The sequence below is a fragment of the Rhinichthys klamathensis genome, unplaced genomic scaffold (assembly GCF_029890125.1).
Source record: "Rhinichthys klamathensis goyatoka isolate OS25496 unplaced genomic scaffold, OSU_Roscu_1.1 h1tg000259l_1, whole genome shotgun sequence".
In the NCBI taxonomy this organism is placed as follows: Eukaryota; Metazoa; Chordata; class Actinopteri; order Cypriniformes; family Leuciscidae; genus Rhinichthys; species Rhinichthys klamathensis.
In genome coordinates, this window is record NW_026606781.1 from 1836522 (window position 1) to 1979028 (window position 142507).

The 142507-nt window shown below is 37.8% G+C and overlaps 10 protein-coding genes, 1 long non-coding RNA gene and 3 other non-coding genes across 15 annotated transcripts; 10 read left to right on the top strand and 4 right to left on the bottom strand.

Moving 5' to 3' along the window:
- Positions 1–9523: 9523 nt before the first annotated feature.
- On the bottom strand, positions 9524–14565 carry LOC130101604 (uncharacterized). Its single transcript, XR_008809008.1, has 3 exons — positions 14044–14565; positions 12654–12798; positions 9524–10119 (listed from the first exon to the last, which is right to left on the bottom strand). It is a non-coding gene; the product is annotated as an uncharacterized LOC130101604 (long non-coding RNA).
- A 4146-nt stretch (positions 14566–18711) lies between these two features.
- Positions 18712–21026, top strand: ier5l (immediate early response 5-like). Its single transcript, XM_056267415.1, has one exon. It carries the CDS (start codon positions 18889–18891, stop codon positions 19795–19797), a length of 909 nt encoding a protein of 302 aa, XP_056123390.1. The 5' UTR covers positions 18712–18888; the 3' UTR covers positions 19798–21026.
- Positions 21027–24727: 3701 nt separating this feature from the next.
- On the bottom strand, positions 24728–34935 carry ptpa (protein phosphatase 2 phosphatase activator). Its single transcript, XM_056267435.1, has 10 exons — positions 34854–34935; positions 33195–33304; positions 32645–32731; positions 32413–32538; positions 32049–32166; positions 29341–29440; positions 28994–29118; positions 28633–28733; positions 27048–27155; positions 24728–24862 (listed from the first exon to the last, which is right to left on the bottom strand). Exons 1-10 carry the CDS (start codon positions 34876–34878, stop codon positions 24788–24790), a joined length of 975 nt encoding a protein of 324 aa, XP_056123410.1. The 5' UTR covers positions 34879–34935; the 3' UTR covers positions 24728–24787.
- Positions 34936–35486: 551 nt separating this feature from the next.
- crata (carnitine O-acetyltransferase a) lies at positions 35487–43223 on the top strand. Its single transcript, XM_056267406.1, has 14 exons — positions 35487–35626; positions 36312–36590; positions 36698–36816; positions 37451–37504; positions 37623–37788; positions 38046–38220; positions 38527–38705; positions 39330–39430; positions 39518–39637; positions 39758–39880; positions 40009–40144; positions 41648–41710; positions 41808–41945; positions 42481–43223. The coding sequence occupies exons 1-14, from the start codon at positions 35600–35602 to the stop codon at positions 42694–42696; spliced, it is 1896 nt and encodes a 631-aa protein (XP_056123381.1). The 5' UTR covers positions 35487–35599; the 3' UTR covers positions 42697–43223.
- A 467-nt stretch (positions 43224–43690) lies between these two features.
- On the top strand, positions 43691–55237 carry fkbp15a (FKBP prolyl isomerase family member 15a). The gene is made up of 24 exons (XM_056267470.1): positions 43691–43779; positions 46254–46360; positions 46454–46529; positions 46623–46692; positions 46780–46854; positions 46964–47062; positions 47221–47370; positions 48020–48088; positions 48808–48945; positions 49046–49176; positions 49697–49745; positions 49841–49960; positions 50057–50147; positions 50454–50533; positions 51965–52049; positions 52146–52252; positions 52340–52435; positions 52521–52615; positions 52737–52781; positions 52995–53143; positions 53774–53910; positions 54407–54472; positions 54547–54654; positions 54946–55237. Exons 1-24 carry the CDS (start codon positions 43715–43717, stop codon positions 55063–55065), a joined length of 2328 nt encoding a protein of 775 aa, XP_056123445.1. The 5' UTR covers positions 43691–43714; the 3' UTR covers positions 55066–55237.
- Positions 55238–59800: 4563 nt separating this feature from the next.
- Positions 59801–60365, top strand: LOC130101592 (interferon-induced transmembrane protein 1-like). Its single transcript, XM_056267404.1, has 2 exons — positions 59801–60047; positions 60132–60365. Exons 1-2 carry the CDS (start codon positions 59853–59855, stop codon positions 60297–60299), a joined length of 363 nt encoding a protein of 120 aa, XP_056123379.1. The 5' UTR covers positions 59801–59852; the 3' UTR covers positions 60300–60365.
- Positions 60366–62240: 1875 nt separating this feature from the next.
- On the bottom strand, positions 62241–74956 carry lrsam1 (leucine rich repeat and sterile alpha motif containing 1). Of its 2 annotated transcripts, XM_056267402.1 has the most exons (25): positions 74842–74956; positions 74458–74536; positions 74249–74305; positions 74049–74093; positions 73881–73958; positions 73738–73806; positions 73028–73112; positions 72646–72767; positions 72420–72510; positions 72139–72248; positions 71991–72020; positions 71784–71906; positions 71116–71255; positions 70930–70974; positions 68389–68459; positions 68041–68140; positions 67624–67711; positions 67376–67450; positions 65695–65775; positions 65317–65412; positions 64937–65035; positions 63999–64130; positions 63811–63880; positions 63517–63686; positions 62241–62972 (listed from the first exon to the last, which is right to left on the bottom strand). In XM_056267402.1, the coding sequence occupies exons 2-25, from the start codon at positions 74527–74529 to the stop codon at positions 62850–62852; spliced, it is 2172 nt and encodes a 723-aa protein (XP_056123377.1). In that variant the 5' UTR covers positions 74530–74536; positions 74842–74956; the 3' UTR covers positions 62241–62849. The 2 variants fall into 2 exon arrangements, with proteins under 2 accessions (XP_056123377.1, XP_056123378.1); XM_056267403.1 differs by lacking the exon at positions 65695–65775.
- A 120-nt stretch (positions 74957–75076) lies between these two features.
- On the top strand, positions 75077–85639 carry rpl12 (ribosomal protein L12). The gene is made up of 7 exons (XM_056267429.1): positions 75077–75241; positions 77362–77435; positions 77699–77797; positions 77877–77958; positions 85064–85150; positions 85398–85510; positions 85599–85639. The coding sequence occupies exons 1-7, from the start codon at positions 75205–75207 to the stop codon at positions 85602–85604; spliced, it is 498 nt and encodes a 165-aa protein (XP_056123404.1). The 5' UTR covers positions 75077–75204; the 3' UTR covers positions 85605–85639.
- Positions 77502–77629, top strand: LOC130101652 (small nucleolar RNA SNORA65). The gene has a single exon (XR_008809019.1). It is a non-coding gene; the product is annotated as a small nucleolar RNA SNORA65 (small nucleolar RNA).
- Positions 78044–78170, top strand: LOC130101651 (small nucleolar RNA SNORA65). Its single transcript, XR_008809018.1, has one exon. It is a non-coding gene; the product is annotated as a small nucleolar RNA SNORA65 (small nucleolar RNA).
- On the top strand, positions 85205–85331 carry LOC130101653 (small nucleolar RNA SNORA65). Its single transcript, XR_008809020.1, has one exon. It is a non-coding gene; the product is annotated as a small nucleolar RNA SNORA65 (small nucleolar RNA).
- Positions 85640–86504: 865 nt separating the features above from the next.
- On the bottom strand, positions 86505–87832 carry pole3 (polymerase (DNA directed), epsilon 3 (p17 subunit)). The gene is made up of 4 exons (XM_056267405.1): positions 87600–87832; positions 87354–87439; positions 87151–87269; positions 86505–87027 (listed from the first exon to the last, which is right to left on the bottom strand). The coding sequence occupies exons 1-4, from the start codon at positions 87663–87665 to the stop codon at positions 86858–86860; spliced, it is 441 nt and encodes a 146-aa protein (XP_056123380.1). The 5' UTR covers positions 87666–87832; the 3' UTR covers positions 86505–86857.
- An 11765-nt stretch (positions 87833–99597) lies between these two features.
- Positions 99598–103377, top strand: ccn1l1 (cellular communication network factor 1, like 1). The gene is made up of 5 exons (XM_056267418.1): positions 99598–99792; positions 100377–100590; positions 101124–101474; positions 101639–101841; positions 103041–103377. Exons 1-5 carry the CDS (start codon positions 99685–99687, stop codon positions 103350–103352), a joined length of 1188 nt encoding a protein of 395 aa, XP_056123393.1. The 5' UTR covers positions 99598–99684; the 3' UTR covers positions 103353–103377.
- A 5965-nt stretch (positions 103378–109342) lies between these two features.
- Positions 109343–123655, top strand: lmo4a (LIM domain only 4a). The gene is made up of 4 exons (XM_056267463.1): positions 109343–109432; positions 115512–115754; positions 119723–119819; positions 123458–123655. The coding sequence occupies exons 2-4, from the start codon at positions 115519–115521 to the stop codon at positions 123620–123622; spliced, it is 498 nt and encodes a 165-aa protein (XP_056123438.1). The 5' UTR covers positions 109343–109432; positions 115512–115518; the 3' UTR covers positions 123623–123655.
- The last annotated feature ends 18852 nt before the right edge of the window (positions 123656–142507 follow it).

Sequence of the window (142507 nt, forward strand, 5' to 3'; positions counted from 1 at the left end):
ATTAGCACAGAGTTAATCTTGTTGTTTTTGTTTTTTACAATGATAAAGGGGACAAAAATGTGCATCATGATGATAATGAATAGATTTAAATTGAAACATATTGATGATGAAAATATGACAAGAAAAAAAATAGTACCACAAGATATTCATAATGAGATGTTTTCGAAGAAGAAAAATCGAGAAACAAATATTGTTGGACAATGAAAAACTAAAGCCTCAAGAATTCACAACATAGTGTACTCATGATGGAATTTCAAAATTCATATTTTCACAAGTTCTCACGTTAGAAATTTGGGGTCAGTAACATTTCTTTTGTTTTTAATTAAGCAATTATTTGTATTCAGCAAGGATGCATTATATTGGTCAAAAGTGTCAGTAAAGACTTTTGCATTGTTACAAAAGATTTCTATTTTAAATAAATGTTTTTCTTTGAACTTTCTATTTATCAAAAAATATATATCTTGAAATAGTGCATCACGTTTTCCGCAAAATATTCAAATAAATGTTACTTGAGCACCAAATTTTTACATTAGAATGATTTCTGAAGGATCATGTGACACTGAAGACTGGAGTAATGATGCTGAATTCAGCTTTGCCATTACAGGAATAAATACATTTTAAAATATACTACAATAGAAAACGAATAAATGCAGACCATAAGAAATATCTTCTAAAAACACTAAACAATCTTACTGACCCCAAACTTTTGAGAAGTAGTGCAAATATTGACTAAATGTATATATTTTCATCAAAAAGCAAAAACTGTAAAAATGAACAGTGCCCTGGGTTGTCTGGTACCGGTCTAATCTACTAAATCTTATACTAGATAACAGGAGAAAGAACAGAAATTTTGATCAGAAGCTCATCCATACCTCATACCACAAGCTACTAAGTTTTTAATCAAGACAATCACCTGAAGTTTTAGTTCTCAATAGGTTCTGCTGCATGACTTTTCAATTTCTCTTATAATTATCCATTCAAAATGAGAAAAAGGTAGTCCAGGTCAGGATGGATGTTTCTTAGTGGAAATTATACTACAGATCGGTGTTCTCCAACGAATGGTGATTAGGCCTGAGATTAAAGACAGAGAATGAGCGTGGACCGAATGAATTAAATGGAAATTAGAGTAGAAGACTAGTACACTAGGGTTAAGGGTCAGATGAAATTTTATTAATTTGGATTTTGGACATTTATATTCAGATTTAGATTAATTTAGATGATTTGATAACGAGTCTTTCATTATATGCCAGCATTTGTCAGATAACTGGTGTTTTGTCTGGGCACAGTTGGAGGGGTGGGGAGCTGGGGTTTACATGTAGGAGGATAGTAAACATATTTTATCACTCACTGAAGCTCACAGGCTGTAAATCAGGATCTGTGCTGTATCGCTCCTCATCTCTGGCTTGTAAAATGGATTAATAAGACCTGCCCCTTCTTATGAGTGCCACACACACACACACGCTCACATGTACCTTGTGTGAAACAGACAAAACATTTCCTCTGTAATTTGTAGCTCTCAGTCAGTGGCGTAGGTTTGATTTTGAAATTGGTGGGGACGGGGACATCAATATTTAATATATTTAAAGTTTTGATCGAAAATATTGCTAGGGATATATCAGTGTCACTGGATATTGGTAGGGACATGTCCCTAGCGTCCCTACTAAATTCTACGCCCCTGCTCTCAGTACATTATCATTTTATAATTGCTTCTGGCTTTGTCAATTGTGATTAGCAGGTGGTGATTTTGCCAAGTAAGACATATTTTGTTGATCCTGAAACAACATTCCTGTCCCGAAAATTTAGTCCTAAACTTATCCCTAAACCAACCCTTCACTTTTCCCAAAAATCAGAGGGAAATGATAGGTGAATAACACTGATGTAGAAGCGCCTAACCCTTGTAAGCCTAAACTTGACATGAACTGTAAACTTGTCCTTCAAATCTGATTAGTTGATTGGAATGTTGTTTCAGGATCAACAAAGATGTTGACCCCGGAACATGTTGTACTTGGTGAAATCACAATACCGTAAACAGGTAAACGTTAAGATCATAAGATGCAAATGTACACTCTGCGATTTGCTAAATGTATAAATGGTATACCTCCATCCATCCAAGTAACCTCAACACACAATTGTGCAATACAAAATATCTCCTCTGTACAAAAAATTGTAGCAATCTTTTGTAGCTCATGTAACTCAAGCTGCTAAGATAGTTTAAAAAAAACTATTTATATTGCACAAATAATAAAAATACTACGGATGGATGGACATGAAATATTATATGGCTGGAACACTGTACCAGTCAGAAGCCAGAACTGGAACTATGTGTTTTATAATATATATTTTAATAGTGTATATTGAAGATTATAATTATAGTGTAATAATTTGAAGATACTCGCACATGCACACAGTTAAACTGCATTATTTTGCATTAACTCTCTATAACCTTATAATGTAGCTAAAATGGCTAATTCTTGAAATTATTCATATTTACTTGAATTTGACTTGGTTTTTTTAAAGTAATATTTTCCCACTAAATAGATGTGGTCTGAAAGCTATTTCTAATACAGAACATCTTACTTTAAACATAAACACAAATATTTGTACACAAAATCGTGAATTACAAAAAATATAAAATCCAGATATTTTAACTATCATTTTTCACTTTATGGTTGAATTCTCAGAAAGTAACACAGAGACTCATGTGTTGCTCTTCTGTACTCGCACAGTGATTATGCCAGTCATATCATAAAGGAGCAGAAGCCAAATCCTTCTACATACTGTGCCTGCACTGCATTCTACCAGACAAGATACATTTCAACATATTTGGCTGCTGGAGTGTTAAAAAAAACTATGAAGCTACAAACATGCAGATTTTAACCATTATAGTTGCAACATACACTTTCGAATACATAGATAAGTTATATTTGTAAAGCAAAAATGCAAAAAAAGAGAAAAAACATGATATTTGTTTGCTATTTGCTCACTTTAGAAGAAAATTTCAAGATTGTTTAAATGTCATTTTTACAGCTGTAGGTAAAAACTAATCTAACCTCCTTCAAAGCGTTTGCGTGTGCAATCACTGTTTAAAAGACACCATCATCAATCTGCCACTGGAGGCACCAAAGTCACTGCATCTACAGTGTGTGTGTAAACACCTGACACGTCCTTGAACACATACACACACACAGAAACATATATATATATATACAGACGACTGTAATGGGAAAATAGCAAACTTTTTAAATGCACATCAACACAGATGAATTTACTCAGAAGAACAAAAAAGCAGTAGAGGATGTCAAGATGAAAAATAACATGGACAGCTGATTGATTTACTTCATTTACCAAGGTCCATTTAGAACACAAATAGATACGTTTGCAAATGTCTTGTTTTACTGTCTTGGCTTTAGACAGTTGAATATCAGAAAGGAATCTCTCAGTAAATGGATACACTCACCGGCCACTTTATTATAGGGTATGGGGGCAAACGGATATTTTCTCTTTTTGGACCATTCTTTATAAACCCTAGAGAAGGTTGTGTGTGAAAACCCCAGTAGACTAGCAGCTTCTGAAGTCCTCAGACCAGCCCGTCTGGCAGCAACAACCATGCCACGTTTAAAGCACTTAAATCACCTTTCTTCCCCATTCTGATGCTCAGTTTGAACTTCAGCAGATCTTCTTGATCATGTACATGCCTAAATGCACTGAGTTGCTGCCATCAAATTAGCTGATATTTGCGTTGACGAGCGGTTGAACGGGTTGGGTTTATCTATAAAGTGGGCCGGTAAGTGTATTTAAAGGCATCTTTGAATAGATAAAACACAGACATTCAAGCACACAGATGCAATGGCTGTCTGCTATTGATTTTAGATCCCCTGATGCTGTCAGTTGGCAAAAACATCCTCTAAGGCCACACCTCCTGAATCTAACAAGTAAACTGAGACCTATACCATGTGTCATACAACAATGAGGTATCCTGGGGAAGTCTTTGTCTTCTATGAGGACAGTAGGATAGAGTGACCCATAGGCCCCGGGCTACGCGAGGGTGTGGCAGAGCTCGGGAAACAATGCTAGAAGTTGTTGGTCAGGTACTGCAACCAAAAACAAAACACTGGATCTTTCTGAGTAAAAGTCAAATGTGCTAATGTAAATGTTTTTATCCAAAGCAACTGACAGCGAGTTCAAGATATAAAGTGTATGAGTTTAAGTGAATCTATCCCATGACTTCAGAACTATTACCAACAAGTTCTTCCAGAGGAACTGAAGGATATATTTGTTTCAAAATGTACAGTTGTACAAATGTATAGTATTTACAGTACTGTTCATGTATGTGTATGTGGTCAGTAAGAGGGTTTTTTTTCTTTTTAAAGAAATTATTACTTTTATTCAGTAATGACACATAATCAAAAGTCACAGTTAAAACATTTATATTGTTACAAAATATGTGTACAGTATTTTAAAGAAATGCTGTTCTTCTAAACATTCTATTCATCAAATAATCCTGTAAAAAAATGTATCACGGAAATTCAGAAAAATATTAAGCAGTTTTCAACATGGATAATAATAACAAATGTTTCTTGAGCAGAAAGAATGATTTCTAAAAGATCATGTGGCACTGAAGACAGCTCAAAATTCAGCTTTGCCATCACAGGACAGGACTAAATCTTGAAATGTATTAAAATAGAAAACAGTTCTTTTAAATTGTAAAAAAATATGTTACAATAGTACTGTTTTTAATGTATTTTTGATCAAATAAATGCAGCCTTATGAGCATAAGATCTTCTTTCCAAAACATGGATATAAATCTTTCCGACCCCAAATTTTTGAAAGGTAGTTTATATATATTTACATTTTCATGGAATACTTGAACTCCTATATCTCCAGCTTTTATTTATCAAACCTTACAGTATTCCCGTGGCGTAGTGGTAAACGCTTTCACACATTGAGCTGGTGTGGTCATATGGGTGACACAAATTAAAACCTGGCTTGATATACTTCCAGTTTTCTGAAAAACATGACAACAGAGACTACAAAAATATCTATGAATGTTGTGGTGGAAAAAATATTAACAATTTCAAATTCTGCTAATTATTTGTCAAATAATTTCACTTGTGTGGATATTATACTTTTAAAGATATTTTGAAAATTGAAAAATATATATGTTTAAAAGCACCGTAGAGAAGAAGGAGAGCCAGATGAAGGAGAACAAGCCAGAGCAGAGTCCTTGAGTCTGTTGCTGGATCCGTCAAGGGCTTGCTCATACCTGTATCATCTTCAGTCCTTGCTGCACACCTGGCCGGGCCTCCCTTTTAGTTGTCTCCTAGACACGACACAGCATGCATATTTGTGTGTGTTAGACAGAGAGAGTGGGAGGTCTTCAAGTAATAATGTGCTAATTTCTTTAAAAGGGACATTCCCACTTTCCCACATTAATCAAGTGTCTCATTAATAGACATAAAGCACCATGTAAAGCCAGAAACTACAATGACTTTAAAAGTTTGTAATACAATATTGAAAACTGAGCTGTTGGTTTGAAAGGTTTTCTGGTACTGAGATACAATGAGAAAGCGTAGCTTGGTAGCATAGCTATTCTCTGAGAAAGTAATTAAAACAAGCAGAAGCCTTCTGACAATTTGAGAGTCAAGCTGGACCTCTAGTGTTTCTCACAAAAAACAAGAGTAAAGTTTTTCTCATTCTCTCTCTCTCTGTCTCCACCGAAGCCCCTCCTGGTGGGAGGGGTAACCCCCCCGTGTCAGACTTCAAAGAGGAGACTGAGCTCCTCTTGCATTCATTTCAGTCCACCAGCTTAACCACCGAGTTCAAACAGCTCACCCACACCCTGTGAGCTGAGGACTGGAGGAGCTGCACACAGCACAGAGGCAGACACTAGCAGATACATGCACACAAAAGGCACAAACACACAAACTTTCATGCACAAACTTGCACAGAGCTTCATAATAATGTTCAGAGACATTTATGAATGCAGTCTTTCCAAACTTTCTCCTGAAATTGCTATGGAAAACTTCATGGTAGTAATTTTCATTCTTCCCCATATCCAAGACAGACTCTGCTGTTCGACCTAATTTTCGGATAGACTACTGCAGTTTCAAATAACCTGCTTTCTATTTTAACATATTTAAAAAAGTCATTTATTCCTGTGATGCCAACGCTGAATTCATTACTCCAGTCTTTAGTGTCACATGATCCTTCAGGATATAAAAGAAATAGTTCTGGTCCTGGCTTCTGATTGATCAATCCAACGTTTCAGTCATGCTTAAATCAACTATATAGTAACAGTTACGGTGTGGAAAAAAACTGTTCGCCATATCACTATGCAGCACTCAGTGTATCACTATTTGATTATTATTATTATGCAAACATGTGACACTATTTACATGTGACTAATACGAAATAACCAAGGCAAACAAACATACATACACACAACAAACATGACAAGTCTATTCTGATAACTGTTTATATATATATATATATGTGTGTGTGTGTGTGTGTCATTATTTTTGTTGCATAGCAATGTTATGTCAGGGACTCTCTTCTAATCTAGCGGAAGGCTGTTACTTAAAGGAATAGTTTTTAAACATTTTGTTTACTCACCCTGAAGACTTTCAGTTTCGAAGTTTCAACTGTTTTTGTCTAAAAAAATAAAATAAGTACCTGGACCCCCTATAGGCTTTCACTGCATGGAAGAACAAAAGTGATTAGGATGTGTAAATTATGACAGAATTAATTTTTTGGGGTGAACTATGCTTTTAAGAATTTGCTTATTTAACAATAAAAATATTCTTAACATTTTATTTTAAACAAATAACACAGTATATTATTTGAGGTGAAACATTTAATGCTTGAAATATTCAAATAGGCTTTACAGGCTTTTATAAAAAAAATAAAAAATAAAAAAAAGATAGACAGCAGCTCTAATATAGCACAATTTTGATTGTCGTCCCTCATTTGAGAATAAGAGCGCTTACTAGTGCTACATTAAGTGCTGACTTCAGTGGAGTACTTACTCTCTGCCCTAGATTCAGGCAACCCACTCTAGAGCTCTATATACAGTCGCAAGCTCTGAGCAAATTGCTTTAGATATTGACACTGTAGAAAAAGGTGAATAACATTTAATTTTGGCAGTCATTTGGGATAAAAAGTGTGCTTCACCTTGAGCATTAGTGACTGTATATCGATGCACGCAACTCTTGTCTATTTCCGATGCGGTCTGGGGTCTTCAGTTCACAGTTTGTCGAATATGTTTACAACAGCATTTTTTTTCTCTCAAATTAAGCTTTATTTAGATGTGGATCAGTCAGAAGGCCTAAAGGGGTAGTTGTTAAAAAGTATAAAAAGCATAAATGATATGTTTCAAGTATCGCATAGTTTTGTACTCTTCGCAGAACAGAACGAGACGCACATTATTAACAAGAACTTTGCAAACTCTGGGAGATTTTCTCTAGGAGACTTGGAAAGTACCCGCTCCCTCCCTTTTCTCCCCCTCTTCTTCGTGAGAGAGAGCATGTGTGTTCGATTAACATTTGCCGGAGTATTTGTTTATGGAGTGCTCTCTCTCTCTCGCTATGGCCCCACCCCTGGAATTCCGGGTGTTCCATATTTCCCGAACATGGTTCAGGAATTCTCTGACCTGATTCCACCAACTCCAAGACCTCGTCTCACATTTTCTCTGTTTAAAGCGCCACATTTATATAAATATACACAAATATATAACATTTAGCATTTCTGCTAACAAAGGGAAAGACCCAAATTTACAAAACTATTTTCAGGGTGAAAAAAAGTCTGAAACACAACTATGCTGTCTGCTTTTGACCCCCCTCCCCTCTCTTTCTTTCCGTCTTCCTCTCTCTACTTCTCTCAGCAGACAAACATGTCTCGTTAATCCTCTTGGCTTTCATAACTATGAACAGGAAATGCTTCTTTTGCACTAGACACATCGCTGGATTTTAACATTTCGGTCCTCTCAAAAATAAAGGCCTAAAACCATTCATTTATTTTTATATAATCAATTACCACTCTTTATATTTAAAAAAAGAACCTGCTGACATGTGGATAAAGTCACTGCTATAAAACTAAAAGAAAAATGGCAAAAGGCTGTTTATATCCCTTAGATGTCCTTTTTTCTGCCTGCCATTTAAAGGGGTCATGAATTGAGAATTTCAAAATTCCCTTGATCTTTTGGATATGTAAGAGGTCATTGTGCTATAAAAACACCCTGTAAGTAGTTCAAAAACAGAATTTAATAAAAACCAAGCTCTAAAAACTACTCATTTTGGATTTTGTCACATTATGACGTAATAGTGCAATGAAAGACCGCCTCTGCAGAATCAGATCAACGACCTATTTCTACATTAGTGATGTAGTGATTAGTTTCCCAAGTGTGGGTATCTGCAGGTTGGAGTTATGGGCGTGACGAAAGGTAGGGGCGTGGATAAAGGTCTTTATCATTGGTCCAAAAAATGTCTGTCAGGGTGTGGGGTAGGGTTAGGGGTTAGTTTCTGTTGTAGAAATTCAACTTTCGGCACGCCCATTACCTCGACCTTAAGCTATCCCTGTCTCGCCTTTCATGCAACAGAGTAGATCTAAATATATGCTATAATCAACATTTTTCACGATTAGTTAAAGGTACACTGAAGTGCTTTGAAACGTGCAGCATTATTCAATGTGTTGATGTAACACTAAAACAGGAAGACAGGGTGGGACATATCGAACAGCTCCACCCCTTTTTTTAAATTGCCAATAGCGTTTAGTTTATATCACAGCTTGGCCAGAGCCGTTGATGAAAAAGTTGTAAAAAAAAAATCTTACAAAAGCTCCATATTGCTTTAAAATATAGCATTCTGTGCAGAATTCAAATGGGTCCATTACGTTTACTGGTCTGCGCCGACTCACATATGATCGGCTCTGTGCTATCGTGTCTCTGCACCAGAGCAAACTGTGTGCGGCTGCGGCGGTTCACTTGACACTAACGTGAAACCAGACTTCATTCACCTCAATGGAAAGCATATTTACACTGTCTGAATTGTTCCTTTTCCCCTATAAAGTGCACCGTGTGCCATTCACCATGTAGAAAATAGTAAATGTGTGAACAAGTGACCAATTTTAGCCGCAGCTTCAGCGTCTATTTATAATGTAGTGGGCGGGACGCTGTAGATTTTAGAGAGCATTTGATTGGACAGAAAATCTGATGAGAAGCTGAAGTGCAGAATGATGTCATCAAAATCATTGATCCATTTTGGCGGAAGTGAGAGACTGTAAGTTTTGAATGCTTATATCTTCTAAATGCGAATTTTGTCATTGTTTTATAGCACACTAGCTTATAGATTATGCCAACGCTTATAGATAAGGCTAACATATTCGTACTAAATGCCAAAAAAAAATCGATTTCATGGGGACTTTAATCTCGACTGCTATAAGTTCCACATGTAATACTTAGTTCATAATCAAAGATGTTAGCCAATGGGCGTTTAAATTAAAGTCTCACAGCAGACACGCATCTAAAAGCTAAAATAAGGGTAGAAATGACCTTTTATTTCTAAATTATGGCAATTTTTTAACATTTTAAGTGAACTTCAGAAAACATTATAAAATGTTTTTCTTTTTTTAAATGCAGTTCATGACCAGCATGTCATTAACATTTCAGTCATCTTTCAAATATTGACCTGAAACTGATGAGGGACAATAATTGGAGTCAAAGCAATCTAAAAAAAAAAAAAAAAATTACATTCAAAAATTATTAAGAAACAGTCTGTTTAACTTAAAAAATAATTTCATCATAATTCAACCAATTGTTGCCTATACAAACACTCTCTCAATTCCCCCCTCACTCGCCTTCTGTAAGGTAACAGCCATATAATACTGACCAAGAGAGTGACAGAGTGGACACCAGTAGAGGGAGTGTATGAAGAGTTGACTGCACATGTAACTAACCCATACGCCACTTCCTGAGAAGAGTTTCCTCAGTACAGAGACACTCCCGTCCCTACAGCGGCTCATGATGCATCCAGCAGCAACCAAAACTGCAAGTTTCTGAAGGAGAGCAGGCCACTTTTGTTTTGCGTTACAAACATACTGCTGTACATCTGAGCTTGTGTGCGTAGCCTATAAGAAGACACAAAGAACATATGAGAAACAAAAGAAAATGTTTACTAATATAGAAAACACATGCAGTCTGTTTAGACTGAAAATCTAAATTCTCATGTAAGATGAATAATGTTCATAACGTTTTCAGACTGTGAAATTATGTATTCTCATAAACATATGATACAAATAAAAAAATATATTAAAAAAGCTGGCATAAATCGCAAGATGCAATTTCTAATTTACATTATCTTGTCTAGGATTATTTTAATTAAATAACCGTTTATTTCTATATAATCGATTTTAAAACCCTTTTTATTTTTAATAAAGAACCGGCTGACATGTGGATACATTTACTGCTATAAAAGAAAAATAAATATTCTGTTTATATCTCTTCTATTTCCTTTTTTGGCCGTTTGAGCATGTCATTATTGGCAGAGCTGATTTGATGCTTGCATTTTCAGGGGGAAATTGTTAGTTGTAATATTTCACTCTCTCTCTCTCTCTCTCTCTCTCTCTCACACACACACACACACACACACACACACACAGCGGTCTAAGCACTTCAAGGAGAAATGGGCCCTCTGCAGGAGAGCATTAGTAGGCGAACCTCGAAATCAACGCTAAGTGTCACCACGGCACCAGCCATTGGATTCATGACGCACACAAGCTGAAGGATAAAAATAAGGCACAAGCTACACTCTTGAGAATGCCTATGTACCTGACACTTCCACGGGCGCTCACTTTTCTGTGGAAACGGACTGATACGAATTTCAGTATGGAGAAAGGAAAAACATTTGCTGCGAATTCGCTCATATGCTTCTAAAGTAGTGCGCGCTGCAGCACAACCTCTCTGTCTTCCGATGTCACCCTGCAGCGCGCACACGTGGGCGAGCCCGCGCAAGCTCTGTTGAGCTGGAGGGAGGAGTAGGCACGCAAGTCAAACATGCATCCTGAGTCTGACATATGGAACATTTAACTTATGTCGCTACCGGACTATAGAACGTAATTTATTTAGAATAATATATTTTATTAAATATTTTAAGACCCAATTCTACGATATGCTTGCTCTCCTGTCGTTTAAAAAAAAGAAAAATGTGCGTCCTTCACCTAAAATAGCCCGGTAACTGTTAGCCTACATGTAAACATTTAACGTTAATATGGAACATTTTAAATAGCCTACTTAAATTATATATGGTTTTGTTTTGTTTTGTTTACTTGCTTATATTATAGGCCTACTAAATTATTTTGGTTGAATTCCACGTGAATGCGTCCGTGCGCGGGTACCAATGTCCATATCCACCTAGAAGCCATCAAACACGCACCCCCCTTCGACTGTAGAGGGTAGTGAGGAGAATAATTTCTGGCACTGTGAGACGCAAAACTACAGCCGTGTTTAAGTCTCAGTTTAAATGAAACCAGATGATATTCTACCTAAAGTAAAAAATACTACAAAGTCTTTGTGCATTTTTAAAATCCTTCGGGTCGTTATGTGCACTTTGGTCTGAACCAAGTCTGTCATTCATGTTAAAATCAATGAAATTGATTACCAGATCAAGGACAGAGCCAAAGAAAACCCCTATTTCTAGCCTTTAAGATGGTTGTTGTTTTTCCACGGTGCACACATAGTCTTCTGAGTTACTAAATTCTGAAATAAAGGATACAGATCTTGGACTTAATGAAATGTACGCACATAAACTTTTGAAAATATAAATTATAGAAAACAATTTACATTTTGTAGAAATTCCTGCTCTCTGGAACATATTGACAGCTCTGAAAAAAACTCGTATGGATGATTTCTGCTCATTTTTCTATTTTATTCAATTAAATTTGATTAATTTGGTATGTGATTGACAGATGTTTTGATGCATATAATCTGATACAAAATCATAATTCCTTAGCCACAAAAATATCAAGAGTAACTTCAAAGATAAAACGGTAATGCTTTACAATAGGGTTTCATTAGTTAACATGAACTAATAATGAACTGCACTTCTAGCATTTATTAATCTTTGTTAATGTTAATTTCAGCATTTACTAATACATTATTAAAATCAAAAGTTGCATTTGTAAACATTAGTTATTGCACTGTGAACTAACATGAACAAACAATGAACAGCTGTATTTGTTATTAACTAACTTTAACAAAGATTAACAAATACAGTAACAAATGTATTGCTCACTGCTAGTTCATGTTAGTTAACACATTAACTAATGCTAACAAATGAAATGAAATGTTATTGTACAGTGTTACCGATAAAACTAAAAAGAAATTAAACACCATATGTTGTTTGAAGAAACCACGTAACATTTAATAGCTAGGTTATGGGACTACTAGTAAAATACTACTAAACTCATTTGACTTAAAATGTAATTAAATAAAAGATAGCAGGACAGCAATAATGTTGTGCATTCTTTACAAAAAATATGAGCAAATACCTAAATACTATGTGTGTGTGTTTGTGCTGTGTTGGAGATAAAAAGAGCAAGAAAAAAAGAGTTTGTGTATGTGTGTGTGTGTGTGTGTGTGTGTGTGTGTGTGTGTGTGTGTGTACCTGTGTGAGGGAGAGATACAGCTCCCTCTTTCTTTCATTCTCTGTATCTCTCCAGTTCCCCTCCCCTCACCCCCATCCCTTTGGTGAAGAGTGAACACACCCTCGGTCCGTGGCATGCAGATGAGTCTCAACAGGTTACAGGAAGCTGAAATTCCAGAAGAGCTAGAAAAGCTCAGACAGGAGAGGCTGCTCAGGGAGTTCATTTGTCACATATGACATCAACTCTCAAACATTTCTTAAGAAAGTCGTTGATTCTACAAAAAAACAACAACAACGACCTACCTGCTACCTTGTGCATTGCAAAAAGGGCTCTTTATTTTTAATGAATTAGATCATTAAATGTGTTCGGTGTATTTATTGCCATATATATGAGAATAGTATTAGCCAGCCTGAAAAGAGCCTGACCATTTCAACCCAGCGTATTTCACAACTAATTCATGTTTTTAACTCTGTATTTAGGCTATATAGTCTATATAAATGGCGTTACTTTATCTAGGTTAGTGAAAATAATCACATAATGGGTTTACCCTGCCTTATATATCACGTATGTTCATATTATCAAATTTTCTTGCAGAACTAATGCAAATGGAAATTGTCCGATAGACTCTGGAGGAAAGCAGGCTACTTTCCGACCGTTAACTCAGCCTGCTTTACGGGAATAGAAACATGCGGGGAGATACAATCATTACCATGGAAACCAATCTTGCCTGAGGAGGATGGGGATGGGGAGGTCAGGACAAGTGGTTGCCTTGGAAACCGCACACATTGCTCACGCTCAGAGCCCTCCCTTAGCGGGCTGACGTGTTGCAAAGGGGGTCGGCGACTTTAATTGGCCGAAATTCAGCCTCTGGGCTTGACACCTCCCTCCCAACACAGTTCGTGCTCTTAAAGGGGAAATAAAATGCAATTTGTGAACCCGGGCTAAAAATACTTCTGCAAAGAATCAGTCAAAAATGTTACATGAATATATGGAATATGCAGTCTTATTTGGTAAGTTGTCGCTGACTGTTGCTCCTGCTCTAGACATCACAAAAAAATGGAAAGTGAATTGCGCAACAGCCAAACGCAGAAGGGACAGCTTGTGTTTAGTAGCAGGCTGATAAAAACTAAAAAAAGACTAAATGTTGGTCTTAAAAACTCTCTCCCACAAGAATGTACAGAGTACTTTCTTATTAAAAACAAAGACCAGTAAACTAATAATCCAACTTGCAAAACGAGATATAGCCTATAGATTAACGTTTTATTTATTCGTCAAGGACGTGAACCGTCACTATTCTCTTAAAAGCGCACTTGAAAACGTGGCCAAATGTAACAAAGCACCAACACACTTAACTCATTTTCGTTTGACAGAACAAAAAAAATAGGCTATCCACAAACAGAAACATCTTACCGTACAAAGCAACATCGCGCTACCGGTAGCTAAATTTAATCTAACAGACATCGATTAAGAAAAATATGTTACAGATCAATGCACTTGCCTCGTGGTTTATTAATTTATGCTTTTTGAGATATGTCAGAATATAACCTACTTTTACCTCATCAGCTTTGTCAGTTAGCCTACTATTGTCAAAAAGATGTCTACTACAATCTAGAACGTATGGTGGCGTCCGACCCTGGGAAATTGCATCTTGCGATTTATGTTAAGTTGATTACTTTGCCTTTAAGTTCACAAGGCATCCATCTGCCAAGCGGGGAAAGCTCCGCCCTGATATTTCACCCACTGGTCCTCCTGCCACCAGAATGCCCGCGAGTGTCCTGAGCAACGCAAATCACACTTCAAATCCCACAATGCTCCTCCAGTGATAAAAGGACTTCAGTGACGCCTCAAGACCGGGGAATGTAGTTTTTCTCACTTTAATTTAGAATGACGTTCATTAAAATTTATATTTAAAAATTCTGTTTATGTCTAAGTTTTTTTCTGATTTGAGTAAGCAGAAAAGAAGAAGAAGAACAACAACAACAAAGGTGAGCATGTACAATGAAGAATTAGAGTAAGTGCTTATGTCAATAGCCTATTAAAGTATCTTTCCGCAGTCCGTCCACATAAAAATTCTCATAAAGTAGCCTAATAGGCAATTTAAATATATAAACCTTTTTTTTAAACACACACAAATTTGTCATACAAACACAAACCTTCAAGGTAAAAGACTGGGATTTGTGATTTTATTCAAATTGAAGTTATTATCCATGCATGGCATTCTAGTAAGTTATTAAAAATCAGTAAGTATTATTTTCAAATACATTGTTGTTGCATGAGCGTGTTTTTGTAATCTTTGTTTTGACCCGACTGAAGGATGTTATTGAGGTAAAGAGCAATCATCTCCTATAGTAGAAAATCAGAAAGAGGTGCTCACCTCAACTAACAAGAAAATAGTAAATCCTACATTTTCTATGAAGCATTTAAAAGACAATTAATTTTCTTTCTGATGATGGAAGTTTATAGCCACACTGACGGTGACCTCTATCACAACTGGAGAGAAAGCATTGACTGATGATTCACGGTCGCTGGAGTATAGGCTAGTGTTTATGCTTCTTCTGTTTACCATATGAGAGGGACATAACAGGATATGTGTTGTAAATAAATGTTTTTATGTCACTGTAAAAGACAGTTACACGACTCATACAGCAGAGCTCTTCAGTTCTACATTGTTCTCAAATTCACCTATAATTTCTGGTGTTAAGATGCAAGAATGTCTTTCCATTCAAGCAAATGTTTATGTGCGGCCAAGATGAACAAACAGTAGTTGAATTAGATACAGGTGAGAAATTAGAAGGTGCTTCCAAATGTTGTTTAGCTTTCATAATTTTTAAGAATTTTAAGCATTGTTATACAAATATACCCATACTCATTCTCACTTTCATATATTTGTAATATATATTATCTCTCTCTTGGTTTGCCAGTTGCAGTACTTGTATAAAATTATTAATAATATTCTTTTTAGCTAATTGAATTACTAGTTATGAAATATAAAAGCTAAATATATCAAATAAAATTTCAAGTTAATGATATGTGAATACATCAGAATCGTTAGTTCTTGTGATGGCTATTTCATTATAAGAATATGAATTTATTCCATTCAAGCAGGAATAGAGCAACTTTGTATTTTTGAGGAAAAAAAAAAGAATCACAACATATAACATGTCCAACTTTTGTTTAGCTTACATTCGACATCTATGCACAAACAGGTTTTTGTTTAAAAACATATTTAAAAAAAACATTTAAATTAATTTAAATTTTAAATTATAATGAAACCTAAATTGATTGAGCTTTAAACATCCATTCATTATCCAACAAAAGCTTTATAAGGCCATTTACACCACAATCACTGAATGTGACACCCTTACTCCACCGCTTAAAACAAAATGTGAGAATGCCTAAACTTTACAACTTAAAACTATATGCCTTTTAAACTTTAAAGCACGATTGTTTGGGGTTTTCGGATGGATGGACGGACGGAACACACAAGGTTGTAAACGTTTGCTTAGACATGTCACTTCTGAAGATACAGTTATGATAATAGGGAATATATAAAATGGTATGACACTAAAAGAGAGGTGAAGCATCTTAATCCCGCTCTATGTTTAGAGGCCCATTAGACAAAATTAGTCTGCATTATAGGACTAATAATCTGCACTCAGTAAATATCTGGGTAGAATTTTGATGTCTTAAACATCCTTTGGCATAATTGGAAATCAACAGGATATAATGTAGCTGTTCTTCCAAAGGTAGAAAGTCTTCTTATTTGCAAATGATTCAAATCACATTGGGTTAATGTGATGAACTCTGCTTGGACACCTATGAAATTGAGGAGAACTGGCTTCATATATCCACCAGAAATTACCCTGCAATTAGATGATTAAAAGTTATTACAAAAATTAAACTTTAGTTTACATCATTTCTTTGCAGATGCCACTTGGTTTGATATTTTGTGTTCTAATCCAATGACATTCACACATTTTAAATGTGTCGTAAGTGTCCAAATAGTAATATGGAGTGGATGGATGCACTGCTTCACAAATGTGTTGCATGAAAGGACCAAATTGACGCCGCAGATTTATTAGTTACAAGTTTTAATACTAAAATTTATTAGCATAAATACATTTTCTGCATTCTTGCATTCTTGGTCTAAAGCAACTTATCTGCATGTATTTCTTTAGTACAAGATATATCTTATCCTTTATGGCTGCATTACAGCAGTTTATTATTAATTAGAGATCATTTTCTAAATCTCTTCTGTATATTATACTGTACCCGCTTTTCTGTGCATTACAAAACCCATGCCAAACCCAACTAAACTATGCTCTAAACATGCAGATTTATATCAATATCACTTCTTATCATTATAAAGATTCCTTCAGATTCAACACAGAAATTATTTTTAAAAAAATTATCTTATTATAAGATTGTAAGTCATAAGCTCAACCTTAAATTGTAAAACGACTTAATTGTCAGTGTCTTTACATGCTGTTTTTTTCCACATTCCATTCTGTCTTTAACACATGACTATAATACTGTTATAAACATTTATGTATCATTTGTGTGTTGGTTACTTGTTTGTGTAAAGAGTTGGGTGTTTTTGGGCAATGTTAAGATGCAGATCTGTAAAATCTGAGTTTGTGTGTGTGTGTGTGTGTGTGTGTGTGTGTGTGTGTGTGTGTGTGTGTGTGTGTGTGTGTGTGTGTGTGTGTGTGTGTGTGTGTGTGTGTGTGTGTGTGTGTGTGTGTGTGTGTGATTGAGTGAGTGAGTGAGTGAGTGAGTGAGAGAGAGAGAGAGAGAGTGAGAGAGTGAGAGAGTGAGAGAGTGAGAGAGAGAGAGAGAGAGAGAGAGAGAGAGAGAGAGAGAGAGAGAGAGAGAGAGAGAGAGAGAGAGAGAGAGCACATTTTTTGACTCGCACAGAACCAAATCTGATATTTAGAAAATGTAACGGTCTGTTTGTTTGTTTTTTGTTCTTGTTTTTTCACATTGTGCAGGTGCACACTGAATTACTAGAGAGGGGCCATTCAGCTTTTCAGAATTTTATTGAGTCAAAGTTGAAAAGTTTGAGTTGAAAGATGGGGAAATATTTTACAGTCCTTTGTGGAAGTTTTTACTTTCTGTCCTGAACCCCAGTAGTTTAACAATATACATGTCATCTGTTGATATGGGATAAATGAACATCTATCAACCAAAGGGTAAATTAATATCTGTAAATATATTTATGAAATGAATTCTCCATAGCATACTTTATTCATCGTCTGTTTTGACTTTCTAAAAATAATATTTAATTCTAACTAAATATCTGTAGTCTTAGATGTTTTTATCATTACTAATATCCTTATCTGGATTATTTGAGATTATTGAAATTCCACATCTTGACATTTTAGATAATTGCATCGTCTTGTATATTTTTATAGGTAATGCATATTTGAGAAACATATAGCCTACAATGTAATAATAAGGCTATAGTTTATATTAGGCTACATAGTATGTTCATTACATTTGCTATGTTTGAGTCTGAATCCTCCATTACATAATGTTTTCCCATTTCACAAAATCCATATGAAATAAAAGCAGGCTATAATATATAAATAGATTTAGTCTACTTATATTTATGATCAATGGTTTAACGTTTCATATGCTATATGGGTTACATGTAAGTTGCAAATGGGTATAATAATGTTCTTAAAATATCTATTGCCAAAAATTAAGTAAAAAGAGTTTTAATGACTGTTAATCCAGAGTGTTTTTCAGTTGTGTCAAATTTACAATGCGTAGTACTTGTTAGCTTATCCTATTTAAAAATACATATATTTTAGTAAATTTGTGTCATATCCTTCAAGTAGTCTCTCCAGCACACATGACAAGAGCACGCACTCCGAAGTACAATGCGCCTCATGAGAACATTCCAGTTTGGTAAAGTCAGTTTGGAATTTGAATAGCACAGAAGAACCGCCTCTCTATGATTGGACGAGATCAAAACCTCTGGGTGGAATTTGCTTGTCACTCAACGATATTCTCAGCCCCTGATTGGCCGAAGGGAAAGTGGGCGTAAAGTTCTTCGCCATATATATACTATGGCAGCAAGCGCAGGCTAATGATTGCCTTCGCTCACACGTTGAGGCAGAAACGACCACGTTCAATGTTTCTCCACAGAGCTGACTTAAGCCTTCGTCCCCGAACGAAATATCGTGATTCTGACTAAAAGAAAGTTAGTTACTTTCGTCAGAGCGGTGGGAAAACATCACGACCCCGACCATGATAAACACCATGGAGTGTGCAGTGGATGCACAAAGTCTAATTTCGATATCATTACGAAAAATCCACAACTCCCGTACGCAGAGAGGAGGAATCAAGCTGCACAAAAACCTGCTGGTTTCCTATGTACTGAGGAACGCCAGGCAAGTCTACATGAACGAGAAGTACGCCGAGATCTACAGGATGCAGCAGTACGAGGAGGTGATGACCGTCTGCAACGAGATCCAGGAGCTGAACCCGCTCGATTTGATGGAGGACTGCGAGGAGCAGACGGGGGACTGCTGCGGCAGCGCGAGCGAGTCAGCGAGCCTCTGCGGCGCGCTCTTGCCCGTCAGTCACCAGGTTCCTCCGGTGCAGCACATCCAGCCCAGCAGCGCCTGCTCGGTGCCCATGGCTCTCCAAAACGAAGAGGTCTGCAAAGCTCCGGATCCCTCGTTCTACCGCAGCTGCTGCGCGGAAGCCTACCCCGTTTCCAACTGTGACTTTTCGCCGGTAAACAACATGCACTGCAACAAAACTACAGTGCTCGATTTGGACACGCATGTCGTTACCACAGTAGAGAACGGGTATTTGCATCAGGACTGCTGCGCTTCGCTCCAACAGTGCTGCCAGGGCGCACAGAGCCCAGCCAAGAAACGCAAGCTTGACTTTGGTTACTACGTGTCCGAGATCGAGGAGGTGCCGGATTTTACGCCGTGCAAAAGAGCGAAATTCGAGGACTCTTCATACGTGTGCACGGAGCATTTGGACACGTCGAACATTTCCAACCTCATCTCGATCTTCGGCTCGGGGTTTACGGGACTGGTGAGCAGACAAGCGGACTTGGAGCAAGCCTTAAACGGACAGTTCTGTAGCAAACAAGCCCTGGCGAGTTTAGGGGCTTGGACGAGAGCTATTGTAGCCTTTTGACTCTGTGGTTAATGCGAATACAGATACTTTATGAAATTGTACAGAGTCTAAGACAAAATGACTTTTATTTTTACAGCAAAGTTATTTAAGCGTTTTTTATTTGGTTTGTTTTTAGTTTCGTTTCAGTGGGGGTGGCGGACAGTGGTTGTAGCCTACCACTTGTGATGTCCTGTCCTTTAAAACAAATGTCGATATTACAGCAAACGTTTTAATACGAAGTTGAATTTCGTTGCCTTAAACCCAACGCAGACTGCTAGCTATGGCCACAAACATGGAAAGTCTCTGAATGTGTCGCTCGTGGATTGTTTCTCTTTTCTCTCCCCTTCCCAGGAACTTTCACAAAGATGTATTGTAAAATAACATTACTAGTCATGTAATGTTGGGAATAACAGGCTGCAAACGGAGAAGCCTACCCACTGCACGCTTATTTCTCACACAAAACACTTTAAGCAGTCGTGTCATATTTTCTTACATTTTAACGACTACCAGTTTACCAGTAGAACAGGCTACTACTACAAGACTATATATCTGAGCTCGTGTTGTTGTTAACGCAGAGCTACAGGAAGAGGACTGGCTTCAACAGACTACATTCTGTAATATCATACAGGGCAATCAAGTAGGCTAACGAAGGTGCAATATATGAACCCCCTCCCTGTCTGAGTTTGTTGTTTTCTGTATTATGAATTGTGCTGTTGAAAGTGGCGAGGACTGGTGCGTTTTGTTGACTGCACTGACTGACCTACAGCTCCAGTTCCTCTGAGTGTGTTTGTAGTTCGCCTATGCCAGTCACCTCATCAACACTGAAAGTTGGGGCCATTAATTAACACTACAACTCCCATAATGCACGCCGTGATTTAATCTGCCAGCCAGGTATTTTTGTTGACTAACCAAGTCTCCAGCATTAGCCATTTCCTGCCCCCTTACTCTCAGAAAAAGTTAAAGCCTTCACAGTAATTCATAATGCCAGCATTTGCTTGGTTTTGTGGGTTTGATTTTATTTTCTACAAACTTAGACCTTTTGTTCTAAAAAGGCAATCTCATAAATTAGCCATACGTCCTCACATTATATAAGCACTATGTGTACTGAATTAAAGACGTTTTCAGACGTATTCTCCATATTTTGTTGGTATTCTTGTATTTTTGTGCATATTAAATTGTATATCACCGGGTAAAACTGTTTTAGAAAGTATTTGTTTAAAATTTATAACCTTAATAAAAAATGAAACTTACTTTGCATTGCCTCTTTTTGTGTGTCTTTTGATAAACCAAGAGTGTCAATTTAAGCTAACATTTAGGCCTCATCTGGTGACAATGAGCTTGACTCAAAGCAATAAAGAAATCTGAAATAAATCTCATCTAACATATCCACAGCAACTGAGGTCATAGTCATTAGCCTATACATTTGCCAATTGTTCCATATAGGCTACTTCACTAATGTTAGTTAGATTTCTAATCAAGGCCAAACTCAATTTATATTTCACTCACAAAAATTATTTCACTCAATGGCTCTCCAAACTGGCAACAACTGTGCATATGATTTTAGATACTAAATAAATATTCTCAGCATTGTTTACCTGTTATATGTCACCTGAAATTTAATTTTAGATAGCCTAGCCTATTTGCCATTAGGCTAACTGTGGGATATTGAACTGTCACCTGTAGGCCAAGAATAAAACAACTAAAGAGAAGGGAAATTATAGGTATAGCCTACACACCATAGATAGAATAAAACAAAGCACGCAATATAGTAAACCTAACGTTACATTTAAAATTAGGGTTTCGCATGCAAAGACCATTACCCATAAAAGCAAACTTTTGCCTGACACACGCGTCACGTCTTATTGGCGGGCACTGTGTTCAAGGCGCGCGCACTTTTTAGCCAGAAACTCTCGCTAAACTTGCAGACTGTGTTATCTCTGCTGTATGCCACATGGTGGTGTTCTTCAAAATCAATGAATGAAGGTATTAGAGCGCCTATGTAGCGGCACCTCGGGCTGACCTCGAATCCGCTGCTCCCTGCAACCCCCTCCACCCCTCCCCTCCCCTCCCTGTCCTCTCCCCGGTCTCTCTCTCTCTCCCTCTCTCATCTCTTGCCGAAACCTCTCGACTCCTCTCAATCTGAGATACCACACCGCAGTACGCCCGACACATCAACGTCCAACATACATAGGCTATTGTCAGGTCGTTGTCTTAGCTGTTTTCGACGAATATAGCTGTTTCGCGCATGCTTAAATCTCGCTAAAACACAGGTAATTCGGTCGCGCGGTAGTCTATGTTTACTACATTACGACGAGGCGTTTAAAACCGTTCAAATACGTTCTAGCTTGGTTTGTAATGCGACGAACACGTCTTAGAAATAACTGAATGATTCAACAAGGTTAAATAGATGTCGGCTTAATGAGTGTGAAAGTTATATTTGAACCCGTTTGTTTGTTTTGTTCTGAATACGCTCATATTAGGGGAAATGTGTCAGTGCTAACGTTACCAAATCTATTTTTATAAAAAGACCGTTTGTATATTCGTTTAATTTTTGACAGCCGATGTAGGCTACTATAGTCTGTGGTGTGTGGCGAGCTCCTCCTCGTGGCAGACGCGGGAAACGCTACCATGGAGAGCGCGCGCACGAAACGAATGCAGATTTTCTCATTTTACGTGATGGAAGGATCCATGCGCTGTCAATTACACACGCACACTGAATCTTCCACATAGATAGCACGTGTTTCATTAGCCGGTAGACGTGATATATATACTAAATACGCCTCTATTTACACTCTCCTAAATGAGCAGCCTTGTGAAACGGGCTCAGTGGTAACATCAAATGTTAATGAAGACAAAAGGCACGACTTTAATCTTATCTTATCTCAACTGCGCCTGTTTAACTCAGCAGTGGAGCCTGCGTGAATACAACTGAATAGAAACGGGCGAGGCGGTCCGGCGGATGGGTGATGATGGGGGTAAATTCGACATGAGTTCATGTCAATAACTCAGCAAGCTGTGCGTGGCTTCACAGTGGGGAGACTGGACTATAGTGACTGGACAGATGCTGAATTTGCCAACCACTGAAAATGACTCAACTAAAAAAAATACAGAATGTGAATCGGCCTTTCCTGCGTGTAGGTCTTGTGGAGCACTTTGTAGATTAAAAAAACCCCCAAAGAATCTAATTTGCTTCAGAAAACACCTTATTTTATATAACAAAATTACATAAATACACCGGTGTTGAAATATGTTTTGTTTTTTTAATTCAACATCAACATTTATGTTAAAATGCACATATATATCTATATAATAACCATTTACCCCAAAATCATGGGGTCCAAAATCAAAAGATCTCTACATATCTTTTTCTTTATACATGAAATAATGAAACCTTTTATTTGAATTATATATCAGTTTTGAATGAATTGTAGCATTTCACATAACAGGACACTGCTGAAACTACTTAGAAGTTCAGTCAACTGTATATTTTGATGTAACAATGTTAGAAATTCACTTAAAACTTAATTGTGGTGGTTAGGAAGCAAATAAACATCAAGTGTTATGTCCCATTATTAACCCAGTAGCTCCATTGCATCTCAAAAATTAGAACACATTTTTTATTAAATACAAGTAACTCAAAAAGCCAATTTTATGACACTAAAGATTTTGACAATAGCAGACAATAACAATTGCTTTGTTGCAACCAGCTGCTGGCATCCAAGCTAAAGGGATGATTTTGTAACATATAACAGTCAGGGCTGTATTTCCTAGAAGCATTGTAATCCTAAGTAGATCTTGAGACCATTGGTGCCAATGGTTTGCATGATCTACTTAGGCCTTCAAAGCTTTTAGGAAAGGAAGTCCTGGTCTGTTAGTTCCATCTTAACCCATGATAAACAAAAAAGCTGGTTGGTTTAAAACAGAAAAGTTCCCCAGGACGAAATACTCTGTTTTAATGTGCCTCTCATTTCAAACATTTCATTCTCAATCCAGATGAATTTCAGTTAATCAATCTAAAGTGTGCTTACACAGAATAAAGTTTAGAAATCAAAAATGCTTCACTGATTATCATAATGCCAAACTGGTGGAGCCAGATTCATTGCTTTACTTTAGCAAACGGAAGACTATGGTATTAGCTACATGTGGCTGTTTACAAACTATACGGGTTAAGTCTTTCTGACATTTTACACACCAATTACTTGTCCTATTTTCAGTTAAATGAAAAATAAATAAATAAGCACAGCCAAAAATGTAAAACTTAAGTGGTTGACAACTTATAAATGTCTTACATGGGTAAAAAACGACACTTGCCAAAACCATTCACAGCAAACACATACCTCAGCGATCTTTGATAACTGAACACCAAGTGACTCAAGAAGTGCCTTTTGAGACACTGATGCTCCACAAACTCACAAACACCCGCACACACACAAACACACATTGTTCTTCAGATCTTTGCACACAGGAAATGGAATCCATTAAACCAAAATCAAGCCTTCAACCTTTCATTGTGACAAGCTCTGTTCTTTATATACACATAAATAAATATAAATGCCAATCCAGATGAAAATGTATATGTGCATAACTGCAGGTGTCTTAGTAGCAGTTCAACTTCCTGCTTGCAGGAAATAGATAAATAAAACCATAAAGACAAATTGCATCACTAGGAGGAATATCAGAAGTGGGATTTCATATGCACAACTAGAAAATTGTGAAGAGCAGGGCTGTTCAGATCTACTGTCCTGCAGAGTTCAGTTCAACTCAACTCATCTACTCCTAAACCAGATGATCAAGGTCTTCAGGTTCACATACAAATTTGAGGATAGGATGTATTAGAGCAGGTTTGGGACTGAACTCTCCAGGAAAAGTAGATCTGCAGGATTAAGACCAAGCACCTCTGCAGAAGAGAATGCACACTAAGGTCTGTTAACATGGAACTGAAGCGCGTTCGTTCGTCCATAGACAGAGTTTTGGTTGTACTCTCTGACAAGGTGCGAATTCTTGTTGTCTCTCATGGTTTAACTGGCTGGATGGAGAGCAGGCTGCCAAACTTGAAATGCTGGATGACAGGGAATTTTTCTAGACACTGTGAGAGGGCGACAGAGAAAGAGTTAACTAGTATCAATCAACTCTACAAGCAAGAGAACAGATTTACTAGCTTTCAAAATGTCTAATGCCATGGCGTCCGAACAGAATAAAACTATAAATATACAAAGGTATATTTCCACACACAGTACTGTTCAAAAGTTTGGGGTCAGTAAGATGTTTTATCTTTTTGAAAGAAGTCCTTTATGCTCACCAAGGCTGCATTTATTTAATCAAAAATACAGAATTAACAGTAATACTGTAAAATATTATTACAAATTAAAACAACTGTTTTGTATCTTCTATCACATGATCCGTCAGAAATCTTTCTAATATGCTGATTTTGATAGAAATCTTTTTTAACAAGTCTTTAGGGCTTTAATAGTCGACTAAAGGTTAGTTGACAAGAAGAGGCTTGGTCGTCTAAATTTTAATCAGTCGGTTAGTCACAGAAAAGAACTCCACAGGAATTGGCAAAGTCACGCAGTGAAAGAGAGTTAACGGCTGGTCCATGAGATAATATTTCAGGCAGAAAATCCAAAGTACTGTGGGAACGTTTCGAGAGGGTAAAGAATGACCAAAAAAAAAAGATGACGTGCGACCCCAAACATGACTTATCATATAAAACATGCAAGTAGTAGCCTATAGCACTTCACATGGCTGCTCGCTCTATCGTTAACGTTAACCTAGACAAATGTGCGCTAAAAGGCGCATGTCCAAGTGTTCGTGTGGAGTGAGGAATCTAAATGTTGCGCTTAATGCACGACATGTTTAACTGAACTTCCATGTCCACGCCATCGGAGCGCATCTTCTCAAAAGCCGGTGTTAAGACAACGTGGACAAACTTGTGTCCCTTTCTCATAATATGAGAAGACTGAGATTGGAGTAACGGTCAGTTACAGCCTAATTGTCCATATATTGTTGTAGTATTTCAGTTTGCTGCTATTTATTTGTTTGTTTTTATATAGGCTTAATGTATTTTTGACCTCTGAAAAACTGAGTTTTCATTCGATGTTAAGGCTACTTGTCTGTCTGATTATGTTCGCACTGATATTTCTCTATTAAGTGTTTCAGTTTGTTGTATATTTATATTCTACATTTTCGTTAAATTTCTTTTTTTAAATATAACTGTTATTTATATTATAGGGTATTTATTTTGTTTGCGTTCTGATCTCAGAAAAGTTCATGCGATTTTTGTCCCTGTGGCAAGGTTTACGCGCACACGTGAGCACTTAATTTATATTTTAAATACTCATTATGGTTTCCCAGGTTTAGTATTTCTCCCCTGACTAATCGACTGATGGCTTAAATGAACGACTAACAGTCAACTAGGAAAATCATTAGTTGGGGGCAGCCCTACAAGTCTTTACTGTCACTTTTGATCAGTTTAATGCACGCTTACAGAATAAAAGTCTAGGATTGACTATGAAGTGTATAGGATCTTCAAACTACATGTAAGGCCAAAGGAGACGAGAAAGGAAAAGCCTCTCATGTATTTCAATGTAGAAAAAAGTGAAATTGAGACAAAAGCAAATTGAAATGTCGCTCAGATACAGAATTAAAACCTTTCATACATAAAACTTCCATATGAATAGCTTTCATACTCTCTTAGCATTGAACTTGAAAGACATCAGTAACAGTCATGAGTCCCTGGCTGACGGAGTCAAAGAGAGAACGAGAGTGTGATATATACGGGGGTGGGGAAGACAGAGAGAGAGAGAGAGGGAAGGAGGAGGGGAATTTGCAGACAGACTGGCCCCTCAGCTTCGCTCTGTGCTGAGAGGAGAGGAGGAGGAGGGAGCACCGGAGTCTTCTCAACAACACAGGATGTGGGCTTTGGAGGAGGGGGTGGGGCACGCGGTTCTTCCCCTTGAACAAATGCTTGCCCTATTAACTCTTTCAGCTCCGGTCTTAAAACTTCACAGAACAACCGAGAATCTATGGCTTGGCATTTATAAATGTCCCATGCAGACTGTATAAGTGGGTATCTTGCAATTTTGCTTTCTAAATAGAATGTTTTTTTCATATTTTTTTCTGTTATGATAAAAAAAAGGATTTAGTTCACTAACTACCAAATGTACCATTTACATAATCTAGATAAGGAATCAGTATCACACCAAGTTAAATATATTACAACATCAAAAACTCCTGACATGTATTAGTGTTTACAATCGCATTATACTTACTTCTGCTTTATACATTCGTATGAGACCTTGATTGACTTTGGACCAAGAAGGAACAGCGCTGATGTTCCAAAGCTGATTTGAGTGCTCGGCAAAAGGGCCTGTTTTCATCTAAAGACAGAAAATATACATAGTGATTAAGGAGATGATGGTAAAATTACGATATAATGTACAATCAGCAACATTAAAGCTCGATTTTGAAACATCTCAGAGATGTTTAAATGTGATTAATTTGAGGTGTATGGAAACCTGACAAGACTGCTTAAAATAAGATACTTGAATTTCACTTTTAACTGTGGTAAGTGTACATGTGTCTGTTGATCACAGACCGGAAAAAAGGGGTAAAAATAAATAAGGATAGTAAAAATAAATTGTAGAAATATAAGTGTTACTAGAAAGATGATCAAATGGAATTTAGCACTAATATTAGCAAAACACTACTAAACTAAAAAAAAAAGGAACACTGAAAAGTTTGAAACATATATTAATGTTTAAAAAAAAAACAAAAAAAACATGCACTACTGTTCAAACGTTTGGGGTCAGCAAGATTTTTTTAAATGTTTTGGAAAGAAGTCTTTTATGCTCACCAAGGCTGCATTTAATAAAATGGTTATGGTAAACCGGTTACATTGTGAAATATTATTACACTTGTAAATAACTGTTTTCTACTTCAATATATTGAAATGTAATTTATTTATGTGATTGCAAAGTTGGTCACGTGATTAGTTGTCACATGATCCTTCTGATGAATAGAAAGTTCAAAAGAACTTTCAAAAGAAATCTTTTGTAATATTATAAATGTCTTTACTGTCACTTTTGATCAATGTAATGCATCCTTGCCAAATAAAAGTATTTATTTATTTATTTAGAAAAATCTTACTGACCCCAAACTTTTGAACAGTAGTTTATGTGTGTAAATTAAGCGAAATAATAATAGAATTATGAGAATATTATCAAAAGATAATGAAGTCTTCTGTACTGGTGGTAATTAACGTATCATCATCAAGTCACTGTACTATGAGGCCTTTTCATGAGAGTTTATGAGAGAGAGGGGCTGGTGTGCTGCCCTTGGGAAAGAGCACTTTATGAATGGCAGTGCTGTGTGGCTTTACTCTACACACACACTGCTCTCGTCAAGCCGGACTTTCCAGAGACCTACTAGCCCCTAACAGAGGAATAGAGAGAAGGAAGGAGAGAGAGGGAGAGGAAAAGAAAGAGAAAGGAGGGGGTGGGCCCTAGGGGCCTTAGGAGTGATTCACAACAACGTGCAGGGAAGGAAGGAAATGACTCATGTGAGTGGAGTCCAAATACAACCTGAGAGAGAGAGAGAGAGAGAGAGAGAGAGAGAGAGAGAGAGAGAGAGAGAGAGAGAGAGAGAGAGAGAGAGAGAGAGAGAGAGAGAGAGAGAGAGAGAGAGAGAGAGAGAGAGAGAGAGTTTTAAACTATATATTGTATGTATTTACATGAATGGAACATAAGAGTTTCTGTTTGTATGTGAACAAAATTTCATCCTCCCAACAAAATGAAAATGAAATGAAAAATGGCCATCTCACGCTCAAAACATGACCAGATGCTAGATGACACACACCTCATTTATGAATTTAATGCACTCCAAAAACATGTAGTCTTGGTGGTACTCGTTTACGGCCTTCTCCTCCAAAAAGTGTCGGGGCTCCAGGGTTGGGTGGTCTGCACACAATAGATGAACAGACACACCGAACAGTAACTTAGTGTGACCACTAGGTGTCTCCATGGTTGTCATTGCATGCAACAATTATTTAGGAATTAACCAATTAAAAAATAAGTCAAATATAACTGTAAAGGTCAAACAAATAGCTGAGCTTGGTCTTGTTAAAGACTAAACAAGGCAGCATCTCCCGCCAGGAAACAATTAATGCTAAACATTACAGAATAAGAGCCAAACCTGGCAACGAAGACGGAGCCATTACCTATGAGCTGTGCGCTCCCCCATATGAAGGGGAGAAACTGAAAGTCGTCAAGGCCCCACACACCCTGACTCCCAGCCGGCTCCATCCTATACGTCTTCTGCAGTTTGCGCATCACTAGCAGATACCTACACCGAAAAGATTAAAATGCTTGATGCAAATGAGTTCTTCACACCATCAACCACAAAACACAACTGTAAAATACACTGCCAAAATTATTTTGTTGGCATTTAGTGTGCAGTAAAGTGCAAACTTGTTTAGTGAAGTTGCTGGTGGTTGCAGATCTAGCCTGAGAACAATGAAAGGTTATATTCAAAATCAGAAGTGAAGCAATAAGAAGAACCACTAACTTGTCAAAAACTTTAAATATGATGGCCAGCTGGTCCTCCATGCGCAGAGCTCCCACCTTGCAAAGACAGCAGAGGAACGCAGCAAATGCAGCCTCATGACCTGCACACAGAAACAGGTTATGACTTATGCTAAATAATGCAATCAGCATTTCCAGCTGCTCATTTTAAAGCACCCTAGCAAAAGACATTGTATTTTGCCTAATTTGTGAGCTTACAGTCTGAATTGAATGTGATGAGATAAAATTGTATTGTATCACAGAATAATGGCAAGACAATTCTATTTCTATTGCCGCCTACACTTAAATTAACAAATGAATGACTGTTATGAGCCGGATCTTTTAATTATTCACACAAAAAGACTTACAAAAGTGAATCATGCCAGACTTCCAATGAAACAAGAACGGTTTTGTGTATTTAAGGTTTGTAATAGTATGTAATTGTAACAGTATCTGAATCATGTTAAGCCATCAACATCATCCAACCGTTTTGTGTTTAAACAGCACCCTCTAGTGGGGATTGGGAAAAACTACATTAAATCAATACTTTGACACTTTCATGGGTACGTACATAATGGACGCTTTTTACATTTCTGAGGTAACTATAACAAATATAATATTTTGCGTTTCCATTTGCTCTAATAGCAAAACCCATGGAAAAATATATCGAGACGATGAGATAAAAATGAGAGAGAAAGATGTCAAATTTCATCACTTCATCAACCATTGTATTAGAAACACTCACACAGTAGCATTAACTAGTTTAGGTTAACTAAGTATAGGCCTGGTTTCACAGACATGGCTTAGATTAAGCCAGGATTAGGCCTTAGTTCAATTAGGACATTTAAGTAGCTTTTATAAACGTGCCTTAGAAAAAAACATTACTGGTGTGCATCTTGAGACAAGACAATGGCACTGATTTATTTTAAGATATGTCAGTGCAAGTTGCTTTCAGTTAAAACAGCTCCAACATGCATTCTAGTCTGGGAATGACTTAAGCCTCATCTGTGAAACCAAGCAATAGTGTTATAAATGTACATTCAATTTTAAAAAAATTAAAATAAAAAAACGTATACATGGGTGCTTTTCAAATGGAAGGCTGCATTTCTCGGCTGCCACGTCATCAAGCGCCGATGAAGGCCAGCTCAATTTGAAGGATCCTTGGAAGGAAGCTCAATTTGAAGGATGCATCAAGTGTTTTCTTTGTGTCCTTCAATCACCCACAATCCTTTGCACACATTCCAATTCAAGAAAAAGAACTGACAGAAAATGAGCCTGTCTGAGTTCAATATGAAATTTAAGACAAATAGTGTTTTCGGTGATGAAGGCATACAAGTTATCTTTTGTTTTGGTGTAAATTAATCACTTAACATTAAACTGACAACAATGCAAACCACTGGGAGACCACGGACGGTTGCCAATCACTGTATTGTATTAATAGAAAGCCAGTTAATATAAAGATTATTTTATAATTACCAATTAAAAAGCACCCTATATTTAAGATGTTAATAACTGTGTAAACACGTCAATACAGTCTGTAAAAATGTCCATTAAAGCTGCAGTAGGGAGTTTTGAGAAAATGTTGACTTAGCCTGAAAATTTGAACAAGCGCAACTTACAGGCCCCACCCCCTTGCTCTCTGCTGCGCTACAGCCCTCCCTCCACAGCTCGTCCTCCACAGCGGAGCCTGTCGTGAACGCGCAGGCTAGTAAACAGGCCCACCGATAACAGCGGATAAAAAGTTATGTGGCACATTCACTAATAGGGACTAAATGTCAATAATATGCTTTACATTGACTATGGCCTGCCCATACTTTGACTACAAACTTGGTCCTCAAATCATTATGTATTTTCCAATAGCCTATGTAACTTTATAACGTTGCACTCTTTCTATAAGTTATAAATAGCTAGTAAGATAACGTTAATATAACGGTAACTAACGTTACAGTATGTAAGTAATTATTCTAGCGATATATAATGCTAGATAAGGTGTGCTAGTACATTATTTCAGCAACATGACAAGCCAGTGAATTAGCAGGTTTCAATTGTTGCTTAGCAGAGTGCGTGACATTTTATCTACATGTTACGTGGCTAGAGTTTTGACACCGAGTCAATGGGCTCTGTGTAATTCTTTCTTTTTCGCTTGTTTATCGTCATCAGTCTTTTTCCTTTTACCTTTTTTGTTTTATGAGCAGGTGTCACTCGAGAATTGGCAGTTTAGGTTGTTTCTCCGTCATAAGCACAGCTGCAGCACGCCGGCAATCTCGAGTTTGAACGACGGCTCGCGCAACGCGCTGTGCAAGAGAGGGGTGTGATCAGCGCGTACACGAGCGTGATTGACACTGCTAAGACATTCCTCCTGGCTCTGATTGGTTGTTTCTGACCGGTAGCGTGTATTTCTGCAAATGGCAATAGGACCACTGGGAGGAGCCAGAAGAGCTTGATTTTTTTTCACAGATTATCCGTCTCATATTCTACTGTCAGGACATAATGACAGTTTTAACAAATATGTAAAAAACATTTTTTACAAAAGTTACCAACAGCAGCTTTAACCGGAGACTTTCCCCAGCTAAAAATAAGTAAGTATAATTCACACTTTCCTAAGGAGTAATACATTAAAGTGCGAAAAGCTCTGACATCATTTCTCTTCAAAGACAACTATGGAACAACATACATAAACATATAAGAAACGCAATAACAATAAACACAGACCTGTGCCATAGTCAATCCTGGTGGAGTTGCCAACAGACTCCTTTAGGTACACGGCTATCTCTGGAGCAGCATCATGACGGTCTGACGGCAGAATGGCCATGACCAGTGTCTCTGCGTCCTGCACACACAAAACACTTTTACATCATTTAACCTCAAAACAACTGCCCTGAAATACAAAACAGCACAGAACAAATTATACAATGCCATGAAAAAGCTTTTCCCTTAACCAATACAAATACTGCCCTGAAAAGTCCGATATGAATTTACAGAAATAATCAAATGGGCATTAATACTTTCTGAAGGCACTGTGATCAAGTTAAAACAGTTTGAAGGTAAACATTTCTGATTTCATACGAGTGCTTACCTGCTCCAGTTTGGCATACCATGAGCGGTAAGCTTTATTGCCGAAGCGAGAGGGCTGGTCTACAGGTGGCGTCTCATCAATCCAGCGATCTAATGTTCCCAACATCGCAAGCAACTTCTCCACTGTCTAATATCAAAGAAAAGTATGCAAGCACATTTCTATGAGCATATATACCAGTTACTTCATCTGTTACACACACAGCAGTATAGAGAGAAGCAGGATAGTGACCCACCTCAGACACTTGGTATTCACATGTAAATTTCTTTCCCTTCACACCCTCATTCAAGGTCAGAATGAATCCCATGTAGTCTGCGTACGCCTACTTACACAAAACAGAAACTTGCTCAAATAAATGTAAATATTTGTTTAGATGTGCTTTCATGTTTTGAAAAGCACCATGAGTATTAAAAACACTATATAATCAAAGGTTAGTAACTCGAACTTGAAGTCATTCATTTGGTTGTGTGATCTCAACAAGACTGCCACTATGAGTCAGTGACCTACTGACTTTAGAATAAAACTGCTCTTTCTAGGCCAGTGTTTTTCATTTCTGTATTTTAAACATTTCTAAGGAGGAAACATACCTTTAATGGGAGTAGTGTATGCAGAGGTTCTCATGATTATTAGAACTAAAATGTAATGGTGCTGCTGCAACTAACTGCACAAGAAAAAGTGTGTCAACAATAGAGCTTCCTGCTATTATCTTTAAACTCTAGGGATACGAGGGAAAGAGACAGAAAGTGAGTCTCAATGTAGCAATGTCTCGTAGTTGTACAACATACCTGTGATCTTTTCCATTTTCCCATATCAGGCACCATGCTGATCTCCTTCTTTGGCACTATGAAGTTGAAATTGACAGTACTGGGAGGCTTGTCATCCTCGTGGGAGGAGCCTGTGCAAGCGACAAAAAAAATGATGAACAACACAATTTTAGAGTCAAAGTATACTATATTATTTATACAACTAATACGCACTAAAAAATCTGATAAGAACTTAGTTAAATTTGGTTTCTGCAATTCTAAACTATTTTAAAATATATTTATTATATCTAAAATACATATATTTTTTTAATTATTATATATTTCAATATAAAGTAAGTTAACCATCATCATCAAACCATAAGGTTATAATCCCTGTATTTGTATGGGTAATCTCTGGAGAGAAAAAAAATATTAAAGCTTTCCTTGATAGCTAAGATTGACAAAATCACACGCATTGCTGCTAAACATTTACTCATTCCACAGGCTCTGATCCAGGTTTTGATTGTGTTTTTGTCGTCTAGACTAGAGCCCTTTCTGCATCAATGTTAATGGTAGACTCACACATACAGCTAAAGCACTTAAGTCACTCTGGATGAGAGCCTCTAATGTAATGCATTGACTGTTAATTACACATTGGCAGTTAAAAATGTGTTCTTCTTGTGGATTGATAAGTGCACTTCATGACTTTGTGTGCCAATGAACAGCACACAAAGTCTGTGTGCATTTAAATGTGTGTAAATGCTGGGGTAAAAATAAACTACAGATATCTAAATAAATGTCTAATAACAATCTCTAAACAAACACAAGGTTGTGTGGCTTGACCCTTTTTGGCATACTGACTTATTTCATTTTAATTTTCAAGTATTTAATTTACTATTAATTTCCATACATTTATGGGAAGAAAAAGGGAACAGCAGCCACTTACAACAAACCTCCCTTATAATAAATCCCTTACACAATTAGAAACTTAAGTTTTTTTACCCTAAAGGATAATATACAGGGTGGTCTATGGGTGTAATGTTACCTAAATCTGAAAGACCTCAGCTGGTTCTGCTCAGGTAACATATGAGCCTATATCACTGTCCTAAAGAGGAAAATGCTCATAATTCTCTAACCAGATATAATAAATCCAATTTATATATAAATGTATTCCCTCAATTTCCCAGAATATAACGTACTGTCAGAGATAAACTACCTGATTTTTTTTCATCACATTATACACAAAAATATCTGAAAATAACAACATGCTGCACTTAAAAAAAGAAGAAGAAAAAACTACTAATGCGGATGCTCCTCTCTTTTTCTTTTTTTACAGATGGGTCGTTAACCAACTTTGAAACTAAAGGTGTTCAACCTCTGGGCCCATTATTTTCACTAAATATATCTCAAACAGCATTCTAAGTAAATTAATATTGCAAATAAATAATAACCTCGGGTCATATGATCGCATATAATGCGTAATAATAACATATATATGTGCACGTCGCAGATCTGTCAGACTATCATGGACTTATAACATGAGGCGCGGCGAGACACAACTAAGCGTTTTTGTACACACGCGCACGTCCCTTTCACCACTTCAGGTACAGAACAACAACATATATAATAGTCTTGCTTTTATTGGTATCTTCGCTTCTAAATTATCCGTGATTAAATTAATATTTGTTTGATCTGAATTACCTGACGACTGCTCAGTCTCCGCCATGTTTACTGTTGAACATGAAAACACGACCCTTCAACTCTCACCCGCAGTTTCGCGTAAATTTTTTTTAAACTTAATCAGTGAATGTAAATTGTTGTAAGAAAGATGATTACTAATGTATTTTTGTAACATTCATAATATGTAAATTTACGATTTAAAATGTAGGAATCAACTTACGTATTTTAATAATGCAATTATATTGTTTGTTATTTGTGATGTATGGTTATTTATTATTTACATATAGGTACAATTCAATATTTGTACATTATAGTAAAAAAATACAATAAAAATAGCACCAGTACAACATAATTGAATGTTGTCGCATACATTTTTAGTAGAGTTGTGCCTTAAAACATTATGTAGGCTAGTTCAATAAAATACTGTTAGTAATAAAAAAATAGAAATCTGAACTTTGGAGTGTGCAAATTTGGTTTATGAATGTGAAATTTAGTTCTAAAAGATTTTAACAATAAATTAAAGACTTATTTTCATTAATAAAATGTCTCGGATTATCAATGAAAAGTAGAAAGATGATGACGCAGGCGGGGCTGGGCTTGCAGTGTGTTTTCGTCCCTCGCGCGCCGTCTAGCGGTGGAGTGGAACAGCGCAGCAGCGATGATGGCGCTCAGGGGTTTTCTGACTGCAGCTCTCGTTCAGTGGACTCTGACCGCTTCTGTCACTCCTCTCAGGCCTTGATTTGGGGGCGTTTTAGTGAACTTCAGTTATGTTAGGCATTCTTGCCAGAACGATGGTGAGTAAGCAATTCATATGTCCCCGTTTTTAAACATAGTCTGATCTTTTATGTGACATAAACAAGGGTAGCTGACAGTCTGAGCGTCGTGTAATGAGGTGTGCTTTACTGACATGCAGGTTGTTTATGGTTAGATAGCGGTAAGTGCTAAGGCAGTAGGAAGTACATCATCGTTCATGCCAGTGATAAGAAAACAATCTTCACTGACAGTTTCTTTAATACTTAATGCAGGTACCTAACACGTGTGAATGTGTAACGTTACATGGTCTCTAATAAAGCTATTTAGTTTGTAAGTGACATGCGCAACAGTCTTATTGCATGTTACATTGCTGGCAGTCATGTGCAATGTTGACTCATGTGTATATTTTCTTATTACAGTAAACATGTCTAGTTATTTATAAATGTAGGACTAGATTAGCTTGTTAATGTGCATTTGTGTTATTTAATAGGACAATTTTAGGTACTATTATGATAATTTCTTCAAAAAATATTGTCTGAGACGAATGCCAAAGTAAGTATCATATATTATTATAATATATTACATATTTTATTTTACACATTTTTAAAAATTTATTTAGCTATTAACATGTCAGTCATCAAGAACTAAAAAGATCTGTATTTTCTATGTATCCTTATGTTATATGATATAATGCAGTCGCTGTTGTATCATCTGGAATATTTTTAGGTCAAGGCCGGCATGGTGAAACCCTGCGGCCTGGTAAAACCAGTGTCAGTGACACGGATCACCGGTCGCTACTTGGCCCATCAGGAGGGTCTGCCTAAGCTTCCAGTGCCACCCCTGAAACAAACATGCGATCGCTATCTGGCTGCCCTGGATCCCATCGTGGACCCGGAGGAGCTGAATCACACTCGGCAGCTGCTGGAGGAGTTCCAGAAGCCGGGCAGTGTAGGAGAGAGACTTCAGAAAGGCCTGGAACAACGAGTAAAGAAAATGGATAACTGGGTAAAAACTTGTTTTTTCAGGAGCCCTGTGTGATGGGGCAGGCTAGCTCTTTTTAAGGGCTTCCGTCTTATTATCTCTCATTGTCTCTCTATCATTTCCACTTCTAGCTCTCTGACTGGTGGTTACAAACAGCCTACCTAGACTACCGGATGCCTGTTGTTGTCCATTCGAGTCCTGGGGTCGTCCTTCCCCGAATGGTGTTCAGTGACCGTCAAGGCCAAATGAGGTCAGACATGGATTCAGATATCACAGGAAGTGTCGACTAATTTTAACATGGGACCTTCAGTTGTTCAAAAACTGTGTCCTTTAAAACTAAATGTGTGCTGTTATCTGCCTACACACAGTTTTTTAAATAATAATAATAATAAAAATACAAGTCATACAGTGATTTATTTATTTATTTATTTATATATTTTACTTATAAAACAGTATCAAGTATAAACCACTTTTATATTTTAACATTTAAATATATATTTATAGATATTTCTGAAACTGATTAAATGTATACCCTGACAAAAAGAGGCAGTTGTTTCCAGTTACCTCTGTGGTGACCTTTGTACAGACTGACCCTCTCTTGCCAAGTTGAGCTTTGCAAATTCAGAACTGTTGCTCTCAGTAAAGTGCTGGCCTGAAGCCAGTCTCCTCACATCAACTATAATACAAGCTTTCACATATGACAGCTAAAACTGGTCACAGATCAGCAGCAAAGTGTGTTCAGTCCATATCATAAGTCATATAATTCAAAGGCACATGGCACAGCATGTGCTACAGTATTAGTAGTAGAATAATTTATTGGCAGTATGTTGATGTGAAACTTGTTTAAAATGACTGTTAAAAAAAGTATTTTTTGTTCTTCACAGATATGCTGCTAAATTGATCGCTGGGGTTTTAGATTTCAAGAGCATGATTGACAAGTAAGTCATACATTCCTTCCTCTGTATATGCTTTAGATAACCATGACTATTACTATTGATTAAATTCATGAGTGTATAAAGTTCAGAGTCAGACATCATGTCTTTGCTCTTTGATTAGTGAAACATTGCCAGTGGAGTATCTGGGTGGAAAGCCACTCTGTATGAACCAGTACTATCAGGTGCTCTCGTCCTGCCGGATCCCTGGAACAAAGAGGGACAACGTGGTCAACTACGCCTTGGACAAGAGACCCCCCACACATATCACTGTAGTGCACAACTTTCAGGTCAGTCCCCGTTACAAAGTTCCAGGCAGGGTCCAAATGTAATTTCCAGTAGTAACTGAATCAAAATAATTTACAGCCTATAACGATTTCTTACTGGCTATGAAAAATTGCCATGCAATAAAAAAAATAAAAAAAATTCTTTATATTTTCTGCATCCAGGACTGCAGTGAATTTCGTGAGATCTGTTTGTACGTTTTGACTTGCTACTTGATGGTGTACAGCAATACGTCTTTTTAACTCATTCTTTTAACTCGTAGTTCTTTGTGCTGGATGTATACAACAGTGACGGCACACCACTGACCGTAGACCAGATCTACATTCAGCTGGAGAAGATCTGGAACTCCTCCTTACAGTCCAACAAAGAGCCTATTGGCATCCTCACCTCCAACCACCGCAACAGCTGGGGCAAAGCCTACAACAACCTCATTAAGGGTGGGCACTGCTAACACGTTTTAGTTTTAGTTGGGCATATTAGTGTGCTGGTAAATAAAACTTTGATAAACTATTTAAAATACTGTACACTACCGTTCTAAAAGTCTGGGATCATTATGATTTTAATTAATACTTTTATTCAGCAAGGATGCATTAAATTGATGCATACAAATGATAGTTAATGTTACAGAAGATTTTTATTTCAAATAAATGCTATTCTTCAGACCTTGTTAAATCATAACTTTACTCTAAATACCATGTTTTTTCCATGCTGATCCCTTTTCCATTTTTTAATGTCACTTTCAGATAAAACTAATAAAGAGTCAGTGAGAGCCATTCAGAAGAGTATCTTCACAGTCTGTCTGGATGCTGCCCTGCCGCGAGCGTCTGATGACATGTACCGCACCCGAGCTGGGGTTCAGATGCTGCACGGAGGGGGCAGCAGGTGGAACAGTGGAAATCGCTGGTTCGACAAAACATTGCAGGTTAGACCCATGAGGAAGTGTGTGGGCCCTTACTGAGAACTTAAAAGGCACCTATATTATGCTTTTTTTAATTGTACCTTTCCTGTAGTGTGCAATATAGCTGTTTGGGCATGTAAACAATCTGCAAAGTTGCAAGACACAAAGTCCATGCCAAAGGGAGTTAATCACTCCCAACATAAACTTATGTCTGAAACGCCTCTTTTATAGTCCTGCCATTATGCCTGTGACATAGCTACGTCACCATGTTACACATCTGCATAAAGCCCACCTATTGGCTACTCTGGCTTGTTCTCAAACAAAGGTAGTTATAAAGGCCATATTTTTCAGACACGCGCTCAAAGCGGTGAGCCAGTCACAACAGACTGGAGCTGACTGACCAATCCGAGCAGATTGGGCTTTTCAAAGCCGAAACTAAAACGGAGCGTTTAGACAGAGGTGCTGCACCAATGAAAATTATAAGAAAAATAATGAATTGTTTGAACATTAAATCATGTAAATCTGTTCTAGTAGACCACCTAGACAAAATTATAAACCTCTAAATGAGCATGTAATTTTGGCAAATCAAATGATAGAAATGTATCAAGCACAAGATCCTGATACTGAATACTGTTGTTGTGTTTCTAGTTTATCATTGGAGAGGATGGGACATGTGGACTGATCTATGAACATGCCCCCGCTGAGGGTCCTCCTATCGTGTCACTGATCGACCATGTGGTGGAATATACGTAAGAATAACAGTGTTTAAATGTGGAAAAACTGTAACCATGGCTAACACGGCTAATATTTACCACTTTTTTGTTATATTTGTACAGGAAGAAGTCGGAGATGGTCCGTACCCCTATGGTCCCGCTGCGTATGCCTCAGAAGCTTCGTTTCAACATCACAACAGAGATCAAAAAAGACATTGAGGAGGCCAAACAAAACATGAACATGTGAGAAGCTGAGATATTACACTCACTCTTTGCATTGCCAACATTTAGTTTTTTGAACAAACAACATGGTAGTATGCTAAATATTGAATGCTTGAAAGTTTCTCTTCTCCTCCTCAACAGCATGGTTCATGACTTGGACATGAAAATCAACGTGTTCTCCCATTTTGGCAAAGATTTCCCAAAGTCGCAGAAGATGAGCCCTGATGCCTTTATTCAGATGGCTCTCCAGTTGGCTTACTACAGGTAAACCTTACCAGCACTGCCATTTAATATTATTTTCCATATTTATATCTTAACTGCTATATTATTACTATTATGAAATTAATGATCAGTTTAGTTTATTTGCTTGATTCGTGGACTCACTGTTTCAGGATTTACAAGCGCTGTTGTCCCACCTATGAGAGCGCTTCTCTCCGCATGTTCAGACTGGGCCGAACCGACACTATACGCTCAACCTCAGTTGACTCAGCCAGATTCGTCAAGGCCATGGATGACCCGGCCAATCATGTACAGTCACCTCTAGTACACATTTAATGCTGAATCCACATTCTCATACACTAGCAGGGGTGTAACGGTACATGTATTCGTATTGAACCGTTTCGGTTCGAGGCTTCCGGTTCGGTACGCATACAAACCGAACGATTCCTTGGACCATTTTTCCTGCCGATAAAATTCGCGCTGGCGCAACGGCGAGACCACCACAATGTAGCGCAACATCAAATGGCAAGCATAATGAAAGCGGAACGAAACTGCGCCACTCATTATGTGCTTCACGGGTCGTTTATCAGTTCGGACCAGCAGCATCTGTGCAGCGCGAGCCGATCTCGATCAAGCGACACTGTTACAACACAGCGCTAAGAGATCCAGTGAAGAAAACATTTGAATTCGCCACTGAAGTAATAACATCGCTGCGAGATCTAGTGAGAAGCATTCACATTTCTCCGTTATTACTGTAGATCTCTATTAGATCAAACAGCGCTGACGTGGACACCAGGAGAAATATTGTGCCGTAAATGAACTAGTAATACTTTAAGTCCACAGACCAGCAACATTCACCATGGATTTAATATAGTAACACTAACTGTAACCAGTTTGGCTGGAATAGTGAAATGCTTTCAAGTACTTCACACATCTTTTTCCAGCACTTCAAAACTCAAATATTATATAATAAATATATGAAGAGTTCAGATGCAAAAGCCTCTAAGTGCCATTTGAAATTTTCTTCTAGAATGATCATTTTTATGAAGCTTGTATATTTAAGTTCAGTAATTTCACTCAAATGACAATTAATAGGTAATTTTCATTGCCATTTAAGTGAAATTACTGAACTTAAATATACAAGCTTCATAAAAATGATCATTCTAGAAGAAAATTTCAAATGGCTTTTGCATCTGAACTCTTCATATATTTAAATGTTATTTTTAATGTGATGACCAAAACATTATTTGTTCATCCTCCAAAGATGACACCCATTTATAAACCTTAAAAGGTTCAAGATGTAGGAAAACTCACACATATTTTTTCTTTTAACTAATAGGAAATTTCTCTGGCATTTCTTACTTTTTGCTGTATCGAAAACGTACCGAACCGTGACTTTAAAACCGAGGTACATACCGAACCGTGATTTTTGTGTACCGTTACACCCCTAACTAGCATTAAAAAATATTGTGGGTCAGTAAGTTTTTTTTTTATGAATAATTCTGCTGAAAATGCATCCATCACAGGAATATATTCCATTTAATTTGATTAGAAAACATTTATTTTAAATTGTAATAAAATTTCAAAGTATTACTGTTTTACTGTATTTTTGATCATTGACATTTAAAAGCGTTAACAAATCTTACCGACCCCAAACTTTTGAACTAATTTATATATTATATAAAATATTTTGCTATGCATTTAGTTTGTCTGTTTTATTGTCAATATCGAAATCTTTTTCTTTTTTTCAAGTGCATTTGTAAATGTGATCTGGCATGAAATAAAATGTAACAATCTCATTTTGATGGACAGAACACAGAGAAAGTGGCTCTGCTAGACAAAGCTATTAAAGCACACAGAGCTTACACAGACATGGTGAGTAAACATGCTGGGGATGTAAATATATGTATCAATCATTATTGATCTGCACTAAATATATTCCACATTCTTCATCCTGTGCATGGATTTGCAGGCCATCCGAGGTCAAGCCATCGACAGACATTTGCTCGGACTGAAATTGCAGGCCATTGAGGACCTGGCTGCCCTGCCAGAGATATTCATGGATACCTCATATGCTGTGGCACTGCACTTCAACCTCTCCACCAGCCAGGTAATGCCAAACAGAGCATTTAGGTCCAGGGCTAGAGGTAACAAATGAAACTGAAGGGCATGTAAATAGATGCTTATTTGCAAAACAAACTCTTTGCTTTGCATTGTGTTCAGCATGTTGTGCTGATGAGCAGTACCATACCATTAACTGTACACATTTTTGGTGATGATCAACTGATCACTGAAATAGATGGCTCTTCAAATCTGCTAATATGATATTGCTGTGAAACTAAAATCATCAGATCATCTAAAACTCATAGCCCTGGTTTGAGACAGGGCTTAGATTAAGCCAGGATTAGGCCTTTGTTCAATTAGGACATTTAAGTAGCTTTTTTTTAAAATGTGCCTTAAAAAAGAACATTACTGTTGTGCATCTTGAGACAAAACAATGGCCTTGACATATTTTAAGATATGTCAGTGCAAGTTTCTTTCAGTTAAAACATGCATTTTAGTCTGGGACTAGTTTTAAACCTAATCTGTGAAACTAGGAATAATATTAAATTGTATTTTTTATTTTTTCCACTCTACTCTCCCAGGTGCCAGCTAAAACAAACTGTGTGATGTGCTTCGGTCCAGTGGTACCTGACGGTTATGGCGTGTGCTACAACCCCATGGATACTCACATTAACTTCTCAGTCTCTGCTTTCAACAGCTGCCAGGACACTAACGCAGCACGTCTGGCCCAAGGTCTGGAGGACGCTCTGATAGACATGAAGACCCTCCTGGAGCAGACGCCCAAAGCCAAGCTTTAAGGACGATTATGTCAATTAGACTTGATCTTTGACCAGTTCGATCAAGACATTTGAGTTTACCACAGTACTCGAGGACAGGAATTTTAAGAGATTTTTTATTTTATATTTGACCAGTTCAGACCAGAGTTGCCTGGACTCCATTGGTTTTTGAAACGCCTTGACACTAATTAATAATCCTTAACTTTTTATATGTTTATGTGCTTCTGTTTGTTTAAACAGACAAAAAAAATCAATAAGGTTTTTCAATCAAGTTTTGCTGATTGGTGTTTTCTTTGTATTGACTTTTCTCAGTAGGCTACAGAGAAAATAATACCATATATTTGCATTATGGTAATTCTGTGGTTAAAACTGCTCATGTGATTGTACATTGTAAATTATATATTAAATGTAATCAAATACAGGAAAAAAAAGTTTAAATGCTATGATGTGAATAGTGACATTTACAGAGCATTGGTTTCTTAGTTCTTTGCACAATATTGTACATTTGCATTAACATGTTTTTAATAAATATTATGTCTTTAATAACATGATTTGTCCTTTTTAGAATTGGCTGAGGTGATTTTTAATCAAAATTTGTTCTTGTGCGTGAAAATATTTGTCAATTTCCTGCTTTATTCTGCTGGACATCTTTAAAATATATATGCAATGGTTTTCTCATATGCACTCAGAAGAGGAACGCTTATTGGAGAAACTTGAATTTCACAGCTTGACATATTGTTAAATGCATAGTGGATAAAATAAATAATAGTTTTATTTTTTTATATTTTTTGTAACAATCTGTCAAAACTGGAGTTCCATCATTGACCCATAGGGGTCTCCGATTGACCCCCGATGATCTCTACTCGTCACATCACATGCTCATGTGTGCTATCAGGTGTGTGTGTAATCAGTGAGCTGCTGTGTTTTGCTCTTACCAATACCATACCTGTGCTCATCACGTCACGCAGAAGTGCAACATATTCGTGCGTTTCACCCTACTCTCAGGCGCCGGCGTTGTGCGATCATAACAAATTAGAGTATGGAAAAAATTAAAGATATTATTCCTGATTATCATGATGGGGAATTTATGTGCCCTAAAATGGGGTAAGTGTTATGACAGAACAGAATGTTTTTGTTCCACTCATTGTAGGTTAGCCTAATCTTTGGGACAAGTCGTGTTAAATAATTATGTCAAAGAATTTTCATTGTCATTTTTTTAAAATAATACATTTGTTACGAGTTATGGAGTTTAATTGGCAAATTAGTGATGAAGGCTAAGGTGTCCTTGAAAGCTTTTTAAAAATGCATACCAATAATTTCATATTTACATTTTAATCTTGTCAAATGTTAATAATAAATGCAATATATAGGCAATGCAATTAAATACCTCTCACTTCAGACATAATGTAAAGATAGGCTATATCTGACAAAAAAGGTGCATTTATTTTGTATTTTTTTTAATAAATTTTGGGTAAACTTGACTTTGTGTAAATTTAAATGTTATTCACATAAAAGGGAAATTGAGAAAAGAAATTAGGTAGACATTTTAAAATGAGAAAAAGTTGCATTTATGGTAACCAGTAGACCAGTTTATGGTAACTGGATTTGTCATGTTAAATGTTCTGATTTCATTTAACATACATATTTTGCCCTTTTCATTTTCTGCTTGTTGAAACGACTTTTTGAGGCATTTGCAGCAGTGTTGATGAGGTGAGACTCCTCCTTCAGTAATTTAATTCACATGATAGTGATTACAGTGAATTTTAGTTTGGACTGCTCAAAATCCGGACTAGTGACCCACTGTAGCTTAAACGGCAAGATAGGAAGAAGAAAAAAGAGGAAAGGGTGGAAGATTTTTTAATATCTCTTTTTTGAGGCTTCTTAGCCCGTTCCTCAGTGACAGAAAGCTGGCGGCCATGTCAGCTGTATGGGACACTGACTATCTGTGGAGGGAGGTCCAAGGGTCAGTGCAAACAGGTCGTCTTCTTTCATGTGGATTTAATTATAGATGCTAGACTGGACCTTGCTGTACTGTAACTAGTTCTGGTTTGAAAAGTCTGAAGGTGTCTGATCGGTGCTGGTCCAGTATTTATTGTGTGCATGTCATTAATGTAGCAGCTTGTTGACAATTCTTTCAATGAGATAAACAGCATTTTAAAATCTTACCATGCAGTGAACTTCTCACTTCGCAACATTGTTGGCAGCATATTTCAGCAACGGCATCTCCAATGTTCTGTCAAAGCCTGAGTTATGTAATTTCCACACCACATAGCCTAAATAATTCTTCTGCTGTTTTTGTTGATTGAACGTCTACATAGGCTAGATTGTTTTCAACAGGATGGTGAACTCATAGATTGTGTTGATACATTTGAAACATTCTACTTTCCAAGAACATCGGGATTTAAAAAGGCTACCTATAGGATATGGAAATCTGATTCTGCATTAAAGTAAAAAAATAAATGGGCAATTGTGAGAACTTAAAATAAAGAAATAAAGTAACGTGAGATATAAATTCACATTTGTAGGCATAAAATCACAATTACTTTCCTTTTTACTCTAAGATGAAAACAAAGCATCTATACCAGATAGTATGAGAGTAAATCTGTATGCATTAAAGGGTTAGTTCACCCAAAAATGAAAATTCTGTCAGTAGGCCTAATTACTCACCATCATGTTGTTCCAACCCCGTAAGACTTTCGTTCATCTTCGGAACACAAATTAAGATATTTTTGATGAAATCTGAGAGCTGTCTCACTTCATATAGGCTGGTAGTAATTTCATCTGCCAGCCCAGAAAAGTTAGTAAAGACATCGTTAAAATAGTCCAAGTGACTACAGTGGCTCAACCTTAAGTTTATCAAGCGACGAGAATACTTTTTGTGCACAAAAAACAAAACAAAAATAACGACTTTATTCATATTCATTTTCTTCTGTGTGGGCCTCTGACGCGAGTTCACGAGAGCGCCACAACGAATGCGCGAGAACTGAGAAGATGACGCAGATGGGTCTCGATGTAGTGTTTAAAATGCTTCTAAAGTGTGCATTTCCTGGATGTCCGAATCGTGAGAAACCAACGAAAAAACGTAAAAGTGCCTTACCAATGCCGAAAAATGAATGGCTTTCCTTTCACACTTTCCCATCAAATGATCGTGAGTGTCATCTTCTCAGTTCTCGCACATGCGTCGTGGCGCTCTCGTGAACTCGAATGAATAGTTGAATAAAGTCGTTCTTTTTGGGGGGTTTTGCGCACAAAAACTATTCTCGTCTCTTGATAAACTTAAGGTTGAGCCACTGTAGTCACTTGGACTATTTTAACGATGTCTTTAATAACTTTTCTGGGCTGGCAGATGAAATTACCTAGCAGCCGGAGGAGTGAGACAGATCTCAGATTTCATCAAAAATATATTAATTTGTGTTCTGAAGATGAACGAAAGTCTTACGGGGTTGGAACAACATGAGGGTGATTAATTACTGACAGAATTTTCATTTTTGGGTGAACTAACCCTATAAATCGAAAGTAATTTCCATGTTGATTTAGTGCTATAAGTGAAGATATAATGCTTGTTTCCATTCCTCTAGGGCAAAGCTGGCCTCTCTCTTTGGTCTGGACCGAGCAGAGAGTCAGGGAAATGAGTCCTTTCAATTCACTGCCCCTAAACAGCCAAAAAAGACCTGCGCCATATTAGGTATGTGGTACAGCAGAGAGTCATGTAGCCTTTTTGGCACAATTCCATGTGTTCTTTGATTATTTTTAACCTTAGTTTGTCATGTTTTTTAAGGTCCTCCTCAGAAGCCCGCTCATCCTCCATGTGCTCCAGCTGTGCAGTTTGCTACAGCTGTTCATGCATTCTGCTTGTTAGTATAAGTTTGTCAATTAAAGGATGCTAATGAGACTTTGAATTAGCGTTAGTTCACACATTGCTTAAATGAGCTTTGATTTTCCACCAGTGTGAATGGACAGTATGTGAAGCAAGGAAAGATAGGAGCTGCTGTTTTAGGGAACCATGTCACCAAAGAGGTAAGATAAGCGTGTGTGTGTGTGTGTGTGTGTGTGTGTGTGTGTGTGTGTGTTTCATTTGGTCATTTTTTCTATCTGCATTTATAGTACAAGATTCTGTTGTATGGCAGTAAGCAAAAGCAGATCACTACGGCTAGAATCTATCGTGGATTTGTCCTCACAGTAAGTGTTCATTGTTTTTATTCTGAATTTTATTCTATTGTGTCGTCTTGTGTTTTGTTCTTTTATATGCTGCATTCATCAGGTCTATGCTACATATACCTGTCCACAGGTTCAGCCCTGTAACTATGTCACTTTCTATGATGACCAACAACAGAGCTGGTCTTTAATGTTTGACTCAGAAAAGTCCAGACCTGAGTTCTGTAAGGAGGTAATGCTTGAACTGAATTATTTGCTGAACATTTAAAATTGATGCATTCGAAGAAAATTTTAAGCCCCAGCATTCTGCAAATTGTTAAAATCCATTTTTAAAATTTACAGATGGACCACATTATTGAATTAAATGACGTGTGAGCCTGTTTCTCTCAGGTGTGTGTGGCCAGGTGGAACAGTGAGGCTTCATCAGACTCTCTGGTCAGCCAGGACCTTGCCCAAGGTGAAGGTCAAGCTGTTGATGTTGGGGACTCAGTTGAGGTGGCCTATTCTGGATGGCTTTTACAGAACCATTCTCTAGGACAGGTGAAACCATTTGCAACCTTTTAATTGTCATATTCAAATCACACTTTACATGCATTATGGTATTTTGTAAAGACAAATGTCTGTTGTTGTGATACTAATTGTTTCAAAAATATAAAGATTAAATAAATATTTATTTATACCCCCGGTTTCACAGACAAGGCTTAAGCTAGTCCCAGACTAAAATGGATGTTTGAATTGTCTTAACTGAAAGCAACTTGGTCTGACAAATCTTAAAATATGTCAGTGCCGTTGTTTTGTCTCAAGATGCACACCAGTATGGTTCTTTTCTAAGGCACGTTTATAAAAGCTAATTAAATATTGAATCTAAGCCCTGTATGTGAAACCAGCCATAGTTTCTCATAATTTTGGAGAAGTTTCTACTCTTAATAAATTAAGTGGAATCACTGATTTTCTTAATTTGCACATTTGGTCTTGAATTTCTAGTTAAACTTCTTTACTCATAGTTGAGCACGTTTAGCACAGAGCAGCTCACTGTGCACATTCTTGTTGATTAGTTCAATGGGGGCATGACTTTTATTGAGCCGTGACTAATCAACTCACTGGTAATTTAAATGGCATGTTTGCTGTACAGCTGGAGATCTATACATGTGAAAGTTCAGTGTCTCTGTCTGTCTTTTCCTCCCCCCAGATATTTGTTTCTAATCTGGGAAAAGAAAAGCTGCAGCGAGTAAAGCTTGGAGCAGGCAAAGCTCTGAGGGTGAGAAGGGTGTGATGTTTTTAATGCTGTTTATACTGTATGACTGTGTGGTGTTTTTAATATGCTTTAAGACAAACCATGTGCAAATTCATCAGTCAACACCATTGCTGAGTATTTTCTCCTTAAAACTGCTTTGTACAGTCTGTTCTGCAAAGACGGTCTCAAAAACAAGGTTTGAAACCACCCCTGTCTCTTAGGCTACCGTCACAAACATGTATCCAATCCCATCAACGTGTGGGGCAGGGCTTTTCTCCACTATCTTTCTATGATGTTCAAAGCGTTTCTAAGGATGATGATTTTTAGAAGGAAGCGGTCTAAATCTGAGATGTTGAACGGGAACATGGTTTGGGTAACATTAGAAACACATTTGCTGTTTGATAACGTAGTCAAGACAAAGGCTAATCATATCATTTAATGTTATATGTCGGACGTTGTAGAGAGCAATACATAAAATGCATTAGGCTACCATTGATACGTCAACTTTTAGACGACCCTGTATAGTTCACTCTACCACTTCTTCTTCTGAATCAGTTTCTGGTTCAAACATATATGGCTGAATAAAAACCAACTTGTCATCGTGTAGCATTTACTGCTGTTGACCGGGATTGTCATTATCATTATCAAAGATGAGTTTTAAGGCATACAATTATTGACTGCAGAGGGACCTTGCAAATGATGATAAAAGAAACTGGTGGCTCTTATGTTGCCTTTTCTCTCAGGGATGGGAGGATGGGATGCTTGGTATGCAGAAAGGAGGTCGACGGCTCCTTATCGTCCCTCCTAGTATGGTTTCAAAGGGCGTCCCTAACCATGTGCCAGAAAACAGCACTCTGGTCTATGATGTAGAGATTCATAGAGTAAGGCACTGATGGTGTGAATGTAATTTAAGATACTAGAGCAAACATCTCTAGTCTCTCTCACTACTTTTTTAAAATCTGTCTATTTATCTACATGTAGGTTAAAATCTCCAAAGTGCGACATGGTGGGGGATCAGTTGACACCTTCAGTACATCTCCAGGAACCTGTCCAGACACTCTGAGTGAAGAAAACACCAGGCAAATGGTCACAACCGATACAGAGGAGTCAAAGTGTGTACAGACACCATAAACTATGCACTAATTGTTGATATTTTAAGTGAATCCCATTTGCAAAAAAATATAATGTAAAACAATTCTCAATCAAGTTTATTTTATTAAATTGAAGCGTCAGTAAAACATGATACATTGGCTTAAGAAGGAAAATTGATAAGATAATAAGACATTTTCTTTATAGAATATCTTGAATTATGTTTATTTTCTTAGGTTTTTCTTTCTTAGGTTTATGCTGAGAAGAAAAAGTGAAAGAAGATTCAACTTTAATCTTTTGCAGTTTTTTAGATTAAAGTTCATTTATCTTGTTTTTAGGATGTTTAGATATTTCGGTTCATTTAAAAAAAAAAAAGACAATATACTCATTAATACTTTTTTTTTTTTTTGATGTGTACATAATGAGAGGTCAAAGCAAGAATGAAGATTATGTGATAAGGGTGTTTTAATTAAGTGTCTCTGGACACACATCCATGAGCTGATTCCTATGAATTTATACAATTTATTGATCAATTGTTTTTAGAGAACAAGCTCCTAAGGGGAAGGTGCAATCTGTTATTGAATACCTGACAGTGAGTAGTATTTCCTTTAGCAACTAGACAGTTGCCATAAGCCTAAAGTGGCCAAAATGCTGAAGCTTTTTTACATTTATTTTTCTTTCTTGTAGACATCGGGTGCATCTAAGGCCAAGCTGATCTCACATATAGCCAAGATGGGTCAACCCATGCTTCCATTTCTCACTGGAGCCATTCCAACTCAGCCCGACCCCAGTGACTCAGAAACCGAGGTCAGGAGAATTGGAGATTTATTTTTTAAATCTTAGATTTGTTTCCTGAATGTATTATGAAGTAGAACTATAACTCGCAGATTTGATTTTGTGCAGGATGCCAGTGAGTCTGGACGTATCTGTGATCTCTCTCCTTCACATACACCCTCCCCAAAACCTGCACAAATGCCCTGCAGTCCTCCATCTTGTATGTGTGAAAACAATCACAAATAATCACCTAATCAGTATCAGTTAGCTCAGGGGTAGGGAACGTCGGTCCTGGAGAGCCACTGCCCTGCAGAGTTTAGCTCCAACCCTGAAAAAAACTCACCTGATTGTTGCCTTAATGATCCTAAAGACATTGATTAGCTGGTTCAGGTGTGTTTAATTAGGGTTGGAACTAAAATCTGCAGGACAGTGGCTCTCCAGGACCAACGTTCCCCACCCCTGAGTTAGCTCTTCTTTATATTAGAGCTGACTGGTTCTTTGCTGTCATGATTGATCTTTGTTTTAGTGTTGTGTCAGCCTGATGATGTTCAGAAACAGGACGCAGTGCCACCTCACGCAGACTTGAACACTACTCAAGGCTTTCAGGTGAGATCCAATGTAAAAAAAAAAAAAAAAATATATATATACATACCATACACAATACTGGTCAAAAGTTTGGAAACATTGGTAAAAAAAATTACTGTTTCAAAAATAGCAATTTATTTATTTTTGAAAGAAGTCTCTTATTATGAAAAAAACAGTAATATTGTGAAAAATATTTTTACAATTTAAAATAATGGTTTTCTATTTTAATATACTTCAAAATATAATTTATTTCTGTGATGGTAAAGCTGAAAGTTCATCAGCAATTAATACAGTATTAAGTGTCACATGATCCTTCAGAAATCATTCTAATATGCTGATTTATTATCAATGTTGGAAACGGTTATGCTGCTTATTGTTTTGGAACCCGTGATACTTTTTTTCAGGATTCATTGATGAATAAATAGTTAAGAAGAACAGCATTTATTCTAAATGGAAATCTTTTCTAACAATGTAAATCTTTAATATCACTTTAAAAAAAAAAAATCAATTTAGCACATCCTTGCTGAATTAAAGTGTTAATTTCTTTCAAAAAAAAGAAAGAAAGCAATTTCTGACCCCAAACTTTTGAACGGTAGTGTATATTGTTACAAAGGATTTCTATTTTAAATAAATGCTGTTCTTTTTAACTTTTTATTCATCAAAAAATCCTGAAAAAAGTATCACAGGTTATAAAAAAAATATTAGGCAGCATAACTGTTTCCAACATTGATAATAAATCAGCATATTAGAATGATTTCTGAAGAATCATGTGACACTGAATACTGGAGTAATGACTGATGAAAATTCAGCTTAGCATCAGAGAAATAAATTATATTTTAAAGTATATTCAAATAGGAAACCATTATTTAAAATTATAATAATATTTCACAATATTACTCTATTTGTTATGTTATGTTATGTTATTACTCTATTTATGTTATGTTATGTTATGTTATGTTATGTTATGTTATGTTATGTTATGTTATGTTATGTTATGTTATGTTATGTTATGTTATGTTATGTTATGTTATGTACCGTACCACCGTTCAGAAGTTTGGGGTCAATAAGATGTTTTATTTTTTTAAAGAAATTAATTATTTTATTCTGTTAACATTGATAATAAAATGTTTCTTAAGCACCAGATCATCATATTAGAATGATTTCTGAAGAATCATGACACTTAAGAATCGAGTAACGATGCTGAAAATTCAGCTTTGCCATCAAAGGAATAAATTAGATTTTAAAATATATTACAATGGAAAACAGCCTTTATTTTAAATTGTAATAATATTTTACAATATTACTGTTTTTATCATATTATGTTTGATCAAATAAATGCAGCCTTGGTGAGCATAAGAGACTAATTAAAAAAAATCTACTGACCCCAAATTTAGAAATTTAGTGTACAAATGTTTGTAAGAATCTATCTATTCATTTTTTTGGGATCAACAGCCGTATTCCTTTGGACAAAATCCATATTTTCCATCACAGCTAAATTCATTTCCCTCAATCTACCCATCCCACATTCCATACAAAAGTAAGGCCTGAGCCATGAACTCTCTCTCATACAGTACTTCCATAAAGAAAATGACCTGTTTTTCACTAAATGCAAGAGTTTTGTATTAAACAATAGCTCCTGATATTACATCGTTCTTGATGTCTGAGGCTCGTCAGCATAACACAGAAATCCTGCTGGCTATAGAAAAGGTGGCGCACAGGATGGACCAACTCACCTACAAGGTATATTTGTGCAATACAGATCTTTTTTGTATTGGTCCTTATGGTTATTAAAGTCACAAACACAATTTTTAAAATTGTTTTTTTTAGGTCGACGAGTTGCAAAAAGATGGTCACTCTTTTGGACTCTCCTCTGTCTCCTTAGAAACAAACATGATCCTACACAACATTCAGAGAATCATTCAGGTTTGGATTGAAGGATACTTTCTATAATTTTAATTGTATTTAGATGTAAATAGATTTAAATGACATCTGTGTTTTATTGTGTAAGGAGAGCATGTGTCTGAAGAAGGAGGTTCTGGAGAAAAGTTCTCAGGTGGAGGAACAGAACCCCAAAATAGGGGTGCTGCGTGGAGAGAATAAGAGGTGTCCTACCCCCCTCTTCACACTCCAATTTCCTGCTTTCCAATCAGATTAAAGGCAAAAATCCCCCCTAAACCAGTAATCCCAAACATTGACACACAACTGGTTTTCTCTGTGTGTGCAGGTCTATGGAGCAGACTTGCCGCCTTCAGGCTGAACAGGAAAAGGTGCAGCGCAGATTTGCTAAATTATGCTATGTTAGTTTATTGGCTCACTATATTATAATGTTATTTATGTTAAAACTTATTTGATTTGTGTAATTGGTTGCTGTGTTTTATTTTGGACTTCTTGCAGGTGTGTGCTGGTGAACTTTTGTTGTGAGGCAAAGGCCTTGAATTGTTTCTTTTCTATCTCTTCAGATTCATTTATCTGGGGAATCGAGTTCCTCCACCACACAAGCATATCAGCTGCAGCAGGAGATGGTGAATCTCCAGCGGAGGGTGACAGAAATCCAGGCTGATCTCAGTGCAGCCCTGGAGGACAAGCACAAGCACTGTGCTCAGATCAGCCTTCTGGAGGAACAAGTGAAAGGTGATCCCAAAGTTTCATTCAAGTTTTTACTCTTATTCAAATTTGGGGTACTTTTAACCATAAAAGTGGTAGTTGTATTGTAGGACAAAACTCCTAAGCTAGCACATATTTTCTACATAGAGTAGTTTTCTCCTCTGTGGTTCTTAACCTTTTTTGGCTACGAGGCCCTCTGTTGTCTGCAACAATATTCAAAGGCCCCATGACTTTTACAGTTCTTTGTAATTTACTGGATAAAAAATACAGATACGGATTTTTAAAAAAAATATTTTTTACTCGCAATTTCTACCTGATAAAATAGAAAAATGAATATTCATTATAAAAATGCTTTAGTTTTAAGATTTTATTAATTGACATCACTTATTCAGATATAGAAATCTCACTTTTTTTAAAATTTGTTTTTCAAGACACTGATTCTTCAAAACAAAACAAAAAAGGTTGTTGAGGGAGTGAATTAAAATAAGAAATGCATACATTCTTAGTTGTTTAATTTATTTGAATGCTTGTTTTGTCTTATTTTAAATAATTTAAGTCATATTGAAGCCCCTAACAGCTCCCTGGTTAAGGAGCACTGATCTGATCTGAAGTGTTTGGTGCAGTTTGTAAGAGTGTCTAGATAATGTGTGTTTTTAGAGCTTGTGAAGCAAGAAGAACAGTCTGAGCAGCGGTGGAGAGCAGAGAAGCAGAAGTGCAAAGAGATGGAAACAATTATACAAAACATGGATGATGAGATGCAAGATCTGAGGGCTGAAAAGGAGAATCTGCATCCGGTGTGTATAGTTTGTAGTAGTTTGAGCTTAGCTGGAAAACGGTGTGTGTTGCTGCACTGACGGAACAGAAGATGATGCTGGAAGGAACATTTACTGTGCTGCAAGAACAGGCTTGTGTAAAAACGTCACACTGATGAGCAAAGATGACCAAATGTCCACACTGAAAAGACAGGGCATAAAAATGTATCGAAAATAATATGGTGTATTCTGACAATTGAATAACTTTTCCTAAAGGAATAGTTTGCCAAACATATGTTTAGTTCTTAAAGGGATACTCCTCCCAAACATGCACATTTTCTTAATATTTACTCACCATCCAAGATGTACATTTATGTACACTTGCATTATATGGACTAAAAATCGTTGTTTGTGTTCATCTAAAGAAAGAGTCAAATGCATCTGGGACAACATGAAGATGAGAAAATAATTGGCAAATATTTTATTTTTGGGTAAAGCTTCCCTTTAATATCCCATTTACCTGCATTTTATATTTTAGTATGTGGATTTAAAGAAGACATCACAAAATAAGAAAAAGCCATTTGAGGCCCAGTTGGTGGTTCAGGTGCAGGGGTAAAGAGCTGTTGTTTTGCTATAGCAAAGTCTAAACCTAAAACTGAGCTGGTGTATCATGTGCAGGTTAAGCGAGTGATGAATGGAGTGTTTCAGTCCCTCAGGACAGGGTTTGATCCGCAGGAGTCTTACACTGGACACACAGTGTGCGAGATTCTCCAAAACACCATCAAGGTACTGTCCAACCTATTAGGAGAAGCCTATGGACTACAAAAGACACCAATTAGATAATGGTTTCCATCTTGTTGACATCTATTTTTTAGGGCTGTCAAATGATTAATTGTGATTAATCACATCCAAAATAAAAGTTTTTTTTACATAATATATGTGGGTGCACTATAATTATTTTATATATATAAATACACACACATGCTTGTATATATATATATTTATTTTTTATTTTTTAATAACTTTTATTTTGGATGTGATTAATCATTTGACAGCCCTACTATTTTTCCTTTGCAGAGTATCACCATGAAACTTTGGGAGATTGAATCAGGCGTAGATAAAGTGGAAGAAGAGTACCTACTAAGATCTACTGAAGAAATGTTTTCAGATGGAAAACATGCAGAAGGAAAACCATGAAATGAAGGAAAAAAGGCCAACATTAAAAAGGATGGTATTTTTGTTGATCAGGAAACCTGCAGATACTGTACATGTGGATAAAGCACCGTTGAACCACAACCATTGCTGACCCTGAAAGGAGAATTTATATTGACCAATCACAGTTGAAGAGGCTAAATAATGTCCAATAAATGATTCTTCAGTCATTAAACTGAAAGAATCCTAATTAGTTCTGGTCCATAACAACAGTGTCCGTCAACAGCACAACAGTGATATGACTGATCAGGTTATAAGCATGGGCCTAAAAGTTACTTTTTTGTTAGTAACTTACTAAATGGCCGGTGACTTAAGAAAATTTACCGGCCATGAAACTGTTTGTGCACAAACAGGCAGTTGTGACATCAAAATTGTAGATACTAGTGAAAATTCACAGTTCTATATTCCAATTTTCGATACCACAGTTAAAGCTATTGCCTAACTAATATAAATCTAAACCATTATTAAAGACGGGTAACAGTAGTTTTCAGGTAGAGACATTGAATTAAAGGTGCACTGTGTAATATTTAGGAGGATCTGTTGACAGAAATGCAATATCATATACATAACTGTTTTCAGTGGTGTATAAAGACATTACATAATGAACCGTTATGTTTTTATTACCTTCTTAGAATGAGCAGTTTCTATATAAATACACCGCGGGTCCCCTTACATGTTATGTCGCCATTTTGCGCCGTCATGTTTCTACAGTAGCCTTAAACGGACAAACGTGTTTTGTCACTGTTGTTCTACGTGCAAAGAAACTAGCTAAAGTCAGCGAATAAAACACTGACACAATGATGAACAAGTAACAATAATATTCGCAATAACATTTCGTTTTACTGATTAATTAAGTAAACATAATTTCTTACTTTATCCTTGTAAAGAAACCTCATTGCTCATTTTCCTGTCGGCTAACCGTAACTTCTGTTGGTTGCAATTCGCAACCTCACCACAAGATACAAAATCACTAAAAATCACACACTGCATCTTTAAGTAATCAAATATAAAATAACACTGGATTGTCTTTACTGTATAAATTAAACTAGACTAATCCTTATTAATGTTACAAAAGTTATTCAGCCATTTAAGAGCAGTGAGGGATTTTCTTCTCTTTATCTTTTGTAGTTTGATAAACATAAACACAAACAGCAGCAGAAATATTTGGCTTCTGTCACTTTAAGACTGATGCACATACTCATGCATTGTCTTTCTCTACTGTTTATGTTCACTTAAGCCATAACCGACAATGTTTCCTAGGATACTCTCCGAGACAGGCATTTTATGACTTTTTTTTTGTGCATTTTATGACATTTTGTGTGAATTTGTCCGGTACTCAATTCAGTAGTCGCACACTGTCTGAGAAGTGGCTTTCTGGGCGTGCGCTTAAGATGTGTGCACACACAAAACTTCTCACATAGCGTGGGAGTAACGAATTGAGTTTCTTTTCCCGTCTACTTGAGCTTGAATATATATATTGGCAAGGCTTAATATTTCGTGACGATGCAGTACTTACCCGTCAACTGTCCCGAATGTTCACGTTCACATGTTAGAATTCATAAAAAACTGATCGGCCAACTAGCGATTAACGCTGCTTTATATAGGCTACTCACAGATGCCGATTTTCACAATTTTCTTAAAAGAACATCCTCTAATTTAGTATTTGGGTTGTATTTATAATAGAGCTGTCAATCAATAAAAAAAAATAATGGCACACTTTTCTGTAATTAATCATGATTAATTGCACCTAACATTAAAATTGTAATAATTTCAACATAAAGACTGTTTATTTAAAATTTGTTTTATATTTTAGAATCTTTTTACAAAGTACAATGAAACTGTCACACTTATGTTCAGTCTGTTTTAGTTATCATGGAATGTTTTAATTCACATCATGTGTTCCTTTGTTTAATTTTGCCGCCACTCCTTTGTTTCTATGGTTATCTTGTTTGAGTCACTACTTAAGTTCTTCTTCACTCACAGTCCTTCAGTGTTCGGTCTACGTTACATTTAGTGTGTGTTGCCCTGCCTGTCTGACAATTATTTGTTCTGTTATTAAACTTTGTATTTGAACTTTATTCTTCATCTTCGTCTGCCTTCCTGCAACCACCCGTGACACCACCTATGATGATTTGAGACCGAATAATAATAACACATCTTTAGATTTCCTGTCTGAGAGTATCTGAAAAACATCTCAATGTAGCCTACCGGTATGTTTAATTTGTGTAATGTATAAGCATTTTTTGTGTGTGTCCATGTTGAAAACTTTGTTTCTCAGAGATAGTTCACCCAAAAATGAAAGCATTGCAGTTTTTTTTTTCAAGTTACTCTGAGACACCCCAACTCCACCCAGTGTTCCTTAAAAATTGCAAAACACACTGTTAGGTTATTTCTCAGCGCCGCTTCAATCATGGAATTAACGCCCGCTGGCAGAAACAGACACAGAGGATGATGTTTCATGTTCAAGCTTCTTCAGAGGTTTATTGATCAGCTAGGCTTATATATTCAACGCCAAGGATACCTTACAGTTACTTTGGTTTAATTTTCACAAGCAAGTGGTACATTTTTAAAACTAATGATACAACTAATATAACAACAGATCATTAAAATTGCACTTTTTTAAAAACATTTCAGCATATTTTCAATCACAATGTCACAACCTATCCATTTCACAAATAAGTGTTGACTAGACTATATAAATGTTTCATAGTACCTTTCATAAGCTCTTACTATCAAACTTAATATGCATCTCTTGTTCAGTTTAATCCTTTCCTCTATTCTATTATTTAATTTAGCTGATCTTAATGGTTAATCATTGTAAATCATTTGGTACATCTATAGATTTCTATAGAATTGTTTGCAGTTTCCAATACTGATAACCAAATATAATGAATACTTTTTACATTATAATTTATCTCAGCTGATAACCACTATGTTCAAAGTGTGTGTGTGTGTGTGTGTGTGTGTGTGTGTGTGTGTGTGTGTGTGTGTGCTTGTTTTTATGATTTATTTGGATAAAAATGTGTATAATGACATGGGTATTACAACATAAACAAAGTTTTCTGAAATGATTAGGTTTAGGGGTTGTATGTTGCTTTACGACTGTCCTAATGCCAGTGACAACAAGTAATATCTTACTTGTTCATTAAATATACATGTTAAAAAGGTACATGTACCATGTGCTATTCTAGCTGTTAGTTTTAACTCAGTTAAGACTGGTTCCATGTTGAAATTTGAAGTCTGTATAGCATCTAAACCCTTTTAAAAGTGTTTCATTAAAACACTCCTCATTATAGTTATTATCACACAAAAAAATATGTTGTTCAAACTGTTTCCCATAAAGAGAAACGTTCTTTCAGAACATCCAATCATCATCCTCTATTTGCTTTGACCACCATCATAAATCAAACATTTAAGGTCCCGGCTTCAACCCTTTAACCAACAAACTTTTGCCTGCCTTTGCCAACATTCCCTTTACATTCAAAACACCAACTTGAGCCTTTTGTTTAATCAGACACAAACACCTCCAGCTTTTCTGATGTCACTAGATTACCTGAGATCAGCTTTCTGCACTGTAAACATATTTAGTAACTAATCAAGTATTACTGCTTCTACTTATTTGATCTTAAAACATTATTTTAGTTGTCAAGTTCTCAATTTTGTCATTTAGCTAAACCTCTGACTGCTTCATAACTGTAGAAATGATATCATCTGACCCAGTTGCCATGCTACTCACAGTATGTATAAACAGATCACACTCACACTGCTCTGTTTATAGTTCAGCAAGGAGAAGACACCTGCAGGGACGGTTTTCCACTTCGTCCTCATGTCAGTGGCCCGGAGTCATTCCACCCTCCTGACTGTGCGAGAAACAATCCCGACTCTGGCTGTTTGATGGAGATAACAGTTTCTCTGTTATTCCATCCTGCCAACTATGCCAAAATGTTAGATTGGATTTATCTCCACATCAAAAAAATATCAGATATATTAGATCTGACCCTGGATGCCGAATCCCTACCAGAAGATATCAGTCTTCTATCAGCCTGAGAGTTTGACTAAGAAAGCCAGGGAAGAGCAGAAGCAGGAGACAAAGTGATGATAATAAAAAAAGCAGAGTTTATAGAATAATCTCAAGTTTCAACGCTCTGAATGTCTCAATGCTCAGACTTCATCTGACCAGTACAAATCCAGCACATGTTATTATACCCCAGCAAAACTAAAAACCTTGAAATGGAGACTCTCTAACTCGTGAAGACAAAGATCCTGTGAAACCACACAATCAGCATTAAACAACAATAGAAAAGAAATAAGTAAAATATCAGTGACATGAATAATAATAAAATTATGAATAAATGATAAATCAAATGACAACTAAATGAAAAAACAAAGAAAATAAAACAACACAGATGTATGGTTGCTTATCCAAAGTAACACACACGGGTTACCATTGAGAATCCTTAGATCCTTCAACTGTAATAGATAAGTCATGAGCTAAGATGTAAAGAATGTTCAAGGAAAGGTTCAAGCGGGACCAGGCAGTGATGTCTCCAACATAAATAACACCAGCCAAGGATTTCTCCAGACATAGATAGGTCTAAGTAGCAAGGACAATACACACAGCTAGATTATTTTTCCTCATAACTGAGAACTGAAAGCAGGTTTCTACTCTCTTTCTCTCTCTCACTCACTCCTTCACATATACCAGTTGAAGCTCTCTAAGAGAGCTGAACACTTAGACATCACTGAGAGCAACTTCTTGTTCTTGAATTGACATGGCGAAGCAGAACTACCCAGCAGCTTGCGGGATCCCGATGCAGGACAATAGAGTCTACACTGCCCAGCCCCAGCCAGTGATAGTGTCCATGCCCAAGCAAAAATTCAATGATGATATACTTTTTTCCACATTCAATCTTCACTTCTGTAACCCATGCTGCCTTGGGTTTGTGGCCTTTTACAACTCCGTGAAGGTAAGCAATTTTAATATGTTAAATGATAAAAGTGTCCTGCTGCTTTACAGACACCTTAAGGTCATCATACATTTTATGTGTCAGGCCAGGGACAGCAGATTGCTTGGAGACCTCACATCGGCACGGTTATACGGCAGTAGAGCTCGATGCCTAAATATTGCATCCATCATTATTTGTGCCTCTGCTATTATTATCCTCATCATCGTTGCTGTCACATTGATTAATCTCACAAGTTATCGATATTATCATTAACTCCTCCAAAGAATTAATGTCTGAATGTTTGTATTGACCTGTATGTACTTCTTTGTTTTTTATTAAAACATTTATATCTCTTGAAACTTTGCATTGTTCTTTTTTGATCATTGTTACTGACCTACTGGTCTTGCAACAAGAAACTGACTGCTGTGTGTAGTATAAATATAAGTGTGTGTATATACTGTATATGTAACAATAATAATAATAATTAATAATAATTCGTTACATTTATATAGTGCTTTTCTGGGTACTCAAAGCGCTTTACATGGAAGGGGGAATCTCCTCAACCGTAATGTGTGTGTGTGTGTGTGTGTGTGTGTGTGTATATGGATTATAAAAGTCATATACAGTTGCAGTATGCAAAAATAGACCTCGTAATTATCAAAGGACACTAGAACACATTGTCTAGCAGGTTTATTTTGCAGATGTGTGACAGGAGTGATAACACACTCTTAATAATGAACAGGCACTATTTCAATGGATGTGATTGGTTGGGTACAATTATAAAAGCTAAAAATACATATAATAATACAATATATTATGAATATGCAGGGAAAAAAGGAAAACATGTAATGGCAGCATGTATGTGGTAAATGGATGTAGCATTGAGATTTAATCTCACTTAGTCATCACAGGTAAGGTGACATTTGTATAGTAGAAATGACCATACAAGGTATCAGTTCTTATAAAATAAACGAAGGACGACTACAGTGTGCAGGTTAATAATAACCTGCCATCAGAGGGTAATTTATACAGTAACTCCTACTATTACTATGTCTAGAAGAGTCGTTTTTGGTACATTGTCATGTACTGATTGCACATTCTACTAAAAATTCTAAAGCTTTCATCATGTTTTTTTCTTTAATGACAAATACGATTTGAGCTGCACAGCAAATAAAAGACATATTTGTCCAGTCCAGTCCATACAGCATAACTGAAGCACACAAAACACACAGATTAAAAGTTTCTGATGTGAATTATCATGCTGATAAACACTTCAAGATCATTTCTTGAAATATAAATGAATATGAAATAAAAATGAACATTGTTTCACCTACAGGCATATTATTATTATTTTCTTTCATTCTGCACATTTGACAAGAGAAGCAGACTTGCATTTAAGAGCACTTGGATGAAGACAGAAGTACACAGAAGTGATTTTGGAAACACTATTGCGTGCGTGCAATACTTGAAGTCGCTGACAATGGTTAGTTGACAGTGACTGGCAGAGCTTTTGTGAGGTTGAATGTTTTGGGAATTATATAACAAGTACAGTGCCTTTAGAAAGATTTCACCTTCAAACTATTATTTCCTATTCTGCTGTGTTGCCAAGTCAGTTTAAACCATTTAAATGTAGACGACTCAATTCTGTAAATCAAAAAAAAACAAAAAAAAAAACATTTGGATTCACATTTATACTAAAAATGTCAATCTTAAAAATGACTTTAACACCCTGGATTGGTTCTCTCTGGTGGCACTGCAGAGTAAAGGTCCGTTCACACCAAAAACGAGATGTATAAAGATAACTATAACCATAACTTAGCATCCACACCAACAAACGACAGTGTTCTGTTTATTATAAGCACGGCACACACTGCAGTTATGTCAGCTGCCACATTAAATGTTTGAGCTCTTTAATTTGGGGTGGATTCTGATTGGAATTCTGATTGCAACACCGTGCACAGGCGTGAATCCCGCGATATCAGTCTTTGATCTCACCGCGAGATACACTGATCCACTGCGAGAAGAGAGATCTATCCGTCTTGCCTGCACTTTTTGCACTCCTCCCCTCACTGCAGCCGCCTACTCTTGCATACATTTCAGGCGAGGCAAGGCGCATCTCAAACAAGCCTATTTCTTTCCTGGTTCGGTTGAAACACGCCCCATAATCACAGCCCAATGGAGCGGTATCAGACTCACATTCTGACTAGAATCTGAGTATGACGACGTCAGGCTAGTGGACTTTCCTATTCTCATAGAAATAGAACGATTCAAACTTTATAGTTATTGTATTTGATGTGAACGGCCCTTAATGTTGATGCAGTTTGATCCTATTGCTCGACGATGACACTAGAACAATATTGTGGGCATGGGGGACTGTGGGGTGTGGATGAAGATTTAGCTTTACTATGGAGAACATGCAGATATTTAAAATTTAGTGGGAGGGGGAAAGAGTTGACATTAAATACAGAAAAGGCACAAGTGCTTAGAGCAGATACATCAAGGGCAATACTAAGACTCAACAAGTCAATATATTATAGTATATCTATTTTTTTTCGTTTTTTTAGATGAACCGTTACCAAATTCTTTCTTGCTGTTAATTTATTGGAATGTGACCAGTTTATGATGAACAAATGGACAAATGTCTTGCTGTATATGTTCCTCTTTGATTGGCTAGTTGTAGCAGTAGTGGAAGAGAAAATCCAGTAACTTCTAAAGTGCTTGAAGGTTCACAGACGATTTCATGCAGCAAATGGGAGGAAGGACCAATACGACATGTGAGGTATGATCCTGACCATGGAAAGACTCGGTGGACGTTCGTCGGCTTCAGCCATGGTAAAGACGGACACGCTGAGATATAGAAGCACGGCACAGAGGGCAGGACTGCAGGGCATCGCTGCAGGTCTGGCAACAGCATACGTGTCCACACGGCAGGAAGATCACATGTGACTACACAGAGCAGAACAGGAGAGGAAATTGAGTTGGGGTTTTTTAAAGCTGAAAAGCTAAACTGTAACAGCTGTATTCATTACAAACCATACTAATAAGTTAATATTTCTTATAATAAACTAATAGTTAATTAGAAGGTTAATGTTTCATTTTATAAAAATATTTACACTACCTTTCAATCGTTTTGATCAGTAATTCTTTTTAAATAAATGAATAGTTTAATAGACGATAAATAAACAATAAAGACTATATTGTTACAAAAAAATCCATTTTAAATAAATACTTTCTATTAATAAAAATGTATATGTAAATGTAAATATTTTTAATTGTAATATTTCATAATATTACCGTTTTTACTGTATTTTTATAAAATACAGACTTTGTGATTATGAGATTTCTTGCAAAAACAAACAAAAATAGTACAAATGTATAATTTAATGTCTTCACTTCTAAATATTTATTTGAATACTTTAGCCACTTTTTTAATTCAAATTGTTACTATTTGCATTAATAATTAAGCTTTTAAATGAAGGGAAGGCTTTACCTCATGTTCCATGCACACCACACACTCGGAACTGCTAAATCTATCAGGACCTGGGGCAGTGGGGGTGAGAGGGGTGTTGGGGGTCAGTGGAGGAGTGAGCTGCTGTTGAGGTGGGGCACTTGGAGTGGATGGACCAGCTTCCTGTATCTCTTTCGCTGTTTTAGGCAATGCTGAAGGGACAAAAATGTTATGATACCGCTATCACTGAAAAATAAAAACACTGAACAGAATTTACAAATTTCACTAAATTAAAAATAGTACTGTATGTCCTCAAGGGAATATGTTTGCTCTTACGGTCAGACAGAGTGCGTTCTCTGGCCCAGTGGAGAAGAGCTTTCTGCACGCCAACCTCACTGATCCCCAACTGTAAAAAAAAAAAAGCGGAAAAGAAGTTAATGAAAGGTCATTTTAATGGACATAAATCTCTGATGGCACACACACTTTCAAAAATGTGTTGAAACACAAAGGGAAAGATAGCAGACCTTCCTAAGGTCCTTGGCGGTCATGTGTCGCAAGGCCTCAGCTGTGATTCGGTGGTGAGCTATGATTGGCAGGTAGTGTTGAGCAGAGAGTTTACACAGCATATTCCCCAGATCCCTATCCACAGCCTCTTCCTGAGGAGAAAGGAAAGGACAGCAAAGTGTCACTAGGTACGTTTACATGGACACCTTTTGGTTCAATCGGAATGAAATCAATCCGATTGATGAATACGAACACGGTGTGTTACATGAACGATAAATAAAGTAATCGGGTTGATGTGTGCGTTTATATGTCAAAAGATTTAAATTGGAATTGATTTTTTGACATGCGCGCACTGCACGAATATGCCGCTGTTCGTGCATAACTATTCTCCTCTATTGGTTCTTTATTTGTTTTAAACAGCAGACTTAATATTTATCCGTCTCTGGTCATGATTTGGAGATGATGAGCACGAATTCCGTTGTGCCGTGCTGCTTATATTTATCACGCAGTAAAACCCCGCACCCAGAACCAGTTGTCCTTGGATGATAATCTGAAACAAGGACTGGAGGGACATTGTCCTGCTCCACTTCACAGACGCTGAGTGAAATGAGAATTTTAGAATATCGGGAAACTCATTTATAAGACACTTTATTCAACAGGAAGAACAGCTCGTTCTGTGAGTCATATGTCATTACGCTATTTCAACGTCATTGCACATGCGCAGTCCTTTCAGTTTCGGTTTTCAATCCGATCAAGTGTTTACATGTTCTGTTGATCGGATTACAAAAGGAGTAAACCACCCCTTTCAATCCGATCGAAATTCCAATCGGATCGAGCTCAATCGGATCGATTAAGGTGTTTACATGAAGGTTTTTTAGTCCGATTATAAGTGTCCATGTAAATGCAGCTAGTGATTTTGTGATTTGAACACAGGATCCTGTAGAAGAGCTGCTCTGACCTGCATACGCAAAGACAGCGGTTTAGCATCCAGGAGCCTCTGATATTGAATCATCCAGTAGTTCTGCTGATTGGATTCGCTCTTCTGCTCCAGCTCCATCTAAAGAGCAAAGAAAAAACATCCTTAGTGTCATTTCTGATACATTTTGTAAAAGTCCTAAGCAAATATAAACACTATTGAATTATCATGCCATTATTTGAAATACATTTTTGCATGGGGTTTTCAAATTCTGTATTTTTTTCCTACACAGAATAACAAATATACAGACAACAGAAACATTTGCATCAAATGAAAATTCTAGAATACTATTTCCCAAATTAACAAAGCTCCAAGATAGATAGATAGATAGGTAGATAGATAGATGGTCCAGAATCACTCACCAAGACCAGCTTGAGCTCCTCCTCCCTCTGGTCCTTCTGTTTGAGTAACTGTTGCAGTAGGTCACTCAAAGCGGTCCTCTGGTCAGCCAGCACCTCCTTCCACACACACACAGTGAATACAGTAAATACACACACTCAAACAACACAAAAGAATCATACTCCCAGAATGCTGTGATAACTCATAGAGGTATTGTGAGCATGATACTTAAACAGGAATGGGATGAAATGGCTAAGTAATCAGAGAGAGAAAGAGAGACGCAAAAACAAACAAGAAAAGTGACGTGCAGCAACAAACAGTGACGGTTACTCCTCTCTACACTCCACAGCATGATGAAGCACTGGAAGGAAAGCACCACATCATCTACTGCTGCTACGTACCTGCAGGTTCTCAGTGTCCAAATTCCTCCTCTTAACCTCCAGCTTTGTCAACTGCAATAACTCTGCCTCTATGAGTTTAATCTATGGATACAAGCATACAGTGGGGGTGTGAATGGCCCCATGGAGACATGATAAAACAGCCATCTTTTGGGTTCTGCATCCAATGAGAGGTGGGATGTGAGAAGCATGGGCTGACTGAAACCAAAAAAGCTTTTAATGGCTAGAATGACTACACAAGACCATCTTACACATTATTACTTTATAGACCTTATGTAGCCCCGCCCCTTTTCAGCACTGCGCTCATTGTGTTCTGTTCTGTCTTCCGGTTTGTATTTTCACAGCAACCTTCCTGGTCTGCTGACATTTGTTATGACATCCGCTTCAAACAACAATGCTCATAATAAATTTCATCAACTCTACAATAAGTAAATCGAGTTTCTTGAGCACTAAATCAGCATATTAGAATGACTTCTTAAGAAACATATGACACTGAAGACTGGAGTAATACATAGTGATAAATTACATTGGTCATAGTCTTGTCATTCGTTTTTTTGGCTTCAGTTTAATTTGTAGTCTTGGTTTTCCTTGTCAGTAGCCGCGTTTCCATTACCCTTCAAATTGCGCAAATTGAAATTGAGAATTGAAAATACGCACAATGGAAACACGTCAATTTCGCTTTATCGCAAAAAAGTTTTTACGCTCGCATGAGGTGGGTTTTCAGGCAATTCGAAAAACAAATATTTCGCAAAAGTGGAATGGAAACAGTTTTTGCGCATTTACAGTCACCTGACTTAGAAGCGCGGTGTGTTTGGACAGAATACGAGACAGAGTTCTTTATTAAATTCATAAAAGAAAAAAGAATTACAGGAAAACTGGATTCTAAACCTCAAAGAAATGTCACAATCAAGACCTCGGAGCAGAAATGAGGGAGAAACACAGAGAAACACCTTATATGAGCTGCTCACAGTATAGGCTTCTTTCGTTGCCATTAACGCTTGGATAACACGCCACGTCTCCTCCTATTATTAATAATAATAATGTCTAGTGCGGTGGCTCTGATATATATAAACCTACCAACGTCTGTTGCCATGATTTTTGGAATGACTGATCGCGAGAGGAAAAAACAACCTTTTAGTCGCATAACATCGGTTAATGGAAACGCCGTCAATTCGCAATAGTTTTTTATCGATATTTAGAAAAAAATCGCAAAAGTTTTGTGCAAATCTGTAATGGAAACGCGCCTAAAGTCTTGCCTGTGTTCTAGTTATCATTTTTAGTTGTTATGGTATCTGATTAGTTCCCACCTGTTCCCTGTTTTGTTAATGATCTCCCTATTTGTATTTAAGGCCTCAGTTTCCTCAGTTCTAAGTCTTGCATTAAAAGTTACGGTCGTAGTCTTATTTCCCAGAGTGTTTATTAAAGTATATGTGTATTATTATTCGTCAATCTGTGTCACACAGCTTTTCCTTTGGACTGTTTGATATTTTCAAATATACTGTATTAGAAAACAGTTATTTTAAATTGTAGTAATATTTTACAATAGTACTGTTCTTATTGTAGTTTTGATTAACTAACTGCAACCTTGGTGAGGATAAGAGACGTCTTTAAAAAACATTGAATCCCTGAATCTGTAAGGGTCTTATTGGCTCTTGGATCTTAAGGGAAACCTCAATCATCATACCTGATTACGAATATAAGCATGCACACTATCCTTCTGAAGCTGGAGGGCTTCAAAGGCGGCCTTCTGCATTTCCTCCTGGAGAAAAAGAGCCAATAAAGGTTAGTTCATCATTTTAGAGCAATGCACCACCTGTACTATTTATAGTAGTTCATTAATGTATTTTGCCTGTGGAGTGGATGGAGTGCAGAGTAGTTTTTAATACAGAATACAGATCATGTACATTGTAAGTTAGTAAATTGAATAGTTACCTCTTGAAGGATCTGACTAATGGCTTTGCTTTTGTCTAGCTGCTGCAGGGATAACACTTGGTCAAACTTCTTATCCAAACTGTCCAAACTAAATGAGGAAAATGATTAAGAGATTAAGAAAGAAGGAAAAATAGGACTGTCTATTCACCGGACAATCAAGCATTGCAGTTTAATTTTCTTTATGAACAAGCAGAGCATTGACATAGTAAGTGAAGGATGTAATCTCAAAATCAGAGAATGTGTCTTTGAAATCTGTTCACATGTGGTCACAAGTGATACTTTTTAGATGAATGTTAATACAGAGGGTAAACCACGAGTGATCTGATCAACAAGACGAATGTTGATACCAGGTGTAAACAGGGTCAAAAGGGTCTGGACAGAGTTCAAAACCATATGTATTGGTAGGAAGTGAAGCACCTCCTGCAGGTCTCAGACACCAGAATCTGCGTCTTGGCTTCCCTGGCCTCCTGCAGTAACCTTAAAGAGCAGCTCTCTGACAGCATCCTCTGCATGGCACCTGCGAACATGTATATATAGACTTACATAGACAGCAGAGGAGTTTAAAAAATACTGGGGGAAAGAGAGGGGGACTGGGACTGGGACTGGGACATGATGCAGGTATGAGTCAAACTACAAGTACTAAACATGTCTGAAGCATGTCACAGCTCTGAGAAATAACAAAGATTTCTAATGACTTGCCAACTAAATATTTAATTATGGAACAATATGGTAATTTTAGAGATAAATGAATTTTCTAAAACTCACCTGCCACTTCCTTCTTCCTAAGAGAGTTGGCTTCTTCCTGTGTGATGGCAGCAAGGTGTTCCATTCGTATGCTAAAAACAACAACAAAATATTCATAACTGTATCTTTATTTAAATAAATACAACATCAGGGTAAGTTTAAGATATGACTTCTATATACACTACTGTTCAAAAGTTTGGGATCAGTAAGATTATTTTTATAGAAATTATTACTCTTATTCAGGAAAGAATGCATAGCATAGATTAAAAATGACAGCATAGACATTTATCACGTTATCCCCCAAAAAATCTATTTAAAATAAATGCTGTTCCTCTGAACTTTATCTCTACTTTGTTTCCACAATAAATAAATAAAATTAAGCAGCACAACTGAAGAAATGTCACTTAAGCAGCAAGTCAGCATATTAGAAGGGTTTCTGAAAAAATCATGTGACACTGAAGACTGGAGTAGTGATGCTGAAAATTCAGCTTTACCATCACAGGAATAAATTACATTTATTATACATTAATATATTAAATAGAAAACCGTTATTTCAAATTGTAATAATATTTCACAATACTACTGTTTTTACCGTATTTTTTATCAAATAATTGCAGCTTTTGTGAGCATAAGAGACTTCTTTCAAAAACGTACAAAAAATATTACTAACCCCAAACTTTTAGTCTGCATATATAAACAACTGATTCTGATACAGAACTAACGCCGACTTACAGATACCGACTTAAAGTAACGCTTAAAGTAATGCCAGGTCTTTTTGACCCGTGGTGCATTCCCCGTACAATGACGTAACTCACTGCTTAACTACATAGTATGATCAAAGTCCCTTTAAGATATATATAAAGTCTTTTGTACGATGCATCATTGAAGAAATCAAGTAGCTAGTCACGACTGTTTCCCGAAACCGTACTTTCACAAATTTGACGTTCAATCACGTTGGTTAAAGGGTTAGTTCACCCAAAAATGAAAATTATGTCATTAATGACTCACCCTCATGTCGTTCCAAGCCCGTAAGACCTCCGTTCATCTTCGGAACACAGTTTAAGATATTTTAGATTTAGTCCGAGAGCTTTCTGTCCCTCCATTGAAAATGTTTGTACAATATACTGTCCTTGTCCAGAAAGGAAATAAAGACATCATCAAAGTAGTCCATGTGACACCAGTGGGTTAGTTAGAATGTTTTGAAGCATCAAAAATAAATTTTGGTCGAAAAATAACAAAAACTACGACTTTATTCAGCATTGTATTGTCTTCCGGTTCTGTTGTCAATCCACGTTCACGAGTCCGCAGTGACGCTGTGGTGACGTAAGACGCTGCTGACGTGTATCTGGTGCGTCCGTGTATTCGGGTTTAAATAAATATGGCTGGGCAAAAAAATGCAAGTCTTCCTCTGTGTCAAAATCCTTAGACATGTTTGCGATAATTGTTTTGTTTACAGCGTGCCTCAGACTGCAAACGAAGCTTGGCCGCACCAGATTACACGTCATCAGCATCACTGAACGCGGCTTGACAACAGAACCAGAAGAGAATACAATGCTGAATAAAGTCGTAGTTTTTGTTATTTTTGCACCAAAATGTATTTTCGATGCTTCAAAACATTCTAACTAACCCACTGATGTCACATGGACTACTTTGATGATGTCTTTATTTCCTTTCTGGACAAGGACAGTATATTGTACATACATTTTCAATGGAGGGACAGAAATCTCTCGGACTAAATCTAAAATATCTTAAACTGTGTTCCGAAGATGAACGGAGGTCTTACGGGCTTGGAACGACATGAGGGTTTGTCATTAATGACATAATTTTCATTTTTGGGTGAACTAACCCTTTAATGATGTCACGCAGGTGGTGGCAGATTTTTCGCTATGAATTACGGACATGCCATCTGAGTACCAATTCTCATTTTTCTCAGTTATTTTGTTTTATTTCCAGATTCAATCATAGGCTCGTTATTGCATACTAGCGCAAGTACACACATGCACACTCTAAATACATATTTAAATCTCTTGACAAACTAAAAGACGTAATTGACATTTGTTTATATTCGAAATAAAATTTAGTATAGATTGTACTGAATGTCAGATTGCTTATTTTGCTCAAGATAGAGATTTATTAAGATCACATGTCATACAAACAAGAAACTCAGCTTCTAACCACAGGTCAAGAGTTGTCGTTCCAACCACACAACTTTGCGATGATGTTTGCGAATATTCGTTAGAACTATGGTTAACTATGGCTGATAACAATGGAACTTGCAACCATAGTTGGCTAACAATGTTTTCAGGAAACGCACCTCTGATCTCCAAAAATACCGTAATGTACCCGTAAACGCTGAACTAATATGGGTTTGGTCAAAAGCGCTCTGTGTGCTGTAACGGCACCACAGCAGTGGCATTGCTCAAACAGCTCAGTACTTGCAGTAACTCTGGATTTCTAAAGTGGTGCCATTAGATAGAGCGAAATTCACTTAGCAAGAGCTGCATTGATGGAAGGAGCCCATACTCCATTAGAGAGTTCGACCCATGTGTAATATCTACTCACCGGTCCATCTCAAGAGCTTGCAGAAATTCAGCACTCTTTGCCTGTCTGTAATCAAATGAGCACAAACACACAATAAATAACCACCCATAAACTACACAATAGTCATGGACTTAGCATGATTAAACTGACAGCAATAGCTAACAGAAAAGCAGGAAATTTCAAAAATGGTTCACATTGTGCCCTCACCGTTTGTTATCAAACAGGAGGTCAGAGATGCGGCCCATGATAACGCTCTCTGCCTGGCGTACTTTATCCAGCATTTTCAGCCTTACTGCATCCTGGGCCTTCTGCTGCTGAGACACACCTAACTCTAACCGTTCCTGCTCCTGAGAGACAGAAAAGCACAAAGAGGTGTATTTTTGTTAGCTAGATAGGTGTAGTGACTGAAAGAAATAAACAGTTTTATTCAGTAACAATTTTATTTCATTCAATGTTACATTAAATTGATCAAATGCATCAGTAAAGACATTTATAATGTTACAAAAAAAATTCTTTTTCAAATAGATGCTGTTTTTTTAAATTACTTTTTTCTTATTCATCAAATAATCCTTATGATTTCCCCCAAAAATGTAAGCAGTACAACAGTTTTCAACATTGATAATAATAATAAATATTACTTGAGCACTAAATCGGCATATTAGAATGATTTCTGAAGGATCATGTGACTCTGAAGACTTTCAGTGAGAATAGAAAATACTGTAGTTATTTTAAATTGAAATCATATTTTACAATATTAGTGTTTTATTGATTTTTAATCCAATAAATGCAGCCTTGGTGAGTACGGAAGTGTAGCTCGCTCAAATGTGTTACATTTATAAACCAGATAGTTTTGACTCTAAAGTCAAAATGGTTACCAATTTGACAGACATCAGGACGTCCTCTTTACGGGAGTTGTTGAGGAGGAGGAGCTGAGTGTGTTCTCTCTGTTTCTCTTCAAGATCTTTCTCAAAGGTCAACTTTTCCAGCTGTTTCTGCTCCTAGTGGAGAAACAAAAAGTGAGATGTAAATACTACTTCACTGGACGATCCAACAATAACAAAAAGAAACTAAACCAAACATACCTTTCTTTTCTCATAGTCCATGAATTTGCTCTGCAGTGTCAGAGTGGATGTAAGAGAACAGCAAGTCATTATTACATTAACAGAAAAAATGCCACAGCAACACTTTTTAGGCACTGTATGAAATGAGCGATAAATAGTGAAGACTGACCTGCCAGGCTATCTCCTCACCATCAACACAATCCACCTCCTGCTTCCCTCCATCATGCTCCAGCACAGGCAGAAGATACTGGGATGGAGGGCAATAATCCAGATCCATCTCTAAACCACATCAAAATGAATTATCAACAAACCAGATGCACAGAAAGACCTTGTTCTGTCACAACGGACTGCAGGTTAATATTCAATCTTGCGCATAATCTGTACTGTATACAATCTGTATTTATTGGTCTGCACTCTGCATCTAACCAAGCTATAATAAAAGATCTGTACCTGAGCAGAGGTAGCGCTGCACTTCCTCTGTGCCACCCGTGCACACTGACGCAGGTGGATAGCTCATAACCTGTGCGTCCAAGATCAAGCTCTGCACACCACATATAAACATACAGACATAACTATGTCTTTGCAGTGGTCACATTGCCTATAAGCTTGATATGATACTACACAAATATGCTCCAAAATCTTTATCTGAAGTGGGATAACCATTTAAGATACCTACTTCCAGAGTCCGAACACTGGCCAGTTCTTTGGGTAATTCTCTGATGCTGTTCTCACTTATGTCCAGTGTACGCAGGCTGCTCATGCGACCCACAGACACAGGAATCACAGTAAGGCAGTTCCCTGTTAGCATCGAAACATTTTGTTCATTTAAGTGGTTTAGGCTTTTATTACCATTTAGTTTGAATTCAAATGTGCCTAAAAAGCCCAAACTACACTCTTCAACAGAAACCTCAAATGAGTGTCAAGTTCTTACTAGCTTTTTGAAACAGGTTAACAACTGTCTGGAATCTACCACAGTGCTCTAATGAAGACATTTAAAACATTTACATTAATGAATACAATTTTTTTTCCAAAGATATGCAAAAAAGCACTAAACAAACCTTTCACATTAAGTGTCTGTAGATGTTGTAGATCCCCTACAGAGTCTGGCAGCTGTTTTATGTGGTTCTTCTCTACATTCAGAACCTTAAAGCAATAAATATAAATGACACTAATGATCAATAAAAAAAATTGTTTAAAAGAAAATTCATGCCCTAGAAGATACACTACCGTTCAAAAGTTTGGGGTTGGTTCAATTGTTTTAATGTTTATTAAAGAAGTCTCTTATGCTCACCAAGGCTGCATTTAATTGTTCAAAAATACAGTAAAAACTGTAATATTGTGAAAATTATTATTACAATTTAAAATAACTGTTTTCTATTTTAACACATTTTAATATGTAGTCCTGTGATAGCAAAGCTGAATTTTCAGCAGCTATTACTCCCTTCTTCAATGTCACATGATCCTTCAGAAATTAATCTAATATGCTGATTTGCCGCTCAAGAAACATTTCTGATTATTATCAATGTTGAGAACAGTTGTGCTGCTTTTTGTAGAAACTGTGATACATCCCCCCACCCAAAAATGCAGTAACCCCAATCTTTTGAAAATGAGTGTAGTCCATGATAGCAATATATATAGCTGTCATTATATAATACATTTTATGTGTGTATTGACCAATCAGCATCCAGAACAGTATTCTGTTTTCAAGTGTCATATAAGAAACAATTCACATCATCAGCTTTGTTCATATACAATAAATATACTGTACCTGCAAGGACAATAGCTGCCCGATGTCTTCAGGAAGTGATGTGAGCTTATTTTCATGCAGATCCAGCACCTTAATGGACACACAGAGATGTTGGCACTGGAGAGAAGTTCAAGGCGGTTATGTGCTCAATCAATGTCTCTCACCTTTAAGGTTGCTAAGGCACCAGTGCAGCAACCTTTAGGAACAAGTGACCTCAGGTCATTTCCATGAAGAATTAACACCTGCAATGAAAGTGGAAACTGCTGTCAAAAGTCTGTTTGCTTTGACCAACAACAGTTCAGAGAAAACAACCCTGCAGTAAACTGACTCACTTTCTTCTGGAGCACTTTACACATTGAGAAGACACTAGAGGGAACCTGCAAACATGCATTTAAAATATGTAAAAACTGTTGTGACACGGATGGAAGCAATCAGGTATCTTGCAATAACTCATCCTCTTTCTGTTTTTTGGATGAAAATTTCTCCAAAATGTGAATAATGAATGTCATTCATTAGGGTTTGTGTAATTCACCTCTGTAAGTTCACAGGCAGAAATGTCCAGAATATCATCAGCACCTGCTTCTTTAGACTGCACAAAACATAGGCATGCGTGTTAGGGTCTGAAACAGTGCATTATGACAGTAGGATGTTGCTAAAAAAAAAGAGGCACTGCTGATACATATAATCTCTAACATAAGCAAATGTGGGGTCGTTGCAATGTAAATACAACTAGAAACTTACCAAGCAAAGCTGGTACTCAAGGCGTTTCTTGGAATCCACACTGGGTTTCTTCTTTTTGGAGAACAGAAACATCCTGGGGCTAGCGAGATTTTGTTTGTCTAGTTAACTTAAAACCCCACAACATCCACAAAAGCCACTGGATGTTAGCGTGACACTTGACTGACAGACTGTGGTGTTGACAATCCCAAAGAAACAGATTGGGACAGCATAAACAAATTAAATTAGGACAAGAACGCAGAAATAAAAACGTGAAATTACAAATTATAATCACTCGAGATTAATAAGACTATACAATAACGTTACTTCGTTTTCATTATAAATTTATGGATCATGGATATTGAAACCAATCGAAATGAACGATATAAATAAAAGGATATAAGTTACCTTACGCGAAACGAAGAATATATGCCGTCAGTGCGATTGCTAAATTCTTTTGTCAAAACATGGGCTCCTTCAAATGTTTCAATATCGATTTATTGTCCCTTGTTGCCTTGTATACGGAGGTACACACACCAGGAACAACTTCTCGGATGTTGTGAATGACGTAATGCGTCGCCGCAGTGTGAAAGGTTGCTCAGCTCTCGCGATACTTCGTGGCCTTTATATTCGTGGCCCAACGCTTCATCTGTCCTTTCCTTTTTCACTTTGGTGGTGAAGGTGCAACAATTTTCGGTCGTCCCGAATTCGGGTTCATCCGACACCCTCACTAATTCAAATTGAACTGAGCTCAACTTCATCTGGTACACAATGCCTCCTAAATTCGACCCCACCGAGATTAAAGTCGGTATGTCTGGAATACGGTAACCCTTTGACTGATTTCTGATTGTGTGTGAGCGGCCATGCCTGCGCGTAGGCCTCTCGCGTGCTGGTGCTAATAAATTAGTAGGGTGCAAATTGAAAGCTTTTCCTGTCCATATATAGTTTAGTTGAAGCTTTTAAAATAAATATTTGGATGTACAACATGTAATTCAACTGAGAGGCGTGAATTTTAAATGCTAGAATGCATAGCGTTTTTAGGAATACTCGCTGTAACTTTAGTTAACGTTACCTACTCCGTGCACGCGGAGTTTTGAACGATTCGATTTGACATTTTGAAATGTGTAAAACATTTGCGTGCTGTGGTTTGACCGCTCTCTGGGATATTAAGATTCACGGGTAACGTTAAGTGTTCACGTGCTGCTGAACATCACGAAGCTGTAGCAGCTAACATTCTTCTCGGCATAACATATTTGGTTCAATTTGGACACTTGAGTTTAACTTTACTTTTCTTCTTTTAAACAGAATAATGGTCTGTAGTGTTTCTTTTCCTGCTCTTTATATCATAAAGCAGCCTCCCGCCACTGTGCTAGTCTGTTAAAGGGATAGTTCGGCCAAAAATGATATTTAAACCATGCATTACTCACCCTCAAGCCGTTCGAGATGCATATGTCAATCTTGTTTCAGACGAACACATTTTCAGTTATTTTAGAAAATGTCTTAGACCCTTCAGTGGATATAATGTGAAGCAATGGGGTCCACCTCCTTCAAGTCCCAAAATGTGCATATATCCTTCACAGAAGTCATCCATCCGGCTCCAGGGGGATAAACGAAGGCCTTATGAGGGTAATCCGTGCGGTTTTGTCGTAAAAATATACATATTTAAAACTTTATAAATGAAAATTTCTGACTTCCGGCAACGATCGATGCACGTTCACGGGTGATGTTTTGCTCTGCTCTCTGGCTGCGCGGGCGCGTTCGTTCTACGTCACGACGCTACGTCCTCCCTCGTACGCCGACTTCCATCACCCGTGGACGCGCGTCGATCGTTGCCGGAAGTCAGATATTTTCATTTATAAAGTTTTAAATATGTATATTTTTACGACAAAACCGCACGGATTACCCTCATAAGGCCTTCGTTTATCCCCCTGGAGCCGGTTGGATTACTTTTGTGAAGGATATATGCACATTTTGGGACTTGAAGGAGGTGGACCCCATTGCTTCACATTATATCCACTGAAGGGTCTAAGACATTTTCTAAAATAACTGAAAATGTGTTCGTCTGAAACAAGATTGACATATGCATCTCGAACGGCTTGAGGGTGAGTAATGCATGGTTTAAATATCATTTTTGGCCGAACTATCCCTTTAAAGTGTCTTTGTACAATCCAGTGGAGGCTTATAGTGACCCAGCTCTAGGAAGCAGGGTGGCCCCAATCTAATGGGCAACTCTGTGCCGAAAGACCTGAAACAAACTGCTAGTCAAATTTTAATATATATATATATATATATATATATATGCGCTAAAATTTGACTAGGTAATTGAGGTCAAATTATAGCATTTGCAAATGTGTTTTTACCCATCAAGATTATGTAAACGTATGCACTAATTAGGGAAGGATAAAACATTTGAAAGTTTACAACTATTTAACTTATGGGTCTGGTAAAGCAGAATGACAATGCATACCTCAGGGTTATGAGGGTCTTGACATTTTTGGTTATCTTTGTGATGTCTGATGGAACTAACGGGCGTCTTTCCTATGTAAGCGTACAATGGTGTTAATATAAGCCATGATGAATCTTATTTTCTTCAGTTATTTATCTGAAGCATATTTTATTAGATTGTGTTGGGTTTAACCCCATGATAAACATTTTATTCCAATAATCCTTCTGAAGGTATTTCATCCAAGTTAAACCAAATGTAGTTTTAGTGTATGTAAAGAGAAAGAAAAGTAGTTCTTTTCTAGAAGTTAGCATGCTTAAATACCCCGCCACAATTAATGATGCACAATTCTAATCAAGTTAACTTTTTTTTTTACAGCTTATATAAATATAGGGCACACGGATTTCTGAGAATTGTTGAATAAAAGTACACTAAGGCTTTGTCTCCCCCCCCCCCCCCTCCCCCCCCCCCCCCCCTCCCTCCAGTGTACATGAGATGCACAGGTGGAGAAGTTGGTGCCACTTCCTCGCTGGCCCCCAAAATCGGACCTTTGGGTCTTGTAAGTATTGCCACAAGTTTGGTCTGTAGTGTTTCTTGTCCTGCTCTTTATATCATAAAGCAGCCTCCCGCCACTGTGCTAGTCTATTCAAGTGTCTTTGTACAATCCAGTGGAGGCTCATAGTGACCCAGCTCTAGGAAACAGGGTGGCCCCAATCTAATGGGCAACTCTGTGCCGAAAGACTTGGAACAAACTGCTTGTGTCACAGAACATTGACTCTGTTCCATGCTGTATGCTCATCTTTCATTCTTGCTTTCCTTCAGTCCCCTAAAAAGGTGGGTGATGACATTGCAAAGGCCACCGGTGACTGGAAGGGCCTGCGAATCACTGTGAAGCTGACCATCCAGAACAGGCAAGCAGCGGTAAGCCCTTGGAAGTCTGTATTCTGGCTCTTGAGGTCATCTGGCCTTTAGACACTTACAGGTTTTGTTGTTGCTCCAGATTGAGGTGGTGCCATCAGCCTCTGCCCTCATCATCAAGGCCCTGAAGGAACCTCCCCGTGACAGGAAGAAGGTCAAGAACAGTAAGTAGCTTTTACACCACCTCAATACACTGTTGTAGGAATCGTGTCTTTGTGTGTTCTGACCTTTTGTGGTTATTTCGAGCCTCCCGCCACTGTGCAAGTCTGTAAACGTGACTGTGTACTGTCCAGTGGAGGCTCATAGTGACCCAGCTCTAGGAAGCAGGGCTGCTCAACTCTATGGGTGACTCTGTGCCGAAAGGCCTGGAACAAGTTTTGTTGCATTTCTTGATCAAAAGTCACAGTAAAAATATTTGTTTTGCTTTTCTAAAAAGAACTGCACTTATGAACTAAATATCCTAAAAAAAAAAGTTATACAGCACAACTATTTTAAGTCTGGAGAAATGATACTGCAAATTCAGCTTTGCCATTTAATAAGTTACATTTTAAAGTAAATTAAAATTGGACAGTAAAATTTTACTACTGTGTTTTTGGTCAAATGCATTTGTTAGCATAAGACTTGTGCATTAAACATTAACCCCTGGTTTAACAGACAAAGGTGAAGTCTTGTCCCAGACTACAATGCATGTTTTAAAGGTGCACTGTGTAATATTTAGGAGGATCTGTTGACAAATGCAATATCATATACACACCTATGTTTTCAGTGGTGTAAAAAAAACATTGCATAATGAACCATTGTTTTTATTATCATAGAATGAGCCATTTCTATGTACATACACCAAGTCCCCTTACATTTGAAAGTCTTTTTGTGCTGACATGTTTCTACAGTAGCCTTAAACTACTACAGAGCGCGTTTTCGTCACTGTTGTTCTTCATGCAAAGAAACTAGCTAAATTCAGCGAATAAAATACTGACACAATGATAAACGAGTAACAATAATATTCGTAATAACATTGTTTTACTGAATTAAGTAAACATAATTTCATAATGGATCTTTGTAAAGAAACCTCATTGCTTAACTGGCTACTCTGCTGTCTCAATGACATCTTTTCCTGTCGGCCACCGTAACTTCTGTTGGTTGCAATTCGCAACCTCACCACAAGATGAGACTAAAAATTACACCACCTTTTACTGAAAGCAACTTACACTGGAATATCTTCAAATATGTCAGTGCCTTTTTTTTTTTGTCTCAAGATGCACATCAGTAATGTTTTCTAAGGCATGTTTAAAAAAAGCTACTAAAAGGGGTACTTCACCTCTGGAAAGATGAATGTGTATTTAAAATGGGTCATTTATGTAGAAGAAATGTGAAATTATTTTTGAATTTGGAGCTTTCTAGACTGAGAAAAGCCAGAAAATGTATTTTTGGCTTATGTGGATGAGGAGACAACTCCCAGAATGCACTTGCTTCACTGCCCTAGGAGGCCACGCCTACTGGTAACAGAGCGCAGTAGTTAAACAACAAGTCTAGGCTACTAGTGAGTCTCCGTGATAAGTCTGCGCAGGATTTCGAGATTGTCCAGGATTTGGCTTTTGCGTTCTACTGTCGCCATTCATTGTTTACTATGGCGAGCAGGACGAGACTGAGGGCCGCGGGAGAACAGCGCGAGGCTGGTGGCGTGATTACTGATAAGCGACATCTGTGAGACGCACCGGTCTCGTATCTCTCACGGAGGAGCGGGAATTTTCTTAGCAATGTTAAAACGCACATCAACCGATCAGTTGTTTAGCGTTCATGTAAACCCTACATTCAGATTCACCAATCGGAATGAATTCAGTTAGATTGAAACAAAGTGTGCATGTTAACAATGAATGGCGACTGCAGAAAGCAAAAGCTGAATCCCGGACATGTCCGGGAAAAAGAGGATGGTGAGATCCCACCCTCTATGGGCGGGTTGAGAACATGCGGGACAGCCCCTACTACTGGCTGTAGTCTTTAGCCTCTGGCCAAAAAATCCTCAGATGACGCAAAATGGCTTTTTTTTTTTGCGTCATCTGAGAATTTTTTCCAGACAAAAAATACATATATCGTCTCAGGTAGGCCGTGAGACAAAGGGTTGATTGGTACCATTTTGAGGGATTAAACTGCATGGTGATTTTTGTGTAGGTATATGACCCTGTATTTGAAAAATGTGTGATGGCATTAGATTCAAGGTAGTTTTTGGTTACGGAGGATGATTTTCAAACATATGTCAAGAAAAAGGAAATAAATTTTAAATTTTATAAATAATAATTAAATTTTTATAATACCTTTTTTTTTTTTTTTTTTTTTTTATATATATATAATTTTTTTTAAAATAAATTTGTAAAATTATAAAAGGATAAATTTTTCTCTCTTGTAGTCACTGAACACCTTACCTTGAGGTAGGATGATATAAGTGTTGATTTCTAATGAAAGCTACCATGGATCGGATGCTATCACACATTTTCCAACACTAGAGATGTGTACCTTCATGAAAATCAAAAAGAAATTGAATCCCTCAAAATGGTACCGGTAGCCCAAATTTGGGGTCCCGTCTCATGGCCTAAGGGGGATATGAAGGTGGAAAGCACGGTAATTCGAAAATACTACAGGTTTTGTACTAATACAAAGCTTAATGCTAAATCCAGAAGTGATCAACTGATTGATCAATGATAGTTCCAAGATGGCGCCACAGTGCAGACGTGTTTCTGTTTGTCTTGTCTAATGTTCCGTCTAAGATTTTTAAATAGTTTTTAATCAGTCTGGCTTTCCATATATTTTACGGATCTAAGATTTTTATTACCTAACTGAATTGAACTGCAGTCAGAGGTTGGCCTGTTGGCTAGCTTGCAAACTAGCTATTGACCATTATTTGCCTCTGCTAGCGGTCCTTTCCACGGTTTTGCCTGCATCAGCTTTTGGTTCGATCTGTGTTGGTCGGTCTGTGCAGTGCGCTACCGAACTGGCGCTTGTCACGTATCGGGTTGTATTCCCTCTCGCATCGCTGGATTTACTGATTTCATCGCAGCTTTACCTTGTCGGCCTGCCTGGACCTTCTGTTGTCGGCGCGGAGCCTTACTGAACTACTGCGGCTGATCTGCCGGCGTGGTCGACGAGGTTTCAACTGTTGCCCTCGGCTCACTAGCCGCGGCCATCGCAACTTTACCTTGCCGTCCTGCCTGGACCTTTGTTGCTGAGCTACTGCGGATGATCTATCAGCGTGGACGTTGAAGCTTCGTCCGCTATTCCTCGGCCTGCTAGCTTTGGCTACTGCAGGCTTTTCCTAGTTGGCTTGCCTGGATCTTCTGTTGTCGGCGCGGAGTTCCGTCGGGCCGCTGTGGCTGATCTGCCGGTGTGTGTGATCGTCGAAGTTTCATCCGTTGGCCTTGGCCTGCTAGCCCCCGGACTGCTGGCGCTCTGGGTGTAGTGCCTTGTGATCTTTTAGTGCAGTGCCCATTGAACTGTTGCATCGTTGCTGCTATTCAGATGCTGATAACTCGGCTTCACTATTAATGCTTGCAGGTCTGTTTATTTATATGGTATAATTTGGTATTTTATTTGGTATTTTGTTTATTTTGTTTATCTGTTTTGCCCCTTTTCTTATCTAAATATGCTTTGTATGTTGTTGTTTAGGTTAGTTATTATTGTTTTATTTTATTGTAGAGCCTCTAGTCCTTCTAAACAAGTCTCTGATAGCTCCTTTGTTTCACCCCCCACACATGCAGAAACTTTGCCGGGTTTAACTGGTGTTTTTAGAGATGCAATTTCTCTCTTTATTACTCAACGCCTGGGTCTTCCTCCATTGAACTCAAATTTTAATAAACCCTTGGCGATATATTATGCCTTCAATTTACCCTACCACGTTCGGAAATCTGTTCCTATTATTCTTTTTACCCAGTGTACTAGAAGACCAGTTCTGAAAGTGCTTAGTCGGACACTTATTTTACTTCTTCTTTGTTCCTCTGGTGATGTAGAGTTAAACCCAGGTCCTATAGTCCCCAGTATTTCACCTATTTCCCAGGCGCTTTCATTTGTTGACTTTTGTAACCGGAAAAACCTTGGTTTCTTGCATGTCAACATCAGAAGCCTTCTTCCTAAGTTTGATTTATTAACTGCTTTAGTACATTCAACTAACCCTGATGTCCTAGCAGTGTCTGAATCGTGGCTCAGGAAAGCCATTAAAAATTCCGAAATTTCTATTTCTAACTACAACATTTTTCGCCAAGATAGAGCTACCAAGGGAGGCGGAGTTGTAATCTATTGCAGAGATAATTTACAGAGTTCTGTCATACTGTCCAGGTCTGTGCCCAAACAGTTTGAGCTTCTACTCTTAAAAATCCATCTTTCAAGAAATAAGTCGCTCACTATCGCTGCCTGTTACAGACCTCCCTCAGCTCCCAGCCATGCTCTGGATGCTATATGTGAATTGATTGCCCCTCATCTTTCTTCAGAGTTTGTGTTGTTAGGGGATTTAAACTGGGATATGCTTAATGCACCGGCTGCTTTTCAATCTAGGATAGATGCTCTCAATCTTACACAAATCATTAATGAACCTACCAGGTACAACCCTAAATCCGTAAATGCGGGTACTATCATTGATATAATTCTGACTAACTTGCCCCACAATTATTCCTCATCTGTTTTCGACCAGGATCTGAGCGATCATTGCTTAATTGCTTGTGTTCGAAATGGGTTTGCGGTCAATCGATCACCCCTTTTTATTGTCAAACGTTCCTTAAAATATTTCTGTGAACAGGCTTTTTTATTCGAATTGTCTCGGGTGTCCTGGAAGGATATTGACCTTATTCCGTCAGTAGATGATGCCTGGTTTTTCTTTAAAAGTACTTTTCTCACCATATTAAATAAGCATGCTCCTTTTAAAAAACTGAGAGTTAAGAATAGATTTAGCCCTTGGTTCACCCCAGATTTAGCTGCTCTTAACCAACATAAAAATATCTTGTGGCGCACTGCATTAGCATCAAAAAGTCCCCGCGATATGCAACTTTTTAGGGAAACAAGGAACAAATATACACAATCTGTTAGAAAAGCAAAGGCTAGTTTTTTTTTAAACAGAAACTTTCATCCTGTGGTACAAATTCCAAAAAGTTCTGGGACACTATAAAGCTTATGGAGAATAAGAGTATCTCCTCCCAGTTGCCCACTGCATTAAAGCTTGGAAATACTGTTACCACAGATAAATTCATGATAATCCAAAATTTTAATACGCATTTTGCTGTGGCTGGTCATGCTTTTCATTTGGCTACTCCTATTTCGGAGAGCTTTGTACCTCCCGCAGCAACTTGTTCAAGCCTTCCTAATTTTTCCTTTACACAAATCCGGACAGCTGATGTTTTGAAAGAGCTGTTAAATCTGGATCCTTACAAATCTGCTGGTCTTGACAATCTGGACCCTTTCTTTTTAAAACTATCAGCTAAAATTATTGCAACTCCGATTACCAGCCTATTCAACCTTTCTTTTGTATCGTGTGAGATCCCTAGAGACTGGAAAGCTGCTGCGATCATCCCCCTCTTCAAAGGGGGAGACACTCTAGATCCAAATTGTTATAGACCTATATCTATCCTGCCATGTCTTGCTAAAATCTTCGAATTCCAAGTTAATAAACAGATCACTGAATATTTTGAATCCCATCGTATTTTCTCTGCTATGCAATCTGGTTTTCGAGTTGGTCATGGATGCACTTCAGCTACGCTTAAGGTTCTTAACGATATCATAACCTCTATTGATAGGAGACATTACTGTGCTGCCATCTTCATAGATCTTGCCAAGGCGTTTGACTCTGTCAACCATCGTATTCTTATTGGCAGACTCAACAGCCTTGGTTTTTCAAGTGACTGCCTTGCTTGGTTCTCCAACTATTTCTTAGATAGAGTTCAGTGTGTAAAATCGGAGGGTCTGCTGTCCAGTCCTCTTGCAGTCTCTATGGGGGTGCCCCAGGGATCAATTCTTGGGCCGACCCTATTTTCTATATACATTAATGATATTGCTAGTGCTGCTGGTGATTCGCTGATACATTTGTATGCAGACGACACCATTTTATATACATCCGGCCCCTCTTTGGATTGTGTGTTAATTAATCTTCAAACTAGTTTCAACGCCATACAATACGCTTTTCGTGATCTCCATCTGCTTTTAAATCCTAGTAAGACTAAATGCATGCTTTTTAATCGAACATTGCCCATAGCTGCTAACCAAACTACCATCACTACCCTTGAAGGGGTTGATTTAGAATATGTGGACTCTTACAAATATCTAGGAGTGTGGTTAGACTGTAAACTTAATTTTCAGACTCACATTAACTATCTCCAATCTAAAATTAAATCTAGAATCGGCTTTCTTTTTCGTCACAAAGCATCCTTCACCTATGCTGCCAAATATGCCCTTGTAAAACTTACCATCCTACCAATCTTTGATTTTGGCGATGTTATTTACAAAACTGCCTCCAAAACTCTACTTAGTAAACTGGATGTAATTTATCATAGTGCTATCCGTTTTGTTACTAAAGCTCCATACACTGCTCATCACTGTAATCTTTATTCTCTTATTGGCTGGCCCTCACTATATACTCGCCGCCAAATTCATTGGCTCCAAGTCATCTATAAGTCCTTATTAGGCATATCTCCGCCCTATCTCAGCTCCCTGGTAACCATAGCGACATCCACACGTAGTATGCGCTCTAGCAGGTATATTTTACTGGCTGTCCCCAAAGCTTATACTTCTTTTGGTCGCCATTCCTTCCAGTTCTCTGCTGCTTATGACTGGAATGAATTGCAAAAATCCTTGAAACTAGAGGTTCCTATTTCCCTTACCAATTTTAAGCATCAGCTGTCAAAGCTGTTTATTGATCATTGCACTTGTTTATAATATATTCTGCTCTTGTACATGGATTGGTTTATTGATTGTATGCTTATTTATTTCTATGTGTTTCTCTGTGTTGTTGTTATCGTCGCACTGTTTCGCTTTGTCTTGGCCAGGTCGCAGTTGTAAATGAGAACTTGTTCTCAACTGATTTTACCTGGTTAAACAAAGGTTAAATAAAAATAAAAAAGTGTCCCTTTAAATGTCCTATTTGAACTAAGGCCTAATCCTGGCTTAACCCAAGTCCTGTCTGTGAAACCAAGTTTTACCGACCCCGAACTTTTGAATGGTAGTGTAGATTGGTATTAGTTTGTGACTAGCATATTCTACATCTCCTGATGTTTGTATCTTTTTTTTTCCCTCTTTTAGTTAAGCACTCTGGAAGCGTCACTTTCGATGAGATCGTCAGCGTTGCCCGTGTCATGAGGCCACGATCTATTGCCAGGGAACTTTCTGGTTTGTATTTATCCAAATTGTAACAGTGCTTAAGCAATATTGATCAATTAGCCTCCCGCCACTGTGCAAGTCTGTAAAAGTGGCTCTGTACTGTCCAGTGGAGGCTCATAGTGACCCAGCTCTAGGAAGCAGGGCTGCTCAACTCTATGGCTAACCCTGTGCCAAATGGCCTGGAACATGTTATAACTAGGCATGAATGAGTTGTTGATTTAAATGATGGCACAAAGTGATCTTTTCCTTTGCTTAGGTACCATCAAGGAGATTCTTGGCACAGCTCAGTCTGTGGGCTGCACCATTGATGGTCGCCCTCCCCATGATGTCATTGATGACATCAACAGTGGCAAAGTTGAGTGCCCAACTGTAAGTATTGAATGCCATTTTATGCTTAAGCATTTAAATGTTTTGCCTTTTACTTGTTTTAACTGGATGTTTTTCGTTTTTCTTGCAGGAGTAAAAAGAGGATGGAAGACAAATAAAACTGTTTGATAAAAGTCCAAGTGTTGTGATTTGTCATCTCTGGCATTTGATGGACCCTTTTCCCAGATTGTATGCATTTTAACGGCTATTAGCATTGTAAATCCATTGGAAAGTTATTTAAATGTACACTTATAAAACTACACTTTGTATTACATTTGCATCAAATGACAAAGTTAATGCTGCTGTGTGGGTGTTTCTAATGCAGTGGGAGTGATGGAAAAGCTCATTATCAACCTTCCTGTTTTTTTCCGCTTTTATATTGTGAAAACAATATTGTGAAGTTTTTCTTTTGCTATTTGAGCAAATGGGAAAACAAAATATATTTAATGTATTCTCTCATTTTTTTACCCAAATATGATTATGCTTCTGAGAAACCTGGAAATGTGAAAAGGGTCAATTATTTGTAGAATTTGTCTCGACATGTTCATGAAGAGTTGTCCATCTCTTCTGAGGCCTTAAACTTCCAGAAGAGCCACAGGCTGACTAATTTAAAACTTAAATCAACTGAATTTATCACCCTTCAGTAACTTTTTTGAAAAACACAATCAGAATCTTAGTCACAAAATGAAAGTTAGTTCAAATTCATCATTTGTAGGTATACAATTTAGTCCCTGACCTATTTTTGGAAAAGGCAAACCAGTTTCACACACCTAAAACTGCTTTTTAGATATGAATATTTGGCAGGATAAAAGGCATATATACATTGAGGGAAAAAAATAAGCTATTAAAAGCACAATTTATTTGGAAAAATAGCTACATGTTGTCAAATATCCCAGAGTTGTAGACTCGTGTACAAAAGTATATAAGCTTGGTTACATGTTGCTGCTCTTAAACAAATGCTGGTCTTAAAATTACAAAGTTTTTCATAGGTACTTGCAGCTGCTCCCTTTTTAATTCTTATCCCAAATCATTAACATCCAACACATTTTTCCATTTCTTGCCTCCAGTAACAGTGTTTATTTGATTAAAATACTATGAACACTACTGTTGTAACTAATTAAACTGAATTCAAATAATGTGCAGTTTCTCTTGAAAGATAGCTTGCTGGGTTCAAAGGAGCTCTCTGCAGGAATGTTGCCACAGTTGTTCAAATCACAAAGAGAAGCATATTATGTACCATAGGTTTGTCCAGACCACATCACCTGTCCCACTACTAAAGTGGAAACTACCATCATTTGCAATGGTTGATAGAAACCAGGACGGACTGACTAAATAAAACAATCCTGCTTTTCAGTTCTCAACATCCTCTTCTTCGTTCTCTCCCTCCTGCTCATCATCCATGTGCTCATCTTCCTCTTCATCTCTACTCTTGTCATTTTCATCTGTGTCATTCTTCTTCTCCTTGTCCTTTCGTTTTTGCTCAGATGCCTCCTTCTTGCCTTTCTGACCTTTCTTGTATGCTGTAAAAAAAAAAAAAAAAAGCACATCGACACAAAAACTGGTTATATACATGAATGAAGCTGATGCTTTTATGAAGTCATGCATCCCTAGACCTGAACCCTTCTGGTCCATAGAGAATTTACCTTCAAGTGCTTCCCGCAAGGGTTGCAAGAAACGCTCAAACTCCATCTCCTCCATAGCTGACATCACATCTCCAGCGTTTAGTGTCTTCCTTTTTGCTTTCATAGCAAAATTGTTTGCACTGGTGTCAACAAAGCAGTGGAGATTACATACGAGTAGGATGTCAGGGTGGAATTTCTCAAACAAAACAAAACTTTAGACTAACCAAGATGTTGCGTAGAGAACGAAAACACTAGCTGCTTGAGAAATCGCTCTTCTTGCCTCCTTGGACACGTTTACTCCGTCTGGCAACTAAACAAGACGGAAAACAAGTTGACTGCATACTAACATACAATTGACTTCAGTGACGATTCGCGCGGAAAGAGACGATTCAACGTTACTATGGTTATCACTTAAACTACTTTTCGACTATATAAAGAGACCTACGAAATAATTTTACAAGATGACTTACTGCCTCCTTTATAATCCGCGTGATGACAGCATTGGGAAGATTGAGGTCCTCTGGTCTCTCAGCCATTACACTTAAATGAGATGCAACACGACAATGTAATCTGTTTGTTTTAGATGCGTGATCAGAGGTCAAACTGCACAACCGCGAAAACTTTGTGTTAGCTTAGCCGTCTAACTTATCTGAGGGTGAACTGTCACCAGATACACTCGATTTAAGTGCGCTGAATAACAAAGTTCGTTACCCTTACATACGCGTTAGATGTGCAATTAGATTATTTATCTGCAAATCAATTATCTATGGAACAGGTGGACAAAAGCTAGTGCGCTTCACTGTTTTTCAGCCCGCTTGATCATCCAAACCCATGCGTTAACCTTTTACCTCTAACCGCTCTACCCAGCCAACCAATACAGACGCTCAGTCATGACGTCAATTTGTAGGCTAACCCCAAATAAACCCCCAGATTTCTACACGCGGGTGACGACGCTTTGACGTTTTTTTCTAAAAGATAAATTAGACAGGTTACCTTAAATGTGAATTTCAAATGTGAATTTTTTGTTAATGTAAGTTGTTAACAGGTCACATCCTGGTAGTTGTAGTCCTGTCAGGGTGTAGTCTTTATTTAGCAACATTCGTTCCGAAACAAAAAGCAAATGGCTTTTCTTAAAAATAAATAAATCATAGGAAATTCTTGAGTCTTCCGGGTTTTCATTCGATTTTTATCAAAGTAAAAAAAAAAAAAAAAAAAAAAAAAAGTGTTTGATTTCATTTAGGCTTGTCGCCCGTTGACCTCTGTACAAACTGAACGAGAAAAGCCCCCCCTCAATTCTGCCTCTTGCTCTTATCGCAAAACAAGTCATGAATGATGTGTTTATTTTCATTTCAGCAGGACTTTCTGAAGCATATGTGTGCAGTGGTCACGCTAGGCTATAGCAATAGTCCTACAGTGCAATTGCTCAATATACACGGAATGTATAACCATTGTAGTAATTTCATGGTCGTGCAAGCGCGTTTGGAACAGTGTTAATTCATCTCCATTTAGCATGTTTCGAATGTTTGAAAGTGTTGCTTGCGTGAGAATGAATGTGAAACATTATGCACTGCCTGCTGGTCCAGAAGCAAATAATTTTAGCCAACTGCTTGAAACCCCCCCCCCCCCCCCCCCCACACCTAAAATTTTCTTGATTTAACTAAACTGAGCAAAGCTAATCTATATATTTATTATCTTAAAAGTGGAAAACTGTCACACATTATTAGGCCTAATGGCGAGGCTTTATATAGGAATATGAAATTAAGGGTTGTATAAGGGTTTATTTAGTATAAATGAGTGCAGAAATGTCTTGTCTCCATGTGTGGTCTCCCCCCAAATAGTAGTTTAGGATTTATAACTGCATGTGTATTTTTCCACAACGAATTCAATCTACACAGACCCATAAAAATGAACTGCTGGTGGGTTTTTTTTTTTTTCATGCTTTATTGTTTGCCATACAATTCTGTCAACCTCAATTGTGGTAAATGGCAAAGACTTTCCATTACCGTTTTCCCCCTCTTTCTTTGATGCTCATCAAATGTCTTGAGGTTAGCTTCATACATTAGCTCACAAAGCAATTACATTTTAACACCATGTTGTCTTTTTATAGAGATTGGTAAAGTTTCATTCTTTTTCTTCACCCTCTTTCAGATGATGTCATTCAGATGCTCACTTTAAGTTTTTAATGACTTCTTTAGGTCTGAATATGACTTTAATTTGCCATACTGTAAACTTAAGAACATGTTTTGATTGATTCAATACAATCTAATGTAGGGAATCGTAAGCTATTTGATACAGTTTAGTCAACCTCAAATGAGGTAAAAGTCTTATTTTTTTAATAACTCAAATAACAAAACTCATACATTTGAATTTGCCGCATTATGGAAAGAGACTCTGAAGTTGGTGTTTTTTTCTTGGCCACCTCTCTTGTCAATGGAATTTCCTAACATAACTAAATATCTGTGATACACCTGAAAGGCATTTATTTTAGGAGTGATAAAAAAATGACAATTTGTGGATGCAACTTTGGTATCATGGCGGTATGTATGATAGCAACACCAGGTGTCACTACAAATACTGGCTAATTCTGGAGGTTTTTAATAACAGCAGTATTACATCTCTCTCTCTCTCTCTCTCTCTCTCTCTCTCTCTCTCTCTCTCTCTCTCTCTCTCTCTCTCTCTCTCTCTCTCTCTCTCTTTCTCTCTCTCTCTCTCTCTCTCTCTCTCTCGCTCTCTCTCTCTCTCTTTTTAGAGATTACAGAGAGATTTTTAGAGAAATCTTTTTAGTCCATTGTAGTAATAATTGTTAATAAGTAGGCTAAAATTATATATGTATATATAATATATAATTATGTCAGATGTATATATAGGCTACCGTATATAGGCTATATATCATTTATTTATTTATTTTGCTTAGGCCTTCAGTGCAGGACTCCTATGCACTGGACAGGAAAATGCTGGTTGTTAAATGACTTTTGCTCTCTTTTCACAATAATTAAAGTTGGCAAGAAACAGAAGTTGCGATAGTCTTTTCTTCTATATTGTAATATCCACGTCAAAAGTATTTTCGAAAAATAAAAAAATGTTGGGATTAAACTTAATTTTGTCCATCAGGAATTGATTGGATTGTTGGATCATTGTGGTTTGCTATTGCCGGTATCTCATGTGAGTGACAGGTTCTCCCATCCTCGTGCCAGTAACACGTCATCAGAGCTAGAAAAGAAATCGTTGCAAGAGGGAGGGGAAGTTATTTTGATTAAAGATTACAAGGCCACATGAATTAAATAATAATAATGTGCACAGATAAATCATTTGTAAAAAATATTTCATAAAATAATATTCCATAAAAAATAAGAAATATCGATTTTTATTTAAAGCAAAGTCAATGTGTGACCATAGCAACAGTCCTTCAATGTCGAGTTTGCAAACAAAACATCAGTACAAATTGCAACTTTAAAAAATTCATTGTAATGAACTATTTTATGTGACATGGAGACTAGATGTCCATGTTATTTCTATTAAATATATAGATAAATTAATATATAGATTTATAAATATTGATGCCGAGTTATTTTTTAGTTCTTCTTACCTGTTATTTTCATGATTAGCATTTGACTAGGATTATCAAGTTCTGCTTGAAACAATGCAGGGTTGAATCCATTTTGTTTCCATGAGCTTTAAGAGCAGTATCTTCATGGGACTTGATAAAAATTCAAAAGCAAAAGATATTTCTCAACTATTCAACTCTAATTTCTAACTTCATGTAGAGTGTTTGTGTGGAAGGAATGTATAATAAGGAGTGATTTTTAAGGATTATGTCTAACTGTTGCCGTTGCTTTTAACAAGTTGATCATGACTTCATTTAAGAGTCTTTATGAGTTTCATAAAATTGGTAAATAAAAATGATTATATTTCCATTTTAGAATCTGGATTTTTCCATGGAACCCATTGTCCCATAATTCAGATGACTAACACGACATTACAGTGACAAAAATAGGGAAGTGTATACAGTAAGCTTGGTCAGATGTAAATTCAATTTAAAAATCAAAAATTCAAAATCCAATCAATTTAAATTCATTACTTCTAAACACACCCACTACTGAGATCCTCAAATGTTTTCTTGAAAAGTGTTGCATGAAAACATGTGTCGAACACACACACAAAAAAAATTTACCTTCCACTATGTCCAAAGGCCATCACTTATTTTGATAATAACGCCTAGTCACATGCTTCAACAGTTCCTAAGGAAGGATAGGAAGTCTGAGTTGCCCAGTCTCATTCGTTTCCTCTTAAGGTTCAACCAAGACTTTTTGAGTAGAAACAGGAAGATCCAATCCACCATCCCACTCCAATACATGTTCTCAGGAAAGGCCACAACCAATAGAACACATAAATACTGCCGTCACCGTCTGGACATTTGTCTGTTTCTGCTTGAAGATGGACATCTCTCAAAATGTCACCCAAAGGCTCATGGCCTGCATTGAATTTGTCTTTCAAGTTTCAACACATTTTTTGTATTTACTTTCAAGCATCAATGCGCTGTACTATATGATTGAAATACAGTATATGGCATGTCATAATATACTCATCCTTTTATCTTAAATGAATTTGACCTTGAATAGCACCATTTTGATTGGTTTTCATACCTGTACTCATGCAAGTCAAGTTAATTAAGTCGGTAAAATGACAAACATGTCCCTATTACAGGCAGGTTGCCAAATCGGTTTACTTTCAAAATACTTTGAGGGATTAGATGGACAAGTAAACTCCTTTGAAAATGATTTATGAATTTTGTGCTTGTGTAATTCGCTCGTCTTCACTGTTTGTTTTGACCTGTGTTTAATTATGCTTTTTTCCTCAGCAGCTGTTTTAGATTTGTTTTATCTGTTCTTTATTTGTCAAAGAACACAGTACAAAACATTTCTCTTGACCAAAACAATTGCTTTCATTGAGTCTGTAATCAATGAAAATACATGAAAACTGGTGCCTTTAAAAAGATCATAACCATTTGCGTTTTTATTATATTACACAAATCTGCATTCTTTTATGCACTCTAACTTTTCCATGTGGGAAAACTTTTCCAGTGTTTTCATAAGTGTAAACAATCTTTTCATGATTACAAATGGACTTTTTGGATACCTTAATACAAACTGTAAATAGCATAAAAGCATAAAAGACACAATTGCATGCTTGAAAGTCTGTAGACAAGTTGTAATTCATAACTGTGATAACCTCCATTTGTATTGCTTTCTGATATTTTTGTGGGTATGCTATGCAAGGTACACTCCTAAAGTCAGTCATTTTTCCTCATTTAAGTTTTACACAATGAAATGCACTTATCAGTGGCCTAATAAAAAAAAAAATCATGGCTGACTGCTAAAAGCACAAGTAATGGAATCATTAAGCAAAATCTATTGCTTTCGCACATTTCTGGATCCACGCTGTTTGGTGTCAGTTCAAAATGATCACCAAGGACTGTTTACATTTTTCTATTAATGCATTTTTCATTGATTGACCCAGTTTTTTTTTTTTTTTACATTACAGATAAATTTTTTTTGCAGTCTGAATTTTGTGCTGTCATAACAACATTTTTAGCCTCCAATAGCAGAACCAAAACATTGCCTGAGAGTTGCCATCAACAGTTACCTAAACCTTGCCTCTAATCCTCCCTAAAGCAGGGACCTCATCTTCACCCATGCATCAGTTACACCTCATATCTACTGCACACCTGGAGATCTTGTCTTTCACAGAGGACAGTTGTGTTGTTGAAGGTTTGAGCAGTGTAGGAGTGGAGGAGGGTGGTTCTGCTCGCCCTATGGCTGTCAACACTTCGATTTTGAAAGAGTGAGGGAACTCAAACTGAATGAATAACAGACTCACGTGAGTGATGAGAAGTGAACGTCTGAATGAACCTCATTGAAACACACCTGTGGAGAACACCACCTTCACCTGTTTGAACTTCTGACCTATTTAGGAGGTTAAGGGGCCACATGCTGCAATGCAACGGACAAGAAGCTCCATGCTGTAAGCTAAAACATATTCAAGCTGACACACTTATGAAACACTGTCATCTTATGAAACAAATATCTCTCCACATGAAAGCTTTCAAACATATGCACTATTTTTCTTGGTATTAAAAAGCTTTCTGGAATACTTGATTCTGATTGGGCAGTCACGCCAATCAGCTTTCTGATTTTTTTCTAAATTTTCAACACTATCCATGGCATCGCTGCATTCAAGCAGTCTTGATTCTACTCACTTTGTTCAGAGCAAGATTACAGTGTACCTTCTATTTATTAACTACAAAAAAATACAGCAAGATTTTTAATTCTTCTTCTTTAAGAAGACGAACAAACAATGCGCTGTAAGGTGGTGTGGTAACCAAAGTGCACAAAGAAGGCTCAGGAGTAGAAAAACAAAAACAGTATTCATTTAAATAAACAAAATATCCAGGAGATCGCTGGAGAGTAAATAACAGGAGCTTAGGAGATCACATTCCACACATGAACAAACAATAACTGACAAGGAGTAACTGAAACACAGGGCTTTATACACAGGGTAAACAAAGGAAACTAGACAAGACACAGGTGAAACTAACCATACAAATAACTAGGGAGTAATCAGGGACTAAACTGATAGGGAATACAAGAAACAGACGCACAAGAACAAAATGACAACTAAACTGAACATAACTCTTATAACTCCCCCCTCCCAGAAGGCGCATCCTCGCGCTGTAACAGAGAGTTCAACAGTGGACGGAGGGAGGAGGTTTAGGTGTGGGACCTTAGAGGAGCTGACAGAGGAAAACCCCACAGAGAGGAGGAAAACCCCACAGAGAGGACGAAGCCATGGAGGAGATGACAGAGGGAGGAGCCAGAGAGTGACCCTGAGCTAAATCATTAGGATGAAGGCAGACAGCGCAACCGATGGAGGGAGAAGCCAGTGTGGCGCCAGGAATCCGACCAACAGAGGTTGAGCCAGGAGAGGTGGAGACCCAGGGAGAGCTGAGGAGATGAACACCCCAGGAGACACTGCTGGACTGGAGGGCCAAGGGGGACGAGGTGGAGGCGTGGGCTCGGCAGACTGAGACTCAGGAAAACTGTGGGGCGGAGGAGCCCGGTGAGGCCAAAGGTGTGGAGGGACAAGGCGTAGCCGGAAGTCCGTGGTGCAATCAGGGTGACGCCTGACCAAGGCGGAGTCTTTCTTGGTCCTGAACTGTCACATCCTGTATATTACAGAACTTGCAATTTGCTCAAGATGAAAAAAAGAGAGAGACAGAGAGCTGTGCTGAGCCGCAGTGACGGGGGAGCCCAGTGAAGCCTGAGGCATGACAGACCACGGTGGATCCGAGGGAACGTATAGAGCCATGGGGGAGCCAAAGAGTCGGAAGATAGAGTATGGGGCTCGGAGATCCAAAGTGGAGATGGGGGAGCTGGGCAAGACTAGCGGTGACAAAGGAGACTTGGAGCTGGGGGGGACCAGCGGCGACGAAGGAGTCTCTCGTATCACATCGCAACCTTGTGTTTTTTCATTTCATACAAATGCAACTTCTGCCCTCTAGTGTCTCAGTGAAAATGACTTTCAGAGGACTTTGATAGTGATATTACTGTAATATATTTAGCGACAATGAACAACTAACTGCATATTATCCAACTTATTTAATCATCAGTGCTTATTTTACTAATCCTTTATGCTTTCATAGACTACTCAAGGCAGCTTGACCCCAGAAATGTACCTTGGCTCAGAAATGTTGTGATCAATGTGGCAGTTTTGAAATGAAACGAAGCATTCTGAACAGACGTCATTTGAGAGATGTCTTTTTGCACAGCACTGGCAGTGGAAAAAGTGGGGATGCTCTGTACACATTGGGCACAGGGCTCATCAGAGGCAAACAAACAGAGGTAGCTCTGTGATGATGCATTAGCCTGTCAGAGAGCGCCCGGCACTGAATACAGACCAGCCAGTGTAGGGTCAGACGGAACCTGAACTTCTCTATCCATCACAAGCAGGTTACCACACATACACACTGAATCTCGTGTATGTGCATATGCTCAGACATAAAAACACTCGATAAACTGACCTTCACACTCTGAGTGCTGCAAGTGGAAATTGAAGGAATCTCTAAATATTCAGACAAGAATGTGCACACACAAACACATACACGTACGCAAACACAAAGGGTTGTTTGAGTTCCTGTTGAGTCTACTCGTTCTAGACCTAACATAGCTACTGTAGCCCTTGCAAACTCTCAACTGCAAAAATTATTTATATCCACCGCTCTACGATTTCCCCCCGTGTGATTTATGAGCGCTGTGCATTCTTCGCGAATCGTCAAATCCTGCAAACCGTCCCGTGAATAACCCTGAGGCATCCTTGGTATCTGCTAGCAGTGTTTCTCACCATGCCTGGTATTTCATGCCAGTATTTTGAACCTTTTCAGTTTTTTTGACTCATCAAGGGGTGAAACGTCTGTTTGATTATGTTGGCCTGAAAGTGGCATATTTCAGCTGCCCTCTGAACAATATCATAAAAGAGGTGTTATTGATACAAGGCAAGTTTGTGTTGAAAAACGGATGTATAGAGAAGAAAGATACATATTTGGGGAGTTAATATTGGGATTTGTGGTTTAGCTTTTTCCATCTCAGGGGTGTGCGTGCGTATAGGGAATTATTTCCAAAAACGTAGCTTTTAAAGACGATGCTGCATTAAACAGTAAAGCTATAGCATTAGGGGCACAAATACACTCCGGTTCCCAGCAGATTCTCTCTCACACACTTACCAGCTGCAACTCTTCACTTACTAAATCGAAATTTCATGTTCAATTTAACAATCTCGGTGTCAAGGTCACATTTTATATTTATTTAAAAGGAAAAAAAAGTCTTCTATTAGGACCCTTAAGATTGTTTGCATTAAGCATTTTGCTCAGCTCATTTTACTCCCACATTTTCATGTGCAATGACAATAAGTCTTGCTGTAACATAAAAAAGGATTGTACTGAATTGATCAATTTATTTAAATTTTTAAAACATTAAAAAAATTATTTACAGTATTTTTGCAGTCATTCTTATAATGAGAAATACAATTCCAGATGCATTATAGTAATGAGAATTGGGGAGTAAAATGTAATTTGCCAATGCCACAATGCAAAAAAGAGAAGATCATGTTTTCCTCATGCAAAATATCAGTAGGCTACTTTATGTTTTGGTTTTGGGTGAAATGTGACCTGGACATTTCTTGAGATCTCACTTATTTTTCCACATTAAAAACCATTTAAGGGATTAGTTCAGTGTTTTGGGGTGTAAAAGTTTGTCTTTAGATGAATTTTCCCCCCAATGATTTGTGATTTATATTGTTTTGAGATTGTTTTGGTTTTAGCAGATGAAGTTTCCATTGTTTTGCAGTGTGTGGCAACTCAAAGTGTTACCATGGTATTAGTTTATTAGTTAGTTCAATCTCTATTGCTTTTTACTTCTATTTTTAGGCAAGACTTTTATAATTCTGTCCCCAGGCAGACAGACAAATATATACACACTGATTTCCCACTGTGTAGTTTTGACATGCTTCTCTTGCTAATGTGCAGAGCTGCTGATCCCTCACTGCTTCCATGGCAAAGCAATGCAGATGTTCCAGACATTGCTTGGCAGAAGGTCAACACACATACTTTTGTTTTTATCTTTATTTTCCCCTCTTTTATTCAGGATGGCCATCTGTTTTGTGTGACAAGTAGCCAAGTGTGTAGGGTGAATTAAGGTAATCTGGGTCTGGGATATTGTATCAAAGAAACAAGATCTGGTAGGCTATATTTCTAGTTCCAGATGGGTCATATAATTGAGGTCTCATTTGTCTGTCTGATGTATTATGCTGACAATCCAGTTAATTGCAGAAATACTTTTTTTTTTTTTTTTTGCACCGATGCCATAAAAGAACCAAGGTTCTAGATCCAGTCACTATTCTCCACCGGATTGGGTCCTGTCAGTTTTGTGTTCTGCACGACTCAAATGTCGTGCGACGCTGCAAAGGACGCGAGACGCGAGAGCAACAACAATAGGCTACTATTTGTCCATTTGTGGCGCGTGTTTACAATGAAGCTTCTCTCGGCCTATTGAAGATTTGACGCAAGAAGTCCTCAAAAGTGATAAGATTTTTCAGTTTTATGGACGTCGCCATCTTCTGGTAAGAGAATACAGGGTTGAATCTATAGCCTAGGCTACGTTCGTACAGACATTGAGACGCTACTGTGTAAAGTTGCTGTGTGACATTTCGAGACTCACACACACCTTTAAGTAAATGCGGTGGTCAATCCCCCAAGAAATACAGTGTGAATGTAGCATAAAGTGTTCGAAGAACATTTTAATAATCTAAAAAACCTTTCTTGATAAAGCACCTGTGCAATGGAAAGGTTCTCCATGGAACCATCGATGCCAGTAACGTTATAGTGCATTTGCACTCTTTGTAAAGATATTTTTATGTTTGTATGTGAACTTACTTATTCTCACGTTATTTTGAGCAAAGTAGGCCTACTTTATTATTGACTTGAATTGGACCAGAGAATAAGACAAAGAGAAAAATATTAGGCTAAAGGGGTCATTTAAAATGTAATTTCCACCAAAGAACAGCTAAAGGGATAGTTCACCTAAAAATGAAAATCATAATTGACTCGCATTCACATTATTCCAAACTGGTTTGACTTTCTTTCCTCTGAGAAACACAAAAGATATGTTGTGTTTCAGCTGTCAATACAATAAAAGTAGCCTAAAGCCCATATGAGTGAAGTAGCCTATCCCTTTAAGAGAAGAACATGTACCATGGATTTATTAAAGTTATACATGCGATCTACCACAGAACTATTATGTTATTAGCCTTGGAAATCTCAAAAGCCCACAAGATTGGGTGTGACCAATATTAATTTTAAACTTCCTTAAACAGCTTTCTAACCATTTGTTGGTCTAATTAATAGCGTAGAAAGTTCGAGCATTTGCATCATGGTGCTACAAATATGTCCTTACATTATGTATCCTAACTAAGATTCACCTGTTCAGTGTCTCATTGCACTTGTTTAAATTCATGTGGTATGACTCTATTATCAGTCATTACATCCATTTGCTGTATACGCAGTGACTAATCTCCATCAGACTTCACCTCTGACCCAGGCCAGTAGATGTCACATCCGTGCATCATCATGGGAATGTCATTCAGCTGCTCTCTTGTCCTCAAAAGAAATTAATGAAAAGCTCCACACAGTGATATTTCCACACCGCCTACTCAGATGATTTTCCTCTCTTGCTCAGATTTTGTGAGTGGATGCAGTACGTCACTGAGCGGGCCGGCAGCTATGTGCCATGTGTGTGTGATGTCTCGCCGGCACTGCGGTGAGAGCGAGTGCCGTCTGACATACTGTCTGTGCTGTTTGCAGGGGAGGTGAGAGGGATTGCAGTGTGTGTGTGTCTTACTGGATCTCCTCTGACCAAAATGTACTACTACCTTTCCTGTATTTTATAACAGCCCATTAGTTCCTGAAATCAGACACAAACACCTTTCAATATTTTTTTTGCAGTTTCTCCACCTCTACACTTTTAGAGAAAAAGTTAAATGGGTTCTATATAGAATCCTAGACTCAATAAAATAAAATAAAAAACCCTTTATGCCTAAGGTTCTATATAAGGAGATCCTCTTAAAGGAATAGTTCACTTCAAAATGAAAATTCTGTCATCATTTACTCACCCTCAAGTTGTTTCAAACCTGTATGAATGTCTTTCTTCTGCTGAACACAAAGGAAGATATTTTGAAGACTGTCGGTAACCAGACTTCCATTGTAGGAAAAAAAATACTATGGAAGTCAATGGGGCCCATCAACTGTTTGGTTACCCACATTCTTCAGCAGAAAAAATAAATTCATACAGGTTTGAAACAACTTGAGGGTGAGTAAATGATGACAGAGTTTTCATTTTGAAGTGAACTAATCCTTTAAATGACATAAGGTACAAACTGTTTAATTCATAACATTTAAAATGAATTGAAACTAAATTAATTAACTAAAACTACATTCATAAAATGATCCCATGATGGGAAAAGTAAGTCCTATGTAGAAACTTTTCTAAGAGTGCAGTTTTTATTTGCTAAAGTATAGAAATGGTAAAAGAAGATATAGAAGCACCTAAAGATTTCATTCTAACCATTAATTCGCAATAAAAGGGATAAAGGCAATATGCACCAAAACATTTCAGATGTATATCTTTTTGTGTGTATGTCTATATTGGCCTGTCAGATCTCTCTCTCTCTCTCTCTCTCTCTCTCTCTCTCTCTCTCTCTCTCTCTCTCTCTCTCTCTCTCTCTCTCTCTCTCTCTCTCTCTCTCTCTCTCTCTCTCTCTCTCTCTCTCTCTCTCTCTCTCTGTGTGTGATGTCAGAGGGGGCTGTGCCAAGCTGTCTATAAAAGTGGCAGTCACTAAGGGAATCGAGTGGAGCATAGCTTTACAGTTTTATACATTTAGCAATTCTTAAACAGACTTTAAGGGGTGAGTGCAGATTACCAACCAACTAAATTCTTTTTGAACTGACAGATGCAGAGGAACGCAAACATTTTGGATAAAACCATGTCACCTCTAAGGAGCATACTAAGACAAGGACATTTTTTCACACTGGTGCTGCTGTCATGGGCCGCTGTGGAGGTGAGTTTGTGTGCTCTGTTTGATGGTTTGAACCTGATAGTGTACCATTATATGCTCACTATCTGACATCCAGGTTGCCTTTAATAATATAATTATGACTTTTACCTTTAAGAGTACATTAAAAAAACAAGTGTTACTGCTTTTCCATAAACTGATTTTAGATCTGATAAAAAAAAGACATTTAATCCTTTATTAATTTGCACTTTACAAATTACTTAATCACAATGTTAATAGCAGATAAAAGCGTTCTGTTTCTTAAGCATTTTAGTATAGGGAGTTACAGGGCACCGAAATTCACTTTTTTTTTTCTGCCTGATTTGTATCAGGTTTTTGCTCACAGAGCCAGTATTATTCTTGTATGTGGTCTAATATAGAGGCTGCATGAATTTGTATGACTGGTAGTTAAAGAAGATACTGCAATAAATCATCTGCTTCATTGCATAACTATAGCATTCTTTCTTAAATTCTTAGGTGAAAGCAACTTATTATCTCTTGATTTATGGAATGGAAGAGGGAAAAATGTCTCATATAAGCTAGTGTTTTCTAAAATCTGTCCTTTCTCATTTCCTTCTGTGCTTTCTCAGGTGCAGGGTGGCTGTCCACTGAAATGCTCATGTCCCTCATCGCCCCCCTCGTGTCCTGCTGGTATCAGTTCGGTTCTTGACCCATGTGGGTGCTGTCGGGTCTGTGCCAGGCAGTTTAACCAAGACTGCAGCCCTACTGAGCCCTGTGACCACATCAAAGGACTGCGCTGCCACCTAGGGGCCCAAGGAGACCCCGACAAAGGCTTGTGTAGAGGTAAGAGGAACAAGGAAATCTTAGACAGTGTTGTGATTGGTAACTATGTTTTTGAACTATTTGAAATAAAGCTTAAATAAAATAAAAAAGTTAGATGAAAAAAGTACACGTAAAAAAAAATAAATTAAATATGTTCAAGCTGATGTACTTAAATGACTAAAACCAAAACGGATATAAATGAAAGCTAAAAAAACAAATAAAAAATACTAATACAAATATTACTATAAAATAAAAGGATCTTATATTACAGTATAGCAATATTTAAGATTTAGAATTTAAAAAATGTTTTTATTTTATTTTATTTTTTTACATTGTACTTGTGGTCTCCTAGCCTGGCCAAGCTGAAAATTACCCATAAACCCCTCTAAAACCAGACCAGGCTGGGAGAACCAGCACACCATTTTAGGCTGGTTGTAGATGATTTATTAATCTATTATTGTATAATAAAAAACGGGAAAATTTAATAAAGAGGAATATGGCACTCATCATTGTCATGTTAATCAAGCAATATTACTGTTATTTCTGACGTCTAGCTGAGGCTCAAGGTCGCCCTTGTGAGCTGGATGGACGGGTCTATCAGCACGGCGAGGACTTTCAGCCAACTTGCGAGCATCAGTGCACGTGTGTTGATGGAGTAGTCGGCTGCATCCCACTGTGCCCACACCGCATTTCTCTACCCGACTGGCCCTGTTCCCGCCGCCGCCTCACCAAACTGCCTGGCCGCTGCTGCCAGGAGTGGGTGTGTGATGATGACAACCGCATTGCTGAAGTGGATCCGTTGCCTGATGCACATCCACAAAAGCACACTTACCTCACAGGCAATGAGTTACTTGTAGTAGCTCCATCTACTTCTTGGGACAGTAGTGCAGGAGCCCCTTATCAAGGTAGATGAATAACAGTTATAAACTGATAAAAAAACAAATGACATAAACAACAGGGGTGAAAAATGATTCATGGTTATAAACACTGGTTATTTGTGGCTCATAGTTTAGGAATTACAAGCTCAGTCAACATATTCTTATTTTACCCTCTGTTGCTTTTTTTTTAGAGTGGATTTCATCCTCTAAGTCCCATGCCATCCTTCCATCCACCTGCTTACTGCAGGTCACCGATTGGTCCCCGTGCTCAGCCACCTGTGGAATGGGCGTGTCCAGCCGTGTAACCAATAGTAATCCTGAATGTCGGCTCGTCAGCGAAACTAGGCTCTGTCAGATACGAGAGTGTGGCATCAACCTTGCACCGTCACAGAAGGTATAGTGGCGGCTGTAGTAGGATCTGCAAAATGACAAAAATAATATAATATTTAAACTAGTGCTGTCAAACGATTAAAATATTTAAGCGCGATTAATCGCATTAATGCCATAGTTAACTCGTGATTAATCACAATTAATCACACATTTTTATCTATTCTAAATGTCTCTTGATTTCTTTTTGTCCCATTATTTTTTCTCATTTTAATGCTCTTATTAACATGGAAAAGTGGATCGGCTTGCTTTGTGCTAATGTTTTTTATTGAAAACAACATTGGCATATACTGTGTTCAATTTCACACTAAAACATTCTTACTTGGAGCAAATAATCTCTCACACAATGTAACACTGTCCATCAATAAAAGGGTGAAAGAAATACTGACGAGGTCCTGATATTGACGAGGGGGCGGAGAATTCGCATCAGCTGTGTGTGTGTGTGTATGTGCTTGGCCATCATCAAGTGGTATTTCAGACTGGACGTGCTGCGATGATGATAGCTCAGTTCACAACGACAAAACACACAGATCACTTTGGTCTTGTCAATGGAACCATTTGGCAACTTTTTAAAAGTAAACTTTCCATTCAGAATCTTATTGGCATCCATTTCGGCGTCTCGCGCTCGTCATCCACTCAAAACGCAACGTTAACCAACTATTTGGCCGGCCCGGAACAAGTGTGTGCGGCGTATTTGGCCTAAACAAGTGTGTGCGGCGTGCCTGTTGTTTTGTTTCCGGTCTAGCTAGATCCGCTTGCGCTTTGGTCGACGAAGCAACAAAACGTCCTCGCGCGGCGCAAGCCATTGAAATGAATGGGTTTCATAGCGCAGCTGTGCGCATGCCGCGTCCTGTTGCAAAAGCATGTGAAAAAAACTACGAAGTTTGCTAGGCCAAAAAGACAGTTAATCGCGCGATAAAAAAAATTTACGCCGTTAAAATGGGTTTGCGTTAACGCCGTTAATAACGCGTTTAACTGACAGCCCTAATTTAAACGAATATAAAATTATAAAAAGTAAAAATGTAATATGTATACACTTATAATTATATATACATCTGCTTATAATTTTATATAATTTTAATTTTACTACTACTAATAATAATAATTGTAATATTTTGATTTCTGGTCAATGGCTTCTGGTCTGTTATTGAAGAAGATTTACATTACAGCCATTTCTAAATGTTTTCTCTCTCTTCCTTTACTCAGAAAGGAAAGAAGTGTCAGAGGACCACACGACCACAGAAACCTATGCAGATCGAATTTGCAGGATGCTTCACTGCTCGCCGTTACCGGCCACGTACATGTGGATCCTGCTCTGATGGTCGCTTCTGTGTTCCCTCTGTGACGCGTACGGTCCGTCTACACTTTCACTGTCCTGAGCCAGAACGAGACGACTTTACCCGCAACGTCATGTGGATACAGCGCTGCAGCTGCAGTCAAAGAAACGTCCGAGAAGGCCTGTCATCACAAGCAGAGTTCCTCAATCAGCCAAACGACATTCACACATACACACACTAACATTATCTCACATTTCTATGGAAACATTTAGCTCAGCATCCAACAATATATCAATAATGTGTGTATAACTTATAAATAAGATTGCTGTTTTGTTTGGTATGTTGAAGTGATACAGGGGATATATGGTCATTATATGTAAGTAAGAGGTAAATTATGACTATAAAGCTTGTTTTACACACACACACACACACACACACACACACACACACACACACACACACACACACACACACACACACACACACACACACACACACACACACACACACACTTCCATGTTCCATGGGGACTTTCCATATATGTAATGATTTTATACCATACAAACTGCATATTCTATCCCCTTACACTAACCCTAAACCTACCCATCAAAGGAAACGGTCTGCATCTTTACATTTTCAAAAAATGTCACTTAATATGATTTATTAGCTGTTTTCCTCATGGGGACCAAAAAAATGGCCCCACAAGGACAAAGATTTCAGATATTGCCATCTTTGTGGGGACATTTTGTCCCCATAATGTAGGCTTTACAAGGATTCCCCCTCACCACACACACATTCAAATGTTTACCATTTTTCACTATAATTCAATATACATACCCCATTTTTTACTGTATATAGTGTAAATATGTTTCGGTACCACTGTACATATCTGAAATGTTTGTTTTTATTTTATAATATTTAACAGACTTCAATTCTGAAGTGTCATATTCAAACTTCAATTTTTTGAGGTGAATGGCAAATAACAAATATGGAGCAAATACATTTTATGCATATTTTAGTAGTTTCATTAATTTGTAAAATAAAATGTATTACAATTTATGTTTTGGCTTTGTGTATGGAAAACATAGAAAAAATAACAGTGAATAGAACACACACACTGGGTGATAATAATAATGCAATAATAATTATGCTGTTTTGGTGTTATTTAATCATCATAGGAAAAGCACCGACCAGGGGCCGTATTCACAAAGAATTTTAAGGCTAAAAGTAGCTCCTAACTGGCGAATTTAGGAGCAAATCCTAAAAATAATGGGCGTGTCACTCCTAACTTTAGGACTCCTAATTTTTTTCACTAAGAGTAATTCACGAAGCATTTTAGCCCTAAAAGTAGCACCTAAGTCTGGGACAGCTTAAAAGAAGTCGAGAGGACTCCTAACTCACTAAGACCTATTCACAAAGGATCGTAGCGCACACCACCGCCTCTCGCAGTCGTCCGGGCTCCGCGACACAAGCGGGAATGCTGCATTGATCTGCAAACAAATCCTCTCCCATGTCTCACGCTTAGTTTTGCTTGATATCCCAGTGCCGAATTTCCCTTTTATTATGTTTTTTTTTTCAGCACCAGCTGGGCCAGCAGCAGTAACTGATCCTGCGTCCAGTTGGGCTTTCTTTTCCGTTTTGGCGAGTTCATAATCCACCGTCATTCAACTATTACATTACTTCAATAGGAGCAACATTTCCTTGCTTTAAGTAGTCTATTTAGGCTAATGTCAATTAACCAAGCAAGTGTTAATGCAAGTGTTGTTTTTTCAAGGCAAGTGGCGGTTTTCATTGGGGTATTAGGCTACCTTGATTTAATTTAATTTACGACTTTTCTCTCTCTCTCTGCCTTTTTAGAATTACACTTCACTGGGGCCTGCACAAACATGTCATTATATATGCATTTCGATGGCATTACTATTATTATTTTGTGTAGGACACAGACATATTTAGATGTGGTAATTCCATGATTTGTTGCGTCTGTGTTATGTTCCGCATGATGGCCCTGTCATCTAACAACCAATCACCGTGATCATTGCGAGAAAGCTTGTCATCCATAGCAACGAAGACTCACTCTTAGTTTAGGAGTTGTCATTTTTCCTTACTAAGAGTAGGTCTGAAAGGCGTTGTGAATAACTTTTAAGAGAAAACTCCTAGCTAAAATATTTTAGTGCGATTTAGGAGTAGGCCTACTTCATGGTAAGATAAAATTCTTTGTGAATACGGCCCCAGATCAATATTTATAAAGGACTTTTGGGTTGCCACTATTATATTTCTCTCCCTCAGTTTCTCTGTATGGCTTTATCACTCTCTCACAGACAGCTGAGACTTTCAGCACTGCCACGACGAGTGAACAGGAAATGTCTAAATGTGTTGAGAATGTGCAGGATGAAATATGTGATGACTGTACAATCTCACAGTACAGAACATTTGAGCCACACACACTGTGAACATTTTTTTCACTCTGATTAGTCAGCATATGTTTTGTCCGCGTGTTGTGTGACACAACAACAACTTATGACTTAAGTCCCCGTGAACCGGAAGTTGCAAACGACTTTTCTCCAGTGTTGTGACGTATTTCCGAGAGAAACGGAATACTAAATGAGGCAAAATAGTGGGCGTGGCTTTTTCCAACTAGCACCTGATTGGATCTAGAAAAGTAGGTGTTTTCATTCAGCCTGTCTACTGTCAGTTGGAGGGGCGTGGTTACGGATGTTAAGCAGACACCCAAACCGTCAAACCTACGTCATCAAGGAAGGTCCTCCAATGCAGAGGGGAGGGGAAATTTCAGATTTTGATTAAAGATTACGAAGCCCAAATTTTTTTTTGTGTGTGGATTGACTTGCATGGATGAATTGTTTACCACAAAACGATCAATTTAGGCAAACAAAGTAAGTATGGTCAATTTTGAATTCATGGGGACTTTAAATGTGATTGAGTACACAGTCTTCCAAAGATATGCTTTGTGCAGTTAAATCCAGACTTAAGTGCTCTTAAAAAAAAAAAAAAAAAAATTTAAGTGATTTTTTTCTGTAAGTGATTTCTTTATTTAAATAACACACAATTAAATAAAATGGGGGAGATGGTTTAAAAACAGATGTTTCATAATTTGAATAGGTTAAATGTGAATATTAGCGCCCCCTATTGGTTCAAATGACACCTCAGAATTAGAAACATCAAACATGGCTAAAGCTCCATTTTATTGTGTGAATTAGAATCGAGTTTGAATGGTACAATATTATACTGTTGTGTATAACAAATTATGTTATAATTTATTATCATCTTAATTGACTTAAGATAACAATGACAGATGTAGATTATTTCCATCATATTTCTTTGATTAAATAAGAAAAATTCAAGATACTGACCATTACATAATTTAACCGTCTTGTCTAATTTCATAATCTAACCCATTTTTATATCCAACATACCAAAATCCCTTTTCTTATGTTGAAAACACTTCGGAGCAAAAATCGTAGCATATTCATGTGAGTATATTTAGTTTTCTTTCTTTCTTTAAAAAAAAAAAATCTATATCCATTCAAATATATTCTTAGTATAGGCAAAATATATAGTATATATTATCAAAAGAATTTCCACAATGACAACTGGTGCCCCAGTGTCCTCTGATTTTCCAATTGTATTCTTTTCTCTCTCTCGTCCTGTCATCCTCTTTATCTCTTTCCTTCCCTGGCTTAGATATTTTCTCACCTGCACTGCTGTGCTCTGTTCATCTTTCTTGGGCTTCTGTTGGTCTATTTCCTTTCTCTATCTCATGCAAAGTGTTGAGTTTCTGTGAAACAATGGGGACACCAGGGAGATTGGTACCAGGGGGTTGGGGGGAAGGAGGGGTGGATACATTTACCTTTGTAAGAGTAGCAAGGGACTCCACAGTGGCTCATCAAAGACCAGTCTGCTCAGGTGATCCCCAAGGCAGAGTGTGTGTGTCTGCTTTAAAGTCTTTGTATGCAGAGCCTGGATTTGAATAGAATCACACTACTGCTCCTTTTTTAAACAAATGACATTGCCTTACATCAGAATAGAACCAGTAGATCCTTCTATGACCCATCTTTGACCCCTCAAATTTAACTAATTGTGTTCTTATGATATACCGGACCAATTATATCAGTGACATTTTGCTGAGAAATATGTGGAGAATATCATGGTTAACATAGTTATCATGGTTCATAGTGTATTCTAATTTTACAGTGGAAAAATAATCATTGTCCAAACTTACTAATGTTATTTTCTTTTTGCTGCTGCTTCTAGTTCTAGCCTCACATGCAAACAAAATAGCTCATACAATCCTCCACTAGATGCCGCCAGACCCTTATTTCCGGAGCAGGAATAATAACACAACCGCTACCTCTTGTCTTAAAGGGATAGTTCACCCAAAAATAAAAAAAAATTGTCATTACTTACTCCTCTCCCTCAAATTGTTACAAATCTGTATGAGTTTCTTTCTTCTTCTGAACACAAAAGAAGATATTTTGAAGAATGTTGGTAACCAGACAGTTGACGACACAGGTTGACTTCCATAGTAAGAAAAAAAATACCATGGAAGTCAACAGGTGCTGTCTGGTTACCAACATTCTTCAAAATATCTTCTTTTGTGTTCAACAAAATAAAGAAACTCATACAGGTTTGGAACAACATAAGGGTGAGTAAATGATGACAAAATGTTTAATTTTTGGGTGAACTATCCCTTTAAATACTTGGGCCCACTGCTTTGACTATAAGGAAGACATGAGAATGTGTACATCTCCTATGTGAATATTTTCTTCAAAAAGTTATTTTGGCTCTGCTGCATTTGTGAAAATGAATGTGTTGTTTGTGAACTTTGCATAGGGCTTTTTACATACTTTTGACCTTCTGTCTGAATAAATGTAGCGTACCCTAAATTCTCATTTTGATTTATTTTAGTGTCAGATGGTCAATCAATTATTGTTTGACCTCAAATTATTTTTTGTAAAAAAGAAAAAAAGAAGTACAATATTAAATTCAACCAAGGCACAAGTGAAATTAAATTTGGCTAAATGTTTCATTGTCCTTACTACATGAAAAAAATAGTAAATGTACAAGTATGATTCTGTAGGCTACATCAATTATTATTGAATGGTTCTGCATAATATAGGCCAGGTTTAAAATGCAACACTCAATTCTATACAATATAGCAGGGTATCCTTGCTTCATTTCTGCATAAGGACTGCCCGGTGCATCTCTTAAATAATGAACAGAGTAGTTGGAGAACAGACAACAAAGTTATTTATAAGACTGTGTTAGGCTACATTGTCAAATTATGCATTGCCATTAACAGTTTAGAGACTGCCTCGCGGCTGTTAGTAGCCTAGTTGACATCAAAGCCACAACATTTCTTAGTGTTAGCACTGCCTGTAAGAGAGAGGCCAAGGCTAGTTCATTTAAGCCTGTAATGGTAAATCAAGGCAAATTGGACAGTATTGCATTGGTTAAATAAAGATTTACGGCGCCAGAGGTAATTGGCTTTCCATCTTGGCCAGATGTTCGCAGCTTCGATCGCGCCGAGAGACGCAGCAAATATAAGGTGAGAGCACGTGGTAGTGTTCAATTTAACAGATGCCTGTTTTCCTCTCGCATGAGCACATCTGTTATTTGGACTGTGTTTTTGCATCTATTGTCGTTTTATTTATAGATTGATGCTTGTAGACTGTCCATTTGTGTAAGCGCATAGGTGAATAATGACTAATAACTAATTTAAATTGCAGCAGGTTTAAATGCTGTGGATAAAGACGGCTTTTAAGTCTTTCAGCATAACTCAGCCGTGGTGATTATGGGCAATTTAAATTAGTTCCAAATAATCTGAAGTTGCCCAAACAGCCATCCATCATTCTGTCACATGCCACGCCCCCTCCCCGTTTATTGGCTGCGGGGGTAGCACCTATATGGCACGTCACCAGGAGTGACTTTAAAAATTTCTCCCTGTTCGTTCATGAGTATTTTCAGCGTAAACTGACGCCAGAAATAAGACGTTGCATCTCATAGGAGGTTTAAGGCACTAAGAAAGCGAGTTTGAATAAATATTAGTTTTAAGAAAGCGCCACGTGCAGGATCATGTGCAATAGGTCAGCATTAACATGAATGTGACGGTTGTGGCGGAGCGCTCCTAACCACAGGGACGATTTTGAAGTTTGTTGGAACACGCGACGCTCGGATTATCAAAAGCGCATTTTCTTCAACGATTTGTGGGTGGACGAAAGCCACTCTCACTGCTTAATACCGCGCAATAACTTTGAGAGATATTCCACCACCTTTGACTTCTTTCCAGACTACGTACAAATTACGGTGAGTAAATATCTTGTAAACATTTAATCACTTAACGTTAGTTAAACAGATTGTGAACTTGTAGGGTTTGAGAGTTTCGTTGTCTGTCTGACAGTTTCCCGTCAGTTCTGATCACGCACATCACAACTTCTGATCCTAAGATGTCATTTTGTTGTATTTCATCGTTTAGTTATGTGTAATTTAGCAGACGCCAAAACAATTTACTCTGCATTTTGATGTCAACAGCGTTGCAAGTGTCATACTTTACCAGCTGAGTTATAGACCAATTTAGAGTTATATAGGTGTTATTTTAATCTTTTTTAATTTTATTTTTTATTATGCACAAACTTTACATTGGTGCGTCTTGGCTGCTACTTCCCCGTGCAATAACTCTCACTCAATGGCTGTATCTCAAATCACAGCGAGCTGCCAACCTAGACATCTGGGCTGAGTTGGTGTCTAGGTACAAAATGCTGTCTAGGTAGGCAGCACATTATGTTTTGAGACGCAGGCTTTATGTGTGCTGTCACTGGAGCGGAGAATTGTGCACAATGGGGAGTTGTGCGCGGAGTGTTAATTAAAAAGAGACCCGTTTTAATGAAACGGCGAAGCGTGTAGTTATATGGCCCCAGAGCGCATTATTAAAAGAGAAGGATATACTGCTAATCTGCGGTGGTGCCAACCAGGGTTTGGTCATTTGCTTACTGGACTCGCTACTATTTTTAGAGGCTGTGAAGCATGGTGTTACGCTCATTTATTTTAATTATCACCGATTCGCACTGGGTTTGTGCGCAGTTATTTGTTCTCCTAACCAACGTGTTTTGACACTAAAAATTCACATTTACAGCATAAGTGAAATTGTATTAAAAAGGCGAAATTATACGGGCGTTCTCGCGTTAGTGAGTTTCTATGGAGACCGTGCGGTTAGTTTTCAACAGACGTTCAGCCCCACTAAAGCAAAAGTTGTGGCACAACCATAAAACATAATAGTGTGTTATTAAGACTTCTACACCATTAGGCTAGTAATTGATGATATGTGATTTGTCTAATAGTGTAGACCCATCATTTGCTCCGTCAAGCCGACACCAATCCATCAGTCTGCGCTCGGACAGCGACGGTATTGTGTTTCTCTTCATTAGCTTCTGTTTTTGCCTCTTATTTCATCAATCAGCTCGTTAGTCGAGTGGAACTGAACGAGCCTCCCCTGGCTGACCTTTCTGATGACAGCGTTTAAATAACGAGAGAGAAAGAGAAGAGTTTGGTCTGTTTCCAGTAGCTCTTCACTTCCAAACTAGCAGTGACTTGGTTGAATAACTTAGTTCAGTTTATTCATACGTTTGGGAAAACAGGGTGAATTCTCGACTTGATGACCTTGAGGTACAAGCTTTTTATTTGTATGAATGTTTTATTAATCTAATATTGCTCCAGTAACCTGTATAATATATAATTTACAAAGAAGATACTCTTTAATAAGTAAAAAAAAAAAAAAAAAGCTGTAGAGCTTTTACACATTCTCCACTTGTTTATCTCATAATCTTCTGCACATTTATCTACAACCATTTGCCCATAAATCACCTATATGCCCAGATTTTCCTGTTTTAAATTAGCAGCAACCTTTAAACAAACTTTGCACTCCTCTAGTCTAAGCAGTATGTATGCCATATTTTGCTAGCCTTCTAAGTAAGTTAAAGAATTGGTCACAACACAATGCAGACTGCCAAAGACATAGGCCTATAGCGTCACGACTCCTGCTACCCTGTGATAAGACACTACATTAAGCCTCATAGCTTAAGAAAGGTTGTCGCCAAACATTTCCAGTGAAGGATTAACTTACCTAAGTTATTAGAGGGATAATGTAATTGTTCAGTATTGAAACAGCCAAGCCTCAAAGCGTGTGATATTCCCCCAGGGTCCCATTCAACAGCATTGTCTCTCTAGCTCTCAGGTCTGCAGGAAAAGGATGATTAAAAAATGGGGGATTTGCATTTTCATGAAATTAACTGTTGCAAAGTTATTTGGCAACCTGCTTTGCAACGGCAATTCTGCAGGTGTGCAGGAAAGACAATGTATGGTGCTTGTTACTGGTGTCAGTTATGGAGAAAAGGTCCTGGGGCAAAATCTGTTTGTGTAGAAGCGCTGAATAAATTTACTTTTGGTTCAGGTTTATAATCTCGTACAGCTGGTCCCAATGCATTTAATAAGATATCAGGCTCATAGTTTGTGTAAGGCTTATATGCCCAACTTTGACATGACAATGAAAAGATTAGAGCCAAGGGTGTCGGAAATTGGTTTAAACTGGTGCTTGGCAAATTCTCCAATAAGAACTCAGGCATGTATGTTCATGTCAGGTTTGGGATGTCACTCTGTTTGTAGGGGAAATGCTTATGCAGCTCTCTTGAGTGTTGTGTTAGACCTGTTCGGCCAGTTTTATCAGGTAAGGTGAGGGAATGTAAACCACACATGTGCACAAGATCTTGCAAGGCTATTTTTCTGCAGATTGCTAATTCTTAGCTTTAGGATTTCTCCATTTTCACGTTGAAAGATCTATTTCATGATCCCACCACTGCATAAACTGTGCAAGGTGCTTCACCCAAAACATGTTTCATTCCCTGTGTCATCCAAAGTTTAATGGGATAGTTCCCCCCCAAAATGAAAATAATTTACTCACCCTCATGTTGTTCCAAACCTGTAGGCTAAGGCCCCGTCCACTCTACTGCGTTTTCGTTTAAAAACGGAGACCTTTTGCTACGTTTGCACCTCCCGTCCACACTAAAACGGCAAAAACGGAGACCCAAAACGGAGAAGTTTAGAAACGCTGCCGATCCGTTTTTCGTTTTGAATCTCCGGAGGGCGTTTTAGTGTAGACGGGACAAAACGGAGAACTTTAGAAACGATGACGTAGTAGAGGCTCACGCTCGGCTCTATGATTGGGTTTCATCAGTCATGGTGTATATATTTGCTAGCAGCTGTTGTACAAGTAAATTCTGCATTTTACAACACTATAACTGCCTACATGCGCCGGAGTCAAGCTATTATTCGAGCGATCTGTGACAATTCCCGTGTGCAGCGGCGATGTTGACCGTACATGGAGCGTTGGTTTGGGGTTAACCCAGAGCATGGTGGGATCATTTTATCAATGAAGTTGTGTTTACACCGGCGCGCGCATGCCCAGTGTTGGTGAATGGTCACGTGATCCGCGTTTTCAGTCGTTTTAATGTGGACGGAGATCAATTCTAATACGCAGCTAAAACGCTGGTGTGGACGGAAATCGTATTCGTTTTAATTATCCGTTTCTAAACTAAAACGCAGTAGTGTGGATGGGGCCTAAGACTTACTTTTTCAGTAACACAAAAGAAGATATTTAAAAAATATGGACAGAAAAAAATAACACTGTGAATTGTTTCCTAATATGCTTCTTTTTGTGTGTCTCACAGATGACACAAGGCTGAGTAGCCTAAGTGATGACATAATTTTCATTTTTGGGGGAACTGTCCCCTTAGGAGAGCCTATAGTACCTTTTTGGCACTGTTCAGGCTCCTGTTTGTGGGAAAGCACGTGGCGGTTGATATCTTATGTCCGGCACAAGGCTGGGAAGACCGATAGGACCTGAGGAAAGCATTCCCACTCCTTTGGAGCAAAGCACAAAGAGCCTTCCTGTTGCTTTCCTCTCCTCTTTTGACCCCTGGTCGACCCTACCAATCAACAGGGCTCAGTTGTGACCTCTAACCTGGCCTCCGTCTCCAGTCTGCTGCCGACTGACCTCTCCTTTAGAACAACAGAGGGAGGAAATAACAAGTGATATAGCCAGATGTCCAAAGCCTCTTCCTCACATTGCTGCAGCCTCTCCAAAAGGAGAAAACTGCACCAACTGGACCTCACAGGATTTTGCTGAGGTTTTCCAAATGCAGCATAGAAGCTTGCTTTGTGTCTGTTCAGAAAACAATGCAGAGATACAAGGTTATTTTTAGAAATAAAATGTGCAAGCATTTCCTAATGTGTCTGAGGCTGAGCATGATATGTATGGTGCCTCGAGTCTGAATGTCTTTTGCTTAGTTGGACAGTCTGACCTTCTCAAACCACAATCTTCGTGTTTATTTTATATAATGTTAGAAAAGGTAATATGTTGGCCTGTAGCTAGACATGCTAAAACTGTACGTGTGTGTGGTGAGGATGGATGGTGGTTAGACTGAATTCATCCTTCTGGAACTGCATAAGGCTGTTTATTGAGAGAGGGAATAGTTTGCTTGCTCGCAGGGAAACGGCTGGTGAACAGTAACTCATCAAGGGAATACACTCGACATAAGTGAAAACATACTCAAACTAAAATCATCAGACAGGGAATGACAAATCAGCTGCACTTTCATTAGGAAAACATCATTAACAGTGGTTGGTGTTGTGATTGAGTTCTCGTGTCGGTTGAAGGCTGTTTACCACAAGGCATTCCGACTGCAAACTAGGACATATTAAAAATCCGTCTTGGAAAAAGTTGTTGGAGTTATTTTTGTTTACATGGTACTGTGAGAACAGTTAACTGTGGTAAATCAAGGTGATGTTTGTAAAGTCTCATATCTCGGATAAGGATAGCTAGATGTCTAGATTAGTGCTCTTACTTGGAGATGCCATATTGATATGACCCCTGTTCTCGGATCAACATTCACACTCTGAGAGAACGCACTCTGAAAGGGAACAGACTTTACTTTTTGTCCTTATGGTTTCAGTTACTGCCATTTGAAAGCTGGACTGCCTCCAGCTGGGTTTGATCTCCACTCATATTTGCAATGAAAGTTCTGGAAATGAGTTGTAGATGTAAACTGATAATGTTAAGGCAGATATAAAAATCTGTGGACTACATAATTTCCATAAAATTGCCTGCAGCATGAGATTTATTTTAGGAAATAGCAACATCATTACAACATGTTTGTACAAACACATTTTTAATGCATTTAATTATAAAAACCGATATGACGTGTTGTTTATAATGTTAACTAACTATTGCTAATAAAATATCACATCACATTTATAATATTATGGGCCTCGGTTGTTTAGCGGTGCCTATATGACTCTGGCCATTATGCAGTCATTTTCGAAGCACCTGGTTTCTCGTGCAAGAGCAGGTTGTTTTCTAGACAGACTTGTGTATCCCTTCATTGGTGAAACTCTGCCAAGACATACATTGAGTGAAGTTTCATTAACCGTTTACAGTTCTGCTATAGCCAACCACATTTTTTTCTCTCATTGCTCTGCATTGTGGGATAAATATATGGTAAATGGTGAAGTCACAGTTATGATTGTTTAGAAACCTTATTTACTTAATTTTCTCTTAGCCAGTATAAAAAAATGTTACAAAATATGCTGGCCGTTATACTGTATGTTCGTAACTTAAAGAAAATGGAAAATAAATAATATCTCAATGCTTTAAAAGATCTCTGCTGTTGAGGGCTTGCAATACTGTTGTTGTGAGTTGACTGGTTGCTACTCTGCTTGCATAATTTTGAGTATGAATATTCCTCACTCAGAATACAAAAGAATGGTGATATAAACAACAAAGAATTTTAGATGTGATAAAACCCTGAACTTTACAAAGCAAGAACCTAAAGGTGAGCACAGAGAACTAAAATGACAAATAGTAAAAAATCATGCAACCACATTATGTATTCAACTTGCAGTGCATTTTAGGAACCTAAGCACCAGCAGAGTACTGTAAACATATCCTATTACACTTAATCTGTAAATATACCAGAGGATACTGTACTGCTACATCAGTCATTTTCCTGGCCTGGTTTACTGTTATTTTCTGTAATAAATTGTAGGAAAATACTGTAATTTGTCTTTATTATAATCCCAATTGGTCAGTCAGTTTTATTGGATGGGGATGTTGAAAATTAAATCAGCAATAAGGCAAGAAATATATCTGTCCCATTATTCTGCTATGATGTTTTCTTAAAGGATCATAAGAATGAATGTATTATGGTGATTTGTTGAAAGAGCTTTGGGGGAACATCTCTAATGGCTGATCTTCTGATAGTGGTGGAACTATCTGGCCTCTGGATAACACAGACCAGATATGCTGATTTACGAGCTTCTCCGCTTTGTCCCACAGGCAGGCGATGGTGAACAGCCGTGTGGAATCCACCGCCGTCGCGGTAACAGGAGGTAGCGGGGCAGTGCGTTCCTGTGCAGGCTGCGGAGGTCGGATCTCGGATCGCTTCCTGCTCTTCTCCATGGATCGGTACTGGCACACGCGCTGCCTTAAGTGCTCCTGCTGCCAGGCTCAACTGGGAGAGATCGGCAGCACCTGCTTCAGCAAAGGAGGAATGATCCTCTGCAGGAATGATTACATCAGGTACTAAATGAAATGGGCAGTCAGGGATTTGGTGGGATTGAGATAGAAATGTTGAATAAGACCGAATAAATGATGTTCCTGGTCACTGCATCAGTTGTAATGTGTTAGACGAGGAGGACTGGAAACAAATCAATAAAATGTCATTGATTTGTGAACTTCATCGCTGTTTTATATCAGTTGAGACATCCATATCTCCTTTCCAGATTTAGTAGTGCTTCAAGGCTACGTTCACACCGTCAGTCCAAATCCGATTATTTGTGTATCCGATTGGAATCTGATCTAAAATTGACTGTCCACATTGTATAAAGGAACTGTTCAGATCCAATTTGTGTGTCCATGCCACTCTTTCGTTTTCTGGAATATCTGCATTGGTTTCTATGGCAATGGCGTTGCGTTGGTAGGTAGGTATACGGCAAAAACAACAGCAACCGTAACATGGAGGGGTTTGCAATAGAGATGTTGTTTTCGTCGGCACCGATAGCCTCATAGGGAGCGTGCCGAAATATAGCGCCGTTGCGCTACGGGTGACTCGAGTTCGAATCCCGGCTCGTGGACCTTTCCCGATCCAGTCCCCCGTCTCTCTCCCACCTCGCTTCCTGTCCACTCTATACTATACTATCCTATCACCAAAAAAAAGAGATGTTGTTTTCTTTACAACATGACAATGTGTAGCCGCCGCGCTGGACTACTGTCTTCTGAGGCAGCGGCAGAACCATAGGAGGCTAGTATGAGTGGCTTTATTCCGTGCTGTCGTCTCTGCTGGTTTCAAAACCTGTCTCTGCTCGTCCGGCACTTTGCAACAACACAACCTGGTTTCTGCAGCGACTTTCAGCAGGTTTCCTATAACAACGTTTGACGTTTATGTTTTACGTGGCGTGAGAAAGTCACATTAACCACACAAAATCAGCAGTCAGACAGAAACGGATTTCAAGAAATGCCATTTGAATAGGATTTCAAACCACATATGAATGTGTAGCTTAAACCTAATTTGTAAAAATCACATTTCACATGATTTTTTTTTTTTTGCCGTTCACACTTGCTAAATCTGATCGGTTTTCAATAGAATATACACAAAAATTGTGTATTTGGACTGACAGTCTGAACGTAGCCTAAGTTCAAGTGAATGGTCTGAAAGGCTCAGGATATTTAGACGGGCTTCCACAGACTTGTAAATTTGTGCTTCATATTTAAACACAAGAAAACCGATAAATCCCTCCACACTACCATATCTTGCTACCACTTCATGCATCAAACAGCCATTTTTTTGTGTGTTTATGACGTTAGTTATCTTGTGCAACTTTTGGTTGTGCAAGGTTTTTCTATTTATTGTTTAATAGTTTTGTCCAAGATCAAAGTGTAAAGTTTAACACATATTTAAATGAGTAAACCACATGTTAATATATCCATTTGTGAAAATAATTTTCAGATTTTTAGTGCAGCGTCTGTCATACTTATTTTAGACATCTTTTCTGTGGCAACACATTGGAATATATGTTACTGCGTGAACTGTAACAGGACAAGAAAAGTTCACCAATTATGACAGGAAGTGTGTGGGTGCATGTAACATGGCATCTGTAGCAGCCAAGACTCCCCAGATGTTTTTCATGTGCTGTACACTGCTTTAGATTCAAGCTGTATTGTTTAACCACACAGTCCGTGATCAAATTAGAACTACGCAGAATTGTATTTTTTTTTCACAAATTTTGACTAGTCTGCAAAACAAACGTAACCTTGATTTGCAAACCCTAACAATTGATTGTTTATTTTTATGGCAGTTTTAGCTGAGGTCCATGATTGCATATGTGCCATATGATGATTATTAGATTACATAACTCTTTGATTGAATTTGGCCTCTATTCCCTTGTATATTTTGAGCTGAAGGCTCCAGAGGTGAGGAGATTAGATTGGTTTATAATCGCTGAGGCTTTGAAATTGACCTCTGTGTGTTTGGATGTGTGCAGTGATGCATTGGTCCATGACGGCACGGCATTGTTGCCTGTAAGACCCACTCTGGTTTGTTTGGACCTCAACCAGGGATGTCTGACTATTTGGCATTGCCACGCAGATGGTTTTTTTTGGTGTGCCTGTGATTGCTGTAGAAGTGCCAGAGATGCCTGATCAAAAGTCAAACAATCTTTCTGACCCCAAAATCAAAAAGAAACTGTGCAGTCCTGCCATATTTGAAACTAATATCACTGATGCAAAATATCTGTCATAGTTGTAAAAACAGTATTTTTTGTTTTAAATGTGTATTAATATAATTGATTAATATTAGCTATTATTTTATATTAATGTATTTGATATGCATTTTATACTGATATGAAATAATGATAATTATTAATTCATATTTATGAATGTTTTCATATTATTATTGATGAACATTATTAATATACCTATATAATATTATAAATGGGTTTGAACGTGCATGGGACAAACTCAGGTTACAAATAATATAAAATCTAATTTTATAATTTATAATTGTATATTAGATTCCTATCAAATATTATTTAATTATTTATAATTATTCTATGTACATTTAGATTTATTATTATTAGTTGATGTAGTATTCATATTATTATGCATTAATATACCTAGCCTATATAAATAAAAATAGTTTGTGGGACTGACTGAACTGGTAAAAAATAAATAATACAAATATTATTATATTATTGATTATATTAATTCAATATAGTGTATATTATGCCTATTTTATATAATTTTTCACCAGTTCAGGTCTCCTTAATAGTTACTGCACAATGACTCACAACAAGTTTCATTGTTTCATTACAAGTTTTGGTTAACAACTCAAGTGAGAAAGAAAATACTTTTTTTTTCTCGCAAAGGACATCTCTTACAGCACTAATTCAGCAAGCATGTTATAAGTGTCAAGAGTGGTCTTGGGGATATTCCCTTTAATAGTGCATGTAAGGTGTACTCAATCTGCAGTGTATTAAATATGTATAATACAGCTAATCAAAAGGGCAGAGCTTCATTACCAAATGACACCGCGTGGAGCCTGAGGTCTGATAAAAGTAGGGTGCATTAATTAGGGAGAACAGAGCTCCTTTCTGCTGTCTCTTATTAAATTACTGTTTGGATTAAGATCAAAAATTCATTACTGCGAGCAGTCAGAGCTGGGACAGTGATAGCGGAGGAGGGGTAGAGAGAGAGAGAGGGTAGGGGGAAGGGGAAGGGGAGAAAGTGAGGTGGTGAGAATCAGCTGCCAAACTGGTCTGGTTACCGTCACAAAGACCCCTGAGAGGGAGCGGAAGAAATGTTTCCTACTGAAACATGACTGTGACATGGTGGCTCCAGGTGTTCTGAATGAAAACAAGTTGTTTGTGTGCATATGTGTGCGAGTGGAATGCTTGTATGTTGCGTGTTGTTTGTGTGCATCTGGGTTTCATCTCTACGACCGAGTGTGTGTGTGTCCTTTTAGCTCATCAAGAGCACGACTTGAACTCATTTGAGTGTTCTCCTAAAATTGCCTATAGCAACCTCAAGCACAGGCAGCAGAGTAATCAAGTGCACCCTAATTAGGAGCCAAGGGTGGATCAGAGGCTCTTATAGCCACCCCCCACCCATTGCCACCAATTACACTGCCTCTCCAGATTAGCTGATAGGCTGCAGTCTAAGGACTATTAGGGCTTTGGTGCCCTGCCATCCAAGCCACGCACGCACAAACACACACATTGCAAAGCACTCAAACTTCAAGCTATGGGCGTAAAAGTGAATTTCACTTGTGTGGAATGAAAAGAAGTGAATTAAGAACTTATAGAAGTTTTATTTTCAGGATGGTTTGTGTGTCATTTTGCAATAAGTTAAACCGTATTTATCCCTCAAGTGAGAATGTCAATTAAAGAAACATGTTAAAACATATCAATGTTGACTTGGTTTCAGCTGATCTCTTGTCATTCTTTTAAAATATTCTTGTTAGTATTAATTGCTGTTTTCCCCCCACTGTGCAGGTTGTTTGGTCACAGTGGAGCCTGCAGTGCATGTGGACAGTCTATCCCTGCCAGTGAGATGGTGATGAGGGCCCAGGGTAACGTCTACCATCTAAAGGTGAGCCATAGTCTGTTGTCAGCAAATGCTCATTTTTATCTGATTCATCTGTGCAGGTTTTAAAAAAAAAAATTTATGAGCTCCTCATTTTTAAACAAAATATAACTCGATCTTCTGGTGACATGCCAAACTTTAACAATATCAGCTTAAACCCCGCCCCTTCACATTTCACAAGTTCACATTTAGATCTGCCTCCATCCAATCAATAACCAAGTCCCTGTCCTACAAATTTTTTTTTGTCTTTTTCATAAATCGGTTTCACACAGATGGAAGAAAAAAATCTGGCCATACTTTCATTTTATCCAAGAACGAAATATTAGTAACAAACCAACAAAAAATAACAAGATCAGAATATAAAAAAATGGCCAAATAAATGTAATTATACACTGAAGTGGTACACCATTTATTGTATAATATATATAATGCATGGTAAGGGTGTTCCGATCAGGATTTTTGGGTCCGATTACCGATCACAGAAAGTAGTATAATCTTTATTTTTATCATGTAGCATTATTTATAGGAATGCTCTTAGAATTTTACAGACATTTAATTCAAGGCCTAAATTTCATTTTGGAAAATGGAGTGAATTCCCCCCTTAATTTTGCAACAAAAAAAAAGTTAATTACAATAGGACAATTTTGTTGCACAATATCTTACACACAGCACAAGCTTGATTTTAAACTGGATTGAATTTACAAAAAAGACAAGTAAACAGTCAGTAATAAAATAATAACCAATAAACAAATTACAAAGAGTAGGACAAATAAATGCAATAATAATGATACAAAATAAATAAACAGTGCTTTAAGATTTCTTTTAGTAACAGTTACAGTAGTGTTCAGGTAAGAAATAGTAAATAAATTGAATAGAGAATCAAATGTAACATATGAATGGAAAGTCTTCCCTGAGTAAATTAAATACAGATTAATCATATTTAAAGTTACAAAAGATATACAGTCAAGAGCAGTGAGTGATTTTTCCTTTTCTTTTGTTTGATTAACATTAATGGCACAAATGGCAACAGGAATATTAAGCTGCTGTCACTTTAAGACCTTTAAGAACAGTGAACTGCTGATAGTGCAGATGTGAAGCCATTTGTGCATTTTAAGAGCGCGCGATAAATTCACTCATGCCGTTTGTGAAGTCACTTCTCACAAAGTTTTCAAAAGTTATTAAATAAAGATGTATGAATTGTACCTCACCTTTAGCATTATATTTTTTTTTACCCGCACTGGACAAAGATTGAGACGGCGCCGCTGCAAGTCCTCTCACGGTAGGCGCGTATCTTTTTGCGTTGTCAGCATGAGATCGGTTTCTGAGACCGGCAAATTGAGAGATTGCCGATCGAGTCTTTAGTAGTGATTATCGGCAAAGAGCAATCTGTATGCGATCAATCAGAGCACCCCAATGTATGGATGGGTAGTAATTTGTCATAGACTCTAATTTAAATTATTTACAATAGTCATCAGACTTAACTCTTTTTACAGACTTGTTATGACTAAATGACTAAACCTGCTCATTTGTGATCAGACTAGCTGATGCCTAGACACCTTCCAGTATGGGGAAGAAAAAAAATCACCATTTGAAGAATTACGTATGCAACATCCTTGTACACTTGTATGGTTACAATTTCTGAACCAGTCCCAAACATAAGGGAATTTGTTTTGTACATTGCAATTACCTAATTCCCTTTGACATTGGCATGTAAGCCAGCAGGAATTGCTCAACATAAGCTTGAGACAATGTTTAATAGCTAGATTTATGAAATGTTATTTCTTTTCGAGTATTGTATTGCAACTCCCTCAAGACTGGAAGTTGAAAGACTGAAATGCATAATTCTTGCAAAACAATGACTTGGACCCACACACCCATATCTCTAGAGTGAGAATTAGAGGCATTATTGTATTAACGTATGCGTTTATGCTTCTCATTATTTGGTTGGAATGGAAACATCCAGTCTCTTTTTTGGGAAATCTGTTTCTTTGAATTGTCAGCTAAAGTCTCGCTTTTACTGAACACGGATAGCAGGATAGTCTCAAGAGACGCCTGCCGAAACTCATCAACTAACCATTTTCCCAACTGCGCCACACATTCCTCCTTAATTATAGTGGTGTAGGTGTCAACCTGTCTTAATAATATTTGATTGGAAAAGGAAACCATTCCCTGGTTAAGCTGAGTGGTTCGGTTTGGTTTCCCAGTGGTCCTTGTTTGCATAAGTTTTCAAAATTGGGTAACTACATCCTGACAAAATTTCTAATTTGTGAGTGTCTGAAGAAATGTGAGCTTGGAGTGTAATAGATTTTTTCAAACAATGCAAATGTACCATATGTGTAGGTACTCTGGTGTCGCTCATTTCCCTATTTCTATCAATAGTGGAAAACTACTGTTTATTTATAGGACTTTTCCCTCATATTGGTGGTTTAATTTCAGGCTGTTTAAAGGTAGGGTATGGGATTTGCAAAACGGCCGGCAGATTTTGAAAATACACAACTCAAAAGGTCCTACCTTCTTTCCTCCAACGCTGGCCCTGACTCCACCCATTCGAAGAACATGGACGAGCAATCATGCATCTGCAAAACTCAGATGCGCGAGATTGCACTTACTCTCTCTCTGTGCCGGGGCGACTTGCACTTACTGTGACTGGGTCACGAGCTTTGAGCATGCGCACGAAGGGGACATGGTACGACCGTTTGATTGACGCACTTACAGTCCAATGATTCTAGATGGTCTTGGAAATGATTGGCTGGAGTTTTTCGAGTCCTGCCCGTTCCACAGATGATTAAATTGCTTAATTTTCATTTCAGTGCTTCTAACTCAGTAAGTGGGTTAGGAATAGGATTTCAAGTGATTTTGAAAAAATGGTCAAAAAAGAAAATCACATACCCCACCTTTAAAGTGAGATAATGAAAATTCACAGTCGCTGTGTCAAAATAGGCCTACTTCCATGCTATATAGTAGGCGAAAAACAGTATATGAGCCGAGTAGTATGTCCGAATTCATAGTATTCATAAAACAGTAGGCGAAAAGTACCCGGATGACCTACTACTACCACCAAGATTTTGAATTGCGCATTCGATGGACACTTTACTATCCCATAAGGCCACAGGAGAGGATTTGTGAATGGAGGTGAAGCGACGCAACTGATGCTGTAGGTCACATGATAATGACAACATGGCGGATGTAGTACGTCCGAATTTCATTCATGTTAGAACATAGTTTTGTTTTTTTACTGTCAAGTTTCAAACCAAATATAGTACCTACTATACAGTATGCAATTTCGGATGCAGCACCCATCTATTTTGCAAATGTATCTCATTGATCTTGTGAACTAGTTATGTTTTTTTTTTTTACTTTTGTAATCAAAATGTCATGACTCAATCTTTCGCTTAAACATCCCCTTTCTTAAGCTCGCATTCAGCCGATCTGCCTCTATCCAATCAACAATTGATTGATTGAATCAAGTTACTACACTTCTTCTTTTTTCTTCTCAATAATCTATTTCACTCAGAAGTGTCGCATTATGGAACTTCCGTTTCACTCGACTTTAATACTTTTTTTTTGTGGTAAAATTGACTTGTTTTATTAAATGAGATGCCACAGTGCCAGTGAAATAAAAAAAAATATTTTTTCTCTTCCAGTGTTTCACTTGTGCCACATGTCGAAATCGCTTGGTGCCTGGTGACCGATTTCACTACGTCAACGGCACCATCTTTTGTGAGCATGACCGGCCTGGTGGAGCTTTGCTCAGTAGTCACCTGACACCCCTGCAGAGCAACACCCTCCTACCCGACCAAAAGGTATGATGAAAACACATTTTGTAAATGTACATTTTATGGTACCAGATGATAGAAAAACATGTTAAATGAGAGAGATGACTATATTGCATTATTCTTCCTAGTTGGAAAACAAACTGATTGGCTACTTGGTTCTTTTTACACAGGTTTGCTGAGGAAACATGGATGTATAATTTGCGGTGTGCCTTTTCTTCATATTTTTCCTCACCTCTTCCATCCAATCTATCATTGTGAATGTCCACGCCACTTTTGTGCATTCAGCCACCTTAGAAGAATTCGGAACCACGCAAGTACTGTGAGTCACTTGCGAGACAATCACCCCATCGAGGGAAACCTAATCAAGTCGAAGAAAGACACAGAAGCTAAAAAGGATCATGTGCACTCATATGTGGTCTGTCTGGTTATGGCTGGGATAGCCTGACCCTGAAAGCCTTAGACTCCATAAAAGAGCAGCTCTATAATGCTGGGGTGATGCTCAACATGATTTTGTTCCCCTTTGAGAAGTTTCTCAAGGGATGTTGTGGACGTTACCTGGCATTTTGGACTGTGGGGTTCTATGGATGATGATTGATATCACTTCTTGTCCATAAAACGACATCCATACATAAAAAGACTGTTAAAAATGACCATTTTGTTGCAGTGGTGGTTGCCTTTTGTTTACAAGCCAAGTTTTATCTTTCTTTTTTTGAAAATGTTCTGTCGTCTTTGGTGCCTAAAATATTTTTATGTCCAGTTTTCCCTCCTTTGTCATTAACTTCCTATTAGCAAGTAATCATACACATGCACAGTACAGTACAGATACGTGAACATGTATTGTTACGTCTACTCAAGTTTGACGTATGAAGCGCTCTTTTTGAAAGGGTCGTAGTCTCCAGATGAAACAGCATGTTTTTTTCCCCCCAATGGTTTGGTAGAATAAATTCTATGTCTGTATGCATATTCTCTAAGAGAGACTGTTATTCAGTGTCTGCCAAGACATTTGATGTGAGTGTGAGGGAGATTGAGAGTAAAATTGTATATATTTCATGTGCTGTTGTATCGTGTTCAATGGTTGACCTGTTTCCTTGTGTCCTCTTTTTAAATAGAGGAACCATTAAAAAATAAGATATCTGTAAAAAAAAAAAAAGTACTTAATTAAATAACTATAACCATCAAAAATGCTGCCTTGACATCTCTGCTCAGTGTACATCAACATTTGATGGTTTTGGCTTGGTGTGTTGGACACTCACTAGATGTCGAGACGGCTCTCCAATAGTCCCTGGCCAAAAACATGGTTCATTACCCTCCAGATTTCAACACAAACTCTTGCGTCTGCATCATTACAGAGAGTAATGAAAGGCATTTGAGTTGGCACTTTCTCTTTCTCTTGCCGTGATTTCAATCCGTGGGTCTTGCTAAAAGGAGGTCTCCTTTCTCCTGTGCATCTTTGTGAACGTCGCTACAGAAATAACCGTTACGCTCCCGCCCTTTTCTTTCATCTGGCCCTCCTCTTAAGATTTCATTGACTTCTAAATCTGCCTTTTTCTGATCAGATTTGCAGGGGTATATGAGATGTTTTCTCATTATGACATTTCTGGTAATTGCTTTTTGGCATTAAACTCTCCAATATCTTGTTTATTTAATTAGCTAATTAAACCTATCTCTCTTTTTTCAACCAACTATGGCCTGCACTCACAAGGTGTTCCCTTCCAATTTACTTTTACGATTAATAAAAAAAAATCCTTTCCCTTGTGTTTCTTATAAGAAAAATAGAAGCCAAGCATACCTCATTATGGCTGTTGGTGGGTGTGTATGTGTTGGGTAGGGGGTGTAAAAGCCAGCTGTGACTCTTCACATTGAAGTATTCTGTGTGTGTTTGTGGGATCTTAAAAGTCCCGAGGTTAGATCATACTAAAAAAAAAGTTCAGTGTATTTCCCTTTATATTATGAAATGTTTATTACTTTTAAATAGATATGTATTGGGGACAGCCAGATGTTATTTTTTAATGTCATCACAGTGCAAAACACTTTTATAATTTTTTCAACAGAGTAAAATCATTGTGATTTAATGTCATTACTCTTTTTAATGTTGAATATAAACTTTATTATATGTATAAAAAAAAAAAAATCTACTTTTTATTTATTTTTACAGTTAGTATATACAGTACCCTGGTGGTGTGCATAAAGGGTCAACTTGGTAAATAGACAAAAAAAATTTTATGGTATAAGTGGTCCTTTGAACATTAAAATATACAGCTGTGTTACGAATTCAATATTAACTCTTAACATGTATTTTATAATGTAAGTCCCTCGCATTAGGATCATATTTGGGGGTCAGTAGCATCAAAAAAAAAAAAAAAAAAAAAACTTTGATCACAGATATCATTGTCAGAGCAAACATAAGTCAGAAAAAAACACATCTTGAAATAAAAGCTGCTTTGTGTTAAACGCATTATGGTGAAAGCTTACAGTATTGGGTCCATGCACTGTACTTAAGATTCAGTGCTCCATAAATATTCTGTGGCCTGAGATAGTTAAGGGAAGTATCAGAGAAATTCATTAACTTATGCAAATGATCCTAATTGCAATTATCTCCAAATCTTGTTAAGTGAGAGGAGGGGTTAGTGAATCTCAAAAAATAAAATAAGAACTCCCTTGGCCATTCGAGTAGCTCTTTGCATTCAACCCGATCATGCTTCAACTGTGCATTTCTAATTAGTCTGACATATTCAAAAGCCAATTAACGGTCTCTCAAATCAGAGCTATACCACAAGGTTTTGCCAACTTGTAAAGGAAGGAGAAACTTTATTTTTAAGTGTGCTGATTTAAAGAAGCCCTTGTCTGTGAGGACATGCACGCAGTTTCCCCCCTTCTTTTATTCAATTCTCTAATTAATCCAATTAACACATGCAAATTGGTGTAATTACATTGTTTCCTCACCTCATGTTGTGTGAAGATGGGGAAGAAGCTGAACAGATGAAGAAGGGATATTTTTTTATCAGACAGTGAGGAATGCACAGACCGTAGACTTCTACATTACTCCTCAACACAACTACCCAATCACGGCAATAGGCTAGTACTGCTACTACAGGTCAATGGGTCGACCACATTGTGACAACCTACAACATAAAGACTATAACAATGGATCATGCATCGTTCTTTGTGCAGTTTATTCTTTAAAAATATTCAGACAATAAAAGGCTCAGAACTGAATTAACTAATATAAATGAATACCTTGAATGCAATGTAAGTCGCTTTGAATGAATGCATCTGCCTAGTGCATAAATATATAAAATAATAAAGTTGTGGAAGCAGCTTAAATAGTTCTTTGTGCATCATTTTATCATTCATTAACTCCCACAAGTGGATGAGAACACTGACACATTGTAAGAAGCCCAATATAATATCCCTGTGTAATTAAATGTGTGCTAACCACAGCCACAGTAACTAACTCTAATAACTCAGAGACGTCCCACAAAGGCACACAAATCTGAAAATCGAATCCAATGCTCAGTCATTTAATATAATAAGTCATAGGAGAAGGCTTTTGGTTTAATACCCTGCTTGTGCTACGCAGTGACCTGAAACTCTTGTGCACCGCTATCTTTTGTTTCAGCAGCCAATGGAGTCAGATCCTGTTGCCTGCCTCTGATATGACTATGACCAGGCCTCCTTACTTGTCTCTGATCTGTTTTTAAGCTGCCAGCATCATAAACTCCACAGCTGTTTGGCTTCGGTGGCAGAGAAGCAGTGGAGAAGAGTGCCAAACCGCATATTGGACAGAAAGAAACGGGGAGAGGCTGAAGACGTGTAAGGAAACTTTACAATCAGTTTAGACTCCCTGAATGCTGATTGTACAGTCTTCTTCAAGATGAAACGATATACTGTGTGATGACAGATAAAAGATCAAATTCAGAGTATACCTTATTAAAGTGACATGACCTGAAGGCCAAGTACGGTATACTGCACATAGTGAGTAGTGAACACAAACTGTGGACACACACATCAGAAGGAGTGAGCAGCCATTTCAAGCAGACGAGCCCAGAATATGAACGCAAAACACCGAATTTCTTTATAATGGTTTTCTATGGAAAAATGCTAAATGGGAAACTGTGTGTTGCCTTAAAATTCTAGGTTTATCTGCTTGCCTGTACATAGTATGTTTTATTAATAATGACACGTGTGTTTTTCATATCAAGCATTTTACACACAAACTCTCTGTCTGACTTGTGTGATTTTTTGTTGTTGTTGCACAGCTAAAATAACTGGAGATGCCTGACACCGAAAGCATTACACATTTAAATTTAAAATGGCAGTGCCTTGTCTTACATTAAAAATAAGGTGGAAAGAGAATATAAATGTTATCATTTCTGTGGTATTTGTATCAGTCTTTGCGTTTGTTTCTTTTAGGTTTCATTCAGGTCTCCTCTGTTGGCGTAGAACTGGCTAGGCGGCGCCGTGACAAAAAAAACGAGGGTCCTAGAACTGCGGTCCTGAAACTGCAGGAATATAGTATTGGAAATACAAACTGATCAATAAAATGTAATGTCACTCGTTGCTTATTGTGGTTGCGGCTGGTTAAGACACAATGCTATCCCTTTCTTTTTTTAAACAGATAAATTAACCAGGAAAAAGAAAAAAGGGTAAAGGTTGAGGTGTTACTGGCAAAATTGAAAGACAGGTCAGCCCTCATTAATGGCTCTCATTAGCAGACTTAGCAGAGCAGTTATTGTTGCTAATGATCATAACTGCTTTACTTAGGCCAGCCGGAGTCAGCAAACAACACCAGAGAGCAAGTGTCTGTTTTTATTTGGCAGATATATATTGTGAGGATATAATTTACTGACAGTCAGAGTACAATTTTGGTTGTCAGCTCATCTTAGTACCAAGGGATTTATGTGGTGGTCTCGCCCCTCAGGGACACAAGAATAGGCTCAGTAGACACTGTTGTCCCAGCAGCAGGGGGTGTGAGGTCACTTAAGCTCAGTGCTTAAAGTGGGGGGAAATAAGTGCCGGTACTCTCTTGTGCACCGGCTGGCATATGCAAATCAGTATCACATTTGAAATTTCTACAATGCAAAAAAACCCCCCAACTTTTATAGATATTGATATATTAGATATTGCTGGTACAATATGAATTTATTTACAAAAGGAACCATTTCCCAAACAACTGATTTGATACTATTGTGTGTGCGCGATAATGGAAGTCCTCAGACATCAGGCCTGCAATGGTGCTCCTCATCTATCAGAGGAGGCATAAACACAGAACTGAATGATAGTAATACGTAATTCCTTGCACGACTAGCCTTTACATGACATTCATTCAGGTTATTCAAATTAGCATCATAAAAGTAATTCACGTAGTGGCTCCTGGGTAGTGTGAATTCATTACTAATCACCTAGACCTGACGCTTTGATTCTGAGAGGCTAAGCACCAGCAACATGTGAGAAGTGGCGGTACGCAAGAAAAAGTGAAGGTACGCTATAAGCTAAAGAATACAGAAGTGCCAGTCCACATTAAGCACTGCTTAAGCTGCATCCGAAATCGTATAATTTATGTACTAAGTTCGTTTAAACCTTACTTCTCGACCACTAAAAAGTGTGTTCTATGTGGTATGAATGTGTGTACGTAGTATGAATGAAATTCAGACATACTACATCCGCCATGTTGTCTTTGTCATGTGACCTACAGCATCAGTTGCGACGCTTCACTGTCATTCACAAATCCTCTCCTGTGGCCCCATGGGATAGTATCAAAATCTCACCAGAAATAGTATTATCAGGGTATTTTTCGCCTAATGTTTTAATGAATCCTATGAATTCGGAACTCGGCTCACATACTTTTTTATAGGAAGTAGGAAGTAGGGTTAGTTTCTCAGTTCTCTGAACATCTGATGCATATGGCACACTAAAGTGGAAACATTTTTGTGAAGGCAAAAGTTCTGGGAGCTTTTAGATTCCTGAGTGGTTTCATTGTATTAGTTGTGTGTCCTCTTACATCAACATTGGAAGATCAGGCAAAGTACCTCACTGAGAAGGGAATATCATTTGTAAACATGAAAGTACCGATACTCTGTCCTAGCACGCTGGTTTGTTAATGTAGCATAATTTACATGCCCCTAAACATGACATTGAACAAAACAAAACTGAATAGTCACTGCATGTCAGTCTGATGGCCACTTCCTGACTAAGTGGGCAGTCATTGGCCAATTTCAGAGGCTAAAGAGCCTAGACCCTAAATAGTCAGACAAAAGTCTGGCTACGTGAGACTAGAGGTCACTAGACATAGTGTGTACGTCACTGATAAATAAATGAGCATGATCTGAGCATAACCGAGAAGAATTTGTATGAGAGGAGAAGGGAATGACAAAAAAGCTTTATTAGAGGGATGATGGAGGGGGGTGGCAAGGGGGTGCAGGGATGCTGGACAGCAATTCCATCCAATCAGAAGACTTTGAATAATTAAACTGATCAGCTTAATTAGCTCAATTAAGTTGATTTGACCATGGAACATGGCCATATGGTGAGAGGAAACAAAAGAGGGGGGAACTAATTAAAAGTAAAATAATGAGGATTTTAATTAAGCAGTTCCCCAGACGTCAGCAAGCAGGGATCTGGAGTCATAATTAAAAAGTGCTGTGGTGCTGGCAACATTTTCTCCCCTCTGTTTTAATAACTGCGAGGGGCTCCATCCATCTAATTAAATCTGTAAATGAATTAGCAACATCGTGGGTCTTCGCTTCATTTTTTTTTAACAACCCACCTTCACTTCTACGAATAACTTTGTGCACATGCTGCATGCACACATTCGAGTACCTGACACGTCTGCTGTTAATGAAATGAATCATTGATACACTGTCACAAAGTTACAGGTGCTATACCACAAGCAATGTGTAGACTCACCTCAGCGGTAGCATGCATGCGTGTGCATATTTGTACGCTTCACTCTCAGAAAAAAAGGTACGAAAGCGGTCACTGGGGCTTTACCTTTTCAAAAGGTACACTTTTGTCCCTTTTAGGTACTAATGTGTACATTTTAGGTGCTAATATGTACCATTAAGGTACCAATATGCACCCATTAGGTACAAACGTGTACCTTTTAAAAAAGGTACAGCCCCAATGACAGCTTTCGTACCTTTTTTTCTGAGTGTTGTGTGGTTGCTGCTCACTCTTTCTTGCTCTTATACTGTATACATACATTTTATGTTACAGTAGAGGTAAAAGGAGAATCTATGCTACCACCTTGAACATTTTTGCTGTATAACTGCTCTAACTGAGCACCGAGCTTTGAAAAACAACTGCAAATTATTATAAACAGACTCAACTAACAGACTGATACATGGTGTAGATTCATGAACTAGTCATAGTTTAATGGAATTTGTGCTCAGTATATAATATTTTCATGTCCTAATCATATACTCATAACGCATAAACCTCATAATATATTGGATAAAATGTGAAACTTCTTTTAAAAATCTTTTTTTTTTCCAAGTGAACATATTCAAATTTTATATAGAGAGAGGATTTAAATATTTGGCTGTATGTCTTTGCTGTGTTGCACTTCTAAAATGAAAAAATGCAATTTATTATTTAATACTCTGTTTCTTAATCTTTGTTCACTTTGCGTAACCAAAATGTTTAAAACAACATGTGCATATTGTTTTCTCTGGTAATCATTTTATTGGCTCTCCTGTGCACTCACCCTTTTAGTCTTTCGTAAAATAAATTGCTTTTAACTAATAAAAGCCATTTCCTTCATGACATCATCCTCCATGAAGTGACATTTCTGGCAGTAACAGAACAACACAAACATAAATTCTAACAATGGATATAATGGATTATGTGGTTGATTTGGTTACAATTAGTTTGCACCCTAAAACAATCCATCGTCTTTAATACAAATTATTGCTATTAAAAAAATAATAATACACTTTCAAAGGTCTTCTATTCTATTCAGCAAGGGCACATTAAATTGATTAAAAAAGACTTTTACATTGTTACAAAATATGTGCGTATTTCACATGTACTTTCTTTTCATCAAAGAATCCTAAAAAAAGTTATCATGGTTCCCACAAAAATATTAAGCTGCACAACTGTTCTCAACATTGATAATAACAAGAATTTTTTCTTGAGCAGCAAATCAGCATATGAGAATGATTTCTAAAGGATCATGTGACACTGAAGACTGGAGTAATGATGCTGAAAATTCAGCCATAACAGGAATAAATCACATATTAAAATATATTAAAATAGAAAACAGTTGTTTTACAGTAAATGATAATAATATTTTACTATGTAACAGTGCTTGCTATAATTTTTGATAAAATAATGCCTTGGTGTGACCGACATTTTTGAAAACATTTTGAATGGTAGTATATATAACTACAACATGGGGATGTTATTAAAAAAATATATAGGCCTATATATGTTTCTCTAAATGTACTGCATAACAAGAATGACCCATTTAGATATTTTAGAAACGTCTAGAACACTCCACGTAGTGTCTTATTAGCTCCCTGTGTTTCTGCATTTGTGGTCCCTGTCCAGACCTGATCCCTCTAGTTAATTGTCTGGGTTACCTTCAATTGCCTCAAAGGCGGTTTGTCCTACAGAGCAGCAGGAGAGCATGCTGTGGATTAATTGCTTTGGTTTTGATGCACTATTCCCCTCTCTTGTGAGTACAGTGGAGAGATGCTGTGTGCTACTTTATACAACAATGGACCGACACCTGCTTGTATACACGTAAGCATGAACACAACACGTTTAAAATGACACAAATGTTTGTCCTCAGTTCTAGTAGCACAGCTGAACGCTTGAGTAACTTTGTAAGCTTTTATAGCCAGTGGACCTCATTACGAGATGTCTCATGAAACTTGATAGCGTGCAGCTCTTGGCCGATGGCTAACATTGGGTGGCATGACCTAATCTGGGCCTACGCTTCCAAATAACTCCTTAATGAGGATTTTGTCACAAATGCAGACATATTAAAACTTAAATAAGGTATATGGAATTACATTTGACCCTGTCATATCTAAAGAGATAAATAGTGAAAACTCAGAAGCTATTATTGACCCAGGGCCCGTTCCACTTCCACACGCATAATGCTTCACGATTGAACTTGCAGCCAGAAAAACTGGTTCTGTATCGGTTTTTGGACAGAACTCCCACCCAGATCTGCTCTCCGTGGCGTGCTGATCTGAGTTCTTGAACAGCTGGTCTAGGATCGGCTTTAGAGGGGCCGCCGTGACCCTGGGAGCTAATTAAAGCAGATAAGAGCATTAATGAGCTCCAGTCTGATCAAAGGGCCGCAGCTTGGCCTGGGTGGTAGGAGATGTAGCAGAGATTGGAGGGGAGCTCTGTTTACCCGTCAGGGTCAGTAATTGGGAGGGGAGGTGCACAAGCTGTTCCTTTTGTGCGAGCTGAATACCTTCACTGCGGACTGTGAGTGGACCACGCCAATAGCTTTACACATTAGTTGCATTCCATTCTCTGGTCAAATGGTGTTTCTAGTCAGGGAGTACTGACCCCTTCAAGACCATTTCCTGATTTTTGTTCTTGTACACTTCACTCTAAACCCTAATAAGGTAATCAGCTGATCAACATCAAATATGACGTCCATAGTTATATACAGCTGTAATATAATACATTGTTATAGCTAACGTCATGTATTCAGTAAATCTAACACAACAAATGTGTTAGGCAGCAATAACAACTTGTGCTTGTGATGATTACAATGTAAGGACAATTTTAGGAAAATATTTGAAAGTTTTGCTTGTTGATCCAAAATTGCCGTCATCTGAAATCTTCGCAATTGTTGGCATCACCTGAAAAGATTACCAATGCTGGATCCAAACTGGAGCTGGCGCAATCTGTAGTTACTCCGGGATGGGCAAATAAGTTAGCAGGACTTAAAATTTTGATTTTGTACTACATAAGCATGTTAATTGCAATTTAATTGAAGCATAGAGTGGTGCAGGTATGACGTCAGAAACTGGAAGTCTAATTCGCAGCTGGTTCCTTCGAGATTTTCCTATGGAGTTTTAATTGTTTTTTTGATTTATGTGTAAAATAAAGCCTGTGGTAGACATACCTTGACAACACTTTGATGTTTTGTTCAACAATGTAAATTTCACACACCCATATAATGTGAATTTTGAAGCAGTTATTTTGAAGTGTGTGCAGTGTACGTTGTAGCCTGGTTCTACCAGACTCTCGTACATTTCATTTGTACAGAGAGTCTGGCACCGCTCCATTGACAATCGTTAACTTCCTTGTAGGCGGGTACTCTAATTGAAGTCTAAAACTATTGGATCTGCCCAGAGTCACTCTGGATCTGCCACCAATCGCTAACGTTTGCTCGTGATGTATGTCGAACCCCGTGGGGAGGAGGGCCACAACATCATGGCCAAAACAAAACTAAGCAAAGATTGTTCTTGCTCCGGCTTTAACTTCTTGATATTCGGCAGCGTTGCTACAACGGACCGAATGGCTTGGCTCGCATCTTTCTCCGCTGCCATTAGTGAACTACAACTCAAAATAACGCACGACGTCATCGTTCTCCGCCACTCCCTCTGTTCGCTGATTAGCCCTACAAAAAATTGATCGGAGAAAACCAAAGTCTACAGCAGAATCCCAGACGTAGTACTGAAGGAAAATGAAATTGAGCGGAAGTGCGTAGGAGGGCGCAGCCAGGCTATGTACGTTGTAGAACAAAACGTCAAAGTATCGTCAAGTAGGGGTGGGCGATATCTCGATATTTAAAATATATCGAGATATTTTTTAAACACGATATGGATTTTGACATATCGTATATATCGATATATTGTTTATATTTAATTCTGATTTCGCCACTTTGCCTTCTCTGCGCTGTGCTCGCCTCCGCCTCCTTGCTTTTGTTCCCCCTCCCCTCGCATGTTGTCAACATGGCGGCGCCCGCAACTAGCCCGGAGGCTACAGAACTCGTCTAAAAAGCTGTCTAACATGCACTTCTTGAGGCACACACGCACACTAGCAAACACACGCAAGGTCTCTCGCTCTCTGTCCCTCTCTGCCGTGCGCGCGCTACGCGGTGCTCTCTCCCTCTCTGCCGTGCACACACTACACGGTTTGAACATACATATTCACGCAGCCTTTCGAAAACCGGGACATTCTGTGTCCCGGGAGAGTGGATAAATTTCCCGGGACAGGTTATTAAAAAGAATGACAATCCCGGTAAAACGGGACATGTGGCAACCCTGGCCATTGCCATCGTTGAATTATTATTTTTGTATACAGGGATTTTTTTTTTTTAATGTCGCAGAAGCACTTTGGACTACATGAACTGCCTACCTCTTTGCACTCCAATAAAAAAAAAGACTGTGGTATTTGGCATATTTGTTTTTGCAGTAGTTTTTGTTGGGTTATTTTTCCTGTAAAGATATCGAGATATATATCGAGATATAGCAAAATATATCGAGATATATTTTTTGCTCCATATCGCCCAGCCCTAGCATCAAGTTATGTTTACCACAGGCTTTATGTTACTCATAAATTAAAAAAAAAAAAAAAAAACATTAGGCTATCCCTTAACCGCATACCTCGGGTCTTTAGTGACCCTGGACGTCATTCACTACCCTCCTCCTCGTTCATTTTTTAAAGTTAGACATCAACCTTCTCAGTATTCCTCAATCAATTCATTATAAACAATATAACAAGAATTTTTTCCCATTCATTTTTTGGTAAAAATTGTATAGGGTCACTAACGACTCGAGGTGTGTAAGTTTAAGTTTATTTTTTTTCCCACAACAATAATTTAATCTTTGATGACTGAATAAGTGCAATTCACCTTTATTCCACAAGGTGACAATGTCTAATACACAATGATGAAGTGAAGTTTCACTCATAGTTACTGCAGGCAGAAAACAAAAGAATAGGAAGTATCACCAGCAAAACTTGAAATGGCTCAGCAATTTACTGCAGAGCAAGTACTGAATGCAATCAAATATTAGAGTCACTGTCACTTGATGGTGGATCTGGTGAAGCTGTCAGTGATCAATATATTGATTTTGAATATGTTGAAAATTATAGATTTGAAAATATGTTTGAGATTGTGAATATGAGCCAGATGCTGAATGTACTAGAAAATGAGCTCTGACAAGGACAGTGACAGAGGTATAAAAAATCTGCTCAAACTGAACCCTTCCTTTACCCTTACCCAAAAGGTAACAAAATATGCTTTATTTTATTCTTCTGTAAATGTTACTCTAATACCAGGAGATAGATATAGATATTGACCCGGGTCGCTAAAGACCCAAATATGTAATAATGATTGGCGAAACATTCATGCATTTAAGGGTTAGAAAACCACATAGGAAAATGTTAACAGTTTTAACAGTCAGTTAAACCAGACAGTTAATGTACCCCATTGACTTCCATAGTAAAAAAAATTAAAAAGTACTATGGAAGTCAATGGGGTCCATCAACTGTTTTCTTCAAAATATCTTCTTTTGTGTTCAGCAGAAGAAAGAAATTCATACAGGTTTGAAACAACTTAAGGGTGAGTAAATGATGACAGAATTTTCATTTTTAAGTGAACTATTCCTTTAAAGTGTAACTAAACCCCTGGTTAGAGCCTAACTCCACCCACTGGCAATATTTGAAAAATGCTGGAAAAGTGGGCAGAGCCCAGCGGAGACAGAGGGGACAAACCAAGGGCGGGGCTGAGCGGGGGGCGTGTACCTGAGACCCCGCAGTGACGGATTGATTGACAGCTGTCAGACTCGCAAAGATGGAGAGTGACTGTAGTGATGCCAGTAGCTTTGCAACAGAGCGGTCATTTGAAGTAGAGGACTTTTCTCCCCCACCTTCACCTGAAGTGGAGGAGGGTGAATTGTCTGTGGACACAGGGCCAGAGCAATTTCAATTCGAGCCGCTGGCTCAAACTATGTCTTAACTCCCGATGTCGACGATGCTAGCGAAGCAGCAGCGCAAGAGAGAATGGGGCCAGTGTCTGAGTTGTAAAACATTAGCATTATGGCTAATTTAGGCTAATACTCATAGCAAATGCTAACGAACGTTCAAAAATTCAAACCCATGCATTTAGGCTAATTTTGGTATGATTTAGTGTTAATAATTAAGCAAAAAGGGTGTGGTGAGCTCGTGCCAGGGGCGTAGGTAGTGAGCCGTTGGCAGAGCCTGGATACGTCACGCGGGGAAACAACTTCAAATAGGAGTAGCCACCGTTCAACTCGAAGAGGCCAGCACTCAGACGTTTTTACACCATATATTGTAGAATTAAAACACTTTATACCCAAATGTCAAAACATTTACTCGAATCAATGAACAGCACTAATAAAGCCAGTCTAACAGGTCATTAACGAAAAAAAAGTTGTTTTAGGGTTTAGTTAGCCTTTAAAGGTACAATATGTAGGGTTTTTGCAGTAAAATATCCAAAAACCACTAGGCCAATGTTATATATTTTGTTTAGTTGATTACTTACAATATCCCAAATGTTTCCAACTATTTGTAAATCATGAGAAAATTGCGATTTTAACCAAGGAAACGGGGCCTGTGAGCAGGCGGCATGGCGTCATATCCGCGTTACCCTCGGTTTCCGCTCGTACTGCCATAGTAACCATGGCGACAGACGTGGACAACTGGGTCATGCCTAGCTGGATGCTCACGCTGTTGTTGTTTTGTTCAAACATTATGGACCATGGCAAGCAGACTTTGAGACAAAAAGAGGACTAAAACGAAGATCAACATCTTTCGAGATGCCGAGAGCTCCACGTCCGCGACTAACTTCGACTTGACAGAGACGCGAGTGTTGCATGTACTTTATTAGACAGGTGAGCAATTGTACATAAAACTAATCAATGTTATTTAGTTCAACATGATGAAATGTTAGAATATGATATGTATGTTATTCTAATGTTGATCAAGCTTACTGCTAGTCTCATATAGCCAACAAACAACCTAACTAACAACATTCAACACACTCAAATGCCGTTTAGTGTGACAGTGTAACTGTTAGAGCAAGTGAAACAGCGCTGTGTTACCTCAAGTTTAATTAGTCTAATAAACTGACCTGTGTGAGTATTCATTCAGCACTTGCGTGTAGTTCGGTAGAATGAAATGTCCTTATTCCGCGGGACTCACGTTGCGTGTGGCGCTGGTATATGTCTCTCATTAGCAATCGCGCCCTGCTTCATACCACAGTCATGTTAAAAACATCAATGTATTCACTCATCCATAAAAGATCCATCAGCTTGACGACAAGATCCATAATTCCACTTAATGCTTTGCGTCATCAATATACGCCTTGTTATTGTAAGAGGTTAGCGACCCCTGGTGGCAAAAAATCCTACATATTGTACCTTTAATGTAACTAGCAAAGAGACTACCACTATACTATAGCATGTATACAGTTTAGCAACATGCAACATTGTTAGTTTTAAGGTTTTGCAGTCCATCCTCGACCTAATGGTAACCCCTGCAAAACTGCAACAGAAACCACTATGAATGTTGGGATTCATTAAACACCAATACATCTCTCCAATTCGGCACTTAACGGAAATTGTGATAATCTTTTCTTCCCTATTGTGGCGTATATCTGAGTGAAAAGGCTTCTTGAACCAGTCTCTGATGCTGTTTACGTGAGCATCATGACGCATGCGTGTGATGCTGACGCAGGAACAGCATCAGAGATTGACAAGGAAGAGAATATTTTTTTTTTTTCGCACAAAAAGTATTCTCGTCGCTTCATAACATTAAGATTGAACCACTGTAGTCACAAAAGGTTATAATCATTAACAAAAAAAACATTCTCGTTAACTGAAATAAAAATAAAAACAAGCCATTACAAAAAAACGATAACTTGCTAAAACTGTAATGTGTGTTTGGCAGAACTAACTAAAATAAAATTATAGAGTAAATGTCCTAAGGTTTCGTCTTTGTCAATGTCTTTCATAGAGCAAATAACGTTATATCTTTCAGAGTTGACATTTCCGACCATAGTTTCCGACTGGCAGTGTTTCCCACACATAGACTAATTCGTGGTGGTGCGCCACAGAATCAACACCGGCCACCACATATTGCGTTTCGTTATTCATATTTTTAACGCTATTTAAAAAACGCAGCATATTCGTTCAGCTGCATTTCCTTTCCCTGCTCTCCCTTCGTCTCTCGTCACTCACCAAGGGGGTAATCCATCAGCCGGAAACCGAAGCTTCCCCGGGGGCCGCCATTGATTAGCAAGCCATCACCTGCTGTTAGCATTCCATTGACTCCCATTCATTTTGGCGTCACTTTGACAGCGAATAACTTTACATCTGAGGCGTTTAAAGACTCCATTTGTCCATTGTTTATTTCTAAAGAAACACGACAATGTATAAAAGGTACCTTGTATCTTACGTTATGGCCCCGTAGAAGCAGTTTTTGTAAAAAATAGGCTAACGATTGCGTCATAACCACGCGACTCTCTGTCGCACAGTAGAGAAATTACCGTACAGACAGGAGTAGAAGCTCGCGGGCAATCGGGGGGACGTGGAGCCATAACGTTCGATAAAGTCAAGGGAGAAGCCCATATAGAGTCATAAAGTTGCTCCTGCTGCTAGCTCATGGACAGCTCCTACTCACGCTCTCCGTCTCTGCAAGATTCGGAAGGGAATGATTCAGATTCCTCTTGGCACCGCTACTAGAAGACGTACAACTGTGAGACAGGTTGCTCACGTCACATCTACGTCGTCCAGCTCAGTTTGAGCCTGCGCAGTGCGCTTGGCAATCAGGAAGTGAGTGCTTCTAATTGACTTCACTTTTCTCCGTTGAAGTCTATGGGGTCGCTGTGTCCATTTCTTTTACTATGTCACTCACGCGTCTCTCTCACATACACGCGCACACACACACACACCGTGTCTTAATGAAAACGAGTGTTCGTTGAAAGCAAGTTCACGAAAGGTTGGTATCTCGTGAACACCTTTACACAATCACACATTAAAAAGTGGTATAAAAAATATTTTAAATTCTGAATACAATTTTGTCAGTGTGTTAATGTCGACACGAGAAGCGATTGCGCCTTCTTTAGAAAGTTAACTAGTCGCAAGTATGAGGTAAAATTCAGTTGGGTTGTCGATGTCAAAACACTATATAAGCTGTGATTCAAATATTAAATAATCTTATGTCATTTTTTTACTCTTACACTGAATGTTTGCTGCTTCAATCCAGGTGAGTATTGTAGAGGGTAAATTTAGTATAGGGTGTGAAAATTGTACAGCTGTGGGATTTGTATAGGGTGTGAATTTTGTATAGAAGATGTGTAGATTTTTGGTACGCCGTGTGGATTTTGTAAGAGGTAAAGAGATTGAGCTCCCTGACACTCTGACAGCAACGTCTTGTGTGGCTCAAAAATGGGTTGAATACAAGCTGTTCATGTATGCTGTCTTCTTTAGTCTGTTGGCTATTTAGGTTTTTTCCTGGCACATGTCACATTTTGCACTTACTGTGGAGTCTTGTGTAGACTGTTTACATATTTGTGCCCATATGTACATTTTATGTACTGGTGTTATTGTCAAATACATATTTCTAAAATTGTATGATGTTTTTGTTGAGTTATTATTACACAATACTTTTTTCTGACCTTTTTGAATCTTGCCCCTGACAAATGACCCAAATTACAAAAAAAGACTAAAAGTAACACTAAAACTAATAAAAACTAAACTAAAACTAAGCATTTAAAAAAAAAACTAAACTAGCAAACCCACTTTAAAAACGAATTAAAACTAAACTGAATTTGAAAACAAAAAGTCAAAACGAAATAAAAATAAAAACTAATGAAAAATGCACAACTATAATAACCTTGAGTCACATGGACTATTTTAACAATGTCTTTACTACCTTTCTGGGCCTTGAAAGTTGTTATAACGTCGCAGTCTGATGGGGTTAGAAAGCTCTTGGATTTCATAAAAAATGTCTTAATTTGTGTTCCGAAAATCTTACGGGTTTGGAACGATATGAGGGTGAGTAATTAATGATAGGATTTTTATTTTTGGGTGAACTAAGTACAATGAACTTTCAGTAATGTTTGAGGAAAATGAACACATTTCATTTAGTTAATTTCTGTTTGGTTTTACAGTGGAGAGACTGGAATTGATCTCCTGTAAAGGTTGTGTGGGATGGTGAATTTATGCAAGTGAAGGACTCATGGTCAACAAAAATGAGCGAGCATGTGCACGCCATGGAGAGGATGGCCACCTGTATTCACTGCAGGGTGTGGGAATGTCCGACTCAGCCTGACCTTACCGCATCCCCTGCTGCTGGAGGAAAAACTCGTTATCTGAGAAATCCCTGCTAATTACGCCTGCTGCTTACAAACGTGTATGCACACACTGACACAGCCAAGTGTGTACGCCTAAAAAGACACGAGACACAGTCACCTGAGTAGTTCTGTAGGAATCTGCATCTAAATAGCTGAATTTGTCTGCAGTTACAGCCGTATTTCCTTTCAGTCTTTCATTTAGACTTTAGTTGGTACTGTGCTAAGTAAGCGAATGATATTAAAGTCTCTCTCACTCTCTTTTTCAGTCTCTCTGTGATGAAGGCTGTGAGCCAGCCCGTCTCTCAGTGGGACCGGGACGAACACGGGCCTTCATTAGCACTCCCTAATTAGGAACAGATGCAATTTACAGCACGGGGCCCACACCAAGCAGCACTGCTCTCTATTCCTCCCTCCCTGTTTTTCTGCTTCCTTTTTCTTTTCTGTCTGCCTACAGTATCATGTTGTTTCTCTTTCTAGATTATTCATTCTTTTGATGTTTTATGTGATTTTGATAAATGATACTTGGATTTTTGTGCTACATTTTGCTTATCCTGCCCGTGTGTCTATGTCTCTCTCAAGCAGATTCACTCACCTCACACTTGCATAGTCACAGAGCCACATGTGTAATTAAGGACACTTCCAACTCCATTACACCATGCTGGTCCAGTGCCACCCTCCCAAATCGCCCTCTTTTTTTCTGTCTGTCTCGTACCGATTCTCTCCATCCTAAAGCCAGAACCGGGTTTATTTATAATGAATAGTTTCATTCTCTACGGACTAGAGCTAGAAATTAAATGGACTTCAGATTTTGCACCAAATCTAGCCTGACTCAGCTGTCTCTTAAATAACGGCCATGTATGCGCTTGTAATGAGTGCCTCCGCAGACATCCCTGTGGGAATTTAAAGGAGATTGCTAGGAATTTTTATCTGGTTATTTGAAAACAGCATGCATGCTGTTTAAGACAAGCCAGGAATTTCTACTGGATTTGCTAATTACACTTTCAATATCACATATCACAGTTTTTTCCAAACCTTTTTTGTATTATGTTCTCCAACACAGTCTCATCAGTAATTTATTCATTGACACCGGAAATGCATTTCTTTTAACTCGTATTATCCAGGATATCACTTAGCATTTGCATTAATAATATGAGAATGGCCAATATTATAATGGCTCACTTTACTGTATAAATATATATTAATAGCAAAAAATCAATATTGTGGGGGTAAACAGACTCATCAATCAGCTTCCTCTCAAACGTACTATGCCTATGAGCTATAAAGAACAAAATGAACGAAAATAGGAATACTTTTGTATTGTTTTGGAGGACTGTAAGTGAGATGAATAAAAATCAGCATTGTATAAATCAACCTCCATTAAAAATACATATATTCTGCTGTGAGTGTCATCCAAACACATTTCTGAAACCAGCACTTATTTTTTTTCCTTTAAAGGGTTAGTTCACCCAAAAATGAAAATGTCATTAATTACTCGCCGAGTTAAAGAAGCTCGAGTGAACCTGCTTGATGTGTGAGAACAAACCTCTTGCTGAAGCTCAAACGTGCTGTGCAACACACGAGAATGAACCTCATTGGTTCTTGCGGAAGTTCAGTCGTGCTGCGTA

What these genes read in the sequence shown, in the direction of transcription:
- lmo4a (XM_056267463.1), top strand. Translation starts at nt 115,519, where the DNA reads ATGGTGAACAGCCGTGTGGAATCCACCGCCGTCGCGGTAACAGGAGGT. An exon ending in TGCAGGAATGATTACATCAG is followed by an intron (nt 115,755 to 119,722) that starts GTACTAAATGAA and finishes CCCACTGTGCAG; the next exon opens with GTTGTTTGGTCACAGTGGAG. An exon ending in GTAACGTCTACCATCTAAAG is followed by an intron (nt 119,820 to 123,457) that starts GTGAGCCATAGT and finishes TTTCTCTTCCAG; the next exon opens with TGTTTCACTTGTGCCACATG.
- ccn1l1 (XM_056267418.1), top strand. Translation starts at nt 99,685, where the DNA reads ATGCAGAGGAACGCAAACATTTTGGATAAAACCATGTCACCTCTAAGG. An exon ending in TGTCATGGGCCGCTGTGGAG is followed by an intron (nt 99,793 to 100,376) that starts GTGAGTTTGTGT and finishes GTGCTTTCTCAG; the next exon opens with GTGCAGGGTGGCTGTCCACT. An exon ending in TGCAGGAGCCCCTTATCAAG is followed by an intron (nt 101,475 to 101,638) that starts GTAGATGAATAA and finishes CTTTTTTTTTAG; the next exon opens with AGTGGATTTCATCCTCTAAG.
- ptpa (XM_056267435.1), bottom strand. Translation starts at nt 34,878, where the DNA reads ATGGCGGAGACTGAGCAGTCGTCAG. An exon ending in GAAAATGGAAAAGATCACAG is followed by an intron (nt 32,732 to 33,194) that starts GTATGTTGTACA and finishes TTGTGTAAGTAG; the next exon opens with GCGTACGCAGACTACATGGG. An exon ending in GTGAATACCAAGTGTCTGAG is followed by an intron (nt 32,539 to 32,644) that starts GTGGGTCACTAT and finishes CTTTGATATTAG; the next exon opens with ACAGTGGAGAAGTTGCTTGC.
- rpl12 (XM_056267429.1), top strand. Translation starts at nt 75,205, where the DNA reads ATGCCTCCTAAATTCGACCCCACCGAGATTAAAGTCG. An exon ending in CAGGAAGAAGGTCAAGAACA is followed by an intron (nt 77,959 to 85,063) that starts GTAAGTAGCTTT and finishes TCCCTCTTTTAG; the next exon opens with TTAAGCACTCTGGAAGCGTC. An exon ending in TATTGCCAGGGAACTTTCTG is followed by an intron (nt 85,151 to 85,397) that starts GTTTGTATTTAT and finishes TCCTTTGCTTAG; the next exon opens with GTACCATCAAGGAGATTCTT.
- pole3 (XM_056267405.1), bottom strand. Translation starts at nt 87,665, where the DNA reads ATGGCTGAGAGACCAGAGGACCTCAATCTTCCCAATGCTGTCATCACG. An exon ending in CGCGGATTATAAAGGAGGCA is followed by an intron (nt 87,440 to 87,599) that starts GTAAGTCATCTT and finishes CGTCTTGTTTAG; the next exon opens with TTGCCAGACGGAGTAAACGT. An exon ending in CTTGCGGGAAGCACTTGAAG is followed by an intron (nt 87,028 to 87,150) that starts GTAAATTCTCTA and finishes TTTTTTTTACAG; the next exon opens with CATACAAGAAAGGTCAGAAA.
- fkbp15a (XM_056267470.1), top strand. Translation starts at nt 43,715, where the DNA reads ATGGAAAAAATTAAAGATATTATTCCTGATTATCATGATGGGGAATTT. An exon ending in TCTGGAGGAACAAGTGAAAG is followed by an intron (nt 53,144 to 53,773) that starts GTGATCCCAAAG and finishes GTGTGTTTTTAG; the next exon opens with AGCTTGTGAAGCAAGAAGAA. An exon ending in AAAAGGAGAATCTGCATCCG is followed by an intron (nt 53,911 to 54,406) that starts GTGTGTATAGTT and finishes TTTATATTTTAG; the next exon opens with TATGTGGATTTAAAGAAGAC.
- lrsam1 (XM_056267402.1), bottom strand. Translation starts at nt 74,529, where the DNA reads ATGTTTCTGTTCTCCAAAAAGAAGAAACCCAGTGTGGATTCCAAGAAA. An exon ending in CCAGTGTTCGGACTCTGGAA is followed by an intron (nt 72,511 to 72,645) that starts GTAGGTATCTTA and finishes TGTGGTGTGCAG; the next exon opens with AGCTTGATCTTGGACGCACA. An exon ending in TGGACACTGAGAACCTGCAG is followed by an intron (nt 65,413 to 65,694) that starts GTACGTAGCAGC and finishes TGTGTGTGGAAG; the next exon opens with GAGGTGCTGGCTGACCAGAG.
- LOC130101592 (XM_056267404.1), top strand. Translation starts at nt 59,853, where the DNA reads ATGGCGAAGCAGAACTACCCAGCAGCTTGCGGGATCCCGATGCAGGAC. An exon ending in CCTTTTACAACTCCGTGAAG is followed by an intron (nt 60,048 to 60,131) that starts GTAAGCAATTTT and finishes TTTATGTGTCAG; the next exon opens with GCCAGGGACAGCAGATTGCT.
- ier5l (XM_056267415.1), top strand. Translation starts at nt 18,889, where the DNA reads ATGATAAACACCATGGAGTGTGCAGTGGATGCACAAAGTCTAATTTCG.
- crata (XM_056267406.1), top strand. Translation starts at nt 35,600, where the DNA reads ATGTTAGGCATTCTTGCCAGAACGATG. An exon ending in GCATTCTTGCCAGAACGATG is followed by an intron (nt 35,627 to 36,311) that starts GTGAGTAAGCAA and finishes GAATATTTTTAG; the next exon opens with GTCAAGGCCGGCATGGTGAA. An exon ending in CTACAACAACCTCATTAAGG is followed by an intron (nt 38,221 to 38,526) that starts GTGGGCACTGCT and finishes TGTCACTTTCAG; the next exon opens with ATAAAACTAATAAAGAGTCA.